The sequence below is a fragment of the Saccopteryx bilineata genome, chromosome 8 (assembly GCF_036850765.1).
Source record: "Saccopteryx bilineata isolate mSacBil1 chromosome 8, mSacBil1_pri_phased_curated, whole genome shotgun sequence".
NCBI classification, from domain to species: Eukaryota; Metazoa; Chordata; class Mammalia; order Chiroptera; family Emballonuridae; genus Saccopteryx; species Saccopteryx bilineata.
This window is the reverse complement of record NC_089497.1, coordinates 56,403,515-56,522,701: the sequence shown is the minus strand read 5'-3', so window position 1 is coordinate 56,522,701 and position 119,187 is coordinate 56,403,515. Positions and strand designations below refer to the sequence as shown.

General features: G+C 41.4%; 1 protein-coding gene, 1 non-coding gene and 2 pseudogenes across 2 annotated transcripts; 3 read left to right on the top strand and 1 right to left on the bottom strand.

Moving 5' to 3' along the window:
* Positions 1–24,341: 24,341 nt before the first annotated feature.
* Positions 24,342–116,146, top strand: UBXN7 (UBX domain protein 7). Its single transcript, XM_066241848.1, has 11 exons — positions 24,342–24,494; positions 50,752–50,899; positions 55,179–55,246; positions 78,942–79,007; positions 80,828–80,940; positions 90,737–90,883; positions 92,346–92,436; positions 92,989–93,116; positions 109,362–109,755; positions 110,206–110,285; positions 112,292–116,146. Exons 1-11 carry the CDS (start codon positions 24,422–24,424, stop codon positions 112,451–112,453), a joined length of 1,470 nt encoding a protein of 489 aa, XP_066097945.1. The 5' UTR covers positions 24,342–24,421; the 3' UTR covers positions 112,454–116,146.
* Positions 37,692–40,235, top strand: LOC136312172 (lactadherin pseudogene; annotated as a pseudogene).
* On the top strand, positions 41,471–42,254 carry LOC136312171 (high mobility group protein B1 pseudogene; annotated as a pseudogene).
* Positions 70,275–70,350, bottom strand: TRNAD-GUC (transfer RNA aspartic acid (anticodon GUC)). The gene has a single exon. It is a non-coding gene; the product is annotated as a tRNA-Asp (tRNA).
* Positions 116,147–119,187: the final 3,041 nt, after the last annotated feature.

Below are 119,187 nucleotides of genomic sequence, written 5' to 3'. Positions count from 1 at the left end.
ACTTCGTCCAGTGCTTTATATTCTCTTAAGTTCCCAGGTGTAGCATAAGTAAATTGCAATTACCTCTGTCTACTAATGAAGTCTCTACTCACATCTCGCTTGCCAGATGTGTCCATGACTCCCTGTGCCACAAAAGACCTTGGCCCCAGAGGAAACCAATTCTCAGAAATACTTTGTGACTTCCTCAATTTCCTATTCTAGTTCCACACATTTGGTGTGCATAAAGGTATGTAAAACTAAAAACCCTGAGATATTAAAGAGACCAGGGAATTGAACCACTATATGTTTACCCATTATGTATTCCTCTGGAAAGAGCTTAATAAACAATTATGACTTTACAGTTTGAGTGTGAGTTTTCTTTCTCTTTTTTTTTTTTTTTTTTTTTGTATTTTTCTGAAGCTGGAAATGGGGAGAGACAGACAGACTCCCACATGCGCCTGACCAGGATCCACCCGGCACACCCACCAGGGGCGACCAGAGCCACTCTAGCGCCTGGGGCAGAGGCCAAGGAGCCATCCCCAGTGCCCGGGCCATCCTTGCTCCAATGGAGCCTTGGCTGCGGGAGGGGAAGAGAGAGAGAGATGGGAAGGATGGGGGGGGGGGTGTGGAGAAGCAAATGGAAGCTTCTCCTGTGTGCCCTGGCCGCAAATCGAACCCAGGTCCCCCACATGCCAGGCCGACGCTCTACCGCTGAGCCAACCGGCCAGGGCCGAGTGTGAGTTTTCTTCTCCAGAATAGTTTGCCTTGTCTTGGCAGGACTTGGAACAATGTGGACCCTGAGTTCAATTGAGGGGACCCCTCTCTACATTTTACTTACATTTCTCTTCAGCTTGGCTCTTGCGCTCCCAGGCTGCCACAGTCGGTTCTCTCCCCGCAACTCTTTGACAAGGCTTGGTGATCATCCATGAAAGGTTTGGTGGGTCTGTACTGGCAGGTTAGACTGACTTAATTAACATGGATTTTCCTGAAAGTCCCTGGATCAGGATGAGAGTCTTCATTGATTTGATTTTACACATTACCTCTGCAATTTATATAAAACTAATGGATATGTCATTAGTTATAATTAAATGTCTACTTTTTCAGGGAGTGTTCATATTAAAGACTCAAAAACGAACCTGGCCAGGTAGCTCTGTTAGAGCATCATCCTGATACGCCAAGGTTGTGGGTTTGATCCCTATTAGGGCACATACAAGAATCAACCAGTGGAAAAACAACCAATGAATGCATAAATAAGTAGAACAACAAACTGATGTCTCCCCCTTTCTCTAAAAATTAATTTAAAAAAAAATAGGGAGCTTGCTGACAAAGTCTGAAATCACAGAGTTTAGAATATCAAACTTGGCTTGAGAGAGTGGGAGGGGGGCCACACCAGAGATATTTTCCTTTAATGGATTAGGACAGATCTCTTGAAAAAAAAATTTTTTTTTATCTTGATATTTCTAAGGCACGAACCTGAAAAGCTCCTGTCCTGATAATATGGAGTAATATGTGTGGCAAAATGATGCTTAAAATGCCTAGGAGTTGTAAAATCCCATGGATCTATGGGAGAAAATTGTGGAGAACCTTCCCAAGTACCTGTAGAAAGCCCTCCCAATTGTTCAGTTTCTATTGCCCCTAATTAGACCCTAGCATCCCATCTTGAGCAGAGACGGTCATTCAGATTAAGGTTTGTGTGTAACACCCATACACGGAATAATGATCACCTAAAGCCATCATTGCCCTGAGCCCCTACAAGTTGTCCAATCCCTCACTGACTGGGGTCAAAAGCATTTTTGAAAGTTCTATAGAAAATTAAGACTTTGGGCATCGTCACTAAATTCCCAGAGCTCCTAGGGTGTTACACCCCAGAAATAATAGCGTTAAAACAAGATTTTAAAAGGGCCTGAGTAATTGATATAGATCATAATGAAGTAACTCTCCAGAGTAAACCTAGATTGCAAAAAAAAAAAAAATGATGACATGAATTGTGTGATTTAGTAGGAGGCACTGAGAATATGGAGTTGATTTGGTTTTAATGTATGAGAATACACTCCCAAAGAGCTTAGAGTGTAATTTATATAACTATTTTAAGTTTATTGAATTGAAAACTATATTTAAAAATCTCAAGAATGACTGGAAAAGAACCTTGTAAACAGAAAACATTGACTTGATTCCTTCTTTTGGCAAATGCTTGGAAAGAATATTTAAGCTTTTGTTTGTATAAAGCTAAAATGACATGAACTTAAATGGCTTCTTTTTTTTTTTAATAAATTTTTATTAATGGTAATGGGATGACATTAATAAATCAGGGTACATATATTCAAAGAAAACATGTCTAGGTTATTTTGTCATTAAATTATGTTGCGTACCCCTCGCCCAAAGTCAGATTGTCCTCCGCCACCCTCTATCTAGTTCTCTGTGCCCCTCCCCCTCCCCCTAACTCTCTCCCTCCCTCCCTCCCATGTCCTCCCTCCCCTCACCCCTGGTAACCACCACACTCTTGTCCATGTCTCTTAGTCTCATTTTTATGTTCCACCAATGTATGGAATCATGTAGTTCTTGTTTTTTTCTGATTTACTTATTTCACTCCTTATAATGTTATCAAGATCCCACCATTTTGCTGTAAATGATCTGATGTCATCATTTCTTATGGCTGAGTAGTATTCCATAGTGTATATGTGCCACATCTTCTTTATCCAGTCTTCTATTGAAGGGCTTTTTGGTTGTTTCCATGTCTTGGCCACTGTGAACAGTGCTGCAATGAACATGGGGCTACATGTGTCTTCACGTATCAATGTTTCTGAGGTTTTGGGGTATATACCCAGTAGAGGGATTGCTGGGTCATAAGGTAGTTCTATTTGCAGTTTTTTGAGGAACCACCATACTTTCCTCCATAATGGTTGTACTACTTTACAGTTCCACCAACAGTGAATGAGGGTTCCTTTTTCTCCACAGCCTCTCCAACATTTGCTATTACCCGTCTTGTTGATAATAGCTAATCTAACAGGGGTGAGGTGGTATCTCATTGTAGTTTTGATTTGCATTTCTCTAATAACTAATGAAGCTGAGCATCTTTTCATATATCTGTTGGCCTAAATGGCTTTTTTAATATTTTTAATTTACTGATTTTAGAGAAAGGAGAGAGACAGAAGTGGGAGGAGTGGGAAGTTGCTTCCCATATGTTCCTTGACTGGGCAAGCCCAGGGTTTCAAACCAGTGACCCCAGCGTTCCAGGTCAACACTATCCACTGCACTACCACAGTTAAGTCTTAACTGGTTATTTTTAGAAGAAAAACTTTCTTTGAGCCAATAAGAACAGGTTACAGTCTGACCTGTGGTGGCGTAGTGGGTAAAGCATTGACCTGGGATGCTGAGGATGCCGATTCAAGACCCCAGGCTTGCCCAGTTAAGGCACATGTGAGAAGCAACTACTATGAGTTGATGCTTCCTGCTTCTCCCCCACCCTTCTCTCTTCTCTAAAATCAATAAATAAAATCTTTAAAAAAAAACCAAAAACAGGTTACAGACCAAGAATAGATACAAGGCATAAGGAAGAAGTGATCATTTTAATATTGCATAATAGCAATATTATGAGAGCCAAACTAAGAGGATAACCTGTAAGGACTAAACGAAAGGGCTCCCTTAGTCTCTGACTTCTAGCTGAATTATGCCAAAGGGAACCTACCAGGAAATGAGAGTATGATTGAAGTGTTTATCTCCCTGGCTCCTCTGCAGGATGACTCCAGTCTGTGTCTGGCTATGCCCCCCAACTGAAAGCCATAAGTCCTATATAAGATGGTTCTCTTCACACAGATTCTCTTCCCAGATTCTGGTAACTCTTCCCTCTTCTTCACCCTGCTGTTCTAGAAGTGGTAACAGCTCTCTGGCTTTGGTTCACAGAACCATCTTGTGCTTTCCCTACACCATATCCACACCTTTGTAAATAATCCCTCTTCTCAGATTATCCAGTTTAACTGAGCCATCTATTTCTTAACAGGCCCCTGACTGGTACTTTTTGCAAGATGATGAAGCATACCCAATATTAAAAATCATGGAAATGTTCCATATCTTTTTTTTCCTTGAGAGAGATGAGAAGCATCAATTCATAGTTGCATCACTTTAGGTGTTCACTGATTGCTTCTCATATGTGCCTTGACTGGGTGAGGCTCCAGCCAAGCCAGGAATCCCTTTCTCAAACCAGCAACCTTGGGCTTCAAGTTAGCAACCTTTGGGCTCAAGTCAGTGCCCTTGGAATCATGTTATTGATCACATGCTCAATCCAGCAACCTCAGGGGTTTTTTTTGTTTTGTTTTTTTAATTTTTATTTATTTATTCATTTTAGAGGAGAGAGAGAGAGAGAGAGAAGGGGGGAGGAGCAGGAAGCTTCAACTCCCATATGTGCCTTGACCGGGCAAGCCCAGGGTTTTGAACCAGCAACCTCAGCATTCCAGGTCGAGGCTTTATCCACTGCGCCACCACAGGTCAGGCCAACCTCAGGGTTTTGAACATGGTACTCAGCGTCCCAGGTCGATGCTCTATCCACTGTGCCATCATCAGTCAGGTGGAAATGTTCTACATCTTGAAAACCAACTGAACACTACACTTAAAATGGGTGCATTTTTAGTGTATGTTAATTATACCTCAATAAAGTTGATTTTTAAAAAATTAGTCTTTCAGCCTGACCTCTGGTGGTGTGGTAGATAAAGCGTCAAGCTGGAACGCTGAGGTTGCTGGGTGAAACCCTGGGCTTGCCTGGTCAAGGCACATATGGGAGTTGATGCTTTCTGCTCCTCCCCCCTGCTCTTTCTCTCCTTTCTAAAACGAATAAATAAAATCTTAAAAAAAAATAGTCTTTCAAACCTGTGACCCATGCTCATTGATCCTTTGCATAGCTCCCATGCCACAAGAGACCTGCCTACATGCTTCCCTATGTCTCAAGAGATCCGTGAACCACAAGTTAACAGGAAGAAAAAAAATCCAGACCTTCACAGCTTGCTCAACAAGATACTGGTTCCACATAGCGGCTGTGAATAAAGGTGTGTTTTTTAAAGTTTCTGTAATCTGAAGGTGCTAAGAGAGTTGAACCTTAGCTGTATGTGTTTCTCTATTTCTTCTTCCTGTCTGTAGATCTTAGTAAGTGACAATCTTTAAATTTGGGGACAGTTATCTGTTTCTTCTACTCTCACATAGGTGTGATGGCTGGAGCTGCTACAGCTATCTTGAAAACATAAGTCAAAGCCAAGGGTAATCATTCCTAACTTTATTGAGCCTGTACAACCTGCCTACCCCTAGACATCTTGTTATGTATGAGAAACAAATATTACTTAAACCAACCACTGGTATTCAAGTGTTCTGTAATTGACAGACGTAAACATTCATAACAAATGTCAATGACATTGTAGAAAACAGGAAAAAGAAAAGGAGTCAAGTCTTAGCTTTTGAATTTAAAACCTAGGATTCAGGGTGGTAAACAAAAACAACTTCAGTGTATGGGTAAATAGATTTGGGAGATCAGTTGGTAACTACTGTGCAGGCTAATGCCAGGCTACCTAAAGATTCCAAGGTCTAGAAATGATAAAAGTTAAATTTTCCGTAAGTTATGGAAAAATAAAATCGTTTCTTATCACATGAGTTTGTGCACTAAGATTTATACTTAGTATATGGTAGCTCTCATTTGACTGAAAATGTTATTCCTTTCTTACCCTTTAATGTCTTACTATCACTCTAACCCAGTGATTTTCAACAAATATGCCACAAGAATTTTAAAAATGCGCGATACCTGGTTTGTTAGGGGCAATGACTGTTTTTTTTCTTAGACTGTCAAATAAAAATGACAACAGCCAACACAAAAATAGCTGTCTAGTGTGAATGGCCTGTTTTCAACCATAAATATATAGGTCAAGAGAGTTACATCTTCTTAGTCATGTCACATAATAAGGTTGTGTCAGATTGGTTGATTTTTGGCACCAGAAATCCTTATACAAGTATAGGCACCTGATTTTTTTACTTTTAGACACATACTTCTTTTTATACATGTTTATTTGATTAATTTGAGAGAAAGAGAGACAGGAACATTGATCTGATCCTGTATGTGCCCTCACCAGGGATCAAACTGGCAACCTCTGCACTTTGGGACGATGCTCTAACCAGCCAAGCCACATGGCCAGGGCCACCTGATTTTTTTAAAAGGTCACTTTAGAACAAAAAGTGTAGGTAATTATTATTATTATTATTATTGTTAATCAATCAAAATTATACCTATATTTTGTCAGATAGCAAATAATACATATATTTTTGGTGTGCCACAGAATTTTAGTAATTAGTTTGTGCGCCTTTAGATGAAAAAGGTTGAAAATTGTTGCTCTAAATTGTACTCATGGGCTCTAGCCAGTTAGCTCAGTGGTAGAGCATAGACCCAGTGTGTGGATGTCCCAGGTTTGATTCCCAGTCAGGGCACACAGGAGAAGCAACCATCTGCTTCTCCACCCCTCCCCCTCTCCTTTTCTTGCTCTCTCTCTCTCTGTTTCTCTTTCTCTCTCTCTCTCTCTTCCCCTCCCATAGCCTTGGCTCAATTGGTTAGAGTGCTTTGCCCCAGGTGCTGAGGATGGCTTGTGGAGCCTCTGCCTCAGACACTAAAAATAGCTCCTCCATTCTGAGGAAGGCCTCTGATGGGCAGAGCATCAGCCCCAGATGGGGGTTGCTGGGTGGACCCCGGTTGGGGCACATGCGGGACTCTGTGTCTCTATCTTACCTCCTCTCACTTGGAAAAGAAGAAAAAAAATTGTACTCATGGTCATTCTCTGAAAATTCACTTTTATTGTAGACTTCTTTGATAGAATCCACAATCCTTTCTCTTCCCAGGCTTGAGATTGTTCTTCATCTTTCCCTCTTCTTCTTATGTCTGATATGTTATTTCTTGACTTTTCTTTCTTTGTCTCTCCCTCTCTGCCACTCTTTCCCCTTCTATCTCCACTTGACCTCCTCTCTCCTTTACTTTCCCTCCCTCTCTCCGCCTCCCTACCTCTTCTTGAAGTCTTCCATTATTGGGACTGTTGACATCTTTGGTACATTAACTCTTCCGCATAGTGGAACTAGAACTCCAGCAAAGCTGACCTATAGAAGGAGGTATTTCGGTAGACTGTCCCACAGAAAACAACTAAAATTGCTGGATACTATTTTAAAATGAACAAAACTTCTTAAAACCATCAAAGAGATAACAAGATAGTAAAGAATTATGGGGACAAAGTCAAAGAGAATGCGGAACCTTGGAAAGGAAACAGGAGTGCTGAAGTCTCTCCTCGGGCAAATGCCACGTCTACAAACGGGAGCTACAATTTTCATAACCCCATGGGGTGTGGAGTAAAGAAGTCAAAGGCCAGGGCCAAAGTCGGGAGTTGAATTAGTTTGCTAGGCCTACCATAACAAGATATGACAGATGGTGTGGCTTAAACAACAGAAATTAATTTTTCCACAGTTTTGGAGGCTACAAGTCCAAGATCAAGGAAACCTCTCTCCTTGGCTTGTTTTCTCTGTGTTCTCACATGGTCTTTCCTCTGTGCATGTACATCCCTGGTGTCTCTTTCTGTGTTCACACTTCCTTTTCTTTCTTTTTCTTTTTTTATAGAGACAGAGAGAGAGTCAGAGAGAGGGACAGACAGACAGGAACGGAGAGATGAGAAGCATCAATCATTAGTTTTTTGTTGCACATTGCGACACCTTAGTTGTTCATTGATTGCTTTCTCATATGTGCCTTGACTGCAGGCCTTCAGCAGACCGAGTAACCCCTTGCTGGAGCCAGCAACCTTGGGTTCAAGCTAGTGAGCTTTTGCTCAAACCAGATGAGCCGGCACTCAAGCTGGCGACCTCAGGGTCTTGAACCTGGGTCCTCGGCATCCCAGTCCAACGCTCCATGCACTGTGCCACCGCCTGGTCAGGCCACATTTCCTTTTCTTACTAAGACACTAGTCAGATTGGAATATAGCCTCCCCCCCCCCCCGCCATAGGCTTGGTTTTGACTTAATAACCTCTCTAAAGGCCCTGTCTCTAAATGCAGTCACATTCTAAGGTACTAAGTGTTGTAGCTTTAACACCTGAATTTGGAAGGGCACACAATTTGGCCCATAAAGAGTATAATCCGAAACACTTTCCATTTAACACTAAGACACCTCTGGTAAGAGAACCGGAAGTAAAGAACCCTTCCATCCTCTATCGCCATGGGCTGCATAGAAGATTGCCTGATGATGAGTAATGGGAAGTGGGGGCTGTCTCTGAGAAGCTGTAGCCCCAGGCCAGCTCTCACATGCTGATTTGAAGCCCAAATTCAGAAAGCATCAAGTTTAGTTTAAATTGGACTCAACTAAATTAGCAAGAACAAAGGTAAAACCACTCTAGAAATGTGCCTTCATCTTAGACCTCAAAGAATTCCTATAAATAATTGTGCAAAAAAATAAGCACCTAAGCAACGGACAGAATGAACAGATGTGCAATGAATTCAGGTCTTGGAATTATCAGACATGAATTAAAAAGATAACTATGATTATCATGTCTAAAGAAATAAGATTATGGCCCTGGCTGGTTGGCTCAGCGGTAGAGCGTCAGCCTGGCGTGCGGGGGACCCAGGTTCGATTCCCGGCCAGGGCACATAGGAGAAGCGCCCATTTGCTTCTCCACCCCCTTCTCTTTCCTCTCTGTCTCTCTCTTCCCCTCCCGCAGCCAAGGCTCCATTGGAGCAAAGATGGCCCAGGCGCTGGGGATGGCTCCTTGGCCTCTGCCCCAGGCGCTAGAGTGGCTCTGGTCGCAACGGGGTGATGCCCCGGAGGGGCAGAGCATCACCCCCTGGTGGGCAGAGCGTAGCCCCTGGTGGGTGTGCCGGGTGGATCCCGGTCGGACGCATGCGGGAGCCTGTCTGACTGTCTCTCCCAGTTTCCAGTTTCAGAAAAATACAAAAAGAAAAAAAAAAAAGATTATGTTTAAAGAAATAGCTTGACCTGTGGTGACACAGTGAATAAAGCTTCGACCTGACTGCTGAAGTCTCCAGTTCAAAACCCCAGACTTGCCTGGTCAGGACACATACGACAAGCAACTAGTATAAGTTGATGCTTCCTGCTCCTCCCACTTTCTCTCTCTTCTCTCTCTAAAATTGAGAAATAAAATCTTTAAACAAAAATAAATAAAATATTAGCTTGAAAGCATATGCAAAGAACAATAACAAAATTTTTTTTAAAATAGCTAACCGTGTCTGACCTGTGTTGGCGCAGTGGATAAAGCGACGACCTGGAACGCTGAGGTTGCCGGTTCAAAACCCCGGGCTTGCTGGGTCAAAGCACATATGGGAGTTGATGCTTCCTGCTCCTCCCCTCCTTCTCTCATTCTTTCTTTCTTCCCACTCTCTAAAATAAATTAATTAAATCTTCTTTAAAAAAATAATAAAATAAAATAGCCAACCAGATTTGAAATATAAATAGAACTTATAGAAAGGAAAAATATAATAATTAAAATTTTTCAGTTATTTCATATGTCACAGACATACAGAAAAGTTGAAAGAACAAAATAATAAACACCTGTATACTACTACCTAGCCTAGATTTAATAACTTTATTATATACTTTATATATTTTTTAATTTGCTATACCATTTATTTATTTTTGAAGATTTATTTTTATTTTTTAAAGATTTTATTTATTGATTTTAGAGAGAGAATAGAAAGAGAGAGAGAGAAAGGGGAGGAGGAGCAGGAAGCATCAACAAATAGTTGCCTACTGTAGGTGCATGGACCAGGTAAGCATGGGTTTTTTTGTTTGTTTGTTTGTTTGTTTGTTTTTTTGTGGCAGAGACAGAGAGAGTCAGAGAGAGGGACAGATAGGCACACACAGGAAGGGAAAGAGATGAGAAGAAACATCAATTCTTTGTTGCGGCTCCTTAGCTGTTCATTGATTGATTTCTCATATGTTCCTTGACCTGAGGGCTACAGCAGACCAAGTGACCCCTTGCTCAAACCAGATGAGCCCGCGCTCAAGCTAGCTACCTCAGGGTTTCGAACCTGGGTCCTCCACATCCCAGTCTGACACTCTATCCACTGTGCCACTGCCTGGTCAGGCAAGCATGGGGTTTTGAACTGACAACCTCAGCATTCCAGGTTGATACTTTATCCACTGCGCTCCCACAGCTCAGGCTGCTGTATCATTTAAAAGTAAATCTCTGCCTGACCAGGGGGTGGCGCAGTGGATAGATCGTTGGACTGGGATGCGGAGGACCCAGGTTCGAGAACCCGCGGTCGCCAGCTTGAGCACGACCTCATCTGGTTTGAGCAAAAGCCCCCCAGCTTGAACCCAAGGTCGCTGGCTCCAGTAAGGGGTTACTTGGTCTGCTGAAGGCCCGCGGTCAAGGCACATATGAGAGAGCGATCAGTGAACAACTAAGGTGTTGCAATGCGCAATGAAAAACCAATGATTGATCCTTCTCATCAATCTCTGTTCCTGTCTGTCTGTCCCTGTCTATCCCTCTCTCTGACTCACTCTGTCTCTGTAAAAAAAATAAAAATAAATAAATAAAGTAAATCTCAGGCCCTGGCCGGTTGGCTCAGCGGTAGAGCGTCGGCCTGGCGTGCGGGGGACCCGGGTTCGATTCCCGGCCAGGGCACATAGGAGAAGCGCCCATTTGCTTCTCCACCCCCCCCCTTCCTCTCTGTCTCTCTCTTCCCCTCCCGCAGCCAAGGCTCCATTGGAGCAAAGATGGCCCGGGCGCTGGGATGGCTCCTTGGCCTCTGCCCCAGGCGCTAGAGTGGCTCTGGTCGTGGCAGAGCGACACCCCGGAGGGGCGGAGCATCGCCTCCTGGTGGGCAGAGCGTCACCCCTGGTGGGCAGAGCATCACCCCTGGTGGGCGTGCCAGGTGGATCCTGGTCGGGCGCATGCGGGAGTCTGACTGTCTCTCCCCGTTTCCAGCTTCAGAAAAATACAAAAAAAAAAAAAAAGAGTCTTTTATGGTTGGTTTTTTACAACTAGGATTCCATCAAGACATTGCATTTGGTTGTAATATTTTTTCACTCTCTTTTCTTCTAGAACAATGCCCCTGCCTTTCTCCTACACTGCATCTACCTGTTCCCGCCAATTGACTTTTTGAAGAGACCAGAACAATTGTCTTTGAATGCTTGTAATCTGGATTTTCCTGAGTGCTTCTTCATATTGTCCTTTAACTTGTTTCTTTATTATTATTATTATTATTATTGATTTTTAGAGAGAGAGAGATAAATATCAGTTTGTTCTACTTATTTATGCATTTATTGGTTGAGTCTTGTATGTGCTTTGACTGGGGATTGAACCTACAGCCTTAGCATTTTAGAATGACACGTGCTAACCAGTTGAGCTACCTTGCCAGGGCTTAACTTTTTTCTTGATATTCTTGTACTTTTTATGGCCTATAAAACAGGTCTAGAAGCTTGATTAGATTCAGATTAATACATCATCACATTAGCAATATAAAATATCAGGTTGTCCCATTCTTAATAAGTTTGATCAGTTGGTTAAGGTGATGATTGCCAGACATCTTCCCAAAATTTAAAATTTAAAATTCCCAAACAGTGTCTAATTGGTAGTGGCACAAAAGATAAAGAATCCACCTGGGACACTGAGGTCCCATGTTCAAAACCCTAAGGTAGCTGGCTTGAATGCAGGTTTGCTGCTTTGAGTGTGGCTCACCAGCTTGAGCGCAGGGTCACTGACTTGAACGTGGTGTCATCAACATGATCCCACAGTTGCTGGCTTGAGCCCAAGGCTGCTGGCTTGAGCAAGGAATCACTAGCTCGGCTGGAATCCCCTGGTCACAGTACATATGAGAAAGCAATCAATACACAACTAAGGTGCCGCAGCAAAGAGTTGATGCTTCTCATCTCTCTCCTTTCCTGTCCCTGTCCCTGTCTCTCTGTCTCTGTCTCTCTCACTAAAAAAATAAAAATAAACCCCCCAGATAGTTTATCAGCTTCTTACAGAGTTAAACATACTTTCACCATATGAGCCAGGATTGTCTACATGTAGGTATTTTACCAAGAGAAGTGAAAATGTGTTCACACTAAAACCTGTACATGAGTTCATAGCAGCTTTATTCATAATTGTCCCTAACTGGAAACAACTGGTGAATGGATAAACAGACTGGGGTACATCCTTACAGTGGAATTCTACTCAGCAATAAAAAGGAATGAAATACTAATACAGGCAACAGCATGGGCTAATCTTATATGCACTATGGTAATCTATATGAAGCCAGACTCAAGGGGGCACATCCTGCCTAATTCCATTTATATAACATTCTGGAAATAGCAGAAACTATAAGAACGGAAAACTAATCCTAAACCAAAAATACTAATTTTAAAATCTAATAGTGGGAGACAGAAGTTGCCAGTGACTAGCATACTCTTATACCACTTTATGACAGGTATCAGGAACTGGAAAGATTAAGTATTCTGGGTAAAGGTAGAATCAGAACAAAGCAAAGTGGAGGAATATTTTATCCTGTTCAGAGTGAAGCTTTGTGAATGGAGCAGCAGATTCTGATTGCCTAGTTTTCACCCATTCCCCTCCTTCCTAAAAGCACCAGACTTTAGGGAGGTCATCCACCTTCCTCCACAAAGCCATGTGCTTTACTAAACCAATTACATTTATCGCATATATCTTGGCAGGGATGGCTTTAGGACAGAATTGTGACAATTTAGATGACTGAATTTTGAAGGAGAGTCTCCCAATTTGCATGTTTCCTTTCTCAATTAAAAAGACTCAGCATAAAAGATAAATTGACTCTTCTTCCTCTAGATGTTATTGCATCTAAATGTGATGCTTGGAATGACTGCAGCTATCTTGCTACCACCTTAGGACAAAGCTCAGGTAAGGGAAAGTCAAGAAAGAAGCAGAGCTGGCACCCTGTGGTGGTGGACATAGACCTTGCCCTAACTTTTCTTTCTGTGTGTGTGTGTGTGTGTGTGTGTGTGTGTGTGTGTGTGTGTGACAGAGACAGAGAGAGAGAGACAGAGAGAGACAGAGAGAGAGATAGGGACAGACAGACAAACAGGAAGGGAGAGAGATGAGAAGCATCAATTCTTCGTTGTGACACCTTAGTTGTTCATTAATTGCTTTCTCATATGTGCCTTGACCAGGTGGCTACAGCAGAGCGAGTGACCCCTTGCTCAAACTAGATGAGCCCGCGCTCAAGCTGGCAACCTCGGAATTTCAAACCTGGGTCCTCCAGGTCCCAGTCCGATGCTCTATCCACTGCACCACCACTTGGTCAGGCTAACTTTTCTTATTAAGGCCAGCTGAGTTGGGGTTTTCTGATACTACACATAACACCCAAAATAACTTAATGCGTGTCCCACAACGTAATACATATATGTTTTTTTTGGTTTTTTAAAATATTTATTTATTTATTTATTTAAGAAAGGCAGGGGCAGAGAGACAGACAGGATCATTGAGCTGCTCCTGTATGTGCCCTGACCTGGAATCGAACCGGCAATCTCCGTGCTCCGGGATGACGCTCCAACCAACTGAGCTATGTGGCCAGGGCTGTTTGGTGTTTTTTTTTTGTACTTTTCTGAAGTTGGAAACGGGGAGGCAGTCAGACAGACTCCCGCATGCGCCCAACCGGGATCTACTTGGCATGCCCACCAGAGGGCGATGCTCTGCCCATCTGGGCATCGCTCTGTGGCAACCAGGGCCATTCTAGCACCTGAGGCAGAGGCTACAGAGCCATCCTCAGCACCCGGGCCAACTTTGCTCCAATGGAGCCTTGGCTGCGGGAGGGGAAGAGAGAGACAAAGAGGAAGGAGAGGGGGAGGGGTGGAGAAGCAGATGGGCGCTTCTCCTGTGTGCCCTGGCCGGGAATTGAACCCGGAACTCCTGCACGCCAGGCCGACGCTCTACCACTGAGCCAACTGGCCAGGGCCACATATATGTTTTTGGTGGCAGTTATCCTGGGCCCATGTGAAAGATGCTGAAGAACATAACAGATATTTTTATTCTTTATATTCTGATTTTATAGTTGCTAAGCTCACCACTCTAAACTTTTTGTTACTCATTTTTCTTTGGGTTCAAATTCCAGTCCCACCCTTTACATTAGTGACATTTCTAATTACATTTCTAATTTTGATATAGGCAAATTTATAACTTTTTGCTATAATGGCTTGTGATTTAGTTGTGCATTCACTGGCTTCTCATATGTGCCCTGACCCGTGTGTGAGATGATGCTGAATGTACTGAGCCACCTGGTGGGCACAATATTTACCTTTTTTAGCTAAGATTTCCTGATTCACAATCTAGGGCTTGCAGTTAACATTGTGTTCTATGTGAATGGCGCCCCCTGGAGCACAAAGTGCATGGAATTGCGTTCTTAAATTGATGTTATCAGGGGTAAGCATCTATATTCTCTTCTGAAAGTTGTAAAGTTCTGCTGTTCTTATTTAAATATTTAATAAATCTATTATTTATTTATTTATTTATTTATTTATTTAATGAGAGCGAGACAGAGAGGACAGAAAGGGAGTGAGATAAGAAGCATCAATTCGTATTTGCAGCACTTTAATTGTTCATTAATTGCTTCTCATATGTGCCTTGATGGAGGGTTGGGGGGGCTCCAACTGAGCCAGTGACCGCTTGCTCAAGCCAGCAACCATGGGGTCATGTCTATCATCCCATGCTCAAGCGGGCGACCCTGTGCTCAAGCTGGTGAGCCCATGCTTAAGCCAGATGAGCCCGTGCTCAAACCTGCTACCTCGGGGTTTCAAACCTGGGACCTCAGTGTTCCAGGTGGATGCTCCACCCACTGTGCCACGACTTGTCAGACTGATTTTTTTAGTAAAAAAAAAAATGTATGCCTGACCAAGTGGTGGCATAGTGGATGAGTGTTGACCTGAGAACTTGAAACCCCAGGTTCAAAACCCTGAGGACGCCAGCTTAAGCATGGATCATAGACATGACCCCATGGTTACTGGCTTGAACTCAAATGTTGCTGGCTTGAAACCCAGGGTCATTGGCTTGAGTTCAAGGTCGCTGGTTTGAGGAAGGGGTATCACTAGCATGGCAGGAGTCCCCTGGTCAAAGCACATATGAGAAAGCTATCAATGAACAACTAAAGTGTCCCAACTATGACTAGATGCTTCTCATTTCTCTCCCTTCCTGTCTGTCTGTCTCTCTCTTGCTAAAAAAAAATAAAGATTAAAAAATTATTGAATTTTAGAGAGAGAGGAAGGGAGACAATCAGAAACCTCTATGTGCCGTGACTGAAGATCAAACCCACAACCTCTACATAACGGGACCATGCTCTAATCAACAAAGCCATCTAGCCAGGGCTCATTGATTTTTCTGTAGCTGATGAAATGGTTTCTCTTATTTAATTTGTTCTACTATCATGAATTACATGGAAGGATATTCATACTATAGTAGTATGCTTTCATTCCAGAAATAAATCTAATTACAAAATAAATGTATGCATGTATGTATGTAATTGTATATATGTAACTGGATTTTGGTTTAGTTTAATATTTTTGTTTCAGTAATCTTTTTTTCTTTTTTCTGAAACTGGAAACGGGGAGAGACAGTCAGACAGACTCCCGCATGCGCCCCACCGGGATCCACCCGGCACGCCCACCAGGGGCGACACTCTGCCCACCAGGGGGCGATGCTCTGCCCCTCCGGGGTGTCGCTCTGCCGAGACCAGAGCCACTCTAGCACCTGGGGCAGAGGCCAAGGAGCCATCCCCAGTGCCCGGGCCATCTTTGCTCCAATGGAGCCTCGCTGCGGGAGGGGAAGAGAGAGACAGAGAGGAAGGAGGGGGGGGGGTGGAGAAGCAAATGGGCGCTTCTCCTATGTGCCCTGGCCGGGAATCGAACCCGGGACTTCTGCACGCCAGGCCGACGCTCTACCGCTGAGCCAACTGGCCAGGGCTGTTTCAGTAATCTTAAGTGAGGCTGAGCTTTCACTTACTGTTCTTTTGTTTTGTTTTGTTTTGTTTTGTTTTGTTTGTTTTAGAGAGACAGGGACAGACAGATAGGAAGGGAGAGAGAGGAGAAGCATCAAAAGAGAGTCACGGCACCTTAGTTATTCATTGATTGCTTTCTCATAAATGCCTTGACCGGGGGTTCCAGACGAGCCAGTGACCCCTTGCTGAAGCCAGCAACCTGGGGCTCAAGCCAGTGACCATGGGTCATGTTTATGATCCCATGCTCAAGCTGACAATCTTGGGGCTTCGAATCTGGGTCCTCAGTGTCCCAGATGGATGCTCTATCCATTGCACCACTGCCTGGTCGGGCATTGCTTGGTTTTGATATTAAGTTTATTCTAGCTTTACAGAAAGAGCTATTTGTCGCCTTTGTTTCTTTCTTAGAAATAATATGTATAAATTTGAGATCATCTGTTTCTTAATTTTTTGGGGGGGTAGCAATCACCTGTAAAATCATCGGGGTCTGGTTATTTGTGTGATGGATTCAATTTCATTAATCATCATAAGTGTATTTATAGTTGAATCTGTTTTGGTAAATTCAAATTTTCTAGGAAACTGATATTTATGTATTTCTTAATTCATTGGCATATAATTATTTATATTTTCATTTTTTTTTTTATTTTTTTTTATTTTTTATTTTTTATTTTTTTTTTTTATTTTTTTATTTTTTACAGAGGCAGAGATAGACAGGGATAGACAGACAGGAACAGAGAGAGATGAGAAGCATCAATCATCAATTTCTCCTTGTGCGCTGTGACTTCTTAGTTGTTCATTGATTGCTTTCTCACATGTGCCTTGACTGTGGGCCTTCAGCAGACCGAGCAACCCCTTGCTGGAGCCAGGGACCTTGGGTCCAAGCTGGTGAGCTCTTTGCTCAAGCCAGATGAGCCTGCGCTCAAGCTGGCGACCTCGGAGTCTCAAACCTGGGTCCTTCCGCATCCCAGTCCGACGCTCTATCCACTGCGCCACCACCTGGTCAGGCTATATTTTCATTTTTAATACCACTGCTGGTTTATCTTCTATGTCCTTTTTTCATTCTTAATATCATCTTTTTTCTTTTTTTGTAATCTAATTAGTCAAAGGATTAAATTTTACTTACTTATTTCAGAGAACCAGCTTTTGGTTTCATTAATCTTTCATTTTGTATAGTTTTGTTTTATTGATTTCAGCAGTTTTCAAATTTCTTTAGGTTTATTCTGTTGTTTCTTTATTAACATTTTTTTTTAACTTCTTGATTAGATGTTGAGCTACTCATTTTCTAGTCTTTTCTAATACAACCACTTAAGTTTTCATATTTTACCTTTAGGTGCTGTTAAAACTGCGTTCCACAAATTTTGACATGTATTTCCATGTCCATTCAGTTTTTAAAAATTTTTTTTTAATTTTTATTTTATTTATTCATTTTAGAGAGGAGAGAGAGAAAGAGAGAGAGAGAGAGAGAGAGAGAGAGAGAGAGAGACAGGGGGGAGGAGCTGGAAGCATCAACTCCCATATGTGCCTTGACCAGGCAAGCCCAGGGTTTCGAACCAGCGACCTCAGCATTTCCAGGTCGACGCTTTATCCACTGTGCCACCACAGGTCAGGCCTCCATTCAGTTTTAAATATTCTCCACCTTCCATTGGTGCCTATCAACTTCCCTTTGCCCCTCCAGATCCATTTACTTCCTCTTCTTTCTGCCCCACAGGCTGACTGTAAAGATTACATCAATAGACTACTGTGCCCTCTGTCTTCTGCTGGTGGGGATTTTGGACAGCAGATGAAAGAGAAGGAGGAGAGTGAGGTCAGGGTATTTACTTATTTGGTCTCTTCTCTGTGAGATTGCTCAGGCTGAATATATCCCCTAACAGAAGATCTGTTTCTTAAAAGATGGCCTTAAGATCCTTCGTTCTTTGCCTGATAAGGCAGTTGCACAATGGATAGAGCATTGGACTGGGACACAGAGGATCCAGGTTCAAAACCTCAAGGTCCCCAACTTTAGCGCAGGCTCATCCAGCTTGAGCGTGGGCTCACCAGCTTCAGTGAGGGGTTGCTGGCTTGAGCGTGGGATCATAGACATGACCCCATGGTTGTTGGCTTGAGCCCAAAGGTCGCTGGCTTGAGCCTAAGGTTGCTGGCTTGAGCAAAGGGTCACTTGCTCTTCTGTAGCCCCTGGTCAAGGCACATATGAGAAAGCAATCAATGAACAACTAAGGTTGTGTGATGAGGAATTGATGCATCTCATCTTTCCCTCTTCCTGTATGTCTGTCCCTCTCTCTGACACTCTGTTTGTCTCACACACACACACACACACACACACACACACACACACGAGAGAGAGAGAGAGAGAAAGATTCTTCCCCCTTTGAGATTCAAGTAACTCTTCTCTCTCCTTTGTCCCTTTAGACCTAGAGATTGTGACTGTTTAACTGCTGCTATTCATAGCTCCTCTACCATCTCTTGATTCCTAGATATCCCTCCCACACCTTTAAAATTTGTTCTTTTATAGATCATTTGAGTGATCATTATAACCCATTGGGATTCTGAATGATCCACCATTTTTATTTTGTCTTTTGTCCATTAGTTATTTAGAAGTTTGTTTTCACCTTTCCAAGTCATAGATGAGGTATTTAAGTTATTATTATTATTTTTAAAGATATTATTTATTGCTTTTAGAAAGAGGATAAGGAGAGAGAGAAAGGGGGGGTGGAAAGAGGAACGAGGACCAGTTGCTTCGTGTATGTGTCTTGACCAGGCAAGCCCAAGGTTTTGAACTGGTGACCTTAACATTCTAGGTCAGTGCTTTATTCTCTGCACCACCATGGGTCAGACCTAAGTTATTATTTTTAAACTAATTTCTAAAAGACTATTTATTGATTTAAGAGAGAGAGAGAAATGGAATGGGGGATGAATGGGAAATGTCAACTTGTAGTAGTTGCTTTTGGTATGTGCCCTGACCAGGCAAGCCCAGGTTTTCAAACCAGTGATCTCAGTGCCACCTCAGCCTTTATCCACTGAGTCACCATAGGTCAGGCTAACTTTTCCCCCCCTTTTCCAAGTGAGAGGAGGGGAGATAGTGAGACAGTCTCCCACATGATTGTGATCCACCTGGCACCTCTGTCTGGGGCCACTGCTAGAATCAACTGAGTTATTTTTATTGCCTGAGGCTAATGCTGGGACCAACCAACCCACTGGCTCAGGAGGGGTACAGAGAGAGATGGGGGAGAGGGAGCAGAAAGAAGAGATAGTCGCTTCTCCTGTGTGCTCTAACCAGGAATCAAACCCGGCACATCCACATGCCAGGCCAATGCTCTATCCACTGAGCCACCAGCCAGGGCCAAACTAATTTTTTTGTATTTTTCTGAAGCTGGAAACGGGAGAGACAGTCAGACAGACTCCCGCATGCGCCCGACCGGGATCTACCTGGCACGCCCACGAGGGGCGATGCTCTGCCCACCAGGGGCGATGCTCTGCCCCTCCGGGGCGTCGTTCTGTTGCGACCAGAGCCACTCTAGCGCCTGGGGCAGAGGCCAAGGAGCCATCCCCAGAGCCCGGGCCATCTTTGCTCCAATGGAGCTTCGGCTGCGGGAGGGGAAGAGAGAGACAGAGAGGAAGGAGAGGGGGAGGGGTGGAGAAGCAGATGGGCGCTTCTCCTGTGTGCCCTGGCCGGGAATCCAACCCGGGACTTCCGCATGCCAGGCCGACGCTCTACCACTGAGCCAACCGGCCAGGGCCCCAAACTAATTTTTAACAACTGATTTTTATTTTGAGAACATGTTCTATATTATAATGATTCTTGAAAAATTAGTATTTTTCTGGAAATGCTGAGGTCGCCAGTTTGAAACCCTGGGCTTGCCTGGTCAAGGCACATATGGGAGTTGATGCTTCCTGCTCCTCCCCCCTTCTCTCTCTATCTCTCTCCTCTCTCTCTCTCTCTCCCTCTCTCCTTTCTAAAAATGAATAAATAAAATAAAAATAAAAAAAAGAAAAATTAGTATTTTCTATACCTTTACTACTTTTGTCTGAGAGAAGTATATAATCTGTCAAATTTCTTCTTTAAACATTAATTTTTCTTTATATACACTTGAGGCCATGCTCTTAGGCAAGGGTCCCCAAACTTTTTACACAGAGGGCCAGTTCACTGTCCCTCAGACCGTTGGAGGGCCAGACTATAAAAAAAAAACTATGAACAAATCCCTATGCACACTGCACATATCTTATTTTAAAGTAAAAAAACAAAACGGGAACAAATACAATATTTAAAATAAAGAACAAGTAAATTTAAATCAACGAACTGACCAGTATTTCAATGGGAACTATGCTCCTCTCACTGACCACCAATGAAAGAGGTGCCCCTTCTGGAAGTGCGGCGGGGGCCGGATAAATGGCCTCAGGGGGCCGCATGTAGCCCACGGGCCGTAGTTTGGGGACCCCTGCTCTTAGGTATAAACAGGTTCAGAATTATTTTATATTCTTGGTGATTTGTTCTTTTTGTCATTATAAACTGACCCTCTTTATTTTTATTTATTTATTTTAATTTTAATTTTATTTATTCATTTTAGAGAGGAGAGAGAGAGACAGAGAGAGAGAGAGAGGAGAGAGAGACAGGGGGGAGGAGCTGGAAGCATCAACTCCCATATGTGCCCTGACCAGGCAAGCCCAGGGTTTCGAACCGGCGACCTCAGCATTTCCAGGTTGACGCTTTATCCACTGCGCCACCACAGGCCAGGCAAACTGACCCTCTTTACCTCTAATAATACATTTTGCTTTAAAGTCCATTTTATCTGAAATTAATACAGCTATTTCAGCTTTCATTTCCTTACTACTTCCACTATGTGTCTTTTTTACTTTTCCCTTCAACTTTATTTTGATGTTTATGTATATCTTGTGTAAACAGCATATAGTTGGCCTGACCTGTGGTGGCGCAGTGGATAAAGCATTCACCTGGAACACTGAGATCACCAGTTTAAAACCCCCAGCTTGCCTGGTCAAAGCACATATGGAAGTTGATGCTTCATGCTCCTCCTCCCATTCTCTTTCTCTCTCTCTCTCTGTGTCTCTCCTCTCTAAAAAGAATAAATACAAATTTAAATTAAAAAAATACAGCATATGGTTGGATTTTTAAAACTATGTAATTTAATTATTTTTCTTTTATTAAAACTGTTGGTTACAGTTTATTTTAAATGTTTATTTTTATTGATTTTAGAGAGAGAGAAAGGGAGAGAAAAAGACAGGAACAATCTGTTCCTGTATGTGCCCTGACCAGTGATTGAACCGGGAACCTCTGTGCTTTGGGACAATGTTCTAACCAACCAACCTATTCAGCCAGGGCACTGTTGGTTACAGTTTTAAGATTCGCTGTCTCAAAACAATCTGTAATAGCCTGATCAGGTGGTGGTGCAGTGGATAGAGCGTTGACCTGGAACGCTGAGGATCCAGGTTCTAAACCCTGAAGTTACCAGCTTGAGCACAGGCTCATCAGCTTCAGTGTGGGATCATAGACATGACGCCATGATCACTGGCTTGACCCCATGGTCGTTGGCTTAAGCCCAAGGTCGCAGGCTTGAGCAAGGGGTCACTGGTTCAGCAGGAGCCCCCCAGTCAAGGCACATATGAGAAAGCAATCAATAAACAACTAAGGTGCCATAACTATGAGTTGATGCTTCTCATCTGTCTGTCCTGTCTATCCCCTATCCCTACTCTCTCTCTCTAAAAAGTAAAAAAAATCTGTGATGTGTTACTTTAATTTAATGGAATGACAGAGTAAATGAGCAAAAAGGCATATTTAAGATAATCTGATTAAACATTTGTATTTTAGCCTGACCTGTGGTGGCGCAGTGGATAAAGCGTCAACCTAGAAACACTGAGGTTGCCGGTTCAAAACCCTGGGCTTGCCTGGTCAAGGCACATATGGGAGTTGATGCTTCCTGCTCCTCCCCCTTCTCTCTCTCTCTCTCTCTCTCTCTCAATCTCTCTCTCTCTCTCTATCTCCCCCCTCCTCTCTAAAATGAATAAATAAATAAAAATTAAAAAAAAAACATTTGTATTTTATTATGACTCTTCTGAGATTCAGAGAGTTTGAGAAAGTTGCTTGAGGTCACACAGTGATATGGTAGAGTCTGCAATGTACATACCTTGAATCCTAGATAAATGTATTTATCATTTAAATTTCTACAAAATGTTTCTAGAGTTACAGATGCCACAATCTTTACCACTTTTTACAAGCTTAATCTAAAGATCACACTACTATATTTTTTAATTTTAAGACATTGGAAATAAACCTACAGATCTCATTGTTAGCCTCTCCATTTAATAGAGGTGCAGTGATAACTGCATCTAGTTTTTGTAGTCAATGATATTATACCATTTTATTTAGAGCCTGATTTTGCATGGCTGGCTATAGTCACACAGACTTTAGTATTAAGGCCTTTAGGAAGGAAGAGATCACATTGTTTCTTGCTCTGGTTTTCCCCTCTGTTTGCACCTCTGAGTGAATGTGAACCAAACAGCTTTCCAAATCCATGACTAGTCCCTGGGATTCCTAAACCCACACGGAGAACTGAAGCAACCCGAAAGATGATGTCAGGACCAATCTTTGTCATTTAACTGACAATGCTCTTGATCAAGAGTCTGCTTTCTTATACACCAGTCATACTTTCCTGAAATTACATAACCCTTATAGTTACCTTGATTTGCCTGATTGTCTTTGTTCACACCAGTAGCACATTTATAGACTCTTAGGATGGGTCAATTCTCCAGATGACTCATCCCTTTTTTTTTTTTTTTTGTAAGGAGACTTTACTGAAAATAGAAAACATGGCGAAGCAAATTTATTGATTTTAGTGAGAGAGGGAGGGAGAGGGAGACAGGAACATATCAATCTGTTCCTCCTGTATGTGCCCTGACCAGGGATGGAACCGGCAACCTCTATGCTTCCAGACGATGCTCTTAGTTGTTTCCATAGTGTAGCAGTTATCATGTTTGCCTCACGATGCTCTAACCAACTGAGCTATCCGGCTAGGGGGAATCATCCCATCTTTTATTGGGCCATTTTCACATATAGATGCAAAATATGTAGGTAGGGTGGGCAGTGGGAGGCTAGAACCTAAATTGAGTCTCTTTAACTTTATTTTCAGGGTGAGGGATGACCAGATTTGAATGTACCCCATTACTGTTTTTTATAGGCCCTGGCCGGTTGGCTCAGTGGTAGAGCACCAGCCTGACATGTGAAAGTCCCAGGTTTGATTCCTGGCCAGGGCACACAGGAGAAGCACCCATCTGTTTCTCCACCCTTCCCCCTCTCTTTTTGCTCTTTCTCTTCCCCTCCCGCAGCCAAGGCTCCACTGGAGCAAAGTTGTCCCGGGTGCTGAGGATGGCTCCATGGCCTCTGCCTCAGGTGCTAGAATGGCTCCGGCCGCAAAGGAGCAACGCCCCAAATGGGCAGAGCATAGCTCCCTAGTGGGCATGCCTGGTAGATCCCAGTCCGGTGCATGCGTAAGTCTGTCTCTCTGCCTCCCCACTTCTCACTTCAGGAAAATGAAATTTAAAGTATAAAGAAAGAAAAAAAACACCATTACTGTTTTTTAAAAATATTAAATTATGTAGGTAAAATACTAACATTATCATTGTTTAAAAATAAAGAATACTCCTTAAAGTCACTTTTCATCATGTTTCCTATTGCCTCCCTCTCTAAGGGCTAACCATTATTATTTTGAGGACACCTTTCCAGTACCCTTTCTATACATTTCTTTCCTCTACTGTATATACATATACACATTTTCTGTTTACATAAATGACACCTCCTCGTTTTGTAGGTAAGGAAACTAAGTGAAACCTCGAGGGGAGACATATGTTGACAAATTTACTGAAGGAAAGTGGACTTAACAATAGTTTATTAAAACCATGTGTCAGACTCCGCAACCAATGCTTTATTGGTAGGAACGTTTCTGGTACTGTATTTCACTTCTGTTGGATGGACTGCTGCACTAGGTTAGCTAACCAATTAGCGATTGGGCGAAAGTTGCTTCAGTAATATGTAGAATTTGTATTTTGATGGGAGCTACAGATATCTAGCAGAAGACTACAGAACTGCAAAAAAAAATAATTGTCATCGCAGTTGGGGCTGTCAATAAAGCTCGTGAAACTGAAACGCAAAGAGCTTGCTACATGCAAAGCCTGAAGCTTCCTTCGGAAATCAGAAATCGATATCGAGTCTATGAGAACGGCCTGGGAGCTTGGAGATCAAGGGACCACAGGTTGCAAGAAAGGATGCAGTTGCAGAAGCAACCGAACAGCCAACCAGGAGAGCAGAGACTACACTCGGACTGGTCTGGAAACGCGCCTGCGTCGACCGTCGCGGGGGGGCGGGGCCTGAGGGGCGGAGCTTGGTATTGGTCAATGAGCCTGCGCAGACCGCGCGGCGAGGTGGGGGAGGGCGGTCCGTGTGTGTCTGTGTTGTTGTTCGGCGGCAGCGGCGGCGGCGGTAAGATGGCTGCCCACGGGGGCTCCGCGGCGTCCTCGGCGGTGAAGGGGTTAATTCAGCAGTTCACCGCCATCACCGGTAAGAGACGCGGTTACCGGAAGGTGGAAAGTGGGGTCTGGGGCGGGCGGCCGGTCTGTCCCGGGCTTTCCCTTACCTTCTTGCATTCTTCCTCGGGCTTTACCCATAGCTCCCGTCTTCTCTTCTGAGGAACAGGCAACGACGGCGTCGGGTCTCCGGGTTCAGGCGGCAGACTGCCCCCCGCGCACCCCAAACCCTCGTTCTCGGTTTCCTTTTAGTGTGGAGGGACGCCCCCTACCCCCTGTCATCCCACACCTGGGAAATGGGCCGAGCCCATTCGCCCCTGCCGGCCCAGGGACCTAGGGGCGCGAGAGGTGGGGGGCCGCACCCGGGCCACCGCCCTCCTCCTCCTTTATCATCACCTCTTCTCCGTATATTCCTGGGGTGCACTGCATCCCCTCTCCTCTTTTTCCCTTTCTTCCTCGGCCAGGTCGTTCTCTCCCTGTCCCTGGCCTGCCCTTCCCTTTTCTGGGCCCCTCGGAGCCGTCGCTGTGGCCCTGGCGTGATCGGGCCCTCCCGCCTTAACGGCTAGGCTGGTGGGTTCGGCAGCGCCTTCACCGATCCCGCGGGATGGGCCGCCAGATAGGGGGGAGGTGCTGAGCAGTACTTTCAAGACTGAGATTTTAAGAGAAGAATGAGGGGGGACCCCCCCTTCACACCTTAATAAAGAAGGCCTGGAGGAATCTTGGGTGGCGTTTCCCACCTCCCCATAATAAAATCATAAAGACAGACCATGGCGCCCGGGCCTCCTGCTGATAAAAAAGGGATGGCGGCAGAAACTTCTCTGAGAGAAAACCCGTTTCTGCATGTCAGTGTCCCCTAAACCCTCGGTTTTTCTTTTCCTTTGGACCCCTGCGAAGGGCACACTCAGAACCTCTAACCGCCTGGAGGAAAGGCCCTAAGCTATTCTGTGAATTCTCTATGACTTGTTTCTCTCTGATGGTGCTGAACTTTTTTTGCATGAGTTATTAGAGGGCGGAGCAAATGATGAAGTTCTCTGTGGAGTGATTTGAGAGAAGTGTACTCCATGTGCTGAGTATAATTTTGCTGTTCTAGTTTGTCATTTTGGAAGGGAGGTCAGAGTGTTAGTTACCTCCCTTAGCAGTTCTATACTTTATCTAATAGTTTGTTAGATTCAGACAATGTTTCCACTGTTATGTACGTAGTGTCTGACATACAATATCTGGTTAAGTAAAATTTTACATCGTTTTAACTACTGCAGGTTATATGCACGCTGCTGTTTTATAATTAAAACTAGTTGTATATTTTGCTCTGTAATAATAGCTAAGTGATGCATTAGCTTGTGGGCATGAAACATCACGTCAAAGTTGGTAAAGTTTGTAATCAAATTGGGTTGAGGAGTGGAATAATAACGTTTCTTAATATTTTTAAACTTTTGTGATTGGACTGTTATGTTAAAGATGTAGTGCATTTCCCAATGGCTAAGGGTTGTTAATTAGGAAAATTAGAAAATTATTGTGCATATGTTAATATTGCTGATTATGTTTATATAGAAAAGTCTTTGTAGTGAATCAGATAGTGAAGATTATTAGTTTTTTATTCAGATTTTTTAGAGGTGGTTTAATATGCTACCTGTTTAATTTCAGTTTTGATGCTAACTACCACCCCTTCAGGAACTTGGATTGTTTTACTGTCACATTTTTTTCTGATACAACATTTTTGTTAGTTATAGGTAAAATCCAGAGTGTGATGAGATGAAATGACTCACTTAATTACTTTATTTCTTGGTCAAAGGCCTTTCTACTTTTGAGTCAAGTTGGAGATCCTCAGTAGCCCATGGTATCTGGAAGTCTCAAAGGGAAAATACCTTAGATGGTTCTTAATGTATTCTAAATGTTTATTAATAATTTTTGGGATTTTTCTCTTTTTTTTTTTTTTACAAATAGCAATTAACTATTAGAAACATGATTGACCCATTAGTCTTTTTCATGTATCTTAAAATAAAATTTGCAGTTTTTTTCCAAATATATTTTACATTGTAGTATTTATGGTAAAAGGACATTTTATATTTATTCATTGCTTGATGAATTAAACTGACAAGAGCTTATTCTCTGATTTAGAAAGATTTTACTTATGTGGAAACTCACCATTCTGGTAAAAGCAATGTATTATCAAAAATGTGAGTCTTGCCCTGGCTGGTTGGCTCAGTGGTAGAGCGTCGGTCTGGCGTGCAGGAGTCCCAGGTTCGATTCCCCGCCAGGGCACACAGGAAAAGCGCCCATCTGCTTCTCCACCCCTCCCCCTCTCCTTCCTCTCTGTCTCTCTCTTTCCCTCCCGCAGCCAAGGCTCCATTGGAGCAAGGTTGGACTGGGTGCTAGAATGGCTCTGGTTGCAACAGAGTGACGCCCCAGATGGGCAGAGCATCGCCCCCTGGTGAGCATGCCGGGTGGATCCCGGTTGGGCGCATGCAGGAGTCTGACTGCCTCCCTTTTTCCAACTTCAGAAAAATACAAAAAAAAAAAAAAAAGAAAGAAAAAGAAAAATGTGAGTCTTACCTTTTCTTTGGCATTTAGCAATAGAATAGCTTGGCCTGTGATGGCACAGTGGATGAAACATCGACCTAGAACGCTGAGGTTACAGGTTCAAAACCCTGGGCTTGCTTTGTCAAAGCACATACAGGAAGCAGCTACTACGAGTTGATGCTTCCCACTTCTCTCCCATCTTCTCTTTCTCTTTCTCTCTCTTCCTCTCTTCCTTCTCTCTCCTCTCTCTAAAAATCAATAAATAAAATCTAAAAAAAAAATGAACAGACAGTTGAAAGAAGAGTCTTATTTTTCACTAAATAGAATAAAACTTCCTCTGTATAATATGTGAGAATGAAGTAATGACTGATTTTTTGTTTTTTCGTATTTTTCTGAAGTGAGAAGCAGGGAGGCAGAGAGACAGACACCTGCATGCGCCTGACCGGGATCCACCTGGCATGCCCACTAGGGGGCGATGCTCTGCCCATCTGGGGTGTTGCTCTGTTGCAACCGGAGCCATTCTATGCTGGGCCGAAGCTGTACTACCAGGCCAACCAGCCCAGGGCCAATGACTTATGATTTTTTAAAAAATATATTAAAAAGCAACATAAAATATGTACTTTTGGAAAAAGTACAAACTAATCTATTCACATTATTTTACATTTTATTTTCCAATTCTTGTTAACATTTTTTTATTTTTACTTTTTTCTTTTACATTGTGAATCATATTATACATAATTTAGAATTTTGAATGTTTTTGTTTGTTTTTATCTTTTTAGTTAACATTATATCATAACTTTTCTTCCATGAACAAACTCTGATAAACAAGTAGCCAAGGGAAATGATGGTCTCTGAAGTAATCACATTGAGAAGCTGTATAACTTTACCATTGATGTTATTAAGATCTTTTGAAGTTACACAGAATACCAGTCCTGTTACTTTCTAGTCTATAACATTTTATAATATTACTATTTGATCTCCCTTGATATTCATCATATATAGCCTTGAATGACTGCTGACTGCTTTTCAAAAGTCATATATAAATATATAGATATAGATAGATAGATAAGTAATATCAATTCCCAAAATATGAGGAAAGAGTGTGCTACTGGGTCTGAAGGTAATTCCAAAGTACATTTTTTTTTTTTTTTGTATTTTTTCTGAAGCTGGAAACGGGGAGAGACAGACAGACTCCCGCATGCACCTGACCAGGATCCACCCAGCACGCCCACCAGGGGCAACGCTCTGCCCATCAGGGGGCGATGCTCTGCCCCTCCGGGGCGTCGCTCTGCCGTGACCAGAGCCACTCTAACGCCTGGGGCAGAGGCCAAGGAGCCATCCCCAGCGCCCGGGCCATCTTTGCTCCAATGGAGCCTTGGCTGCGGGAGGGGAAGAGAGAGACAGAGAGGAAGGAGGGTGGCGGTGGAGAAGCAATGGGCGCTTCTCCTATGTGCCCTGGCCGGGAATCGAACCCGGGTCCCCCGCACGCCAGGCCGACACTCTACCGCTGAGCCAACCGGCCAGGGCTCCAAAGTACAATTTTAAAAAATGTTTGAACCATGGCATTACACATTATCATGAATTCGGGCTGACATCCAGCCATACATGCACAAAATGCACAGATGTAGTCACAATAATTTTTGAGATAAGGGATACATAGACACTATACAATAGGTAAAATAAACAGAAAATCAGAAGGTAAGGACAGAATGTGAGGGAATAGAAAATACTCTGAGAAGAGTTTGCTAGTACAATTCTAAAGCTTTGTGCATAGTAGGCATTCACTTTTTTTTTTTTTTAGATTTTATTTATTGAGTTTTGGAGATTGGGGGAGAGAGATAGAAAGAGAGGGAGAGTGAGAAAAAATTGGGGTAAAGTGGGAAGCATCTATTGTGGTAGTTGCTTCCTAAATGTGCTTTGACCTGGCAAGCATAGGGATTTGAACCTGTGACCTCAGCGTTCCAGGTGGACGCTTTATTCACTGCACCACCATAGCTCAGGTGCATTCCCATTCTTTTTTTGTTGTTGTTGTTGTTTTTTTGTGACAGAGACAGAGTCAGAGAGAGGGACAGATAGAGATAGACAGGAAGGGAGAGAGATGAGAAGCATCAGTTCTTCATTGTGGCACTTTAGTTGTTCATTGATTGCTTTTTCATATGTGCCTTGACTGGGAGGCTACAGCAGTCTGAGTGACCCCTTGCTCAAGCCAGTAAACTTGGGCTCAAGCTGGTGAGCCTTGCTCAAACCAGATGAGCCTGCACTCAAGCTGGCGATCTCGGGGTCTCGAATCTGAGTCCTCTACATCCCAGTTCGATGCTACGCCACCTCCTGGTCAGGCACATTTACGTTCTTTTTTTTTTTTTGTATTTTTTCTGAAGCTGGAAACGGGGAGAGACAGACAGACAGACTCCCGCATGCGCCCAACCGGGATCCACCTCTGCCCCTCCTGGGCGTTGCTCTGCCACGACCAGAGCCACTCTAGTGCCTGGGGCAGAGGCCAGGGAGCCATCCCCAGCGCCTGGGCCATCTTTGCTCCAATGGAGCCTTGGCTGCGGGAGGGGAAGAGAGAGACAGAGAGGAAGGAGGGGGTGTGGAGAAGCAAATGGGCGCTTCTCCTATGTGCCCTGGCCGGGAATCGAACCTAGGTCCCCCGCACGCCAGGCCAACGCTCTACCGCGGAGCCAACCGGCCAGGGCCCACATTTACATTCTTAATGAAAGTATAGAACCTTAGTTGGAAAGAAGACCTTAGTTTAGTATTTCTCTAAATTTGTTGAATCAATGAATATTTGTTTTAGAAGTTAGAAACTGGTGTGTATAGTATTTGGCTTTGTGGTCAATTTCCATTCATAGTATTTTCTACAATACGTTTCCCTTGAGTTAGTATTAAAATGCATTAAGTTCTCTGTCAGCAAGTGTTCGAGATGTAAAAAACTATTGGAATTTTAAGATCTATTTCAAAAGGTAATAATGAAGTTTCAACAGAAATTTAGGGAGGTAATAATTTTTTTGAGCTGTGAATGGAATCTTATTAATTCAGTATTTATTAATAAACTGCTATGTGCCAGGCATTGTTCAGATCCAGGAGATAATGCCATGAACAGAATAGGGTGTATGGCCTCAAAAAGCTTCAAAGTTAATGGGAATACAGACTTATACATCAGTATGGTAATAACATTGGGGAATGATCAGGAGCTATTATGGATCATAGAAGCAAGAGGTCAAGAAAGGCTCCTCAGAAGAAATAATTTAATTAAAAAAACTTTTTCTTTGCTTGACCAGACGGTGGCGCAGTGGATAGAGCATCAGCCTGGGACACAGAGGACCCAGGTTTGAAACCCCGAGGTCCCTGGCTCTTGTGTGGCCTCATCTGGCTTGAGCGTGAGGTCACTGACTTGAAACACAAGGTTGCTGGCTTGAGCAAGGGGCCACTGGCTTGGCTGCAGCCCCCTAGTAAAGGCACATATGAGAAACTACTCAATGAACAACTAAGGTGCCACAACTATGAGTTGATGCTGCTTACCGTTCTCCCTTCCTGTCTGTCTGTCAGTCACTATTGGTCCCTCTCTCTGTCACTCTCGCTTAAAAATTTTTTTTTTTTACTTTTGAGAATATGTTCTTAAAGCTGGGGACAGTTCAGTAAGGAGGGGTTAGGACAGAAGAAGCAACAGAAGAGAGCTTAGATTGGGCAGCTTTGGCTCTCTAGAAATGTTATGGGAAAGAAATGAGCCCAGGCTGGACTGCTTTGGCTTGTTGGAAAGTCGGAGAAAGGGGCCTTGTCAGGACAGGTTCAGAGGGTTAGCCTGGAATGAACTGCCACTGCCCAGTGCTCCCCTGGTTGCAAGTGTTGTGGGGTTCTTTAGAGCTTAGGAGATGCACACCTGAAGGGGAAGAAGAATGGGAAGGTAAAGGCATGCACACACTCCTGGGAGGGAGAGCAGGCAGAGGAAATAATTTCTTAGATAAAATCTAGAGATGTTTGTAGCAGGAGGGACATGTGAAAAGGCCCGGAGGAGTTAGGGACAGACTTATACACATAGAGACAAGAAAGCAGAGACAATAGGTTCAAGAATTGGTAATTCCAGATGAACAGAGCATAGCTAGTGGGAGATGTAATAAATGCAGCTGATAGATTAATTGGGTGCCAGATTAGAAAGGGCCTTATAACCCATGCTAAGAAATCTTGGATTTGTTCTGAGTGTAGTGGGAATCAATGAAGTTTTAATTAGGGAAGTGACATAATCAAATTTGGATTTTTTAGAAAGATCTACTTGGCCATAGTGGAGAAAAGGTAGGCATAGATCATTAGAAGACTGTTGTGTTAGTCCAGGACAAACACTTGATATTTTGAAATATGTTAGTGTCAGAGAAGTGGAATCTGAAAGATATGGGAAGAAATCAGAGGAGTCAAGAGTGAAGCTTAGGAATCGGTTTTTGAATATGTAGGTACATAATGCTGCTATTTGTGAAGGTGTGGACTAGAAGTTTGTGTAGATTATTAGTTCTATTAGGTTAGTTGCTACCTGTGGGACTTCCAATTGGAGCTGTTCAATAAGCAAATGGATATTTGCTTCTGGAAGGAGTGACATCTGAGGAGTCAGTCATATTGATGGCAATAGAAACTTTAAAAGTGGATGGCAGCTTACCAGGGGAGAGTGTAGTGCAGTGGTTCTCAAACTTTTGAAGTCGAGGTGCATTTAAAGTCCTACAAATAATTGTAGGTGCACTATATACAAATTTCTGAGAAATATGTTATAATAATTAAGTCAAATATTAAAAAAATAAAGTCCAAGTGTGCTTTTATGGTAATTAAATGAAATAAATATGAAAAAATTAAATTTATTCTGACATTAAAAAACATTTTTGTGTTACATTTTTTGTTATGCTTTTTAGAATTCGTAAAAAACGGGGTTAAAAAATTTTTAAAAAAGTTATCTTTTTATATATATAAATACATTCTTAGTAAGATTTAGTAAATTCAGCAGGTCCCGGCACGAATGTGTTGAGTTTTTTCATTCTTGTGTTTATGAGAAACATGAGCCTGATGTGCCCTAGCAATTTCTTCAATGTTTGGGCATATATTTGAAAGGCAAACTCTCATTTCCTTGTCAATACATTGAAGAATTCCTCTCTTTTTACTCTTAATTGTGTTGAGTGCAGAAAACCCCCACCGTACATACCATCTTAACTTTATACCAAACAAAGGATAGAAGAAACTTGTCTCCAGTCTTTCCAGGGAACATGGGGGGTAGTGTAAACAATCCAGCACCACAGTTTAACAGCCTTTTGCAACCTAATCAGGCAAATGAGGTGGGGGTTGGGCAGACTGTCAGCTTACAGCCAATTCCCCACACTTCTGTCCCCCAAAAATCTAAACTCCAAAAACCCTGTTGGTTTTTTGGTCCCCAACAGGCACATATTTCTCTGGAATACCATAGGGCGCACCTGGAAATCTTCTAGGGTGCACACTTTGAGAACCACCGGTGTAGTGTGAGAAGATATTAGGCTCCAGAACACAAAGCTGGAGGAACACTAACATCTGACAGACTGCAAAAATAAACCAAAACTGTAGGAGGAATATCAGGAGAATGAGATGGTACTTCCAACATCAGCAGTATGGAAATACCTGGAATATGTAGGCGCTTTAGGAAACCAGAGATAAATATTTAATTTTTTTGGTTAGGGCTAGACAGTATCTTAGAAACCATCTTTATCCGTTCTGAGTACTATATTAAATAAGAAATTCAAGTCCTAGAGAAGAAAAGTGACTTAGGTCAGTTCAGTGTTTCTCGAACTTATTTGTAAGAAAGAACCTTCCTTTTTTTTTTTTTTTTTTTTTTTTTGACAGGAAGGAAGAGAGATGAGAAGCATCAACTCATAGTTGTGGCACTTTAGTTGTTCATTGATTGATTTCTCATCTATTCCTTGACTGGGGGACTCCAGCTGAGCCATTGACCCCTTGCTCAAGGCAGAAACCTTTGGGCTCAAGCCAGCGGCCATGGGGTCATGCTTATGATCCCACGCTCAAGCTGGCTGCCCGCGCTCCAGCCGGCAACATCGGAGTTTTGAATCTGGGTCCTCAGCATGCCAGGCCAGTGCTCTCTCCACTGTGCCACTGCCTGGTGAGGTAGAAAAGAACCTTCTTAAAAATTTTTTTTTCAATATTCATGGATCAAAATTTTTGTATAAAAACAATAAAAATTAATTGCTTGAAAATGAAATAAAAAATAAGCCCAGTTCTTTAAAGATTAAGGCATAATTTGTATATAATAAATTCTGTGCTTTTTAGTATAAAGTTATGAATTTTGATAAGCACATACAATCATGTAACTGCAAGATGTACAACAGTTCTTTTTTTTATTATTATTATTTTTATTATTTCATTTTAGAGAGGAGGGGGGGGAGAGAGAGAGAAGGGGGAGGAGCAGGAAGCATCAACTCCCATATGTGCCTTGACCAGGCAAGCCAGGGTTTTGAACCGGCAACCTCAGTGTTTCCAGGTTAATGCTTTATCCACTGTGCCACCACAGGTCAGGCCAACAGTTCTTTTATACTTAAAAAATTTCTCCTGCCTCTTTGTAGTCAACCTCTTCCCCCACCTATTTTAATCTTTTGAGTCTGGCTTCTTTCACTTAGCATACTATATTTGAAATTCATTTATGTTGTATGAGTATTTCCTTTTTTTTTGTTTTTGCTTTTTTAATTAATTAACTTATTTATTCAGTTTAGAGGAGACAGAGAGAGAGAAGGGGATGAAGAACAGGAAGCATCAACTCCCATATGTGCCTTGAGAAGGCAAGCCTAGGGTTTTGAACCAGCGACCTCAGCATTACAGGTTGACGCTTAATCCACTGCGCCGCCACAGGTCAGGCCATGAGTAGTTCCTTTTTATTAGTGAATAGTATACCATTGTATGACTATACTACAGTTTGTTTATCCATTCATTAAATGATTAGCTAATTGTGTTGTTTCCAGTTTGGAGGATTATAAATAAAGCTGCTAAAAACATTAGTGTATAGTGTATGAATATAAATTTTATTTCTCTTGGGATAAATAGATAGGAGTGGGATTATTGGATCATATGATAGGTATATAACTTTAAGAAACTGTCAGTTTCCCAAAGTCACTATTACTATTGTGCATACCCATTCACAATGTATAAGAGTTCCAGTTGCCCATTTGTTTTTGCTTTTTAAAAAATTTTTTATTTTTTTATTTTTATTTTTTCTTAGGTGAGAAGAGGGGAGGCAAAATGACAGACTCCTGCATGCACCCCGACCGGGATCCACCCGGCAAGCCCCCTACTGGGTGATGATCTGCCCATCTGGGGCCATTGCTCTGTTGCTTGGCAACCGAGCTATTTTAGCACCTGAGGGGAGGCTGTGGAACTGTCCTCAGCCCCTGGGGCCAACTTGTTTCAACCAAGCCATAGCTACAGGAGAGGAAGAAAGAGATAGAGGGAGAAGGGGGAGGGGGAGAGGTAGAGAAGTAGCTGGTCACTTTTCCTGTGTGTCTGACCAGGACTTGAACCTGAGATGTTCATATGTTGGGTCAACACTGTACCACTGAGCCAACTGGCCAGGGCCTGTGATGTTGTTGTTGTTTTAAAAAAAATTTTTTATCGATTGATTTTAGAAAGAGGAGGCAGGAGAAGGAATGGGAAGCGTCAACTCATAGTAGTTGCTTCTTGTATGTGCCTTGACCAGGCAAGCCTGGGATTTCACACTGGCAGCCTCAGCATTCCAGGTCAATGCTCTGTCCCCTGTGCCACCACCTGATCAGGCTGGACTACCTAAATTTTGATTTTTCTTTCTAGCTATGGTGCAGACATGGCCTGCATTATAGGTTTCGGGCTGTTCCTATATTGTTATTCATGGAGACAGTGTGAACTAAGAGGCAGCAGGGAGGATGTAGCCACTGATAAATTGTATTCCACAAACTGGGTTAAATAATGCTATTTGGTGCCATTAGCAAGCTTAGAAGGAAAGGGAGAAAAGATAAGAGATAAATCAAAAGGATACAGGTGTTAAGAAACAGTAAAGTAGTATTCCTGCCATAGATTATGGATTGAATGTTTGTGACCCCTCCTCCCTTCAAATTCATGTTGAAATCCTAATGCCAGTGTGATTGTATCAGGAGATGGGCCAGGCCTTTAGGAGGTTATTAGGTCATGAGGGTAGAGCCCTCATGAATGGGATTAGTGTCCTTGAAAAAGAGAGCCCAGAGAGTTTTCTTGTCACTTCTGCCATGTGAGGACACAGTGGGAGGATGACTGTCTATGAAGCAGGAAGCAAGCCTATACCACACAACAAATCTGCTGCAGACTTTATCCTGGACAACCCAGCTTCCGGAACTGTGAAAAATAAATGTTTGTTGTTTAAACCACCCAGCCTATGGTATTTCTATTACAACGCTCTGAACTAAGAACACTTGGTTAGATTAAGCTATCCTGCTGTTATCTACAATATCGGAACCTCAAAATAAGCCTATTTAGGCAAGTTTCCAAATAGTTTAAATCTGCAAACTTGTTTTATTAGCTCGCCCCCTTTAAAAAAGATATGTTCTTTATTCTGAATATAAGAACAAATTTTTTCAGCTGTCCTATCAAAAATTGTTATTACCTCTTAGGAAATAGATGAAACTTGTAATTATCACTGTTTCTTCCCCCTATATTATTTAGCCCTCCTTACTTTTCCTCTGTCTTCTTTTTTTTTTTTTAATTTTATTTAGAAAATTAACTTTAACAGGGTTACATTGATCAATAAGAGTACATAGGTTTGGCCCTGGCTGGTTGGCCCAGCGGTAGAGCGTCGGCCTGGCGTGCAGGTTCGATTCCCGGCCAGGGCACACAGGAGAAGCGCCCATCTGCTTCTCCACCCCTCACCCTCTCCTTCCTCTCTTCCCCTCCCGCAGCCGAGGCTCCATTGGAGCAAAGATGACCTGGGCGCTGGGGATGGCTCCTTGGCCTCTGCCCCAGGCACTAGAATGGCTCTGGATGCAACAGAGCGATGCCCCAGAGGGGCAGAACATCGCCCCCTGGTGGGCATGCCGGGTGGATCCCAGTCGGGCACATGCGGGAGTCTGACTGCCTCCCCGTTTCCAGCTTCTGAAAAATGAAAAAAAAAAAAAAAGTACATAGGTTTCAGGTGAACATTTTTATAACATTTGAACTGTTGATTATGTTGTATACCCATCAGCCAAAGTCAAATCATTTTTCATCACCTTATGTTTGTCCCTCTTCACAGCCTTCCCCACTCCCTTTCCCTCCTCCTCCCCCCCATTCACTTAATTCCCCTTCCCCCTTCCTCATGTTCTCTTCCCCCTGGTAACTACTTCACTTTTATCTATTCCATAAGTCTCAGTTTTGTATCCCATCTATGTGTGAAATCATACAGTTCTTAGCTTTTTCTGATTTACTTGTATCACTCAGTATAATGTTCTCCCGGTCCATCCATGTTGTTGTAAATGTCACTATGTTATCGTTTCCTATGGGAGAATAGTATTCTATTGTATATATGTACCACATCTTCTTTATCCAATCCTCTGTCGAGGGACACTTTGGTTGTTTACATGTCTTGGCCACTGTAAATATTGCTATGATGTACATGGGGGTGCATGTGTCTTTACATACAATGTTTTCAAGGCCTTGGGGTAAATACCCAGTAGAGGGATTGCTCGGTCATATGGTAGTTCTATTCTTAATTTTTTGAGGAACCACCATACTTTCTTCCATAATGATTATACTAATTTGCATTCCCACCAGCAGTGAATGAGGGTTCCACAGTCTCTCTTACACTTGCTATTACCTGTCTTGTTGATAATAGCCAATCTAACTGGTGTGAGGTGGTATCTCATTATAGTTTTGATTTGCATTTCTCGAATAGCTAGTGAAGATGAGCATCTTTTCATATACCTATTGGCCATTTGTATGTTCTCTTGGGAGAAGTGTCTTTTTAGTTAACCTTCACTTCCTCATATTCCTCTATTTAATTCAGTGGGAGTGTTATTGGCATTTTGACTAGGAACCTTTTTGTTATGTAGAACTGTTCATAGCAGATTTACCATTTGTGTTAGTTTCATGTGACTGCTGTAACATCACAAACTGCATGGTTTAACACATATTTATTTCTCATAGTTCTGGAAGCCAGAGGTCTATAATGAAGGCATGCATAGTCTTTGGAGAAAGGGGGGCATTTTTGAGACTACTACTGTATCCCTAGCTTCTCTCCATTAAATTCCCGTAGTGCCCCCAAGCCCAATTCATGAAACACCAAAAAATGGTCTTTCACATTACTGAATGTCTCTACTACTTCTGAACATTAAGAAGCACTGGTACCTTTAATTATCTTCCAGCTATTTTCTGTTTTTAAAATGATACACTAAATAAATAAATAAATAAAATGAAACACTAAAATGATTGTACAAACAGCTCAGATAATTTGCCTTAATTTAAAGTTTTAAAATATTTTTATTTTTATTTTAGAGAGGAAGGGAGGGAGAGAGAGACTGACAGACATTGATTTGTTCTTCCACATAATTATGTATTTGGTTTTTGATTCCTGTATGTGCCCTGGCTACAGATTGAACCCACAACCTTGGAGTATCAGAACAATGCTCTAATCAACTAAGCTGTCCAGCTAGGGCTTGCTTTTATTTAAGAAAGTGGGTGGGGGCCTGACCAGGCAGTGGCGCAGTGAAAAGAGCGTCGGACTGCAATGCGAAAGGACCCAGGTTTGAGACCCCCAGGTTGCCAACTTGACGCGGGCTTATCTGGTTTGAGCAAAAAGCTCACTAGCTTGGACCCAAGGTCGGTTGCTGGCTCAAGCGAGGGGTTACTCAGTCTGCTGAAGGCCCGCAGTCAAGGCACATATGAGAAAGCAATCCATGAACAACTAAGGTGTTGCAATGAAAAACTGATGGTTGATGCTTCTCATCTCTTTCCGTTCCTGTCTGTCTGTCCCTATCTGACTCTCTCTGTCCCTGTAAAAAAAAAAAAAAAAGAAAGTGGATGGGGCCTTGGCTGGTTGGTTCAGCGGTAGAGCATTGGCTCAGCCTGTGGAAGACCCAGGTTCGGTTCTTGGCCAGGGCACACAGGAGAAGCGCCCATCTGCTTCTCTACCTGCCCCCCTCTCCTTTCTCTCTATCTCTCTCTTCCCCTCCTACAGCTAACACTCATTGGAGCAAAGTTGGCTCGGGCACTGAGGATGGCTCCATGGCCTCTGCCTCAGGCGCTAGAATGACTCCAGTGCAACAGAGCAACAGCCCAGATGGGCAGAGCGTTGCCCCCTGGTGGGCATGCTGAGTGAATCCCGGTCTGGCGAATGCGGGAGTCTGTCTCTCTGCCTCCCTGGTTCTCACTTCAGAACAATACAAAAAAGAAAAGAAAGTGAATGGACCCTGGCTGGGTAGCTAAGTTGGTTAGAGCTTTGTCCCAATATACCATGTTTGTGGGTTCGATTCTGGGTCAGGGCACATACAAGAATCAACCAATGAATGCATAAGTAAGTGGAACAATAAACTGATGTTTCTCTCTCCCCCTTTCCACTTTTCCTGTCTCTAAAACCAATAAATTAAAAAAAAAATTTTTTTTTTTGTTAATTCTTCCTTTTTTTTTTTTTTTTTTTTTTGTATTTTTCTGAAGTGAGAAGTGGGAAGAGGCAGGCAGACAGACTCCAGTATGCACCCAACTATGATCCACCTGGCATGCCCACCGGGGGGCAATGCTAGGCCCCTCTGACTCCAGAGGGGTCACTCCGCTACAATTTGAGCCATTGAATAGTGCCTGAGGTAGAGGCTGTGGAGCCATCCTCAGCGCCCAGGCCAACTTTGCTCCAGTGGAGCCTTGGCTGCAGGAGGGGAAGAGATAAAAAGGAGAAGGGGAAAAGGTGGAGAAGCAGATGGGCGTTTCTCCTGTGTGCCCTGACCAGGAATTGAACCCGGGACTTCCACACGCCGGGCTGATGCTCTACTGCTGAGCCAACCAGCCAGGACCTTAAAATATTTAAAAAAAAATGATTGGTGGGCAGTCGGCTCCTGGGGCTAGGGGCGCCGCTCCATAACCACGCACCCCATACTCGAGCCTGCGTGAACGCCCAGGCCAGTGGACCCAGTCCCGAGAGACGAGTTCTCGCCGCAGGGCCTGTGGACCAGAGCCAGCCGCGCCGGGGTGGGCGCCTCAAGGCCGATGCGACAAACCCTTAGGCCTGAAGGACAACACCATCTCCAACAAGCAGCTCACGGCCCCCAGTGTGTACAGGACCTGGGGCCTGCCTTCCTTCAACTGGTACCCCTTCTATGGCTGGACAAGCAGGGCAAGTTCAGTGCCTGGACTGCTGCAGAAAACTCCGCCTCTGAGTGGCTGCAGATCGACTTGGGCTCCCAGAAACAAGTGACTGGCATCATCACACAGGGGGCCCGAGACTTTGGCCACATCCAGTATGTGGCAGCCTACAAGGTGGCTCACAGTAATGACAGCACGAACTGGACCGAGTACAGGGAGCAGGGAGCCGCAGATAGCAAAGTCTTCCCAGGTAACTTGGACAACAATTCCCACAAGAAGAACATGTTTGAGATGCCCTTCGTGGCTCGCTTTGTGTGTATCCTGCCCGTAGCCTGGTACAACCGGATCACCCTGCGAGTAGAGCTGCTGGGCTGTTAGCAGCAGCCCCAGCTAAAGTGACCAGGACGGTCGGAGGCACCTGCCCCCTCCCTGGTCCTCCTGACCTTCTGTGGGCCTGCTGCCTTCTCCACGCACCCACCTCCTGATTGTCGTGTAGGCGGGGTGGGGTGTTTCAGTCACCTCTCCCCCCTGCCATCCTCACCCCTCCCCGTCCACCTGCCCCTGGCGCCTGGACCTCACACCGTCCTGTTTTCTCCTCACACCTGGCGCTGTGGGAGTTGATCGAATAGGTCTGAGATGGATAGGGAAGAGCGAAGTTGGGGGTGTGGGTTAGCTGCACCTCTCTAGATGTCCGGTTCTGATCCAGTGTCCTCTGTAGCCCACCTCCCACACGCCACATTCTCATGGCCCTGGAGGAAGGCCAGGGGGTGCCAGGCTGGAGATAAGTCTCTCAGTCCTCAGCTCCAAGTGTGATACTGCCACTCCAGATGCTGCCACCAAGCCCTCTGACATTTCCCCCTTATCTCCCTGGAGACTCTGTTGACCCTTGCGCTGAGCCTAGAAAGACAGAAGCGAGTGGGGTGGGTCTGTAGAGAGATGGGAGGTGGTGGGTGGGCGTGGGGGACCCTGAGTGCACAGGCAGCTTCCAAAATATATTTATAATCACTCCCTGGGGGAAAAAAATGATTGGTGTACTTTGCTTTTTGCTTCTTGGGCCCCTCACTAAAACTACCTTATTTAGTCTTGCTGGGATTTAGCATGTCCTTTCTTTTAAAAAAATCTTTATAGGTAGATCCTCCACGACCCATTTGAAAGCTCTTATTGGTCACTATCCTGCAAGCTCTAGTGATGGAAATTATTCTGTGAAATTATCAACAGAGACCTGATGGGGCCATTCTGAAATACACTGCCTACAGTTCAGATTCTAACATTAAATGGTTAAGTGAGGATTATAGATAGGATGGTAGTTTTGGGACTCTAGCGTTGACACTCATCTGCCCCCAAAATATCACAGTTATTTCTTTTTTTTTTCTTTTTTTTTTTTTTTGTGCATGGGGACAAGGTGTAGTCAAGTTTCATTCTGTTACATGTGGTTTCTCAACTTTCCCAGCACCATTTATTGAAGATCCTTTCTTGTCTTCATTGTTTTAGGCTCTTTTGTCAAAGATTATTTGTCCATATTTATGTGGTTTTATCTCTGTGCTCTCGTTTCTCACAGTTATTATTTCTTTTATTATAGCTTTATATTTTAAGGTCATTCCTCATATAACCCCTTTTAATAAATTCTATTTTATTTAAAAAAAAATTTTCCATGGATTTTGGGTGTGAGGGTTGGATAAAGAGAGGGGAAGGGAGAAAGAGAGAAGCATCAACTCATTTTACTTGGTAGTTCCATTTAGTTGTGTGCTCATTGATTGTTTCTTGTATATGCCCTGACTGGGGGTCGAAGCTGTGGCCTCTGGTGCACCAAGATGACACTATCCACTGAGTCCACCTCACCTGGTCAGGGCCAATAAATTCTATTTTAAACTATAGTTTAAGAAGCCTATGGACCTTGAAAATTTTGGAATACATTTAAGTTTTCTATTGCCTCTATTATCAGCTCTTGATGCTTCTTTAGTCACCCTGGAATTCTGTTTAGTTGACACAAATTTGGAACAGAATCCCTTTCATGTATTTTATTTTTTATCCATAACATTCACTTTTTTCTGGGGCAGTATTTTCTTACTTGCTTCATCCTGTTCCTGCTTTTTAAAAGAATGAGTGGTGACTGGCTCCCACTCTCACAGCCATTGCAGTAAGTTGAGACAGCTTTGGACAAGTGTGAGCTGCATGGGCACTGGATGACTGCTTGCAGAGGAGAATTAATTAAACATGGGCAAAGGGAATCCTAAGGCTCTGAGAGGCAGAATGTCATCATATACTTCCTTTATGCAAACTTGCCGGGAGGAGCACAGGAAGAAGCACCCAAATGCTTCAGTCAGCTTCTTAGAGTTTTCTAAGAAGTGGTCAGAGAGGTGGAAGACAGTGTCTACTAAAAAGAAATGAAAATTTGAAGACATGGCATAGGCAGGTAAGGCCAGTTATGAAAGAGAAATGAAAACGTATATCCCTCCTAAAGGGAAAATAAAAAAGTTCAAGGATCCCAGTGCACCCTAGAGGCCTCCTTTGGCCTTTTTCTTGTTTTGTTCTGAATATCACCCAAAAATCAAAGGATAGCATCATGGTCAGTCCACCGGTGATGCTGCAAAGAAGCTAGGAGAGATGTGGAATAACATGGCGGCAGATGACAAGCAACTTTGTGGAAAGAAGGCTGTCAAGCTTAAGAAGAAATACAGAAAGGATATTGCTGCATACTGAGCTAAAGGGAAGCTTGATGTGGCAAAAAAGGGAGTCATCAAGGCTGAAAAAAGCAAGAAAAAAGAAGAGGAAGCCTGGCCTGTGGTTGCACAGTGGATAGAGCGTCAACCTGAAGTGCTGAGGTCGCCGGTTCGAAACCCTGAGTTTGCCTGGTCATATGACAATCAGTGAACAACTAAAGTGAAGCAGCTATGACTTGATACTTCTTGTTACCCTCACCCTGTAAAATCAGTAAGTAAAATCTTAAAGAAAAAAAAAGGAAGAGGAAGAAGATGGAAATGAAGATGTTAATGTATAAATTCTGACAGATTTTTTCTTGTCTATAAAGCACTTAATGCCCCTGTATACAACTTACTCTTTTTTTTTACAGAGACAGAGAGTGAGTCAGAGAGAGGGATAGACAGGGACTGACAGGAACGGCGAGAGATGAGAAGCATCAATCATTAGTTTTTCATTGCACGTTGCGACACCTTAGTTGTTCATTGATTGCTTTCTCATATGTGCCTTGACCGCGGGCCTTCAGCAGACCGAGTAACCCCTTGCTGGAGCCAGAGACCTTGGGTTCAAGCTGGTGACCTCAGGGTCTCGAACCTGGGTCTTCCGCATCCCAGTCCAACGCTCTATCCACTGTGCCACCGGCTGGTCAGGCAACTTACTCCTTTTTAAAGAAAGAGAAATGAGGCCCTGGCCAGTTGCTCAGTGGATAGAGTATCAGTCGGCGTGCAGACGTTCGGGGTTTGAACTCTGGTCAGGACACACATGAGAAGTGACCATCTGCGTCTCTCCCCACCCCCTTCTTTCTCTCTTTCACTCTCACAGCCAGTGGCTCAAATGGTTTGAGCATCGGCCCTGGGCACTGAGGATAGCTCAGTTGATTTGAGCATCAACCCCAGATGGGAGTTACCGGGTGGTGTTAGAATCATGGTGATTGAGAAAGAAGAGACAATAGAAGATGAGAGCCAATGGTGTGTTTTGAGGAAATCTTTATTTATGGAAATTTGGAGAAAACTTGGAGACATTTTTATAGACATGATTTTAATAAGCTCTTCTGTTTAATGATAGTATTAGAAATTAATGAGATAATGGGAAGCAGAAATACTCGGACTATATTTGAACGTCCTCCAGGCCAAGGAAAGAAAAATCTAAATTCAAGCTTAAGCACCAGAATGCATGTCCATAAGAGAGCCATGTTGGGTTGTTTACCACTCTATTCAGTATCGTGAACATATCAATAGTAGTTCAATGAATATATAAAGATATTTGAACTAAATGGATTAAATAGTCAAAGTCAGTAATTGTGATAAAAGTCAATAATTTGTTTTTTTTAATTTTCTTATAATTATGGATATAATGTATGCTTACTGTAAAAAATTCAAACAATGTAAAAAGTAAATTATAAAATAAATAAAATGATGGAGTACAATAGACACTGAACTTTTAGAGTAGCATTTAAGAAGGGTAGTAATACTGTAGCCCTGTCGGGATAGCTTGGCTGGTTAGAGCAGGGGTAGTCAACCTTTTTATACCTACTGCCCACTTTTGTATCTCTGTTAGTAGTAAAATTTTCTAACTGCCCACCAGTTCCACAGTAATGGTGATTTATAAAGTAGGGAAGTAACTTTACTTTATAAAATGTATAAAGCAGAGTTACAGCAAGTTAAAGCATATAATAGTAATTACTTACCAAGTACTGGATGTCAGATTTTCGCTAAGTTTAGCAGAATCTTTTTTTTTTATATTACAACTCATCCTTTTGTCATGTACTGGTTCTCAGAGGCCTTTGGCTTCTCTTAATTTGGCTCTTTTTCTTAATATTTTTTCTTTCTTTATTTATTTATTACAGAGACAGAGAAGAGAGTGAGTCAGAGAGAGGGATAGACAGGGACGGAGAGAGATGAGAAGCATCAATTGTTAGTTTTTCATTGCGTGTTGCAACACCTTAGTTGTTCATTGATTGCTTTCTCATATGTGCCTTCAGCAGACTGAGTAACCCCTTGCTGGAGCCAGCCACCTTGGGTTCAAGATGGTGGGCTTTTGCTCAAACCAGATGAGCCCGCGCTCAAGTTCGAGACCTCGGGGTCTCGAACTTGGGTCCTCTGCATCCCAGTCCGATGCTCTATCCACTGCGCCACCGCCTGGTCAGGCAAGTTTGGCAGAATCTTTATAAAACAACTTACTATAGTTAAATCTATCTTTTTATTTATACTTTTGGTTGCTCTGCTACTGCCCACCATGAAAGCTGGAACGCCCAGTAGTGGGTGGTAGGGACCAGGTTGACTACCACTGGGTCAGAGCATTGCCTAGAGTGCAGAGGTTCTCAGTTCAATCCCCAGTCAGGGCACATACAGGAACAGATTGATGTTCCTGTCTGTAAAGCTAGTAGCCATGGCCATATCACAGCTGCCTGGCCCATGCAGGTTCGCATTTGATTTGGACAGACGGTAATGAAACAATGGAGCCAAGAACTGGGGGGCCATTACCTTTAATCCTAGCTCGCACCTGGCGGGCGAGAAATACACACAGTGGGAAAACACTTCCCTTTCCATTCAGGCCTCCCAAAGCCACTGACTCATCCAAGTATTCCTAGAATCATGGGCCCCACCAGCCTTACTCAGTTCTGTTTCCCATCTCCTTCTCTCTGCACAAACTGGCTTCTCCTTCACCACTCTGCCATCTTGGCTGCCTCTCCTCTGCAGTGCTGATGACAGGATCTCAGTGAGATCCCCCACACCCCCATCTCTTATAGTATAGAAATTACAGCTTTTAAGCCAATATACAAATAAAGAAGTCTCTGATACAAAGCCATTTATCTGAGGTATAAATAGGATTGCTCATAAGAGTGTACCACCCCACATCATGCAATAGTCAAGGGTGTGGAGAAAAGTTCAGTTTTGAGAAGATCTTAGTATTAAAAGAGTGAGAAAGGCTTAGTATTAAAACCAAGCCTTAGGCTATAAGGACCTTGTCAACCTACAGCCTGTCTCCCACATCCATTGCAAACTATAAGCAAGCAAACATATATATCATATTTACAAACTTACTTGACTAACACTGTCTCTCTCTCCCTCCCTCCCTTCCTCTCTCACTAAAATAAAATTTTAAAAAAGTATAATACTGTAAAATGTAACTGACCATGGTGTAAAAATATTAGGAAATCACTGAAATCCTCAGGTTTTATGAGAACTAATATGGAAATGCATGAATCTTGAAATTGTTAATCAAATTTGTGTTGGTTTTGCCCCAAGAGTTTGTGTTTAATTATCTAACATAAAGTTGGTTATTGGAATTTTTCCTACCCTTTGTTGACCTTACAAATAAAACAGGTATTTTACTAGCAAAAATAGGCTCATTCTGGAACAACAAAGAATTGCAGCTTGGGACAGGCAAGCTATATATAGCAAAAGCCACGGGCAAATCCAACAAACAAAGGAGAAGAAAGTTATTTTATGGAGAATAAAAGAGAAAGTTGGGAGGGGTTTTTTTTTTTTTAATTTTTAAAATTTATTTATTCATTTTTAGAGAGGAGAGAGAGAGGGAGAGAGAGAGACAGAGAGAGAGAAGGGGGGAGGAGCTGGAAGCATCAACTCCCATATGTGCCTTGACCAGGCAAGCCCAGGGTTTTGAACCGGCGACCTCAGCATTTCCAGGTCGACGCTTTATCCATTGCGCCACGACAGGTCAGGCGGGAGGGGTTATTTTGAAAGTCCATTGGGGAAAAGCAATAAATATATTAGGGAAATGACAGTTCAAGGACATGAAGGTTTTTCATTGGCAGCGTTGCTGCTTTAGTCTGTTTCTTCTAGATCCTAGAAGTCTGCAGACCACTGCTCGCGAGCCACATGCGGCTCTTTGGTGCCTTGAGTTTTTAGCAAAGGCCAGCTTAGAAGTACCCTAATTAAGTTAATAACAGTGTACCTACCTATAAAGTTTAAGTTTAAAAAATTTGGCTCTCAAAAGAAATTTCAATCGTTGTACCGTTGATATTTGGCTCTGTTGACTAATGAGTTTGCTGACCACTGTCTAGGGACAGGCATGGCCATCATAGGGCCCGCCGGCTGGATCCAGCCTTTACAGTTTATGCGGCCCGCAATTAAATTTTTAATATTCTCCGCTACTTTAAAATCTCAGCTACTCAGAAGCGGAAGTGTGTTTGACTATTGGAAATTGAGATATTTAAGAAGATAGTGATACGTGGAAAATAATTCCATGTGTGACTAATCTAGGGTTAACTTCCAATTGGCTGATTGGATTTGCGATACTTCATTTTTTAAGAAAATTCCATTATAAAGATTTACAACTTTTGTACTCATCTGTACTCGATATGAACTGTTTGATGTTTAGCGGCAGTGTAAAACCCACGTTCTTTTAGGCAGAGTTTGCCAGTGCACACCCAAGGTCAAACAATTCGTTATTTTTGTGGTCAAGTGTGCTGAATCAAGTGGCATTGTAGCATAGACAGTAGCTGCGGTTGATAACTGAAAAAGTGTCCAGGCTCTTTGTAAAATGAAATAATTGTTTTATTTGCGATATAACCCCTTCAAGCTCATTCTATTAATTAAATATTGTTTTTGATTGATTGTGATACAGTTTAGGTATTTATACAGTATGTAATTATATTTTTATTAAAATAATATTGTATATTAAAATTTTTTTCACTCACATTTCCTCATAAACAAATTACATAATAAAATTTTGTTTACTTAAACGAATCATTTTTGTATTTAACATTTTTTATTCTAATATTTCATCCAGCCCGTGAAAAGTTTTCTTTCTAATCTGGGCAGAAACTGTTGCCCATGCCTGGTCTAGGAGATAACAATGTATTCTTTTCCTGTTGGTGCCTATAATCTATTTTTTTCTTGTTGAAGGTTTCTTTTGTTGGGTCTGTGGGTCAAATAAGTTTGCAAATATGATGTATATGTTTGCTCGCTTACAGTTTCCATTGGGTGTGGGGGACAGGCTGTAAACAGGCAGGATCATTATAGCCTAAGGCTTAGTTTTAAGACTAAGCCTTTCCCACCCTTTTAACACTAAGATCTCTTCAAAACTAAGCTTTTCCCCCACACCCTTGACCAGGGGTCCCCAAACTTTTTACACAGGGGGCCAGTTCACTGTCCCTCAGACCGTTGGAGGGCCGGACTATAAAAAAACTATGAACAAATCCCTATTCATTGCCTGATCAGGCGGAGTGGATAGAGCGCAGTGGATAGAGCGTCAGACTGGGATGCGCAGAGGACCCAGGTTCGAGACCCTGAGGTTGCCAGCTTAAGCGCAGCTTCATCTGATTTGAGCAAAGCTCACCAGCTTGGACCCAAGGTTGCTGGCTCGAGCAAGGGGTTACTCGGTCTACTGAAGGCCCACGGTCAAGGCACATATGAGAAAGCAATCAGTGAACAACTAAGGTATAGCACTGAAAAGCTGATGATTGATGCTTATCATAATCTCTCTCCGTTTCTGTCTGTCTGTCCCTATCAATCCCTCTCTCTGACTCTCTCTGTGTCTCTGTAAAAAGAAAAAGAAAAAGAAAAAAAATCCCTATGCACACTGCACATATCTTATTTTAAAGTAAAAAAACAAAACGGGAACAAATACAATATTTAAAATAAAGAACAAGTAAATTTAAATCAACAAACTGACCAGTATTTCAATGGGAACTATGGGCCGGCTTTTGGCTAATAAGATGGTCAATGTCCGGATTTATATTTGTCACTGCTAGCCGTAACAAGTGATATGACGTGCTTCCGGAGCCGTGACGCTGTCACTGGAAGTAGTACTGTATGTGAGCATCGCAGCACTTTGGATTTGCCCGTGGCTTTTGCTACGCTGACCACCAATGAAAGAGGTGCCCCTTCCAGAAGTGCGGCGGGGGCCAGATAAATGGCCTCAGGGGGCTGCATGCAGTCCGTGGGCCATAGTTTGGGGACCCCTGGTCTAATTCCTCAAAAAGGTTTTTTGGCTAGCACAAATACATAAATTTCTAGAGATTTGAGTGAAATTATCAGATGCTTTTTTTGTAATATATTTTTTATTGTTTTAACATTAAATTATATTGTATATTAATCCTGTTTTCTATTTAGGTTTCATGAAGTAATTTTGTTCACTAGCATCATAGCTATATGGTTTTTTCAGCTATATAACAAAGCTGTAGCTACTCTGTGTCATCCGACAGACTTTTGGAGTATGTGATTTTCACTTTACATTGAGATATAGCACTTTTTAAAATTTGTGTGTGATGGTCTCACTGGAAATTTTATCTTAATCCATTTATCCTAAGTGCCCAATTGGCATTTGTGTTTTCCACAGTGTAACCATCTTGCTTTATAAATGAAATTTAAAACATGAATATAGGCACACAATATAAAGTTCATAGGATATAAAAGAATTGTTTTGGCTGAAGCCTGGCTCTTCCCTGGTGTAATAAGACATGAGGTAGCTCTAAGTCAGTTTATTAGATATTGATGACATATAAGCAAACATGCAAATGTTGGGAATACCAAGACAAAAACCAATCCCTGCATTTAATGAGCTTCTCTCTTTTTTTTTTTTTTTATTCATTTTAGAGAGGAGAGAGAAAGGGAGAGAGAGAGACAGAGAGGGAGAGAGAGAGACAGAGAGAGAAGGTGGGAAGGAACTGGAAGCATCAACTCCCATATATGCCTTGACCAGGCAAGCCCAGGGTTTCGAACCAGCGACCTCAGCATTCCAGGTTGACGCTTTATCCACTGCGCCACCACAGGTCAGGCCAATGAGCTTCTCTTTTGGAGGAGCCAGAAAGTAAACCAGCATTTACTGCTTGGTTGTATATCGATGTATATTATATTATAGGGAGTGCCATAGTGGAGGGAGTGAGGAGGAAGTGTAGAGAATGCTTAGCACATAAATTGACACAGTAACACTTAGGGTGATTCTTCAGCATGCATGAACCAGATGAAGTAGAGGGATGAGGAGGATAAGGATAGTCCAAGCATGTAATTCAATGTGACAATGCTGAATTGTGTGGGATGGGGAAGAGGAAGAGGCAAAGCCAGAGAGATAAGCTGACACCTGATCACAAAGGACTTTCCAGATCTTAAGGATTTTGTAGGTGTTAGAAAGTCATTAAAGAATTTAAACTGGGGTGTGATACAATCAAACTTGTATTTTGGAACATAACCTCAGCAGCCAGTTGGAAGATAGAATGATAGTTAGGAGCCTATTATAGTAATCCAAGTAAAAAGTATTAAAGGCTTGCTTTTTTTTTTTTTCTTAAGTGAGAATAGGGAAAATACAGAGAAAGACTCGTGCATGCGCCCTGACCCAGATCCAGCCGGCAACCCTAGTCTGGGGCTGATGCTGTGCCCACCTGAAGCCACTGGCAACTGAACTGTTTTTAGCATCTGAGGCGCAGGCTCCACTGAGCTATCCTCAGCACCTAGGGCCAGTGTGCTCGAATCAATCGTGCCATGGCTATAGGAGAAGAGAGAGAGAGAGGAGGGGGAGAAGCAATGGTTGGCTCTCCTGTGTGCTGTGACCAGGAATTGAACCTGGGACTTTCACATGCTGGGTCAACGCTCTATTCACTGAGCCACTGGCCAGGGCCTGACTTAGTTATCTTTGACCAAAATGTTCTATCTTACTTCTCTCCTACTGTTATGAAAAACACTTTCTTTTTAATAGAAATGAAATGCTGACTGAAGTGAATTCTAACAATTTCCAACTTTCTAAAGTATAGTCCTTTATTTTTCTTTATGTTTTGTGGTTTATTAACAAATATATAGTTGGTCCATTTAAAGAAGTATCAAATAAATGTTTTATTCTAAAGGAAAACTACTTTTTTATTTCATTTTATTTTTTATTCATTTTAGAGAGGAGAGAGAGAGGAGAGAGAGAGAGAGAGAGAGAGGAAAGAGAGAGAGAGAGAAAAGGTGGGAGGAGCAGGAAGCAGCAACTCCCCATATGTGCCTTGACCAGACAAGTGCAGGGTTTCAAACTGGCGACCTGAGCATTCCAGGTCAACGCTTTATCCACTGAGCCACCACAGGTCATGCACTTTTTTTTGAAGCATCAGTTTGTTGTAGCACTTCAGTTGTTCATTGATTGCTTTCTCATATGTGCCTTGATTGGGGGGGAGGGGGCTTCAGCTGAGCCAGAGACCCCTTGCTCAAACTGAACAAGCCTATGCTCAAACAGAGACCTTGGGGTTTTGAAACTGGGTCCTCAGAACCCCAGGTTTACACTCTATCCACTGCACCATTGCCTAGTCAGGGGCAGAAGACTACTATTTTAATGCTTCAACTTTATTTTCTAGGTATTGTATAAGTTGTACAGTGTTTAAGTTTAATTTTTTTTTGAGTCATTCATTTTTTTTTAAAATTTTTCTCTTTACAAAGACAGAGAGTCTGAGAAAGGGACAGATAGGGACAGACAGACAGGAACGGAGAGAGACGAGAAGCATCAATTCTTTGCTGTGGCACCTTAGTTGTTCATTAATTGCTTTCTCATATGTGCCTTGACCAGGGGGCTACAGTAGACCGAGTGACCCCTTGCTCGAGCCAGCAACCTTGGGCTCAAGCTGGTGAGCCTTGCTCAAACCAGATGAGCCCACGCTCAAGCTGGTGACCTCAGGTTCTTAAACCTGGGTCCTCTGCATCCCAGTCCGAGCTCTATCCACTGCACCACCGCCTGGTCAGGCTGAGTCATTCATTCTTAAAGAGAAAATGTATTGCTAATTTGCTTGGGAATTCTGTAGTCTAATAAGAACTAACTATAAGAAGTTGTCTATTTTTAACCTCTTTCCTATCTTTTTGCTATTTCAGGCGCAAGTGAAAGTGTAGGGAAACACATGCTTGAAGCCTGCAACAATAATCTGGAGATGGCAGTCACAATGTTTCTGGATGGTGGTGGAATTGCTGAAGAGCCCAGTACCAGTTCAGCAAGTGTCTCCACTGTTAGACCACACACAGAGTATGAATTTATTATTTCTTGTTAGGAGCAATGGCCTGCCTAAATTGATTATTTGCATTTTTATCAGGTTTATTCTTTGTTATTGAAAAAAAACCTTAAGTTGAAAGTATCTGAAAAAATGTCAAATAGAAATTTTTTACATATATACTTTAAATTCTCTAAAACACTGTTATGTCTATTACTTAATCCTCACAAGATCCCGGTAGGATGGCATTATTACTCATATTTTTTACAGCAGGAAGCAGAGGCATAGCCATTTTCCTAAGCTACACAGCAGTTAAGTAGCAGATATGGAAGTAAAGCCCAATAAAGCTCAGATTTCCCAATTCTAGATTTTTTTACATTGTCCCAGGAAAGTTTTGAGTTGCCATGAAAAAATTTTCAAATAATTCTAGTCCTTTATACCTTAAATAGTTACATGGAGTTAATTATTAAAAGCACCTTCAGCATGTGGAACTGTACTATATAGAGAATAATAATAAATGATAAACAGATTTGTTCTTTTTTGCCCTTTATATTTTATACCAGTGAGAGTTTGAAATAATACCTTCTGGGCAGAATTCCAACAGTTTTTGGAAAATATTAGAAATGAACATTACCCAAAGGAAAACCACTGATTATTTCTTTTTTCTTCTTGTCCAAGTAATAGGTAGAGAGATAGAGAAACAGACTCCCCGCATATGCCCGACTGAGATCCAGCTGGCAGCCCCCATCTGGGGCTGAAGCTCTGCCCATCTGGGACCATACTCACAACCAAGCTATTTTTAGTACTTGAAGTGGAGGCTCCATGGAGCCATCCTTAGCACCTGAGCCCATGTGCACAGACCAATCGAGTCATGGCTGTGGGAGGGGAAGAGAGAGATTGAGGAGAGAAAGGAGGAGAATTGGAGAAGCAGATGGGTGCTTCTCCTGTGTGCCCTGACCAGGAATCAAACCTGGGACATCCACATTCTGGGCCGATGCTCTACCACTGAGCCAGCTGGCCAGAGACCCATTAAATTTTTTTCTTTTTTTTTTGTATATTTCTGAAGTGTGAAGTGGGGTGGGGGGTGGGGGGAGACAGAGAGGCTCCCACATGTGCCTGACCGGGATCCACCCGGCATGCCCACCAAGGAGCAATGCTTTACCCCTCTGGGGCATTGCTCTGCTGCAATTGGAGCCAATCTAGCGCCTGAGGTGGAGGCCATGGAGCCATCATCTCAGCACCCGGGTGAACTTTGCTCCAGTGGATCCTTGGCTATGGGAGGGGAAGAAAGAGATAGAAAGGAGAGGGGGAAGGATGGAGAAGCAGATGGGTGCTTCTCCTTTGTGTCCTGGCCAGGAATTGAACCCGGGACTTCCACACGCTGGGCCGACACTCTACTGCTGAGCCAACTGGCCAGGGCCTAAATTTTTTTTTTAAATAAAATTAAAAAGGTCCTTAAATAAGACTTTAATACAGTTTTTATAACTCTGTTTATAACATGAGATACAAAGTAGAAGAATCCCCTTAAATAGGGATAGGCTAAAGACGCATTTTATTTTTACAGATTAGACATAGTTTTTTGTTTGTTTTTTTTTAAGATGAGAAGAGGGGAAGATAGACATGCACCCCAACTGGAATCTACCGGGCAAATGTGGTGTGGGGCTGATGCTTGAACCAGCCAAGCTATTTTTAACACCTGAGGATGACCCCCCAACCAACAAGCTATCCTTAGCACCTGGGGCCAATGCTCAAACCAGTCAAGCCACTGGCTGCTGTAGGAGAAGGGAGAGAGGAATGGGGAGAGAAGCAGATTATCTTTTCTCCTGTATGCCCTGACCCGGAATCAAACCTGGGATATCCATATGTCAGGCTGATGCTCTGTCCACTGAGCCAGCTGTCCAGGGCTTAGACATAGACTTAAAAGGCCAAATAATTCAGGGCATTCTTGCCTCTTTTACTGATAAAATTCCAGATTCTAGAATAATACTGTTTCCACATGAAGCATGAACTTTAGAGATCATTATTAATATTTTGTAAAGCTTTTTGTCAATGTTGGCCATATATTTCAGATGTGATAATCCTATTCTCCCTCAACATAGTGTGTAAATTAATATGAAAACATGATTTAGTTTATGGAAACTTCAATAATAGGTCTTTACAGCAGATTCAGGAGAATATACCTGTCCTCATTGTATAAAACATGTTTTTATTGTGTTTAAAAGTAGTTAAAGTAAATGAATGTCTTTCTCTGCTGAATTACATTATAATTTGACTTAGATTATTTATATTGCTAATTGGCTAACATTTGGTAGTAGCTCCTAATTCCTAAACTATTATTTTCATTCTTTACAGTTCACCTTTTTCTGTTCTATTCTAATATCTTGTTAGGTAGTTGACAATCTTGGAAAGATGCTCTTATATATGTAGTAATCAAGTCTGTCTGCATAGGGATAACTACTGATTGAGATAATTATATATATATTATATTTACATATATATATGTAAAAGTGAAGTATACCAATACTGGAAAGATTTATTTAGATAAAAGATATCTTTTAAATTCTTAGCTTTCTTAAGATAATGACCTATTTTTATTTGATGAAGGGGGATTAATAGAACTTTCTCTTATAAGCACATTGTTTTTTCTTTTAAGATTTTTCTGTGTGTAAGAATATTTAGCATAATTTTGAGTTATTCTTTAGTCATTTGGCTTATTGTATTTTCTTTGTCTAGTTATTTTATTACAGGATGTTCTTGTTGACAAATGAATGTTCATACTTTATTTCATAAAGTATGTTTTGGAGTTCCAACTTTTAAAATATCAAAAAACAGGGCCTTAAGTTCAGTTATAACTATTAGAAACAATTAATGAAAAACATAAGGCCTAGCCTAAATTAACGTTTATTATAAGCAAGAAAATAACATATTTGGAACTTACTATTTACTATGAACGTTAATCAGCAGAATTTAATATTTGAGTAAAAACTATAAAATAAACTGATATTTAAAGAAACATACACCATTTTATAGTATAGCTAAATGGTTATTTTTTTATTTAAACAGATAATTAGTAAACTCTCTAGAGCAGTGGTAGTCAACCTGGTCCCTACCACCCACTAGTGGGCGTTCCAGCTTTCATGGTGGGCAGTAGCAGAGCAACTAAAGTATGATATAAATAAAAAGATAGATTTAACTATAGTAAGTGTTTTATAAAGATTTATTCTGCCAAACTTAGCAAAAATCTGACATAAAGTATTTTTTAAGTAATTATTATTATATGCTTTAACTTGCTGTAACTTCCCTACTTTATAAATCACCATTACTGTGGAACCGGTGGACAGTTAGAAAAGTTTACTACTAACAGAGATACAAAAGTGGGCAGTAGGTATAAAAAGGTTGACTACCCCTGCTCTAGAGATAAACTTTGATGAGTTTATAAGCTTTTAAAAGATGAGTAATTTTTTTGTTCTGAATATAGTAAGGTCTATTTAATAAATAATTTATAGTAATACTTATGTTAACCATCTTGATAACTAGCAAAAAATTCACTGCATGTTTGTTTAAGCTTATGTTAATATATCTGTAGTTTATTTTATGTGGTAGTAATATAGTGCTTTTATTAAGTCAGTATTTTTCAGTTAATATTTTTTTGTAGTGAGAGAGAGAGAGAGACAGAAGGAGAGAGAGATAAGAAGCAGCAGCTCATAGTTGCAGCACTTTAGTTGTTCATTGATTGCTTTCTCATATGTGCCTTGACTGGAAGGGTCCAGCCAACCCATTGACCCCTTGCTCAAGCCAGCAACATTGGGCTCATGCCAGCAACCATGGGATCATGTTTCTGAGCTAATGCTCAAGCTGGCAACCCTGTGCTCAAGCCAGATAAGCCCATTTTCAAGCCTGTGAGTGACCTTGGGGTTTTGAGCTGGGTCCTCAGAGTCCCAGGTGGTGTTCTGTCCACTGTGCCCCACCACTTGGTGAGACTTAATTTCTTGTCTAATTTCTTTTTTTTATCCCTATCTTTATTTTATTTATTTATTTTAAAGAATTTAGGGTAGAGAACACGAGAGGAAAGTATAAATATGTTTTATTTTTGTTTTTCTCTTTATAAATCATTTGAGCTTATCTGTACCATGTATTTATTCCAATTGACCTCTATGGAAGCCATCTAACAATCATATATCACTGTGGTTCCTAAAAGTCACTAAGTCTGGTGTTCATTTTATGTATTGATTTGAATGCATTCACAGCAGCTCTAGAGAGAACAGGTAGCAAAAACAGTTTTCATTTTGATATTTTTCCTTTTTTTTTTAATAGAGAAGAAGTTCGTGCCCCAATTCCTCAAAAGCAGGAAATACTGGTAGAACCAGAACCTTTGTTTGGGGGTAAGTTCTTCTTTTTTTTATTAGCTTTATTTGACTTTGTTGTTGTCTTTAGGGTTTTAATGAAGCTATCAAAAGTAAGGCTTGCTTAGACTGTTAATTCGAGTATAGAGTCAATTCTTATCTTGTGATTATGTACTCTTCTTAGGAAAGTTGCACAATTGGTCTTTGCAATGAGTGAACCAGATTAAAAAGTTGATATTTGTTGCAGGAGGCAAAGGGAGGAAATTAGCAAAAAAGAACTGCTGTCTTGTAATGGAAACCAATCAACATCATTAAATGAAAGTCTACCCGACTGCCATATTCTTACTATTTTTATATGCCTTACTTTCACTCATAATTTCTCAATATACTATTCCTCTTTTGAACAAAGGAGAAAAGTGATGCCTAATCCATGCAAAAAAAAAAAAAAGTGATATCAGTATAGGTGCATAGAGAAGATGGTAGAAAATAGGATTTTTAATCAGATTTAAAGAAAATTTAGGCCCTGGCCAGTTGACTCTGTGGTAGAGCGTCAGCCTGGTATGTGGAAATCCTAGGTTTGACTCCCAGTCAGGGCATACAGGAGAAGCAACTCTCTGCTTCTCCAACCCTCCCCCTTCTCTCTCTCTCTCACTCTTCTCCTCCCACAGCCATGGCTCGAATGGTTCAAGCAAGTTGGCCCCAGGTGCTGAGGATGGCTCCATAGCCTCGCTTCAGGTGCTGAAATAGCTTAGTTGCTGAGCAATGAAGCAGTGGCCCAGATGGGCAGAGCATTGCCTGATAGGGCGCTTGCTAGGTGGATCTCAGTCCGGGTGTATGTGGGAGTCTGTCTCTGCTGCCCCACCTCTCAATAATAATTAAAACAAAACAAAAAAAACGCAACTAAGCCATAGAAAAAGGAAAAGGACATAAATGTACTGTACATTGTACCATAGTAACAGAAAAAAATGGCAAAAAATGAATGTAAAAAAGAAAAGTGCAACGCTAACAGTGTAAGCCAGTCACATCTCAATTTTTTAAAGTTTTTGTAGGAATGAGTGTCATAAACTCAAAATGTCATATGTCGAGAATGTTGTAGCCCGAGGATCCCCTAGTATTTACATTTTGTGAGTCAAAAGTTTTAGGCATTAATAGATGAATTAAGAAGAAAAAGGTAGCCTGAGCAGGCAGTGCCACAGTGGTTAGAGCGTCAGACTGGGAAGCGGAAGACCCAGGTTCGAGACCCGAAGGTCGCCAGCTTGAGCACGGGCTCATCTGCCTTGAGCAAAAAGCTCACCAGCTTGGACCCAAGGTCGCTGGCTCGAGCAAGGAGTTACTTGGTTGACTGAAGGCCCGCTGGTCAAGGCACATATGAGAAAGCAATCAAGGAACAACTAAGGTGTCGCAATGAAAAACTGATGATTGATGCTTCTCATCTCTCTCCGTTCCTGTCTGTCTGTCACTATCTCTCTCTCTGTCTCTGAAAGAAAAAAAAAAAAGGTATAGTAATCTAAGAGGTCAAATGCATAGAAATGTCTATTGTCATGTTAAGAACAGCAATGTAGAGGAATAGGCCTATGAGAAGTTTTATTACCTTTTTAATTAATTAATTAATTTATTTATTTTTGTATTTTTCTGAAGTTGGAAACAGGGAGGCAGTCAAACAGACTCCCGCATGCGCCTGTCCTGGACCTGGCATGCCCACCAGGGGGCGATGCTCTGCCCATCTGAGGTGTTGCTCTGTTGCAACCAGGGCCATTCTAGCGCCTGAGGCAGAGGCCATGGAGCCATCCTTAGCACCTGGGCCAACTTTGTTCCAATGGAGCCTTGGCTGCAGGAGGGGAAGAGAGAGACAGAGAGGAAGGAGAGGGGGTGGGGTAGAGAAGCAAATGGGTGCTTCTCCTGTGTGCCCTGGCCAGGAATCGAACCTGGGACTCCTGCACGCCAGGCCGACACTCTGCCACTGAGCCAACCGGCCAGGGCCACCTATGGGAAGTTTTTAGGTACATTAGATTAAAGGAGGAGCCTGACCAGGCGGTTGCACAGTGGATAGAGCATCAGACTGGGATGCGGAAGACCCAGGTTCGAGACCCCAAGGTCGCCAGCTTGAGCAAAAATTCACCAGCTTGGACCCAAGGTCACTGGCTCAAGCAAGGGGTTACTCAGTCTGCTGAAGGCCTGCAGGTCAAGGCACGTATGAGAAAGCAATCAATGAACAACTAAGGTGTTGCAATGCGCAACGAAAAACTAATGATTGATGCTTCTCATCTCTCCGTTCCTGTCTGTCTGTCCCTGTCTGTCCCTCACTCTGACTCTCTCTCTGTCTCTGTAAAAAAAAAAAAAAAAATCTTTTGATTTGAAAAAGCACCTTAGCTGAGAGTTTAAGGTTGATATTTAACTTTAGCTTTGGAGTTCACTGTAGCAAGAAATAAAAGAATATATCATTTAAATTCAGAAATAGAGATGGAAGGAAGAAAACTATGATATGAATATTGAAGTATATAATTATGTGCTTTCAGTATTGCTTGATTCAGTCAGTCATGTTAATATGCCAGAATTAATAAAGCAAGAAATAATTTTTAAAAAATATAAATGTTATGAATAGGCGTTTTAGAGCCAAGGAGTAATACCCTTGTAAGCTTTATCTTTTCTATATTGCAAGGAATAAGGCTGGATCTTTATGTGGAAAAGACTACAGGAAATAGATTTTGTGCTGTTTTACTATTGAACAGAGACAAAAAAATTATTTGAAATCCCACTTTCCTCCCTTTAGCTCTGGTTTGATAATACTTTAGAAGGGGAATGAGAATGACGTTATACAATTGGGAAGTCAGTCTGACCTGTCATTGTTAGATCTTATTATAACTTAAGAAAGATCTTTGAGGAACTATTTTCTTTTAGTTACTAAAGTGTGATTCTTTTAAAAAAATTTATTGATTTTAGAGTGAGAGGAAGAGACAGACAGGCAGAAACATCAATCTTTCCTGTATGTCCCCTGACTGAGGATCGAACCCACAACCTCTGCATATTGAGTCGATTCTCTTTATTTACTTACTTACTTACTTACTTACTTATTTATTTATTTATTTATTTATTATATATTTTTTTTACAGAGACAGAGAGTGAGTCAGAGAGAGGGATACACAGGGACAGACAGGAACAGAGAGAAAGATGAGAAGCATCAATCATTAGTTTTTCATTGCGCGTTGCAACACCTTAGTTGTTCATTGATTACTTTCTCATATGTGCCTTGACCGCGGGCCTTCAGCAGACCGAGTAACCCCTTGCTGGAGCCAGCGACCTTGGGTTTAAGCTGGTGAGCTTTTTGCTCAAGCCAGATGAGCCCACGCTCAAGCTGGCGACCTCGGGGTCTCAAACCTGGGTCCTCTGCATCCCAGTCCGACGCTCTATCCACTGCGCCACCACCTGGTCAGGCTATTTTTCATTTTTTAGTGAGAGGAGGGGAAGCAGAGACAGACTCCCGTGTGCGCCCCGACCGGGATCCACCTGGCAAGTCCATAAGGGGCAATTCTCTGCCCATCTGGGAACCTTTGCTCCTTTGCTCTGCACCTGTGGCCAACTTGCTCGAACCAGTCGAGCCATGGCTGTGGGAGAAGAGAGAGAGAGTGAAAGAGAGAAGAGGGGGGAAGGGTGGATGCTGGGGTCTAGCCCCGGGGGGAATCCAGGGGTCCCACAGGAGGAGACGGCGTCGGCGAAATCGAGTGAGAGAGCCGAATTCTTTCTCTTTATTCTCTAGTTAGCATTTACTGCCAGGCATCTCCACCAATGGCTGGTCTAACTTTACTTTTTATGCACACACACTAAGTTACAATCACATGGTATTTTGAATACATCATTGTTTTAGTTTCACTATGGTTACATATTTCCAGATAACAGTTAATTCATATCTATAAGCTACAAGTCAGGTGGTAAGTTATTCAAAGTACAGTTATACAATAACTTGAATAGTAATAACAATATCGGTACAAACTTCTAAAAGATTAGTACTAATTAATAACTCTATTTTACTGTTGTTGTGAGTCAAGGGCGCAGAAAGAGATAGCAGACAAAATCATCAAGGACTAGCAAAGGACCACCGCTTGCTCAGGCAAATAGCCTTGAGTTCATTCAGGTAGTGTCCTAATTTTTTTTCACAAGACTACAAAAGGCTTGCTATTTAAGAAACTAACATAGCATTAAGAGTAACTTTTACTTAAAGATACATAGAGTGCACCTGCAAGATAGCTAGTAGCAACATAATATCAGAAGGTATTAATTGCTATTGCTGCTATGAATCCCACCACATTCCTCTCCTTATTCTTGGAAAATACAAAAATCTCATGAGAATGTTTTACTGAGAAAAGCCCAGCAACTGCCTTCAGTGACAAAACAAGTCTTTTAACAAAACATTCTTTACTAGCCAGCTGCACTCCTATCCAAGGCCACGCAACAGGCCACTCCACTACACTTTACCTAAGATTCTAATGTCTAGTTAAACTTTATTTATTTACTATATTCATACACTAGTTAAGTTCTAACTTTATTCTTTCTAACATGATTAATAAGAAGAAATTCTCCTACAAACTTAACCCTTTATGAGGGATATCATGGCCAGCCTCTTATGTCTATGAGCCCAGCTCAAGGGGCTTACAGGCTTTTCTGTGGAACTCACACCTTCTGTCTCATTTCCAAAGAAATTACTACAGATCTACAGGGAAAGCACGGTACTATTATCCCTGTGCCATAAATAATAGCACACACCCAGAAAAGGGGGGAATATAAGGCCAGATTAATTCAAAAGATTAAAGGGTGAAGTATCGTTGTGCCTTTCCTTTGCGGTGACTTTGTCAACCCGCAGCGGTTGGTCTTCACTGCGGTGACTCTATCAACCAGTAGCCATCGATCTTCTTTTGCTGTGACTTTGTCAACCAGCAGTTGTGGATCTTCTCCTGCTATGACCTAGTTAGCCAGCATTAGTGGATCGGCTCCCGACAGGTGGAGAAGCAGATGTTTGCTTTTCCTGTGTGCTCTGACCAGAAATTGAACCCAGGACATCTATTCACCAGGCCGGTGCTCTACCACTAAGCCAACTGTCCAGGGTCAAGACAATTCTCTAACCAACTGAACTATCTGGCCAGGGCTAAAGTGTGATTTCTTTTTTTTTTTTTTTTTTTCAGAGACAGAGAATCAGAGAGAGGGATAGATAGGGACAGACAGACAGGAACGGAGAGAGATGAGAAGCATCAATCATTAGTTTTTTGTTGTGACACCTTAGTTGTTCATTGATTGCTTTCTCATATGTGCCTTGACCATGGGGCTACAGCAGACCGAGTAATCTCTTGCTCAAGCCAGCGACCTTGAGTCCAAGCTGGTGAGCTTTGCTCAAACCAGATGAGCCCACACTCAAGCTGGCGACCTTGGGGTCTTGAACCTGGGTCCTCCACTTCTCAGTCTGACGCTCTATTCACTGTGCCACCACCTGGTCAGGCTAAAGTGTGATTCTTAAAGGGTGATCGGGGGTTTCTGATACCTTTTTAGGGGGTCTCTAAGATCAAAACTATTTTTATAATACTAAAAAGTTATTTGCCTTTTTCACTGTTTTGATATTTGGTTCAAAACCAACTGATAAGTCAAACTGCTGCTTCTTAATTGAATCAGGGCAGGAGCACCAAACTGTACTACTTACTCATTGAATTCTTCATTGCCACACACTCACAGATTAGAAAAATAAAAATTTTATTTGATAATATATATTTTTTAATTAATTAATTTATTTATTTTTAACAGAGACAGAGAGAGTCAGAGAGAGGGATAGACAGGGACAGACAGACAGAAATGGAGAGATGAGAAGCATCAATCATTAGTTTTTCGTTGCACATTGCGACACCTTAATTGTTCATTGATTGCTTTCTCATATGTGCCTTGACCGTGGGCCTTTAGCAGACCGAGTAACCCCTTGCTCAAGCCAGCAACCTTGGGTCCAAGTTGGTGAGCTTTTGCTCAAACCAGATGAGCCCACATTCAAGCTGGCAACCTCGGGGTCTCGAACCTGAGTCCTCGGCATCCCAGTCTGACGCTCTATCCACTGTGCCACCACCTGGTCAGGCTGATAATATTTTTGACAAATAAATAAAAATTAATTTTGTTAAATCTGAACACATGTTTTAAAACTATTTTGTTTGATGAAATAGGATACATACACAGTACTTCTGTATACTGAAGTACTGTGGGATTTTTTGTTTGTTTTATTAATTTTAATGGGGTGACATTGATAAATCAGGGCACATATGTTCAGAGAAAACATCTCTAGGTTATTTTGACATTTGATTATGCTGCATTCCCATCACCCAAAGTCTTCCGTCACCTTCTAACTGGTTTTCTTTGTGCCCTTTCCTCTCCTCCCTCCCACCCCATAACCCCCACACTCTTGTCCATGTCGCTGAGTCTCATTTTTATGTCCCACCTATGTATGGAATCATATAGTTCTTTCTGATTTACTTATTTTGCTCCGTATAATGTTATCAAGGTCCATCCATGTTGTTGTAAATGATTCGATGTCATCATTTCTTTTTTTTTTTTTTTTTTTTGTATTTTTCTGAAGCTGGAAACGGGGAAAGACAGTCAGACAGACTCCCACATGCGCCTGACCAGGATCCACCCGGCACGCCCACCAGGGGGCAACGCTCTACCCACCAGGGGGCGATGCTCTGCCCCTCCGGGGCATCGCTCTGCCGTGACCAGAGCCACTCTAGCGCCTGGGGCAGAGGCCAAGGAGCCATCCCCAGCACCTGGACCATCTTTGCTCCAATGGAGCCTTGGCTGCGAGAGGGGAAGAGAGAAACAGAGGGGGGGGGTGGAGAAGCAGATGGGTGCTTCTCCTATGTGCCCTGGCTGGAAATCGAACCCGGGTCCCCTGCACGCCAGGCCGACGCTCTACCGCTGAGCCTACCGGCCAGGGCCCGATGTCATCATTTCTTATGAGTAGTATTCCATAGTATATATATACCAAAGCTTTTTTTTTTTTTTTTTTTTTCCAGAGGCAGAGATAGACAGGGACAGACAGACAGGAACAGAGAGAGATGCGAAGCATCAATCATCAGTTTCTCGTTGCGCGTTGCGACTTCTTAGTTGTTCATTGATTGCTTTCTCACATGTGCCTTGACCGTGGGCCTTCAGCAGACCGAGTAACCCCCTGCTGGAGCCAGCGACCTTGGGTCCAAGCTGGTGAGCTCTTTGCTCAAGCCAGATGAGCCCGCGCTCAAGCTGGCGACCTCGGGGTCTCGAACCTGGGTCCTTCCGCATCCCAGTCCAACGCTCTATCCACTGCGCCACCACCTGGTCAGGCTATACCAAAGCTTTTTAATCCACTCGTCCACTGACGGACACTTGGGCTGTTTCCAGATCTTCGCAATTGTGAACAATGCTGCCACAACCATGGGGGTGCATTTCTTCTTTTCAAACAGTGCTATGGTGTTCTTGGGGTATATTCCTAAAAGTGGTAGAGCTGGGTCAAAAGGGAGTTTGATTTTTAATTTTTTGAGGAATCTCTATACTGTTTTCCACAGTGGCTGCACCAGTCTGCATTCCCACTAGCAGTGCAGGAGGGTTCCCTTTTCTCCACATCCTCGCCAGCACTTATTCTGTGTTGTTTTGTTGATGAGCGCCATTCTGGCTGGTGTGAGATGATATCTCATTGTGGTTTTAATTTGCATTTCTCTAATGATTAGTGATGTTGAGCATTTTTTCATATGCCTGTTGGCCATCTGTATGTCCTCTTTGGAGAAGTGTCTATTCTTTTCTTTTGCCCATTTTTTGATTGGATTGTTTGATTCCTGGTATTGAGTTTTACAAGTTCTTTATAAAGTTTGGTTATTAACCCCTTATCAGACATATTGTCAAATATGTTCTCCCATTGTGTAGTTTGTCATTTTACTCTGTTCTTATTGTCTTTAGCTGTGCAAAAGCTTTTTAGTTTGATATAGTCCCATTTGTTTATCCTGTCTTTTATTTCACTTGCCCGTGGAGATAAATCGGCAATTATACTATATTGCTGCAAGAGATGTCAGAGAGCTTATTGCCTATGTTTTCTTCTAAGATGCTTATGGTTCTACGGTTTACATTTAAGTCTTTTATCCATTTTGAGTTTATTTTTGTGACTGGTATAAGTTGGTGGTCTAATTTCATTCTTTTGCAGGTAGCTGTCCAATTTTCCCAACACCATTTGTTGAAGAGGTTATCTTTACTTCACTGTATGGTCTTATCTCCTTTGTCAAATAGCAGTTGTCCATAAAAATGTGGGTTTATTTCTGGGTTCTCAGTTCTGTTCCATTGATCTATATGCCTGTACCAGGCTGTTTTGAGTACAGTGGCCTTGTAGTATAACTTGATAATCCGGAAGTGTGATACCTCCCACTTTATTCTTCCTTTTTAAAATTGCTGAGGCTATTCGTGTTCTCTTTTGGTTCCATATAAATTTTTGGAATGCGTGTTCTATATCTTTGAAGTAAGTCATTGGTATTTTAATCGGTATTGCATTGAATTTATAAATTGCTTTGGGTAATATAGACATTTTAATGATGTTTATTCTTCCTAACCATGAGCACGTATATGCTTCCACTTGTTTGTATCTTCCCTGATTTCTTTTATCAGTGTTTTATAGTTTTCCGAGTACAAGTCTTTAATGTCCCTGGTTAAATTTATTCCTAGGTACTTTATTTTTTTGGTTGCAATGGTGAAGGGGATTGCTTCCTTAATTTCTCTTTCTGACAGTTCATTGTTAGTATATAAAAATGCCTCTGATTTCTGAGTATTGATTTTATATCCTGCCAGCTTGCTGAATTCATTTTCAGGTCCAGTAGTTTTTTGACTGAAAATTTAGGGTTTTCTATATACAATCTCATATCATCTGCAAATAATGATAGTTTTACTTCTTCTTTTCCAATTTGGATGCCTTTTATTTCTTTTTCTTGTCTGATTGCTGTGGCTAGGACTTCCAGAACTGTGTTGAATAAGAGTGGTGAAAGGGTGCACCCCTGCCTTGTTCCTGATCTTAAGGAGATTGCTTTTAATTTTTGCCCATTGAGTATGATGTTGGCTGTGGGTTTGTCATAGATGGCCTGTATCATGTTGAGGTATGTTCCCTGTATTCCCACTTTGCTGAGCGTTTTGATCATGAATGGGTGCTGGATTTTATCAAATGCTTTTTCTGCATCTATTGAAATTATCATGTGGTTTTTCTCCTTCCTTTTGTTTATGTGATGAATCACATTGATCGATTTGCAAATATTGTACCAGCCTTGCCTCCCAAGAATAAATCCCACTTGATCACGGTGTATGCTTTTTTTCATATATTGCTGGATCTGGTTTGCTAATATTTTGTTGAGGATTTTAGCATCTAAATTCATCAGGGATATTGGCCTATAATTTTCTTTCTTTGTGTTGTCTTTGCCTGGTTTTGGAATCACAATTATACTCGCCTTATAAAAGGAGCTTGGAAGTCTTCCTTCCTCTTGAATTTTTTGAAATAGCTTGAGAAGGATAGGAGTTAGTTCTTTGAATATTTGATAGAATTTACTTGTGAAGCCATCAGGCCCAGGACTTTTCTTTTTTGGGAGTATTTTGGTAACTATTTCAATCTCATTTGTTGTAATTGGTCTGTTTAGGTTTTCTGATTCTTCCAGATTAATTTTTAGAAGACTATAAGTTTCAAGGAATTTGTCCATTTCATCAAGGTTGTCTAGTTTTTTGGCGTACAGTTCTTCATAGTATTTTCTTACAATATTTTATATTTCTGTTGTGTCAGTTGTTATTTCTCCACTCTCATTTCTAATTTTGAGTCCTCTCTCTTTTTTTCTTGGTGAGTCTGGTTAAAAGTTCATCAATCTTGTTTACGTTTTTAAAGAACCAGCTCCTGGTTTCATTGATCCTCTGTATTGTTTCTTTAGCCTCTATGTCATTTATTTCTGCTCTGATCTTTATTATTTCCTTTCTTCTACCACCTCTGGGCTTTACTTGCTGTTCTTTTTCTAGTTTTTTTAGATGCAGGATCAAGTTGTTTATTTGAGCTTTTTCTAGCTTTTTAAGGTATGCCTGTAATGCTATGAATTTCCCTCTCTGGACTACTTTTGCTGTCTCCCATAAATTTTGAGTTGATGTATGCTCATTATCGTTCATTTCTAGGAATTTTTAAATTTCTTCTTTGATCTCATTGTTAACCCATTCATTATTTAATAGCATGCTATTTAGTTTCCAAGTGTTTGAGTATTTTTCAGTTTTGCTTTTGTGGTTGATTTCTAGTTGCATGCCATTGTGATCAGAGACAGTGCTCGATATGATTTCAGTCTTTTTAAATTTGTTGAGACTGCCTTTGTGCCCTAACATGTTGTCTATCCTAGAGAATGTACCATGAGCACTTGAAAAGAATGTATATTCTGTTGCTTTAGGGTGAAAGATTCTGAAGATATATATTAAATCGAGTTGATCTAGTATGTCCTTTAAGTCTGCCGTTTCTTTGTTAATTTTCTTTCTTGAGGATCTATCTAGTGATGTTAGTGGGGTATTAAAATCTACTATTATAGTATTGCTGTTGATCTCGCTCTTTAAATCCATCAAAGTCTGCTTTATATATTTAGGTGCTCCAATATTAGGTGCGTAGATATTTATAACGGTTATATCTTCCTGTTGGATTGCTCCCTTTATCATTATGTAGTGACCTTCTTTATCTCTTACTATAGCCTTTGTTTTAAAGTCCATTATGTCTGATATAAGTATTGCTACCTCAGCTTTTTTTTCATTTCCATTGGCATGAAATATTTTTTTTAATCCTTTTATCCTCAGTCTATGTGCATCTTTTGTTTTATGGTATGTCTCTTGTAGACAGCATATGTATGGGTTCTGTTTTCTTATCCACACAGCTACCCTATGTCTTTTCATTGGATCATTTAATCCATTTTAATTTAAAGTTGTTTTTTTTGGGGGGGGGTGTATTTTGTATTTTTCTGAAGCTGGAAATGGGAGGCAGTCAGACAGACTCCCGCATGCGCCCAACCGTGATCCACCTGGAACGCCCACCAGGGGGCGATGCTCTGCCCATCTGGGGCATCGCTCTGTTTTGACCAGAGCCACTGTAGTGCCTGAGCAGAGGACACAGAGCCATCCCCAGCGCCCGGGCCATCTCTGCTCCAATGGAGCCTCGGCTGCGGGAGGGGAAGAGAGAGACAGAGAGGAAGGAGAAGGGGAGGGGCGGAGAAGCAGATGGGCGCTTCTCTTGTGTGCCCTGGCCGGGAATCGAACCCGGGACTCCTGCATGCCAGGCCGACGCTCTACCACTGAGCCAACCGGCCAGGGCCTAAAGTTATTATTGATATGTAGTTGTTTATTGCCATTTTATTCTTTAAAACTGTATTCCTCTTTTGTATATTCTTTTTCTCCTTTGATCTGTTTACAACAGGCCCTTTAGCATTTCTTGCAGCCTTGGTTTGGTTGTAGTGAATTCCTTGAGTTTTTTTTTTGTCTGGAAAGCTTTTTATTTCTCCTTCAATTTTAAACGATAGCCTTGCTGGATCAGTAGTCTTGGTTGTAGGCTCTTGTTCTGCACTACTTTGAATATTTCTTGCCATTCTCTTCTGGCCTCAAGTGTTTCTGTTGAGAAGTCGGAAGTCATCTTGATGGAGGCTCCTTTGTAGGTGATAGTCTTTTTTTCTCTAGCAGCTTTTCATATTTTCTCTTTATCATTTAGCTTTGGTATTTTAATTATGATGTGTCTTGGTGTAGATTTCTTTGGGTTTCTCGTTAATGGAGTTCTCTATGCTTCTTGAACTTGTGAGATGTTTTCATGCCTTAATTGAGCGAAGATTTCAGCTATGATATGTTTGAACAAAGTCTCTATTCTTTGTTCTTTCTCTTCTTCAAGAACCCCTATGATGTGGATGGTATTTCTCTTCATGTTGTCACAGAGCTCTCTTAGAGTTTCCTCAGACTTTTTGAGTCTCTTTTATTTTTTCTGCTCTGTTTCCGTGCATTTATCTTGTCCTCCAACTTGCTGATTTGATTCTCAGCTTCATCCATCCTGCTTTTAATTCCTTTCATTGTGTTCTTCATTTCTGATATTGTATTTGTCATTTCTGACTGATTCTTTTTAATTATTTCAATGTCCTTTTTTATATTTGCTATCTCTTTATTTACGTGTTCGAAATGACCATCTATTGTTGTTCTAGTATCTTTGAGCATCCTAACAATCGTTATTTTAAACTCTGCATCTGGTAATTTAGTTATATCTGACTCATTCAGGTCCTTTTCTGGGGATTTCTCTTGATTCATTTGTGTTTCATTTCTCTGCTTTCTCATTTTGTCTTTGTAAAAGAAGGTTTTCGCCACTGGAATCCACTGGGTGTGGCCTCTTTGTTCCCTAGGTGTGGTCTGTCTGCAGGCCCACCACCCCCTCTGCTGTTGCTACCTAGGGCGTTTGGGTATGGGCGTTGCCAGTGCCTGCCCACTGGGGCTGTTGCTGTGGTTTCCGCCTCTCCTTCACGGGAGTGGCTGTGATCATGTGCTCGGGTGTACAAGCCTCAGTGGCCTTGGCCTTCACCCCGTCCCTGCTGGTGGCGTTATGCTTGGCCCTGAGGGCAGGGGTGAACACCTTTGCTCAGCTGCAGGTCTCCACCTAAGTCTGGGCTTTCACCCCACCCTTGCAGGAGGAGCCTGCTTGTGGGATGGCTGCAAGCCTTGGCTCCACAGGCCAGGCGTGACTGCGTGCCCATGCTCAGTAGCGGGACTCTGCCTGTTCTGAGCTTTTGGCTATACCCCTGCGGGAGGAGCCGGCTCCCAAGTCAGGCCACAAGCCTCGGCTCCATGGGCGGGGCAAGGCTGTACTCCTGCGCCCTTGCTCAATGGCAGGTCTCCGCTCCTTCCAGAGCTCCTACTCTTCCCCCGCAGGCTGGATTGTAGGCGGCCTGCAGTTGGGCTTGACCACTTTTGCACGACCCCTCCTTCCCAGCCGGGCACTACTGAGCTCACACCTGGGCCTCAGTGGTGGCCAGCCGGCTTCCGCCCTTGCCGCCAGAACCGCGCCTCTGCGTCCAGCCGCCGCCCGCCCTCGCACAAGCCCTCAGTCGTGTGGGTGTGGGTGCTGCAGCTCAGACCCTAACACTCACTACTGTAGTCCCGAAAGCTTCCTCCTTCTAAGCGACTCTGCTCTGAGTGCTGCGAGAGAGCTTGTTTGGCTGGTGTCCTGCTTCCCTTTGCTGGTATTGCTGTTTCCAGGGGAAATATTCACTTTAGAGTTGGGGAATGACTCACTCCAGAGGTTAGGGTGGCTGTCTCTCAAAATGTTTCTCCTTGTGCCTCCTAGATTACACTCTCTTCCTGTTACTCTGGTCCTCTCCTCTCTCCCCGTCCACCAGAGCCCTGGTGAGTGGTTGTGAGAGAGGTTTTCTGCGCCGTCCCTTTAAGAATAATCTTGGGTCTGAGAAATCAGTGTCTTTCTCACAAACAGTATCCTGTCTTGTTTTCCAGCTAAATACTGTCCATACGCCTCTTCTCGGCTTTGGGACTGCAAGCTGGGGCTTTGTTCCTGGGACTCAGGACCCTCCCCTTTTTGCTTAACTCACTTCCCGCCACATGAGTCTCACCCAGCTGCCATTCGCTCCGGGGAGCTGGGCAGCCCTCTCCGCGTTTCTGCTTTTCCTACCAGTCTCAGTGTGCCTTCTTCAGTGTTCCTTGGTTGAAGAGTCCTCTTAGTTTAGTCCAAAGTTGGTTTTTTCAGATGATGGTTTTTAAAATTAGTTTGTAATCCACTTTGGTTCTGGGAGGTGGAAGTTGGTACATCCGCCTACTCCATCGCCATCTTGTCTTCCTCTTTTTTGTTTTTTGACAGAGACACAGTCAGAGAGAAGGACAGATAGGGACAGACAGACAGGAATGGAGAGAGGTGAGAATCATCAGTTTTTCGTTGTGGCACCTTAGTTGTTCATTGATTACTTTCTCATATGTGTCTTGATAATGGGGCTACAGCAGACCAAGTAACCCCTTACTCAAGCCAGTGACCTTGGGTCCAAACTGGTGACCTTTGCTGAAACTAGATGAACCTGCACTCATGCTGGCGACCTCGGGTTTTGAACCTGGGTCCTCTGCATCCCAGTCTGACACTCTATCCACTGCCCCATCGCCTGGTCAGGCTGAAGTACTGTGGTTTTAAGGAAAAGATTTTGTACAGTTACTTGAGTTGCAAGCTAAACTAGCTGCTTTTTTTTTTTATGGAACATTGTTTTTACTTGATAGATTGCTGATAAACTATAGTTATTTTTATATTATTCCTTTTTAAAAGAAAATTTTCTTAAGTGAGAAGTTGGGCGGCAGAGAGATAGATCGTCACTTGTTTCATGGCCAGGATCCACCTGGCAAGCCCCCTACCAGGTGATGCTCTGCCCATCTGGAGCTTTTGCTCTGTTGCTCGGCAAGTGAGTTATTTTAGCACCCGAGGCAAGGCCATGGAGCCATCTTCATTGCCCAGGGCCAACTTGCTCCAACCGAGCCATGGCTGCAGGAGGAGAAGAGAGAGAAAGAGAGGGAGAAGGAAGAGGGGTGGAGAAGGAGATGGGTGCTTCTCCTGTGTGCCCTGACCACGAATCAAACCCAGGACATCCACACACCAGGCTAACTCTCTACCGCTTAGCCAACCAGCCAGAGCCCATTTTCTTGTCTTAAAAAATATATATATATATATATATATATATATATATTTTTTTTTTTTTTTTTTTTTTTTTTTTTTTGCATTTTTCTGAAGCTGGAAACGGGGAGAGACAGTCAGACAGACTCCCACATGCGCCCAACCAGGATCCACCCGGCACGCCCACCAGGGGCGACACTCTGCCCATCAGGGGGCGATGCTCTGCCCCTCCGGAGCGTCACTCTGCCATGACCAGAGCCACTCTAGCGCCTGGGACAGAGGCCAAGGAGCCATCCCCAGCGCCCGGGCCATCTTTGCTCCAATGGAGCCTCGGCTGCGGGAGGGGAAGAGAGAGACAGAGAGGAAGGGGGGGGGGTGGAGAAGCAAATGGGCGCTTCTCCTATGTGCCCTGGCCGGGAATCGAACCCGGGTCCCCCGCACGACAGGCCGACGCTCTACTGCTGAGCCAACCGGCCAGGGCCTTAAAATATATTTTTTAATACTACAGTTTACATTCAGTATTATTTTGCATTAGTTACAGGTGTAATAGCATAGTGGTTAGGTAATCATATACTTCACAAAGTGTTTCCCTGATTTTTCAGTGCTCACCTGGCACCACATACACAATTATTGCAATATTATTGACTATATACCCTAATGCTGGACTTTACATCCCTGTGACTATTTTGTAACTACCAATACGTACCTTTTTTTTTTTTTCTTTTTGAGAGAGAGAGAAGCACCAATTGGTTGTTCTACTTAATTGCACATCTATCAGTTGCTTCTTATACGTTCCCTGACCAGGGTTTGAACCAGTGCACTCTGGGTCTTGCTTGCTCCCTTGTGATCAAGCCTTGACTAGGGCTCAAACCAGCAACCTGCAAGTTAGCTGGCAACCTTGGGATCGAATTGATGCCTTTAGAATTGAACTGACCCCCTTGGGAATGAGCTGGTGACCCCCAGAATCAAACCAGTGACCTCAGCACTCTTGGCTCTTCATCCACTGCACCACCAGCCAGGACCAATTTGTACTTCTTAACCCCTTTACCTTTTTCACTAGTTCCCCAAACACCTTCCCCTCTGGCAGCCATCATTCTGTTCTCTGTGTCTGTGAGTCTGTTTCAATTTTGTTTATTTTGTTCTTTAGATTCCACGTGTAAGTAAAATCATAGCATAATATCATCTAGGTCCAACCATGCTGTCTCAGATGGTAAAATTTCATTCTTTTTTAAGGCCAAGTAATATTCGTGTGTGTGTGTGTGTGTGTGTGTGTGTGTGTGTGTGCATGCGCCATAGCTTTTTTTATACCCTCATCTATTGATGGGTACTTGAGTGACTTCCATATCTTGGCTATTATAAATAATGCTGCAGTGAACATCAGGGTACATACGTTCTTTAGATTTCTTTGGATATATACCCAGAAATGGAATTGGTGGGTTATAGGACAGTTGTATTATTTATTTATTTTTATTTTTATTAATTTAAAGTGGAAGGGAGAGAGAGATCAATTTATTGTTCCTCTTATTTATGCACTCATTGGTTGCTTCTTGTATATACCCTGATGGGGATGAACCCACGACCTCAGGGCAACAGATGACTCCCTATCCACTAAGCAAACTGGCCAGGGCCTTTTTTTTGTTAATTGAATTTATTGGGATGACATTGGTTAATAAAATTATATAGGCTTCAGGTATACAATTTTATAACATATCCTCTCTGTTTTGTATTTTGATTGCATCACCCCAATTCAAGTCTCTTCTATCATTTTTTTTTTTTTTACCAGCAAAGGAGAGAGATTGAGAGAGGGACACAGATAGAAAGGAAGGAAGAGAGATGAGAAGCATCAACTTATAGCTGTGGCACTTTAGTTGGTCATTGATTGCTTTCTCATATGTGTCTTGACCTGGGGGCTGCAGCCAAGCCAGTGACCTCTTGCTCAAGCCAGCAACCTTTGGGCTCAAACCAGTGACCATGGGGTCATGTTTGTGATCCCATGCTCAAACAAGATGAGCCCACATTCAAGCCAGCAACCTTGGGGTTTCGAATCTGGGTCCTCAGTGTCCCAGGTTAACACTCTTCACTGCACCACTGCCTGGTTAAGCCCATCATCATTTTTTTCTTCTTTTTTTTTTTTTCCAAGTGAGAGGAAGGGAGATAGACTCCCACATGTGCTCTGACCGGGATTGACCCAGCAATCCATCTGGGGCCCGTTGCTCTGTCCATCTGGGGCCATGCGCAATTTAACTTTTTAGTGCCTGAGGTGGAGGCTTCACAGAGCCATCCTCAGTGCCTGGGGCCAGTGCACTTGAGCCATGACTGCGGGAAGACAAGAGAGAGAGAGAGAGAGAGAGAGAGAGAGAGCCTGACTGGGAGGTGGTGCAGTGGATAGAGCATCCGACTGGCTTGCAGAAAACCCAGGCTCGAAACCCTAAGTTCTGTGGCTTGAGTGCGGGCTCATCTGGCTTGAGCGTGGGCTCATCTGGCTTGAGCGTGGAGTTGTTGGCTTTAGTATGGGATCATAGGCATGATCCCATGGTCTCTGGCTTAAGCCCAAAGGTCACTGGCTTGAGCCCATAGGTCGCTGGCTTGAGCCCAAGGTTGCTGGCTTGAGCCCAAGGTTGCTGGCTTGAGCAAGGGGTCACTCGCTCTGCTGTAGCCGCCCAGTCAAGGCACATATGAGAAAGCAATCAATGAATAACTCAGGTGCCACAACGAATACTTGATACTTCTCATCTTTCTCTCTTCCTGTCTATCCCTGTTTTCTCTCTCTGTCTCTCTCTCTTTGTCACCAAAAACAATAAAGACAAAGAGAGAAGGAGGAGTGGGAGAGGTGGAGAAGCAGATGGTTGCTTCTTCTGTGTGCCCTGACCACGAATCCAACTTGGGACATCCACACGTAGAGCTGACACTCTACCACTGAGTCAACTAGCCAGGAGCAATCATTATTTATTCCACCCTTTATTTACCCTCTTCTAGAACCTCCTCCCACCCCTCTTTACTTCTTATAATCACCATACTGTTGTTTGTGAAGTTTTTTCTTTGCTTAATCCTTCCACATTTCTTACCCAGCACCCTTCCCTTCTGATAGCTATCAGTCTGTCTTTGATCTATAAGTCTTTTGTTTTGTTTGTTAGTATATTTTGTTCATTAGTTAATTCTCTGCCCATTTTTTAATTGGATTGTTTGGATTTTTTTGGTGTTAGTTGTATGAGTTCTTTATATGTTTTAGATATTAAACCTTTATCAAATATAAAATTGGCAAATATATTCCCCAATCAGTAGGTTTTTTTATTTTTTTGATGGTTTCTTTGCTGTGCAAATGGTTTTTAGTTTGATATAGTCTCATTTATTTTCTTTTGGAGACTATAGTTAATTATTATTTTATTTTAAAATTGGATTTATTAAATACGGTTATGACACTGGATAGCAACAATTGTCAAGTGCCCAGTTCTACAGCTCATCTCACTACACTGTATTGTGTGTTCACTGCCTTGCCCTCACCCCCACCCCCATCAGGTCTTTGTCTGTCATCTTTGATATTCTCCTATACTTGGACAGGTTATAGTTGTTTTGATTTAGGCATTTGGCAAACATTTTTATTTATTTATTTATTTATTTATTTGTGTTTTTCTGAAGTGTGAGAAGTGGGGTGGCAGAGAGACAGACTCCCGCATGTGCTTGACTGGGATCAACCCAGCATGCCCACTAGGGGGTGATGCTTCTTTACAACCGGAGCCATTCTGGTGCCTGAGACAGAGGCCATGAAGTCATCCTCAACACGTGGGCCACCTTTGCTCCAATGGAGCCTTGGCTGTGGGAGGGGAAGAGAGAGAGAGAAAAGAGAGGGAGAAGGGTGGAGAAGCAGATGGGCGCTTCTCCTTTGTGCCCTGACTGGGAATCAAACCCGGGACTTCACACACCAGGCCAACACTTTACCACTGAGCCAACTGGCCAGGGCCAGCAGACATTTTTTAAAAATATGAACAAAACCTATTATTGCTTCATGGCAAACAACTAATATTATTTGTTACCAGTGATTTTTTTTAAAAAAAGCTTTTAGGAAGAAAATTAAGTTTTAGGAAGTTTTTATTTACAATTGCGAGCTTGATAGTGCCTCACACTTAAAGAAGATGAGATTGTTGGTGACATTAACAGATGGTGATTTTTTTTTTTCTTTTTTTTTTTCTTTTTTTTTGCATTTTTCTGAAGCTGGAAACAGGGAGAGACAGTCAGACAGACTCCCGCATGCGCCCGACCAGGATCCACCCAGCACGCCCACCAGGGGCGACGCTCTGCCCACCAGGGGGCGATGCTCTGCCCCTCCGGGGCGTCGCTCTGCCGCAACCAGAGCCACTCTAGCGCCTGGGGCAGAGGCCAAGGAGCCATCCCCAGCGCCCGGGCCATCTTTGCTCCAATGGAGCCTTGGCTGCAGGAGGGGAAGAGAGAGACAGAGAGGAAGGAGGGGGTGGGGGTGGAGAAGCAAATGGGCGCTTCTCCTGTGTGCCCTGGCCGGGAATAACAGATGGTGATTTTAAAATATATAATGAAATGATCAACATTTGGAATGTTTGCATAACTCAGTGAACAAATATTTTGAAAAGATCAATACATGATATTATAAAATTGTACGTAGGTAAAATATCTATTTATATTGTAAGGCAGATTGCATATGTAAAGAGATTAGATATTTATTGTGTAATAAATTGCTCTAAAATATAACATTTTGAAACAAACATTTATTTTTTAGTTTCTGTGGTTCAGGAATCTGGTGTGGCTTAGGTGTCTTTAGTTAGGGCAGGGGTAGTCAACCTTTTTATACCTACCACCCACTTTTGTATCTCTGTTAGTAGTAAAATTTTCTAACCACCCACTGGTTCCACAGTAATGGTGATTTATAAAGTAGGGAAGTAACTTTACTTTATAAAACTTATAAAGCAGAGTTACAGCAAGTTAAAGCATATAATAATAATTACTTACCAAGTACTTTATGTTGGAGTTTCGCTAAGTTTGGCAGAATAAAGCTTTATAAAACAACTTACTATAGTTAAATCTATCTTTTTATTTATACTTTGGTTGCTCCGCTACCGCCCACCATGAAAGCTGGAACGCCCACTAGTGGGCGGTAGGGACCAGGTTGACCACCACTGAGTTAGGGCCTCTCACAAGGGTATAATCAAGGTGTCAGCCAGGACCACAGTCATCTCATCGCTTGAATAGAGAAGGATCTCTCTTTCTGAGCCCACTTATATGGCTTTTTGTTGTTTGGAGAAATCACGTCCTTACCGCAGAGCATATGAGAAAGCTGGAGAGGGCTTGCCAGGATGGAAGCCACCATCATTTTAGACCTAATCTTGGAAGTGACATGTCTTTCAGTCTTATCACCTCTGCCACATTCTATTTAGTCTTGCCCATACCCATGATATTCACACACAGGTTGTGCATATTGAGAGATAGAGATAATTGAGGGTCATCTTAGAGACTGCCTACCACATTAACCTATAGATTTTGATGGAGTAGAGTATGCAAAGTTTATTGATAGCTTTCATATTCCACATTGCATTTAATCTTTTTTTTTTTTTTTTTTTTTTGTATTTTTCTGAAGTTGGAAACGGGGAGGCAGTCAGACAGACTCCTGCATGCGCCCAACCGGGATCCACCTGCATGCCCACCAGGGGGTGATGCTCTGCCCATCTGGGGCGTTGCTCTGTTGCAACCAGAGCCATTCTAGTGCCTGAGGCAGAGGCCATAGAGCCATCCTCAACACCCGGGCCAGCTTTGCTCCAATGGAGCCTTGGCTGCAGGAGGGGAAGAGAGAGACAGAGAAGAAGGAGAAGGGGAGGGGTGGAGAAGCACATGGACACTTCTCCTGTGTGTCCTGGCCGGGAATTGAACCCAGGACTCCTGTATGCCAGGCAGGCTCTACCATTGAGCCAACCGGCCAGGGGCGTATTTAATCTATAAGAAACTACCACTGGTTGAGTTTTGATATAGTATCAGAGGAGAATATTCATAATTATCTTAAAATGCTATTAAAATACTCCTTTTTATAACACATGTCTGTACAAGGTTGGATTTTAATTTTTTTCATATACTTGAACTAAAGGAATAGCCCCAGATTGCAGACTAGAAAGCAGAAGCACATATGAAAATTCAGGTATATTAAGCCAGTTATTAACAGATTTGTGAAAATGTAAAACAGTGTCACTCTTCTCACTAAATTTTTTTTCTACCTGTCCCACTCTCCTAACTATGAAGCTCCTTTTAGTTCTTTTTAGGTAGTCTCTTTAGCCTCAGTGACCAGTACTCCTATTATGTAGGCAGCAGAGTGAGAGTACAGAGGACTGTTGTTTGCTTTATAGCAGATGATCTGGAAGAGTCTGGAAACCACATACTGAAGAGGCAGGCAAAAGTAATAATGGTTCTAGGGCTAGAAATATAGTGGCCTGAGGAGAGGTTTTTGGTTAGACTTAGGATAAATAAGGGGAAACAGATGGGAGCAGGTTATGAGCCCAAGAAATAAAAAGCGCTGGGTAGAAGGCTAGCAATAAGAATCCTAGTGAGAGTCCTTCCTAGTGAAAGGTAGATCGAGTGTCTTATAGAGAAGGGCTAAATTGGGGGTGGGTAGAGTATGAGAGAAAGAGAGTGGAAGAGCAGGGGAGAGAGAGAAAGAATGTAGAATATTGATTGGCCTGCCTTTGGCCATTTATGTATGTATGTATGTATGTATCTATCTATCTATTGAGACAGGAAGGGAGAGAGATGAGAAGCATCAACTCATAGTTGCTGAACTTTAGTAATTCATTGATTGCTTGTTTATACATGCCTTGACCGGGGGACTCTAGCCAAGCCAGTGACCCCCACTTGCTCAAGCCAGAGACCATGCGGTCATGTCTTTGATCTCACGCTCAAGCCTGCTACCCTGTGCTCAAGCTGGTGAGCCCGTACTCAAGCCGGTGATCTTGGGGCTTTGAACCTGGGTCCTCAGCATGCCTGACCAACATCCTATCCACTGTGCCACCACCTGGTCTGGCACCTTCGGTAATTTAAAAGTAGAAGAAAACTACCTTTATGTATTGCCTCCCCAATAATAACATGCTGTCTTAGGTAGCTATATTTTCTCTTATCCTCAGATACTATTGCTTCCTTAATTATTATGGTTTTAGAAATCTGGACAGCAAGTTTTAAGAAGGCGTTCTTGAGACTATTATTTCTGCTAGAAATTTACAATATATGTTTGAAATAGAGCCTCTTGATTAAAAATAGTTCCATAATTGACAAGAATAATATTCCTTGATTCTCTGTAAAGGAAGTGAGGGAGGGAAAAATAATGCAGTATTTAAATTTTTTTTTTGTTACGTGAGAACCAGGGAGGCAGTGTGACAGACTCCCGCATACACCCCCACTGGGACCGGCAAGTGCCCTACTGGGCAATGCTCTGCCTATCTGGGGCATCTGGGGCTGTTACTCAGTTGCTCAGCAGCTGAGCTATTTAGCACCTGAGGCAAGGTCATGGAGCCATCCTCAGTGCCTGGGCCAACTTGCTGCAACCAAGCCATGGCTGCAAGAGGAGAAGAGATAGAGAGAAGGCAGAGGGGGAGGGGTGGAGAAGCAGATGGGCGCTTCTGTGTGCCCTGACTGGGAATCGAACATGGGACTTCCACAACACTGGGCCATTGTTCTACCACTGAGCCAACTGGACAGGGCTTTAAATTTTAAAAAATTCAATTTAAGTTAATGTAGCAACTATAATTCAATATAAGTAAAAAATTCAATACACAACTACAGTATGAAAGGTTCTTTTTTTTTAACCAAATCCCTTTAGTAGAGATATTGCTAGAGATATTTTTTAATATAAATACTGATATATTTATATATATAAATGATATACACAGCTAATGCTTTAAACAAAAATGAGGATTTTTTATGATTTTATTTATTGATTTTACAGAAAGGGATGGGGGAGCAAGAAGTATCAACTCGTAGTAACTTCACATTAGATATTCATTGTTTGCTTGTCATATGTGCCTTGACCCAGCAAGCCCGGGGTTTCAAACCAGCAACCTCAGCATTTCAGGTCAACAATCCACTGCAACACCACAGGCCAGGCAGAAAATGAGTTGTTGTTTTTTTAACATGGTTCTGCGTTTTTGTTTTGTTTTTGTTTGTTTTTACTCAAAAGTTCTTGGATAGAAAGAATTATACTGTATAATAGCAAACAAGCTGTTGGGAAAGATGCTTTGACATGGGGTGGGGGACTTTTATATTTTCTATTTAATCTTACTACTAATCTTAATTTAATAACATGGAACATTGTTCTAGTTATATGTTGGCCAGGAATGCAGTAAGCCAACCTAATGTCTATTAACCATATTGAGTGATTCATTAAATGTCCTTATTTATTGTAATGTATATAAATGTTCTGGCACATTTTTTTAGGTTTGAGAACAGAAACATATAGGAAGGTAACTTTTTGACTTTTGCTTATTAGACTTCACCTGTAAAATACTTCAGAATCAGGCAATAGACACTGTACAGGGGTATCTGAAAACCTTGGTTCTCTGTTCACTTTTCTGTTAAACCGTTATATAACTATGGAAAAAATTTTTCTTCCAAAATTAAAATGTTTTTTGGTATTTATAATTTTTACATGTATATCCATTTACTAAGAAGTTTTCAAATATGGTTTAGAACTTAGTTACTCAAGTGTTATATGGAAGGGTAGTGAGATTCCTTAGGCTAACCTGAATTAGATATTGACAATATTTATAGCTTCATCTCCATGGGGAATCATCCTCAAAAATCTTTCTTCCTATCTTTTACACAGGTTTGGTCAAGCCTCCTTAACTGGGCCTTTATTTTCTCATTTGTAAAACAAAATTGTTGGGCTGAAGATGGTTGAATTACTTATATATGAATGTCTCGAAGGTTTTAAAGCACCTTATTTTTGAAGGAGGGCATCATTATGAATCTATGTTTTAAATCAAGGAATACTTATAGATAAGGAAGTTTTTAGAATTGTTTCAAAATGAATGTTTAAATTTTGTGTCAATTCTATTTTTCCTTCCCCCAAAGCTCCTAAAAGACGGAGGCCTGCACGTTCAATATTTGATGGTTTCCGGGATTTTCAAACTGAAACTAGTAGGTATCTATGAATGTTGATCCTCTTTCTTTCTCTCTCTCTCTGTTCTCTCCTTGTCTTCTCCTCCTTTCCTCCCTCTCTACCACATATAAAACCATTGGTGGAAAAGCACTCATGAACTTGCCTACCGGTCAAGGTCTTAGTTTGTTTTATGTACCTTTCTTAAAAAGAAAAAAATGATTAATATGAGATCTACTTACTTTGAAGAATTACCTTATTTAAAAAGCACATAAAATTATTAATTCAGTCTGTGATTGTTACTAATTACCCCAGAGCTGAATTATTCCAAATTTTAACCTAGTCGTAGCAGAATAATAAGAGATGGAGATCATGTAAAAATTAGGTAATTTGTAAACTTAATCTGCTTTTGAATGAGCACTTAAATACTAGCTGTAATAAAATAAAAAACTGATTACCCTCAAGAACCTGGTACCTATCTATTAAACTAATGACCACAGTTATGGGGGAATTGAAAATAGCAGAAAAAGCCACAACACCCAGAGTAGCCAGTATTAACATTTTGGCTACAGTTTAGAATAGGTTTACCATATTTCCCCATGTATAAGATGCACCTTAATTTTAGGGCCCAAAATATGAAAAAAAAAGTATTAATAAAGTTATTTAATTCAAGTTTTATTCATCATAAATTCCTCATCACTGTCAAAACTCCCATCCATTAGCTTGTCCTCATCTGTGTCTGATGACAAATCATTATCTTCAACAATGAGCGCTAAAATAAGCACAAAAAAACAGGAAAGTCAAGTAAAATAATCTACAACCACTGTATAAGATGCACCCAGTTTTTAGACCCCAAATTTTTCAAAAAAGGGTGCATCTTATACATGGGAAATACACTATATCCTTATATGGAATAAGTTAGAATGCGAATCTTGATTTTACACTGGTGTAGCAATGGAATTTTAAAGAAAAGGTAAGTTACATTTAGAGAATATTGAGAAACTCTTAGACTTTGTTTGATTTTGTAGTTTATTTATAGTAAGTTCATTGAGCCTGACCAGGAGGTGTCACAGTGGATAGGGCGTCAGACTGGGATGCTGAGGACCCAGGTTCAAGACCCCCGAGGTCGAGGTCGCCAGTTTGAGCGTGGGCTCATCTGGTTTGAGCAAAGCTCACCAGCTTGAACCTCAGGTCGCTGGCTTGAGCAAGGGGTCACTCGGTCTGCTGTAACCCCCCGGTCAAGGCATATATGAGAAAGCAATCAATGAACAACAACTAAGGTGCTACAGCTTCTCATCTCTCTCCCTTCCTGTCTGTCTGTTTCTATCTGTCTCTGTCACACACACAAAAAAAAGAGGTTCATTGAAGCACGGGTAGGTCCTATAATTTTGGAGAGTGTTGAGGGGGAACCCAAACTGACTCAGGTCATCCGGGGAATCCTGTGTCCTGCCTGGAGAAGGTGATAGCAGTGTTCATTTTTTCTCGCTGCCAGAAACTTAAAAGACTGGGAATATAGCTAGATTCAATAGATAAATTAGGATCACTTTCAGAACTAGATAAATGGAGTTGAAAGTTTTCCCCTGTGCTAAAGTTAGTTTGGAATATGTGAAGGAAATATTTTGTGTTATTCTAATATAAATTTCTGCTTTTATCTTTACCTTTGGGTAGAAAGGCACTACCAAGTTCTGAGACTCCCTCCCTACCTTGCTTTGTAGTTTTTCAGAATCAGCATTTAATATTTCCTTTTGAGGTCAAGCACATTGTTCGTTAATTCTTAAAATTAATAGATGTTTTTTATATTGTGAGATTTTTGTGTTTTATTACATGGTAATTGAAACTTTCTCATCCTCCTATGATGCAGTTCGGCAAGAACAGGAATTAAGAAATGGAGGAGCCATAGATAAGAAACTAACGACCCTTGCAGATCTGTTCCGGCCACCCATTGATTTGATGCATAAAGGCAGCTTTGAAACAGTAAGTAGTTGGACATTCTAACCCTTAGCTATGAATCCCTTTGCATTTAAAAAAAAAATTTTATTTATTGATTGATTTTCGAGAGAAAGGAAGGGGGGAGAGAGGGAGAGAAACAAATGGATTTGTTGTTCCACTTATTCATGCATTCATTGGTTGATACTTGTATGTGCTCTGACTGGGGATCAAATCTGCAACCTCGGTGTAATGGGAGGAGGCTCTAACCCAGGGGTCGAGAACCTATGGCTCACAAGCCAGATGTGGCTCTTTTGATGGCTGCATCTGGCTCACAGACAAATCTTTAATAAAAATAATAATAACGTTAAAAATATAAAACATTCTGGCCTGACCTGTGGTGGCGCAGTGGGATAAAGCGTCGACCTGGAACACTGAGGTTGCCGGTTCGAAACCTTGGGCTTGCCTGGTCAAGGCACATATGGGAGTTGATGCTTCCTGCTCCTCCCTCTTCTCTCTCTTTCTCCCCTCTCTCTAAAAATCAATAAATAAAATATTAAAAAATATATATATATATAAAACATTCTTATGTATTACAATCCATTCATTTCCTACCGCTCATGTTCATGGTTGCAGGTGGCTGGAGCCAATCACAGCTGTCTTCTGGACAACACCAAATTTTTATTGGATAATGCGTAACGTACACGGGTCGTTGTATGGCTCTCGCGGAATTACGTTTTAAAATATGTGGCGTTCATAGAGATTTCAGCCAAAAAAGGTTCCCGACCCCTGCTCTAACCAATTGAGCTACCTGGCCAGAGCTTCTTTTGCATTTGCAATACCACTTTTTTTTCTTCCCAAGAGCAAAAAAAGTTTTCAGCCTACTCTGTAGAGAATTGGCACCTTAATAAGTATGATATGAGATATAGCTAAAAGGTTACATTTTTTTTCTTTTTATTTATTTTTTATTTTTTTAGTGAGAGAGAGAGAGAGACATTTATAGACAGACAGGATGGGAGAGAGATGAGAAGCATCAACTCATAGTTGAAGTACCTTAGTTGTTTATATGTGCCTTGACTTAGGGGCTCCAGCCAAGCCAGTGACCCCCCCACCTCTTGCTCAAGCCAGCAACCTTTGGGCTCAAGCCAGCAACAATGGGGTCATATCTATGATCCCACTCTCAAGCTGGTGAGCCCACGCTCAGGCGGTGACCTCAGGGTTTCAAACTTGGGTCTTCAGTGTCTCAGGCCAACATTATCCACGGTGCCACTGTCTGGTCAGGCTGGTTACATTCATTTCTGTTTCTACCAGCAGTATATGAGATTGCTTGATAAAGTCATTTTATTAGCCTGTGTGGTATCACTTTAGAATCAATGCCATTTTATAGTTTTTAAATTTTTTTATTATTTTACTTTGTAAAGTTTATATATCTTTGATTAGTACTGAGAATAGTGTGCATGTGTTTGTTGGCTATTTGTGAATTGCTTGTAGATATATTTTGCCTATATTTCTAGGGTGTTCCTAGTGTATTTTAAAAGAATATCTCTGCACCTGACCAGGTGGTGGCACAAAGGATAGAGTGTCAGCCTGGGATGCAGAGGAGACCCAGGTTTGACCCAAGGTCACCAGCTTGAGTACAGGTTCATCTGGCTTGAGCACAGGTTCACCAGATTGAAAGCAGTATTGCTGGCTTGAGCAAGGGGTCACTGGCTCAGCTGGAGACCCCTGGTCAAGGCACATATGAGAAAGCAATCAATGAACAACTAAGGTGCCACAACAAAGTATTGATGCTTCTCATCTCTCTCCCTGTCTGTCTGTCCCTATCTGTCCCTCTCTCTGTCTCTGTCTCACTAAAAAAAAAAAAAAAAGAATATCTCTGTGGTTTTAGAATATATTAGTGGATAGAGTGTCAGCTGTGGATGTCCCATTCAGGGCATACAAGAGAAGCAGCCATCTGCTTCTCTCCCCTTTCTCCCTTTTCCCTTCCCGCAGCCAATGGCTTGATTGGTTTGAGCATACGCTAGGCATTGAGGATAGCTCGGTTGATTTGAGCATCGGCCCTAGACGGGGGTTCCCAGTGGATCCCAGTCAGGCTCTCACTTTAAAAAAAAAGAGCCTGACCCGTGGTCGCACAGTGGATAAAGCATCGACCTGGAACGCTGAGGTCACTGGTTTGAAGCCCTGGACTTGCCTGGTCAAGGCACACAAGGAGTTTCCTGCTCCTCCCCCTTCTCTCTCTTTCTCTTTCTCTCTTTCTCTCTCTCTCTCTCTCTCTCTCTCTCCCTCCCTCCCTCCTAAAATGAATAAAATATTTAAAAAGAAAAGGAAAAAAAATACATTCTCACTCAGTTCTTGGCTATAACTTGGCTAATGCCAAAGAAAATCCTTCCAGAGCAGGTTTATTTGATTATCTAGACATTATAATATAAGTTTAATAAGGGCAGGGAGAACATGCTTCTTTTTATTTTGGTAAATCTTGAGACCCGGCCCTGACATTTAATAGGATCTAATATTTGTTAAACGATTGAGTTCAGTTAGAATGTTAAATATTCCTCTGTGGGAGATATTCAACGGCTTGCTTCTATGTATTGACTAGTATGTTAATAGCTCTTTTGAATTAAAATGACATTTCCATAGATGTAAATCACTTAAATTTCAGGTAAGTCTTATGTGTTTGAATAAAGTAGGCCAAAGAATAACTAAAAAAATTATGTAAATAGCTATAGCTACATATTTGAAAGTGAATTATGATTATTTTAAAAATATTATTCCCTTGACGCACTCTTACACTAGCCTAAGTGAAGTATTTAGTGTAAGAAATTCAACCATAAGCTTGTTCTTCAATTTTAATTTTCTGAATTATAAGACTTGAAAGTGTCTGACTACATGTAACAGAAAGTCCAAATGATGGAGATTTGACCAAACAAGGGTTTCTTTTTGAAATGTATACAAGCCTAGAGTTGAAGGAGTCTTTGGTGTTTATCAGTTCAAAGATGTCAGGTCAGGTTAGGTGTCTCCTCAGTTTTCTTCATCTTTCCTTCCAGATCTTTTTTTTTTTTGTACTTTTCTGAAGTTGGAAACAGGGAGGCAGTCAGACAGACTCCCGCATGCGCCCGACCGGGATCCACCCGGCACACCCACCAGGGGGCAATGCTTTGCCCATCTGGGGCTTCACTCAGCTGCAACCAGAGCCATTCTAGTGCCTGAGGCAGAGGCCACAGAGCCAGCCTCAGCGCCTGTTTCCCTCCAGATCTTAACATGGCAGCTGCTATCCTTTGTAGTGTTCTCATAGTACAACCACTGAGGGAGCAGAGCAGCAATATGAACAGTTTTGACATTTTTTCCATATTCATTAACTTTTGAGTTGCTCTAGGGCTTAATGAAATAATTCTGAACTTGATTTAATATAGTCACTTTGGGCTCATAAAAAGTAGTTACTCTGCTACTTGTTCATTGAAGGAAAATAGGAATCTTTTTTATTTTATTTTTGTATTTTTCTGAAGTTGGAAACAGGGAGGCAGTCAGACAGACTCCCTCATGCGCCCGACCGGGATCCACCCAGCATGCCCACCAGGGGGCAATGCTCTGCCCATCTGGGGCCTGAGGCAGAGGCCATGGAGCCGTCCTCAGCATCCGGGCCAACTTTGCTCCAATGGAGCCTTGGCTGTGGGAGGGGAAGAGAGAGATAGAGAAGAAGGAGAGGGGGAGGGATGGAGAAGCAGATGGGTGCTTCTCTTGTGTGCCCTGGCCGGAAATCGAACCTGGGACTCCTGCACACCAGGCCAACGCTCTACCACTGAGCCAACCGGCCAGGGCAGGAAAATAGGAATCTGTTTTGATATTGTCATCTGAAGTTTGATTCATTTTTTAAAGTTACAATACATCACCTTTTTTTCTTTGTATATCATGACCTGTGTTGTTTACAAGTCTATTCATGTTTTCACTACAACTAACCTTTATCACTTATGAGTCTTTAAATGACATTAACACTCCCAGAAAAAGTATGTATTTCATTATAACTAATGATATAGCTATTCTATATAAATTATGAAGGTAATATGCAAAAGTAAGCTGTTGAAGGTTAGACAAGTGAATGTTAAAAACTTTAGGGACGGCCCTGGCCGGTTGGCTCAGCGGTAGAGCGTCGGCCTAGCGTGTGGAGGACCCGGGTTCGATTCCCGGCCAGGGCACATAGGAGAAGCGCCCATTTGCTTCTCCACCCCTCCGCCGCGCCTTCCTCTCTGTCTCTCTCTTCCCCTCCCGCAGCCAAGGCTCCATTGGAGCAAAAGATGGCCCGGGCGCTGGGGATGGCTCTGTGGCCTCTGCCCCAGGCGCTAGAGTGGCTCTGGTCGCAATATGGCGACACCCAGGAGGGTCGCAACATGGCGACGCCCAGGATGGGCAGAGCATCGCCCCCTGGTGGGCAGAGCGTCGCCCCCTGGTGGGCGTGCCGGGTGGATCCCGGTCGGGCGCATGCGGGAGTCTGTCTGACTGTCTCTCCCTGTTTCCAGCTTCAGAAAAATGGGGGGAAAAAAAAAAAAAAACTTTAGGGACACACTCTTTGTTTGCTCAGGCAGGTCCCATAGGTTTGGGCACAATATTAGATATAGATTTGAGCCTTAATGTTGCAGGTTTAGAAATTGGACTTTCTTTTTTTTTTTTTTTTTTTTTTTTTTACAGAGACAGAGAGTCAGAGAGAGGGATAGACAGGGACAGACAGATAGGAACGGAGAGATGAGAAGCATCAATCATTAGTTTTTCATTGTACATTGCAACACTTTAGTTGTTCATTGATTGCTTTCTCATATGTGCCTTGACCACGGGTTTTCAGCAGAGCGAGTAACCCCTTGCTCGAGCCAGCGACCTTGGGTCCAAGCTGGCGAGCTTTTGCTCAAGCCAGATGAGCCCGTGCTCAAACTGGCAACCTTAGGGTCTCGAACCTGGGTCCTCGGCATCCCAGTCCGACGTTCTATCCACTGCGCCACTGCCTAGTCAGGCATAGTTTAAATAGAGGTAGATTATATTCAAGGGTTCTGGAGAGACTGATTCATTTATTTATTTAATATTTATCTAGGCCTCCTTTTGCAAGGCGTTACTCTAAATTACAGGGATTATATTTGTTAGGATAAAGATTTTACTACATGTGAGAGAGACCAGGAAGAAAACAAATAGTATCTTAAACAAGATAGAAGTTCAAGATCTTAGGATGGTACTGCTCTATGAAGTTACTAGCAGTGCAGTTTTTTTGTCTTCTTCTATTTTCTAGGTCTTGCTTGCCTTTGTTCACATGATTCAGGTTGCTTACCACCGTGTTTGCTTTCCAGCCAGCATGAAGGAGAGAGGGGGCTAATAGGGGTACACCTTTTCTCTTCAAAGGCATAACCCAGAAGTTATGTACATCACTTCTGTTCACATCTCATTGACCAAAACTTGGCAATATGGCTACCCCTAGCTGCAAGGGACACTAAGAAATCCAAGTGCTAAGCTAAAAATTGGAAGTTCTGTTACTAAGAGGGAAAAGAGGAAAATGGGTATTTGGTTCTTATAAGCAGTTTCTGCCACAGGTAGATAGTGATAAACAAATTATACAAAGTCCTTGCCATCAAAGAGTTTATAATCAAGGGGGAGAAACAGGCCCTGGCCAGTTGCTCAGTGGATAGAGTGTCAGCCAGGCATTCAGACGCCCCAGGTTTGATCTCTGGTCAGGGCAGACATGAGAAGCGACCATCTGCTACTCTTCCTCTTCCCCTCCTCTCTCTCTTCCCCTCCTCTTTCTCTTCCCCTCCTCTCTCTCTTCCCCTCCTCTCTCTCTTTTCCTCCTCTCTTTCTTCTCCCTTGCAGCCAGTGGCTCAGTTGATTGGATTGTCTCCTCTGGGCACTGAGAATAGCTGATTTCATAGGTCACTTATGTTTGCAATTTTGAAGAGAGAGGACTATTTTAGATACAAAGATCAGGGAAGATTTTTTTTTTTTTGTATTTTTCTGAAGCTGGAAACGGGGAGAGACAGTCAGACAGACTCCCACATGCGCCCAACCGGGATCCACCCGGCACGCCCACCAGGGGCTACGCTCTGCCTACCAGGGGGCGATGCTCTGCCCCTCCGGGACCTCGCTCTGCCGTGACCAGAGCCACTCTAGCGCCTGGGGCAGAGGCCAAGGAGCCATCCCCAGCGCCCGGGCCATCTTTGCTCCAATGGAGCCTTGGCTGCGGGAGGGGAAGAGAGAGACAGAGAGGAAGGAGGGGGTGGGGGTGGAGAAGCAAATGGGCGCTTCTCCTTTGTGCCCTGGCCGGAAATCGAACTCGGGTCCCCCGCACGCTCTACCGCTGAGCCAACCGGCCAGGGCCCAGAGAAGATTCTTAAAGATGAGATTTGAGGAGAAACCTGAAGTGAAGGGATGTGAACCATAGGAACGTTCAGGGAAAGAGTAGATAGTAAGGTACTGATGTTGGGAGGAACTAGGATGTATTTCTGGAACAGCCAAGGAAATCAGGGCAGCTGGAGCCGAGTGAGTCACCTAGGATGAATGACCTGACTTGGGAAGGGGAACATTTAGCCTGTAAGTTCCATGTACAGAGGAACTTTGTTTTATTTTTTGTTGTAGTCAGTGCCTAGAAGACATTTTGGCACATTATTGTCCCTCATTAAATCTTTATTAAGTGATTAAATGAATAGTCTGGAGTTTACAGTACAGAAAGAATCAGAAAAATTTCCATAATCCTTATTTTCATAAGAAATGCATATATAGCCTGATGAGGCAGTAGTGCAGTGGGTAAAGCATTGGACTGGGACGCAGAGGACCCGGGTTCAAAACCCCAAGATCACCAGCTTGAGCACGGGCTCCTCTGACTTGAGCTCTGGCTCACCAGCTTGAGCGAGGGGTCACTGGCTTGAGCATGGGATCATAGACATGACCTCATGGTCACTGGCTTGAGCCCAAAGGTCGCTGGTTTGAAGCCCAAGGTCACTGGCTTGAGCAGGGGGTTGGTCACTCGCTCTGCTGGAGCCCCCCACCTGCTCCGGTCAAGGCACAAATGAGAACCAATCACTGAACAACTAAGGAGCTGCAACAAATTGATGCTTCTCATCTCTCTCCCTTTCTGTCTGTCTGTCCCTATCTATCCCTCTCTCGCTCGCTCTCTCTGTCAAAAAAAAAATGCATATTTGTTGCCATTTAATTGCACATGCACCTAGTCCTAATTACTAAGAATACTTTGATAATTTCAAAAGTTCTGACATAAATGCTATAAAAGTAAAAATATTTTAGCTAAAAATACAGAGAAAGAATTTGCCTGATCGGTGGTGGTGCAGGGGGTAGAGCGTCTTCCTGGAATGCTGAGGTTCCAAGGTGGAAACCCTGAGGTTGCTGGCTTGTGTGGGGGATCATAACGTGATCTGAGTTGCTGGCTTGAGCTCCTGGGTAAAGGCACATATAGAAACAATAAATAAATAAAAAGAAATGATGACATCAGATCTCTTACAACAAAATGGTGGGATCTTGATAACATTATACGGAGTGAAATAAGTAAATCAGAAAAAAAACAAGAACTGCAGGATTTCATACATTGGTGGGACATAAAAACGAGACTAAGAGACATGGACAAAAGTGTGGTGGTTACGGGGGCGGGCAGGGGGAGGGAATGAGGGGGAGGGGCACAAAGAAAACTAGATAGAAGATGACGGAGGACAATCTGACTTTGGGTGATGGGTATGCTACATAATTGAATGACAAGATAACCTGGACATGTTTTCTTTGAATATATGTACCCTGATTTATTGATGTCACCCCATTAAAATTAATAAAAATTTATTTATTTAAAAATAAATAAATATAAATAAATAAATAAATAAAGTGAAGCAACTACAAGTTGATGCTTCTCATCTCTCTCCTCCCTCTCTCCCTTCCTGTCTCTCTCTCTTAAAAAGAAAAAAAAAATCAATTCAGCCTGACCTGTGGTGGCACAGTGGATAAAGTGTCGACCTGGAAATGCTTAGGTCGCCGGTTCGAAACCCTGGTCTTGCCTGGTCAAGGCACATATGGGAGTTGATGCTTCCAGCTCCTCCCCTTTCTGTCTCTCTCTCTGTCTCTCCCTCTCCTCTCTAAAATGAATAAATAAAAAAATTAAAAAAAAATCAATTCAATAACAAAATATGAGAAAGCAATCAATAGACAACTAAGGAACCGCAACAAAGAATTGATGCTTCTCATCTCTCTCCCTCTCTCTTTCTCTTTCTCTTTCTCTCTCTAAAAAATAAAAAATAATAAGCTTCTGACTAGTTAAATACAGCTTTGTGGCTCAATACGGGGATACTTCCCTTTTTTTTTTTTTTTTTTTACAGAGACAGAGAGTGAGTCAGAGAGAGGGATAGACAGGGATAGACAGTCAGGAACGGAGAGAGATGAGAAGCATCAATCATTAGTTTTTCATTGCGCGTTGCAACACCTTAGTTGTTCATTGATTGCTTTCTCATATGTGCCTTGACCGCGGGCCTTCAGCAGACCGAGTAACCCCTTGCTGGAGCCAGCGACTTTGGGTTCAAGTTGGTGAGCTTTTGCTCAAACCAGAGGAGCCTGCAACCTCGGGGTCTCAAACCTGGGTTGTCTACATCCCAGTCCGACACTCTATCCACTGCGCCACCGCCTGGTCAGGCGGATGTTTCCTTTTTGAACTTGGGTTTTCACCTGTGGAATCAACAGAGAATATTAGAAAACGATTTTCTCTGGGGTATGCATACCAAAAAATAAGACTGTGTAAACCTTCTTAAAGCAGAAGATAGACTTACTCATGTATGTTCTTCAACTGTTATTAAATGTCAGATTGATATGAAAAAGAATATTGTTCCAAGACAAAACTACACAAACTATGTATTTCTTTTAATTGTTCCTGTGCAGAGGTTTAAGGAAGCATTTGCTCATTTGCTTTTTTGCCAATCTTTTTGTATTTGGCAACATTTTAGGTTTTTATGGTAACAAGGAACTGTTAGGTGAAAAGTATAGATGTTGTCCTGACATGCCAAGGTTATGGGTTTGATCTCCATTCGGGGTACAGACAAGAATCAACCAGTGAATGCATGGATGGGTGAAACAACAAATCGGTTTCTCTCTCCCTCCCTCTCTCTCCATCCCCCCTTCCCTCTCTCTCCTCTGTTTCTCTCTCTCTCAAATCAAATAAAAAATATTTTTTTAACTACACTACCATGATTAATATTTGTGCTATAAATTGAGGAGACTTTTAAAGATCATTCTGAAACATTCTTTGATCCTATAATCTCAGTTATTTAAATCCATTCCTAGGAAAACAACCCTAAGAGAAAAACCCTCCATCAGGTTTTATAGTTTTATAGAAATGTTTAGGGTGAGTCTATAAATTAGTACATGGCTAAGAATTAAGATGAATATAATATTTGGAAATGTGAATAGATATGATATTGAAGAAAATAAAACAACATAAAGTAATAAACACACACTGGTTACATCTGTTGAAAAGAAGATGGTGTTTTTGTGAGTAGGGATTAAAAGAGACAATGTGGTAGAATTATGGGGCTTGTTGACCTTAAGTTTATGTAATATTTTTCAGATGTTTAAATGTACAATAAAAACCTAGCCATTATAACAATAATAGTTTATTTAAATTTAAAAAATGCTTGATAATGGACAGTGTAATTATATATACCTATGCAGATTAGTGAAATAATGTATAGATATTAGAAACTCTAGATACCATTTGAGGGAAATAAACTTAGTTGTGTTTTAATGAAAAGATGACAGTTTCTGAACTGTGGAACTTATCAGTTACCAAGTAGAAGTTATTTCTAATACGTGTTGTGTAATTTTACTCTTCCAGGCCAAAGAGTGTGGCCAGATGCAGAATAAGTGGTTGATGATAAACATTCAAAATGTACAAGACTTTGCATGCCAGTGCCTCAACCGTGATGTGTGGAGCAATGAAGCTGTGAAGAATATTATCCGGGAACATTTTATTTTCTGGCAGGTGAGGAAAATTAATCAAATTTTAGTGGTATTTTACTATTGTAGTATGGGATGTTGAGAAGGAGGAATTTATTCATAACCTGGAAAAAATAATAACTGAGTTAAATTATGACATATGAAAAAGTAAAACCATTTATAATGGCTGGTTGATATATTAAGGGAAATTAGGGCAACATTGAAGAATCCCCAAGGGAAGGGGGAAAAAAAAAAGAACCGAGTTAAATAACTATATAATATTCGTATCTCAGAAGAGGTTAAATATCTTGATAGAGTATTCAACTATACTTTTTTTATTTTTAGCGTGTGAGAGAGAGACAGATAGGGACAGACAGATTAGAAGCATCACCATAGTTATTCATTGACTGCGTTCTCATATGTGCTTTGACCAGAGGGCTCCAGGCAAGCCAGTGACCCCTTGCTCAAGCCAGTGACCTTGGGCTCAATCCAGCAACCATAGGGTCTTGTCTATGGTCCCACGCTCAAGCTGGGGACCTCGGGGTTTTGAACCTGGGTCCTTAGCATCCCAGATCGATGCTCTATCCACTGAGCCACCACCTGGTCAGGCTCTATTTTTTTTATATAAATTATCAAGCTAAGATTATATGATCTGCTCAAATTTATTTTATGAAAAAGTATAGAAAATAAAGATGTCTGAATGAACTTAATTTTTTTTCCACTATAAGGCTATTAATGTTATTAATTTATTAATCCATGTTTTACAGACCCCCTAAATTTAATATTATTTTTTCAGAATGGTAACCTTTTATTCTGCAACTATTGACTGAGCATCTCTTTTTCCAGGACTATGCTAGCCACTTGAGCTTATCATCTTAATATGGTGTGATTTATTAAGAAGTATGTGCTGCCTGACCAGGCGGTGGCGCAGTTGTGGAAGACCCAGGTTCGAGATCTTGAGGTCACCAGCTTGAGCATGGGCTCATCTGATTTGAGCAAAAAGCTCACCAGCTTGGACCCAAGGTCGCTGGTTTGAGCAAGGGGTTACTCAGTCTGCTGAAGGCCCGTGGTCAAGGCACATATGAGAAAACAATCAATGAACAACTGAGGTGTCGCAACGAAAAACTGATGATTGATGCTTCTCATCTCTCTCCATTGCTGTCTGTCTGTCCCTGTCTATCCTTCTCTCTGACTCTCTGTCTCTCAAAAAAAAAAAAAGGAAGTATGTGCTAAGAGTCAGAAATTACATAGGTGGACAGATAACTTGAACAAAAAAAGCAATAACTTGATCAGAAGGAGCCATGTTTCTTTTTAACCAGGAAGGAAGGGGAAAATGGATTGATATAAAAGTTTCCAGAGGAACTGAGGGCAGGACACCAGATAACCTTCATTTTCTCTTAAATGTAGGAATGAGATTACTAACATACTTGGAGAATTAATTGTTGTTGGTATATAACAAGGATACTTTTTTTAGAAGCTGACTTTTTTATATATCGATGATTTAACAGGTTTATCATGACAGTGAGGAAGGTCAGAGATACATACAGTTTTATAAGCTAGGGGATTTCCCCTATGTTTCCATCTTGGATCCACGGACAGGTAAGATTTATATCAGCTTACAGCATTTGACCTATACTTATTTTTCAGTTACTTGAATAATTGATCTTTAATATTTGACTCGATCCAGTTTCAGAATTATTTGTCATACTTGTTTGTTCAGTTCTGTTCTTTCAAAAAAATAACTATTTTCTTGTCATATTACTAGGGACCCCCTTAGGTTATGTATTATTAAAATATTAAGTTTGTTCAGGTACTGGTTGTAATCCCACCAGAGAAGCAGAGGATAGAACTGGTTTTATTAATAATGAATTGAGTTTATCAAGATTTTCCTTTATTTGAATCATTTTTTCCTAAGTGCCAATAAGTGATATTCACAGATAAATAACTTGCCTGATGGCTGGGAATCTTAGGTTGGCTATAATTAATGTATTCTTTAGATTATGAAAATGCTATGTAACTTAAATTGGTAAGGGGTGGGATTATGTGTTCCCAAAATTTTAATTATGCAGGTGATGAAATAAATACTTAATGAGAATGTTGAGAGGCTTGTTGATTTCATTATATTTATCTATTCTGGTTCTTAATTTTTAGGTCAGAAGCTAGTAGAATGGCACCAACTAGACGTATCTTCTTTCTTGGACCAAGTGACAGGATTTCTGGGTGAACATGGGCAACTGGATGGACTTTCTAGCAGTCCCCCCAAAAAATGTGCCCGTTCAGTAAGTTTGACTAAGAAGTGATGATGGATGATTAAGTGTAATTGTATATAGATGTCTTGTGTAAAATGTTTGAGGTTAAGATAGGAAAGATAATAATGTAAGTATTGGGCAGTTATAGTTTGTGGCTGTACAGCATCTTGGCTGTCCTTATATTTTGATAATGGAGCACATGAAGGTTCTGTCTTCTTAGTGAAATCGTAAAATTCATATTCTCAGTCTGCCTTGCAGCTAGAGTATAGACATGTGACCTAAGACGTGGGTTTAGAATTAATGTGACTATGTAGCATTGAAGAGAACTGATTTGTCTGCCTACCAATAGAGGGAGGACTCACTTATTTCAAAGGCAGCATTGCCAGGGTACCCAGGTCTAAGCAGTAGTAAAAATGATATTTTTGTAAAAACAACTCTCATGGAATAGTTGGTCATTATGACTAATTATTGAATATATAGCTTTAAGGCCTGGCTGTCTGGCCCACCCAGAGATTATTTCTGTAATTAATTTCTATAGTACGCTATTATTTGGCATACCTGTTTGATAATTGGTATCAAGATTAATTACAAGGAAAAGACCTACAAAAATATCAGAATTTCACCTTGGTTGGAAGAGCTGTTAGGGTTTGATTGGCAATGAAGATAAAATTAGTTTTAGAAGACTAATAGTCCATATCATGCACTGATGAAACAGATACTGAAGTAATCACCTAAAATAAAGTGCCTATCTAAGGAAAGGCTAGGGGTGCTTGCCAAGGGATGGTACAGAATTTTCTGTCCCGGAACCCCCATTACTCAGAGCAGTTTTGTTTGAATGGATACAACAGTGTAGAACTAAAACAGTGTTTCACTTCTATCTGTAGACAGTTTACTGTTTGTTTGCTTTTTCATTGATAAGAGAAGTTTTACTTAGGTAGAATTGTTTTTTAGGGCATTACAAAAACCCAGAGTTTCTATAATTGCCTTAAGAGTTTTTTTTATCTTTTGCAGTCATAAGACTGATATTGTCAAAAACCAGAGCCTGAGTTTGTGAGTTACTGAATTTCAACGTAAATTGAGTTTACAACCTCACCAGGTGTCATAAAAATTAAAACACTTGGTGGAAGAGTGAGACCGTAATAATTGGCCAAATACATAGGGATGATTTAGCTGACTAGTACCTCAGACTCCACTTCTTATGCTAAATTCTGATTACTGCAAATTTTCATCAGCTGTGTACAAAAGAAACATTAACAAATAATAGTTCAAACAAGGAAGACATCTGCTTTTCTCAACAAGAAGTCCAGAAACAAGCAGTGTAGGACTTGACTTTGTGTATGCCATCAAGGAACCAGATCACTCCTCTTTATTTCCCCCCTCCATCCTTAGTTTTTGTTTTTGTCCTTATGGTCATAGTTAGATGCTATGCTCCTAGGTATCATATGTAAGCATGGAAAGAAGGAATGGAGTAATGCCTCTATTACAAAGGTAAAACGATAGCCATATATAAGAGTTCTGCTTATTTTAGATGGACACTTTTTTTTTTTTTTTTTTTTTAAGATTTTATGCCCTGGCTGGATGGCTTAGTGGTAGAGTGTTGGCCAGGAATATGGATGTCCCAGGTTTGATTCCCGGTCAAGGCACACAGGAGAAGCGACCATCAGCTTCTCCACCCCTCCCTCTTATCTCTCTTCCCCCTCCTGCAGCCATGACTCCATTGCTTCAAGTGCATTGACCTTGGGCACTGAGGATTGCTCCGTGGAGCCTCCATTTCAGGCATTAGAAATAACTTGGTTGTGAGCATGGCTCCAGACGAGCAAAACATCGTCCCCAGACAGGGGTTGCCGGGTGGAATCTGGCAGAGTGCATGTGGGAATCTGTCTCTTATTTCCTCTCCTCTCTGGAAAAGGAGGAAAAAAAACTTATTTGATTTCTTGATTTTAGAGGAGATAAGGAGAAAAGGGGGAGGAGTGGGAAGTATTAACTCATAGTAGTTGTTTCTTGTATGTGCCTTGACTGGGCAAGCCTGGGGTTTCAAACTGGTGACCAGTATTCCAGGTTGACACTCTATTCACTGTACCACCACAGGTCAGACTAGATGGACACGTTTTCTTGCACAAATGCAGTTGAGGTTCTGTTAATAAGAAAGCAAATTGGATGAGAGATGGGAAACTAGCAGTGTCCATCATAATGTCATTATTTAAAATCAACTTACAGGCCCTGGCCGGTTGGCTCAGTGGTAGAGCATCGGCCTGGCGTGCGGGAGACCTGGGTTCGATTCCCGGTCAGGGCACATAGGAGAAGCGCCCATTTGCTTCTCCACCCCCTCCTCCTTCCTCTCTGTCTCTCTATTCCCCTCCCGCAGCCAGGGCTCCATTGGAGCAAAGATGGCCCGGGCGCTGGGGATGGCTCCTTGGCCTCTGCCCCAGGCGCTAGAGTGGCTCTGGTCGCAAAAGAGCGACGCCCCAGAGGGGCAGAGCATCGCCCCCTGGTGGGCGTGCTGGGTGGATCCCGGTGGGGCACATGCAGGAGTCTGTCTGACTGTCTCTCCCCGTTTCCAGCTTCCGAAAAATACAAAAAAAAAAAAAAAATCAACTTACATGGTACAATATGTTATTATCTTCAGTCAGTCCAAGCCATTGCATGTTATATGGGCAGATCTGTTTGATTTTTGTGTGTATGATAAATTAGCCTTAAGTTTATTATGTTTAAATTTTTTATAGCTATAAGTACTGTGCAATAAACAACACATTAAAATTTTTGACAGTTATTATTACTATTATTATTTTTTGTATATTTTTCTGAAGTGAGAAACGGGAAGGCAGAGAGACAGACTTCCACATACTCCCGACCCGGATCCACCTGGCATGCCAGTAGAGGGTAATGCTCTGCCCATCAGGGCGTTGCTCTATTGCAACTGGAGCCATTTTAGTGCCTGAAGCGGAGGCCATAGAACCATCCTCAGCACCTGGGCCAATTTTGTTCCAGTGGAGCCTTGGCTGCGGGAGGGGAAGAGAGAGACAGAGAGGAAGGAGAGGGGGAGGGGTAGAGAAGCAGATAGGCGCTTCTCCTGTTTGCCCTGGCGGGAATTGAACCCAGGACTTCCACATGCCTGGCTGATGCTCTACCACTGAACCAACCAGCCAAGGCCTAATTTGACAAATTTTGTAAGAGTATCCTTTCATGTACTTTTTAGCTATCTCTTTTGGTGAAGTGTCGAGTCAGATTTCTGGCTCTTTGTTATTGGATTATATAACTTGCTGAGTTGTAAAGTTTCTTTTTGTATTCTAAATACAAATTCTTCCTTGGATGTGTAATTTATAGATATTTTCTCCTAGTCTGTTGCTTGCTTATTTATTTCATAATAGTGCCTTTTGAAATGCAAATTTTAAATGAAATTCAATATATCACTTTTTATATTTTGTGCTTTTTTTCTTATCTAATAATTTTTTATATAGTTTTAGCTATTAAGTCAGTGATCCTCTTTGAATTAATTTTTGTATATGATGTTAATAGGGTAGGGTATAGTGGGGTTTTTTGTTTGTTTATGTATGGCTACTTGTTTCAGCATCATTTATGGAATGTTATCCTTTCCCCATTGAATTGCCTATGTACCTTTATCAAAAATTGGTCATACATGTGCGGGTTTATGCACTATTCTTTCCTTCTTTCCAGTGATTAATGCATCTTTCTTTACACCAGCATTTCACCCCCTTAGTGATTACTGTAGCTTTATATCTTGAATTCTTATGGTTAAGTCCTCCAACTTTGTAGTGATTTTGTTTTTTTCAGGTCTTTCGCATGTAAGTTTTAGAGTCAACTTGTTATTTTCTACAAAGAAAGCTACTAGCACTTTGATGGGAATTGGATTCACTTTATGGATCATTTTGGAGAGAATTGACAATTGAAATCCTAACAGTATTGATTCTGCAGATCAGTGAACATGGCATTCAGTGTATCTCATTTAAGCCTTGGATTTTTCTCAGCAATGTTTTATAGTTTTTATATATTAACCTTGTAGCCTGCAGCCTTGCTAAACTGACTTATTCGTTCTAGTAACTTTTTTGTAGATATCTTTGAATTTTCTATAGAGACAGTCATGCTGTTTGCAAATAGACTTATTTTATGTCTTTCTTTCCACTCTCTTGCCTTTTATTTATTTAATTTTCTTAGACCCTCCAGTACACAGTTAAATAGACATAATGAGAAATCAGACATCCTTGTTTCTGGTATTGGGGTGAAAGTATTGTCTTTCACCATTAAATATGATGAAATTTCCTTCTGTTCCTAGTTTGCTGATTTTTTTTAATAAGGGAATTTTGTACTATGATTTTTCACATCCGTTGAGATGATCATATAGAGAATTCCATTGGTTGATTTTTTTTTATTATTTATTTATTTATTTATTCATTTTTAGAGAGGAGAGAGACAGAGAGGAAGAGAGAGGAGAGAGAGACAGAGAGAGAGAAGGGGGGAGGAGCTGGAAGCATCAACTCCCATATGTGCCTTGACCAGGCAAGCCCAGGGTTTCGAACCGGCAACCTCAGCATTACCAGGTCGACGCTTTATCCACTGCGCCACCACAGGTCCATTGGTTGATTTTTTAATGTTAAATCAACCTTTCATCACTGTGCTAACATCTATTCTTGGTTATAAAGCCTTTTTTTCTTCTTAGTGAGAAGGAGAGACGAGAAGCATCAACTCGTAGTTGTGTCACCTTAGTTGTTCATTGATTGCTTTCTCATATGTGCCTTGACCCGGGGGCTCCAGCTAAGCCAGTGTCCATTTCTCAAGACAGCAACCTTGGAATCATTTTAATGATCCCACAGTCAAGTCAGTGATGCCATGCTTAAGCTGGTAAGCCTGTGCTTAGGCTGGTGACCTGAGGTTTGAACCTGGATCCTCAATGTCCCAAGGTGACACTCTGTCCACTGTGCTGCCACTGGTCAGGGGCATTTCTTTTTGTCTGTATTCATGAGAAATATTGTTTGTAGTTTGTGTATGTGTGTGTTTTGTATTCCTTGTAATATCTTTGTCTGGTTTTGGTATCAGTTAATGCTGGCCTCACAATGAATTGGGAAGTGTTTATTCCTGTTATGTTTTCTGGAAAAGTTTATGTAGAATTGATAATATTTCATCCATAATATTTGGTAGCATTCACCAGTGAAGCTACCTGGGTTTCTTTGTAGAAAATTATAAATTGCAAGTTCAATTTCGTTAATACATATAGGACTACTCAGGTATTTATTTCTTTTTTAATGAACTTTAGTAGATTGTGTCTTTCTAAGGATTTTTTCATTTAACCTAAGGGGTCAAATGTATTGACTTAAATTTGTTCATTATATTGCCTTGTGATTCCTTTAGTGACTATAGCATCTGTAGTGATGTCCTTTCTCTTAATATTGTTATAGTAATGTGTGGCTTCTCTTTTCCTGACAATCTGGCTAGAGGCTTACCAGTTTTATTAATTTAAAGGCTTTTAGTTTCATTGATATTTCTTGTTTTCTAGGTAATTGACTGATATATGTCTTTTCTCTTTTTCCTTCCATGTAGGTGGGTTTAATTTTATTTTCTTATCTCTTTGGGTACTTTTTTTTTATTTAGTAAGAAGAGAGGAGGCAGAGAGACAGACTCCCACATGCACCCCAACTGGGATCCACCCAGCAAGCCCACTAGGGGGCGATGCTCTGCCCATTGGGGCATTGCTTCATTGCTCAGCAACTGAGCTTTTCTTAGCGCCTGAGGCAGAGGCCATGGTGCCATCCTCAGCACCCGGGGCCAACTCACTCCAATTGAGCTGTGGCTACAGGAGGGGAAGAGAGTGAAAGAGAGAGAGAGAGAGAGAGATGCAAGAGGGGGTGGTGTGGAACAGCAGATGGGCCTTCTCCTGTGTACCCTGACCAGGAATTGAACCCAGGACATCCCATGCTGGGCCAATGCTCTGCCACTGAGCCAACTGGTCAGGGCCTCTCTGTGGGTAGTTTTAAAAGTGTGTTATGGGGTTTGATTCCCTGGTCAGGGCATATACAGAAGCAGCTCCATGTTCCTGTCTCTCTCTCCTTGCCACTCTCTCAAAGAAATAAACAGATAAAATTGAATATGGAAATTTAGGAATTGAGACCATTTTTTTCTATATAGGTATTTAGTTCTATACTTTCTCTGTAACTATTGCTTTAGCTCCATACTCAAGTAGTTTCTAGCTATGAGGGAAACTGGTAAATGGAATTTTTGAGCTTGACATATTTTCTTTTATAGACATTATTAGGATTCCATAAGTAAGGATTCAAGAGAATAGATATTGGCTAGGAGGCCAGCAGTATTGGTCATGGTGTTGACCTTTATCAAATCAAGCTATATCCTACGCAATGTCATTGTTGTAAACCTGCAGTCCACCTAAGCCATTGCAGGTCACATGGGCATGTGTACTTGCTTTCTTCTTTCTTTCTTTCTTTCTTTCTCTTTCTTTCTTTCTTTCTTTCTTTCTTTCTTTCTTTCTTTCTTTTTCTTTCTTTCTTTCTCTCTCTCTCTCTCTCTTTCTTTCCTTCTTTCTTTCTTTCTTTCTCTCCTCCTTTCTTTCTTTCCTTCCTTCCTTCCTTCCTTCCTTCCTTCCTTCCTTCCTTCCTTCCTTCCCTCCCTCCCTCCCTCCCTCCCTCCCTCCCTCCCTCCCTCCCTCCCTCCCTCCTTCCTTCCTTCCTTCCTTCCTTCCTTCCTTCCTTCCTTCCTTCCTTCCTTCCATCTGTATTTTTCCAAAGTGAGAAGCAGGGAGGCAGAGAGACAGACTATCTCATGTGCCCAACCAAGATCCACCCAGCATGCTTACTAGGGGGTGATGCTGTGCCCATTTGGGGCATTGCTCCGTTGCAACTAGAGCAATTCTAGCACCTGAGGCAGAGGCCATGGAGCCATCCTCAGTGCCCGGGCCAACTTTGCTCCAATGGAGCCTTGGCTGCGGGAGGGGAAGAGAGAGACAGAGAAGAAGAAGAGGAGGAGGGGTGGAGAAGCAGATGGGCGCTTCTCCTATGTGCCCTGGATGGGAATCAAACCCAGGACTTCTACACACCAGGTTAACACTCTACCGCTGAGCCAACTGGCCAAGGCCTTCTTCTTTTTCTTTTTTCTTTTTTGGGTGATAAATTAGCCGTAACTTTATTTTTTAATATATTATTGATAGATAAAATGAGATTGTTTTAGTTTTTTTTGTTGTTAGCAACCACACATTCTTAACTTTTTATTGTAGAATGTTTTTTAGAGAGAGAGAGAGATGAGAAGCATAAACTCATAGTTGCTTTACTTTAGCTCTGTGTTGTTTGCTTCTCATATGTGCTTTGACCAGAGGGCTCCAGCTGAGCCAGTAACCTTGGGCTTCAAACCAGCAACCCCTCACTCAAGCTGGAGACCTCTGTTGTTTTTTTAAAATTAATTTTAATGGGGTGACATTGATAAAACAGGGTACATATGTTCAGAGAAAACATCTCTAGGTTATTTTGACATTAGATTATGCTGCATTCCCATCACCCAAAGTCCAATTGTCTTCCGTCACCTTCTAACTGGTTTTCTTTGTGCCCATCCCCTCCCCCAACCCGCTCCCTCTCCTCCCTCCCACCCCGTAACCCCCACACTCTTGTCCATGCCTGTGAGTCTCATTTTTATGTCCCACCTATGTATGGAATCATATAGTTCTTAGTTTTTCCTGATTTACTTATTTCGCTCAGTATAATGTTATCAAGGTCCATCCATGTTGTTGTAAATGACCCGATGTCATCATTTCTTATGGCTGAGTAGTATTCCATAGTATATATGTACCAAAGCTTTTTAATCCACTCGTCCACTGACGGACACTTGGGCTGTTTCCAGATCTTTGCAATTGTGAACAATGCTGCCACAACCATGGGGGTGCATTTCTTCTTTTCAAACAGTGCTATGGTGTTCTTGGGGTATATTCCTAAAAGTGGTAGAGCTGGGTCAAAAGGGAGTTTGATTTTTAATTTTTTGAGGAATCTCTATACTGTTTTCCACAGTGGCTGCACCAGTCTGCATTCCCACTAGCAGTGCAGGAGGGTTCCCTTTTCTCCACATCCTCGCCAGCACTTATTCTGTGTTGTTTTGTTGATGAGCGCCATTCTGGCTGGTGTGAGGTGATATCTCATTGTGGTTTTAGTTGGCATTTCTCTAATGATTAGTGATGTTGAGCATTTTTTCATATGCCTGTTGGCCATCTGCATGTCCTCTTTGGAGAAGTGTCTATTCATTTCTTTTGCCCATTTTTTGATTGGATTGTTTGTCTTCCTGGTACTGAGTTTTACAAGTTCTTTATAAAGTTTGATTATTAACCCCTTGTCAGACGTATTGTCAAATAAGATGTTCTCCCATTGTGCAGTTTGTCTTTTTATTCTGTTCTTATTGTCTTTAGCTATGCAAAAGCTTTTTAGTTTGATATAGTCCCATTTGTTTATCCTGTCTTTTATTTCACTTGCCTGTGGAGATAAATCGGCAGTTATACTATATTGCTGCGAGAGATGTCAGAGAGCTTACTGCCCATGTTTTCTTCTAAGATGCTTATGGTTTTATGGCTTACATTTAAGTCTTTTATTCATTTTGAGTTTATTTTTGTAAGTGGTGTAAGCTGGTGGTCTAGTTTCATTTTTTTGCAGGTAGCTGTCCAAATTTCCCAACACTATTTGTTGAAGAGGCTGTCTTTACTCCAGGGTCCTGTTTTCTTATCCACGCAGCTACCCTATGTCTTTTGATCGGATCATTTAATTCATTTACATTTAAGGTTATTATTATTATTTTATTTATTTATTTTTTTCCTGAAGCTGGAAACGGGGAGAGACAGTCAGACAGACTCCCACATGCGCCCGACCGGGATCCACCCGGCACGCCCACCAGGGGCGATGCTCTGCCCACCAGGTGGCGATGCTCTGCCCCTCTGGGGCGTCGCTCTGCCGCAACCAGAGCCACTCCAGCGCCTGGGGCAGAGGCCAAGGAGCCATCCCCAGCGCCTGGGCCATCTTTGCTCCAATGGAGCCTTGGCTGCGGGAGGGGAAGAGAGAGACAGAGAGGAAGGGGGGGGGTGGAGAAGCAAATGGGCTCTTCTCCTGTGTGCCCTGGCCGGGAATCGAACCCGAGTCCCGTGCACGCCAGGCCGACGCTCTACCGCTGAGCCAACCGGCCAGGGCCTAAGGTTATTATTGATATGTAGTTATTTATTGCTATTTTATTCTTTAAAACTGTATTCCTCTTTTGCTTATATTCCCTTTCTCCTTTGATCTGTTTACAACAGGCCCTTTAACATTTCTTGCAGCCTTGGTTTGGTTGTAGTGAATTTCTTGAGTTTTTTCTTGTCTGGAAAGCTTTTTATTTCTCCTTCAATTTTAAACGATAGCCTTGCTGGATCAGTAGTCTTGGTTGTAGGCTCTTGTTCTGCACTACTTTGAATATTTCTTGCCATTCTCTTCTGGCCTCAAGTGTTTCTGTTGAGAAGTCGGAAGTCATCTTGATGGAGGCTCCTTTGTAGGTGATAGTCTTTTTTTCTCTAGCAGCTTTTCATATTTTCTCTTTATCATTTAGCTTTGGTATTTTAATTATGATGTGTCTTGGTGTAGATTTCTTTGGGTTTCTCTTTAATGGAGTTCTCTGTGCTTCTTGAACTTGTGAGATGTTTTCCTTCCTTAATTGAGCGAAGTTTTTAGCTATGATATATTTGAACAAAGTCTTTATCCCTTGTTCTTTCTCTTCTTCAGGAACCCCTATGATGCGGATGTTATTTCTCTTCATGTTGTCTCAGAGCTCTCTTAGAGTTTCCTCAGACTTTTTGAGTCTCTTTTCTTTTTTCTGCTGTGCTTCTGTGCCTTTATCTTGTCCTCTAACTCGCTGATTTGATTCTCAGCTTCATCCATTCTGCTTTTAATTCCTTTCATTGTGTTCTTCATTTCTGATATTGTATTTGTCATTTCTGACTGATTCTTTTTAATTATTTCAATGTCCTTTTTTATATTTGCTATCTCTTTATTTAGGTGTTAGTAATGACCATCTATTGTTGTTCTAATATCTTTGAGCATCCTAACAATCGTTATTTTAAACTCTGCATCTGGTAATATGGTTATATCTGACTTATTCAGGTCCTTTTCTGGGGATTTCTCTTGATTCATTTGTGTTTCATTTCTCTGCTTTCTCATTTTGTCTGTGTAAAAGAAGGTTTTCGCCACTGGAATCCACTGGGTGTGGCCTCTTTGTTCCCTAGGTGTGGTCTGTCTGCAGGCCCACCACCCCCTCTGCTGTTGCTACCTAGGGCATTTGGGTATGGGCTTTGCCGGTGCCTGCCCACTGGGGCTGTTGCTGTGGTTTTCGCTTCTCCTTCACGGGGGTGGCTGTGATCATGTGCTCGGGTGTACAAGCCTCAGTGGCCTTGGCCTTCACCCCGTCCCCACGGGTGGCATTATGCTTGGCCCTGAGGTCGGGTGAGCACCTTTGCTCAGCTGCCAGTCTCCACCTGATTCCGGGCTTTTACCCCACCCTTGCAGGAGGAGCCTGCTCTTGGGATGGCTGCAAGCCTTTGGCTCCACATGCGAGGCGTGACTGCATGCCCATGCTCAGTAGCGGGACTCCGCCTGTTCTGGGCTTTTGGCTACACCCCTGCGGGAGCAGCTGGCTCCCAAGTCAGGCCACAAGCCTTGGTTCCGTGGACCGGGTGAGTGGTTGTGAGAGAGGTTTTCTGCGTAGTCCCTTTAAGAAGAATCCTGGGTCTGAGAAATCAGTCTCTTTCTCACAAACAGTATCCTGTTTTGTTTCCAGCTAAATACTGTCCACACACCTTTTCTAGGCTCTGGGGCTGCAAGCTGGGGCTTTGTTCCTGGGACTCAGGACCCTCCCCTTTATGCTAAACTCACTTCCCGCCACACGAGTCTCTCCCAGCTGCTGTTTGCCCTGGGGAGCTGGGCAGCCCTCTCGCGTTTCTGCTTTTCCTACCAGTCACAGTGTGCCTTCTTCAGTGTTCCTTGGTTGAAGAGTCCTCTTAGTTTAGTCCAAAGTTGGTTTTTCCAGCCTGACCAGGCGGTTGTGCAGTGGATAGAACATCTGACTGGGATGTGTTGGACCCAGGTTCGAGACCCCAGGGTCACCAGCTTGAGCGCGGGCTCATTTGGTTTGAGCAAAATCTCACCAACTGGGACCCAAGGTTGCTGGCTTGAGGAAGGGGTTACTCGGTCTGCTGAAGGCCCATGGTCAAGGCACATATGAGAAAGCAATCAATGAGCAACTAATGTGTCGCAATGAAAAACTGATGATTGATGCTTCTCATCTCTCCGTTCCTGTCTGTCTTTCCCTATCTATCTCTGTCTCTGACTCCCTCTCTGTCTCTGTAAAAAATAAAAAATAAGCCTGACCGGGAAGTGGCACAGTGGATAGAGCGTCAGACTGGGATGCGGAAGGACCCAGGTTTGAGACCTTGAGGTCACCAGAGCGCAGGCTCATCTGGTTTGAGCAAAAGCTCACCAGCTTGGACCCAAGGTCACTGGCTCGAGCAAGGGGTTACTTGGTCTGCTGAAGGCCCATGGTCAGGGTACATATGAGAAAGCAATCAATGAACAACTAAGGTGTCGCAACGCGCAACGAGAAACTGATGATTGATGCTTCTCATCTCTCCGTTCCTGTCGGTCTGCTCCTGTCTATCCCTTTCTCTGATTCTCTCTCTGTCTCTGTAAAAAAAATAAGTAAATAAATAAAAAAATAAATAAATAAAAATAAAGTTGATTTTTTTAGATGATGGTTCTTAAAATTAGTTTGTAATCCACTTTGGTTCTGGGAGGTGGAAGTTGGTATGTCCACCTACTCCATCGCCATCTTTCCTTCTCAGACTTCAGATTTTTAAACTAGTGACCTCAGCATCCCAGGTCAATGCTCTATCCACTGCACCACTGGTCATGCTATTGTGGAAATTTTTAAGGGTACTCAAAACTACAAAGTATTTATTGAACCTCTATGTATCCAGTAACTAATTTCAATAATTATCAACAAGTAGCCAGTCTTATTTTATCTATATTCTATATTTTTCACATTATTTTGCAGCAAATCTCAGAATTTGTTGTTCCACTCATTATATAAGGTCTACAGAAAGTTCTGTCTGTTTTTGGAATAAAACAAAATACAAAGTTTTCTTACCGTCAATAAACTTTATTAAATAATATAATTGCCATTATTATTAATGATTTCTTGCCAGGGTGAGGGCAATTTGTATATCCCATTTTTGAAAAATGTTTTATCTTTTGATGCGAAAAATTGAACCAGTGCTTGTTTGATATCTTCTTCATTTTTGAATTTTTTGCCCTTCAAAAAATTTTGTAAGGACAAAAACAAGTGATAGTTGGAGGGTTCTAAGTCCGGGGAATATGGTGGATGCGACAGACATGCTTTTATAGCATTTCTTCCTTGTTGAAATTTGTAAAAATTACAGTGGCGTAAATGAACTTTATCAGTAGCCATGGGTACACTATCGCATCACACAAAAGACTAACGTGAATCAACTTTGTTTTAGTTAATTTGCTACATCAGTATGTATACATTAAGTGATAAAAATAGAGAGGCACACATGCACCAAATAAACATGTGCTTATGTGTCGAAACTTGTTGTGATAGAAACAGACAGAACTTTCCGGTAGACCTTATACTTTGGCATGTACCTTTAAGAGAGAAAGGCCTTTTTTTAAGACCAAGTAAAAGTTAAAAAAAAAACCCAAAAACAAAACCAAGTAAAAGTTTATTTATTATTACTTTATTTATTGAATTTATTGGGGTGACATTGGTTAATAAAATTATATAGGTTTTAGGTATACTATTCTATTAATACATCATCTAATATTGTATTGTATATTCATCACCCAATTCAAGTCTCCTTCCATCACCATTTATCCCACCTTTAACCTCTTCTACCTTCCACTATCTGCCTTTCCCTCTTGTAATCACCATGCTGTTGTCTGTGTCTATCTATGGGCTTGTTTTTTGTTGTTTTTGCTTAATCTCTTCACCTTATTCACCCAGCCTCCAATTCCCACTCCCCCGCCCTGCCCCAGGGCAGCTGCCAGTCTGTCTGTAGACAAAGGCTCTTTTTAAAACATTACCAATACCATAACACACCCTTTAAAAATGAATAGTAATTTTTAGTATCATGATAAGTCTAGTGATCAACTTTTGGTTATCTTAACAAATAATTTTTTGGTGTAGTTTTGAGTTAGAATCTAAATAATTTCCACTCAGTGTTTTTTTCTTTAAATTTAGCTTTTATTTTATTATTGTTTAAATTGTTTTTATTTAAATTAAGTGAGAGGCAGAGAGACAGACTCCCGCATGTGCCCCGACCCAGATCCATCCAGCAAGCACCCTACTAGGCAATGCTCTGCCCATCTGGGACCGTTGCTTCGTTGCTCAGCAACCAAGCTATTTTAGCATCTGAGACAAGGTCACGGAGCCATCCTTAGCACCTGGGACCAGCTTGCTCAAACCAACAAGCCACGGCTGTGGGAGAGGAAGAGAGAGAGAGAGAGAGAGAGATGGGGGAGGGAGAAGGGTGGAGAAGCAGATGGTTGCTTCTCCTGTGTGCCCTGACTGTGAATCAAACCTGGGACATCCACATGCCTGGCTGACACTCTACCACTGAGCCAACTGGCCAGGGCCTAAATGTAAATATTTTTATTATTTTTCTTCTTTTCTAAGTGGGAGGAGGGGAGATAGAGAGACAGACTCCTGCATGTGCCCCACCAGGAGCACCTTGCAACCCCCATCTGGGGCCATGCTCCCAATGGAACTATTTCCAGTGCCTGAGACAGAGGTTCCATGGTGCCATCCTCAGCACCTGAGGCCAATGAACTTGAACCAATCGAGTTATGGCTGCGGGAGGCGAAGAGAGAGAGAAGGGGGAGAGGTGAAGAAGCAAATGGTTGCTTCTCCTACATGCCCTAACCAGGAATTGAACCTGGGACATCCACATGCTGGGCCAACACTCTACCACTGAGCCAGCTGGCCAAGACTTTAATTTTTAAATTATGTTTGATATACATTATTAGCTTCAGGTATAAAACATTGATTCAGCATTTATATACCATATATAATTATTACAGTATTATTGATTATATTCCCTATGCTACATATTACATACCAGTGTGACTTACTGAAAGTTCATACTTCCTAATCTTTCTATTTTTTTGCTCATCCCCTTACCTAATTCCCCTTAGTTTGTTCTCTGTATATGAGTTTGTTTCTTCTTAGTTTTAGTTGCTTATTGTTTTTTTAGATTACATATATAAGTGAAATCATATACTATTTGTTTTTTACTGACTTATTTCACTTAGTATAATACTCTCTAGGTCCATCCATGTCACAGATGACAAGATTTTGTTCTTTTTTATGGTTGAGTAGTATTCCATTGTGTATATATTACCTTTTCTTTATCCATTCATCTATGGATGGACATTTAGGTTATTTTTATATCTTGGTTATTATAAACAATGTTGCAGTGAATGTAGGGTGCATGTATCTTTTTAAATTAAGGTGTTTCTCATTTTCTTTGGGTGAATACCCAGAAGTGGAATTTTTAGGTCATGTGGTAGTTATGTTTTTAAAATTTTAAGAAATCACCAGACTTTTTTCTTAGTAGTTGCACTAGTTTATAATGCTATCAATAATGCATGAGAATTCCCTTTTCTCCACATTCCTTGTCAACACTTGTTCTTTATTTGATAATAGCCATTCTGACAGGTGTACGGTGATAACCTTTGTGGTTTTTAAATTTTTGTTGTTTTTTTTTGTGGCAGAGTCAGAGAGAGGAACAGGTAGGGACAAACAGGAAGGGAGAGCGATGAGAAACGTCAATTCTTCATTGCGGCTCCTTAGTTATTCATTGATTGATTTCTCATATGTGTCTTGACCGGGGGGGCTACAGCAGACTGAGTGACCCCTTGTTCAAGCCAGCGACTTGGGCTCAAGCTGGCGACCTCAGGGTCTTGAACCTGGGTCCTCCACATGCCAGTCCGACACTCTATCCACTGCGCCACCGCCTGGTCAGGCCCTTTGTGGTTTTGACTTGTTTAGTGATTAGTGATGTTGATTATCTTTTCATGTGTCTGTCTGTTGCCCATCTCTATGTCTTCTTTAACGAGATGTCTATTCCATTCGTCTGCCCATTTTTAATTGGATTGTTTGTATTTTTGATGTTGAGTTGTGTGAATTCTTTACTTATTTTGGGTATTAATCCCTTAGCAGATGTTTTAGGTTTTACATGTAAGTTTTTAATGCATTTTGAGTTTATCCTTGTATATGGTGTAAGAAAGTGGTCTAGTTTTATTTTTTTGCCTGTGGATATCCAGTTTTCCCATCCTCATTTATTGAAGAGACTGTCTTTTCTCCATTGTATATTCTTGCCTCCTTTGTTATAGATTAGTTGACCATATAAGCATGGGTTTATTTCTGGGCTCTCTCTTGTTTCATTGTCCTGTGTGTCTGTTTTTTTTGCCAGTACTATACAGTTTAATTACTGTAGTTTTGTAAAACAGTCTGAAACTAGGGAGCATGACACCTTCAATTTTGCTGCTTTTTCTTGAGTGCTTTGGTAAATAACTCAAATTTTGTGACTGAATAAGTTTAGTGAAATTTGTGATATTAGAACACATTTATCAAAAGGAAAACAAATTTGTATTTCTCATGATCACAATGAAAATCTTACTGTAATTAAGCTTCAGAAAATATAGTTGTTTTTCCAAATTTTTACTGTATGGTATTTTGTTTTGTTTTGAATGTTAGAGATTTGTTAGATTTTTTGGAAAATGATAATTGTTGAGTTATTTATTGATATTCTTCTGTGTGGCAAAACAATGTTAACTGAAGAGTAGTATAATGATAAGCAAGGTAGACATACCTCTTTGTATAGTTATTTTAAAGATTTATTTTGGCTTTATATTTAAAACCTTAATTCTTTTTCTGGACAGGCAATAAACTTTTCTTAATTTTACTTATTTTGATGCAAAAAAATCTCTCCTATGCTCACCTTATCATGCCAGGTGGAATGACAGTTTTTATTTTTGTTTTTAATATTCATTCCAACTTCTCTGTATAAGACAGAGTCATTACCCTCAAATAGCTGAAAATTAAAAGAGATACATTTGGTAGAAAATAATAATGACAAGCTGATTATCATATTTCTTGTGTCATGTTTGCCTTGACTATCTACTTTTTGGCTTAACTGTTTTTCTTTCTCTTTTCACCCATGTTTTATGACTGATCTTGCAGGAGAGCCTTATAGATGCAAGTGAAGACAGCCAGCTAGAAGCTGCCATCAGAGCCTCCTTGCAAGAGACACATTTTGATTCATCACAGACAAAACAGGATAGCCGCTCAGATGAAGAATCTGAATCTGAACTTTTTTCTGGCAGTGAGGAGTTCATATCCGTCTGTGGCTCTGATGAAGAAGAGGAGATAGAGAATCTTGCCAAGTCCAGAAAGTCACCCCACAAAGATTTGGGGCATAGAAAGGAGGAGAACAGAAGGCTGCTGACTGAGCCCCCAGCCAGGACTGAGCCTGCAACAACCACAAACCACCAAGGATTGCCAGCCATGGATTCAGAAATACTGGAGATGTCACCTGAAAAATCAGATGGAATAGTAGAAGGCATAGATGTAAATGGTGAGTTATGTTCTAGTTCAGGGGTTGGGAACCTTTTTGGCTGAGAGAGCCATGAACACCACATATTTTAAAATGTAATTCCATGAGAGCCATACAACTATCTGTGTCCCTTACACATTATCCAATAAAAATTTGTTGTTGTCCCGGAGGACAGCTGTGATTGGCTCCAGCCATCCACAACCATGAACATGAGCGGTAGGAAATGAATGGGTTGTAATACGTGAGAATGTTTTATACTTTTAACATTATTACTTTTTTTATTAAAGATTTGTCTGCGAGCCAGATGCAGCCATCAAAAGAGCCACATCTGACTCGCGAGCCATAGGTTCCCGACCCCTGTTCTAGTCCTACCTTTACTTGAAACTTGAATATTACTGAAAGGGATGTATTTGTTGGTTTAAATTAGTCTTCATCCTAAGCTCTTGTATCCCTTTTTTTTTTTAACCCAAGGACCAAAAGCACAGCTGATGTTGCGGTATCCAGATGGGAAAAGAGAACAGATCACTCTTCCAGAGCAAGCTAAATTGCTAGTAAGTATATCTAATCGGAAGCACTTGCTTGTAGGAAGAGAAGTAATTAATTGGTATAATTGACTTGATGATTCTTTGAAATAAGTGTTAGGGATTCAGTATGACTTCTGACTGGAAACTTGACTGAGGTTAATTGTAATTCTTATTAGTGTATTTCCTTTCTGACCTATTTTTGACAAGTCACATAGTGTCTGTGCCAGTCAAGAGTTTTCTGTTTCATGGCTGCATATTATTTTCCAACTGAAATTACTACCTGAAAAAGGGAAGTCATGACACTGGTGGGCTTCTGGCTTTCCTAGTGGCTGGAACTGCAAAATGGTTAAGAAACAAGGTCATTTTTCTGTGTGTTTCTGTTATGGGGCCTGTTTGGTTTCCCCCTTGTTACTCTCTGCTTCACACCATTCTTTATATACTAGTGGCTTTTGTTTACCTTTTAGCATGTACATGGTCCATCATAGTGGTGCTGAGGGCCTTTTCCTCTAAAGTCCACAACTGATGGACCTTTCCTTTGTCTTTTTCAACTCCTGGTAAAGAGAATGAGTTTGTCTAGCTTAGTTTAGCCTATGAATGAATTCCCCTTGGGTCATATGTTTGTTTATATCTCACCGTTTCTGTGGCTAGAGATAACCTGATTCTAGAAGACTGTGTGACTGGAATGCAAGTTGGATCTGACAGCTGGTGCTGATACCCAGATTGTCTCCCAGCTCTAGTAACTGGAAAGGAATGTAAGATGAAACAATGGATGGAGCAAGTGTAGCCCACTTTTATGAGAAGTTTGGTTGTAAAGTTAGAGGGGAAAATGATTGAAAGAGACTGAGTCTGACCAGGCGGTGACGCAGTGGATAGAGCATCGGACTGGGATGCGGAGGACCCAGGTTCAAAACACCAAGTTCGCCGGCTTGAGCATGGGCTCAGCCAGCTTGAGTGCCAGGCTCACCAGCTTGAGTGTAGGGTCTCTGGTTTGAGCGTGGGATCATAGATATGACCATATGGTCACTGGCTTGAGCAAGGGCTCACTTGCTCTGCTGTTACCCCCCCCCCTCCCAGGTCAAGGCACATATGAGAAAGCAATCAAAGAACAGCTAAGGTGCCTCGGTCCTGGCTGGTTTGCTCAATGGTAGAGCATCAGCCTGGTATGTGGAAGTCCTGGGTTTAATTCCCATCCAGGGCACAGAGGAGAAGCGCCCATCTGCTTCTCCACCCTTCCCCCTCTCCTTGACCCAGGTGCTGAGGATGGCTCCATGGCTTCCACCTCAGGTGCTAGAATGGCTCCTGTTGCAATGGAGCAACACCCCAGATGGGCATGCTGGGTGGATCCTGGTTGGATGCATGCGGGAATCTGTCTCTGCCTGCTTCTCACTTCTGAAAAATAAAAAAAACAACTAAGGTGCCTCAACGAAGAACTGATGCTTCTCATCTATCTCCCTTCCTGTCTGTCCTTATCTGTTCCTCTCTCTGTCTCTGTCACAAAAAAATAAAAATAAAAAAAGAGAGAGACTGTGAGCATGTTTAAGTCTGATGGGAAGCATCTGTAGCGAGGGAGGTGTTGAAGATAACCTACAAAAGCGGGGATGTTCTGTAGTGGCATGGTTCTGAGAAGGCAAGAGAGGATTTAATGTACAGGTAATAAGATTGGCTATTGGTAGAATGAAGGATGTATCTTCCTTGATAAAAAGAAGGAAAAGAAAACCGATCACATATTTCTAACCGAGGACAATAATTTTATACATAGATGATAGATTTGTTTATTGGGGAAACAATAATAATCCTATATATTTCAGTATTTCTTAATGGCCCTAAATTGGATATGAATTTATTAAATTCCCCAGTATAATAGGAAGGGTCTGTTATATTGGCCCTTCCACAAGGGTAAGGTTTGGTTATCTGAAAGAATAACTTAAATTTCATATTTTATCTGATATGATAAAAATGAAATCTTTATGTAATTCTTTAATGTGCTTTCTCTATTTCTATCTAACAGCCTTGGCTTTCTTTTGTTTTCTTAGGCTTTGGTGAAGCATGTCCAGTCTAAAGGATATCCAAATGAACGTTTTGAACTTCTCACCAACTTCCCTCGAAGGAAACTCTCTCATCTGGACTATGACATTACATTACAAGAGGCAGGCCTTTGTCCTCAAGAGACTGTCTTTGTACAGGAAAGAAATTAACATCATGGCCTGACCTCTCTCAGCTTACCCCTTTTCTCCCTTTTCCTGTGAGATACCATGTCACTGAGTATGAATTTTGGCTCATAGGACCATAGAGCCAAAGTTGGGCAAGCACGTCACCTGCCTTCTCTTGTATCCTTGCTCTCTCTTATAATCAGTCTCTTTCACTCCCTACCCCCTTTCTACCCTCTCCTCTCCTATTTTCGTCTTTCCTACTTTTTTTCCTTTCTTACCTAATCAGGTGACCAAATGGAAGTGTGAGGATAAGACCTCCCAGTACTGGCAGCAGGAAATGTGTGTTCCAATAAGTGGTCTCTTGCATGGCACTTTTTCGGGATCAAATGATAATGTTACTCCTCAGATGTCTTTGGTAAAAGAATGGCTAGATTCAGAATAAGAACAACGTCCCTTTTTTGTAAGCCCCCTTTTTAGTAGGAAGAAGAAATTCTCTAACACATTTTGTTTTGTTTTATTGTTCATGTAGAAAATATCACATAACAGAATATCCAGGCTTTTGTTTACATGGAAAAAGCATCCCTTATAATTCATCATTTTTTTATTTTATTTTTTAATTTTTAAGGATTCCCATCCTATCAGCTAGAATTATTTCCATGAGATGTGTTATTGGCAGAATGAGTGTTAAATGTTGGTGAATAGAGTGGGGTGGCTTTCAGTATCCTAGCCTGAGACAGCTTTCTTGTGAACTATATTGATCCTGCTAGTCCCGGAATGGACTTTTAGTGAACACATTGTGGTGACCAGGATAGGAAGGTGCTTACTGTTTTTGCCAGTACAGCGTATTAGTTCTGTTGGCCCTTCCATTGTTTGGGTCCATAAGTGATCTGTAGGAAGGCAGCTATTTAATAATCATGCAATACAATGGCTTACAGTTGTAACCACTATGGTTATTGATGTCCTGTGTGCTTTAAGGCATACTTAGGTATGTCCCGAGGGAAAAAGAAAGATGCAGCTGAGAGTAGCTAACCATGTTCCTTTGGTTAGAAATAATGATTTGTTCTTCTACCCTTTGGTTGGAACAGTCTCTAAAAGGCTCTGATGAATTAAATGAGCTTAATTCCTCATGCTTTTTCTTGCAAGAGGTATCAACACTGAAAGCCTCTCTAAGGGGAAGACCTTTAAATTCAGTTCAAAAGACAACATTTAGTAAGGGAGGTGAGGAAGATTGCCAATAGTCTTCAGATGTTGTGGGTTGCTTTCTGTCAACAAAAGCCACGTTCAAATTGTAGTTGTGAAAGCTTTTTTCAGTATTGTTTAGAAAATGCCATCTTGAATCTACATAACACTATTCGAATTATCAGCTTCACTACATGCTCAGTTTTTATTTTGAGCTTTAGAGTCCTCTGAAGAGGTAGTAGTGATTCTGGTGGCAAAATCAAAACTTGAACTTGCTATAAAACCATAATATAAAATGGAGCTATTTCATTTATTGGGGGTTTAGATTGATTGATTCTTCTACTTGAGGGACATAAATTGCTATTGGTAAGAGACCTTTAGGTTTCAGTCTGTTTTAAGATCACTTTCTTGGTAACTAGGGGATTTAAAAAAAAAAGATGCTATGTGTTTGTTGCTAGTACTCAATTTAGAGAATGTGGTTTCTAATGGTTGAATTTTGAGGGACCCTCCCTAAAGAACAAGTAATATTTCTCCTCAAGGAAATCATGGAAAATTCTGTTTATTCTTCAGTGAGTCCTTTTGGATTAATGTTCTTACATTTTTTTCTAAGTCTGTGTAAGTGCTTATGTATAAGTATATAATTGTATAAATATTTATAAATATATTTATATAATTACAATTTCATTTATACCTTGAGTCAAAGTTCTCTCTTTAGATTGGTGATTGAGTAATACCATTTTGGTGTTTTTTCATATGCTCTTGAGGCTAACAGCTTCTGAATTATTGAGGAAATATGGTTTTTGTGTTAGTTCCTCAATTGTATCTCTGATCTTGGATTATAGACTTACTATCAAAGATGCATTCGAGGGTAAAAAAATTGTTGATAGTAGACAAGGTCAGAATCTAAAAATTCAGGGAGGTACAGGGTAAGAAGTGAGGGCATGCCCAGTGTTGGTGCTCTGGTGGCACCATCTCCACTCAGCAAAGTCAAGTCACAGCTAAAGCCCAAATCTGTCAAAAATGTGAAGTCAAGAACTTTCCCTATAGGACTCTGTTTTATACTTTCACCTTTTAGCTTCTCTTTATATATAAAACATGTCGAGAGAACCTGACGCAACATGTTCATCAATGAAAGGATGTCGTTCTTTTTGATAAACCCAGCCCTGGCATATCTATTCATGAGAAACCAAAGTGACTTTTTCAACTGTGAGATGACCAAGTCTATATATGAAGTGATTTAAGTAAACATGTTAAAGAGGTGGGGCCTGAGGTATTGACCCTTCTTAGATAAGCTGGAGTGTTACAAGATGTAGATTTTATATTATTTTGAGGCAGGATTGTAATCTGGGCTTGACATATAGGCCCATGGGAAGGAGGAACTATGGATTGGACATGGGAGGAGTGAATAAGGAATATTGCTTTATTCAAGAACTTAATCCACTTAGGGAGTATACTTCCCCTAGGTTGTCTTATTTCCTCTGCAGACTCCTTTGCTTTCTGGAGGAGAGGTTTTATTGAATAGATTAAATGAGATTAGTAAAATAACTTAAAAAATAGTTTAAAATAGTCATTCCTTGTAGGATTGAGAACAGCTTGAAAGAGATTATCAGAGGTAGGGAGGAAGAGAAAAGGTAGACTTTGAGAATAAGTGAGGAAACAAATACAAAGAGATAAAATGAAAACCGGTGGGAAAAATGGTGACAGCAAACTTCTTTTGAAATTGATTTAGGAATGAACCAGAGGAGAAAAATAACAGCCAAATGAGGGAAGAACAGAGAACTAATTTTGAGTAACTAACATGGGCTTAGGTACCTTATATGCATTTTCTCCTTTAAATCTTTCTAAGAACTCAACAAAATGAGTATTTCCCCCATTTTATAGATAAGAAAGAAAATTAAAGTTCAGAGAACTTGTTCAGGATGCTACAGCCTGTAAGAGAAAAAGTCAAAATTGGCATTCGGAGTCCATCCTCTTTTTCACTCCCGTGCTATTGTTGTTTCCTGTGCCGAGAATTGGCCCAAAAGGTTATCTTCTTGTTCGGTTCTGTAAATTATCATCTGGTTATGTTTCCTTTAAGCTTGTGGGATTTGTGCCTATAAATTCTTATTTACACCATTATTTTGAGGAGCTGATTACTGTTTTCTTGAAATGATGGACTGATAAAAATGTGAAAGGAAAAGAACTCTGTGGCATTATTTGCCAAGAATAAACAGAAGGGATAAAAAGGGATTTTTATCTTTTTTAAACCACTTTTCAGAAAAGATACAATTTTCTTTTCTATATCCCACCCATACCAGATTATTGAATCCTCTTATGTATATGTTTTTAAGTATTGTATAAAATTCTTTTTCCTTGACTGTGTAAGTCAGTTATTTATTGAGTCCTTAATCAAAATTGAAAATATCTTGAAATCTAAGATCTAATTCCTGCCTGTTATCCATTTGGAGAGACACTACACATGAGATAATTGGCAGACATGTAAATGCTTATCTTTCTGGAGCTGAACTATAATTGCAGTAGATATTTAGGAAGGGGAAAGAGTAGTATGTTTTAGTTAGGCAGTCTTCACAAAAATATAAAACTGAAAAGTGGCAAATACTGTAGCTCAGATTTTTTTTTTGACTCACCTGTATTCTTTCTTTCCAGCTTTTGTAACTGCTTAGGGCATGAATTTTATTAGTAAGGCATACCTAATACCCAAGTAGGAAAGAATTAATGGTCCCAGGACTAAAGATTTTAGCTAGCAGGGATCTCACTTGGACACTTAGGAAAATACTAGAGGGAGCCACTAGCAACTGAAAAATGAAAGATTTAACTTCTCTACCCAAGTACAAATTAAACATATATCATGTATGATATGCAGAAGTGCACTTAGGTAACAGCTCTGCTACTAGTTAACAGTGACTTGGACTAGATCGAGTTCTCAGTCTCTTCAAGTAAACGGGCTTGTGATTTTAAAATTTGGCAGGGCTGGGGAACTGTGGAGTTAAGTATTGACATCATTAATTTCATAGATGGAGAAAATGTAAATGTGCATATGAAATTGTAGACCCCTTGCAGAAACTATAGGAGCCCACGGAATCTAATCGACCTGAATTAGATTATTTTTGAAGTCCTTTCCACTCCATAATTTTGTGCTTCTAGTCTCTCCTGTTCGTTATATATTATCTCTAGGCTAATTATAAAATTATATTTATTAATCAGTTCCTTTGCTTTTTTACTGTGTTCAGGTTTCTTTTGCCCAATAACTAACCTTGCTTGAGTGAAATCTCCAAAAAGGAGAGTATAATATTGTAGCTACTGATCTAGTAATCTTTTAAATGCAATTCATTAGTTTAAAAAAATTATTGCAGTATTCCTAATTGTTGTTGAGTATGACTAAAATATAATTAATGAGAACCAAATATTTCACTGACACCCAAGTTAAATTTAATCTTACCTGTGTGCTTAGACAAAACTTTTCTCACTGAGCAATTGTTAGGAAATAGATTTGTGTAAGTTGTGAAGTTTACTTACTTTTTTTTTTTTTAAGTTTACTTACTTTTGACAGAAACAACTTTTTCAAATCTGGTTAGACTTTTAAAAATATTTTTTATCCCATAGTGTATCTCCATTGTGTTCTTCTCTTTCTCATCCTCTTTCATTTAACTACGTAAGAGTAAATTATAGGATGCAGGTTGGTGAATAAGTAATGTGTAAAAGTAAATGAGAGTGGAAAGAATCAGCCCTCTGATTAACATGGCAATTTCCCAAAAATAGAAGCCTTGATGAAAGGCTACTTAAAGACAGCTGTGTGCTATGAATATTCAACTTTATTGATTTGCCTTGCTTAGCACTTCAGCTATTGTCTTGCCATGAAACTTAATTGCACTGTGCACATTTTAGAATAGTGGCAAGAATATTCTTTAGTACTGAAAATAACCAACAGAGAATACCATGCCAATATGTTGATTTCTCCTCTTAGGAGAAATTTGGTATTTTGATAATGGTTATTTTGGCCTTTGACTCACCTGTATGTCAGTCTTGCTAGAGAGGCAGCTTAGAATCAAGAGTATTTTCCATAGAGATTATGATGACCTTGGTAGTTTTCCCATCAAAGTGAACTTCTGGTTAAAGTTACTGGATGTAATGATATGAAACCCTAATTAGAAAATCTTTTAATCCTTTTTCTTTCACTTTTCTGTTCCTGATTTTTGACATCCTTTCTCTGAAAATTAGTCATGATCTTGAATGAAACTGGCTATGTTTAAGAAATTCATTACTAAGTTTTAATATGTAACATTTTAAAATTTTATAAATTAATATGCAAATGAAGAATTTGAGGCAAGCATCATCTTTATAACTCATTTTCTCTCTACTTAAGAATTCTCTTATTCCAAATATAGAATGGCTAGCGCCATGACACCTCACCACCCTTATTTTGGCCTACTGAAGGTTCTTTGTGTTGCTTAGGATGTCAGTCCTTCTCATCAACAATGACTTTTGGTACATGCCTTTCTTTGCCATAGATCTGAAAGTAGAGTTGGGTAATCCAATATGAACTACATTAATAAACCAATTTAACATTTCTGTAAAATATTTTCAAAAGATAACTACATTTACTTATAGAATTAGAGATACAAATACTAATGCTAGTTTTTTGCCTAAGAACAGTCACATTAGTCTATTAATATGGGAAGTTGGCTTGTACTTAATTCTTTTGCAGTGAATAGCAAGTTTTTGTTGTTTGCTTAGTGGTATTTCCTCTACAGAGATCAAAATGCCCTAAGATTTTATATCTCTTATAAGGTCACTTGGGTTTTCAAATAAGAATAGTCAAGTTAAACTGAACTGAACATAAAAATTTTATCTCCATTAAAAGAAGTTACTAACTTAACTGAGCTACCATGAATCATTCATTTATTAGACATGGTAAATAAAATGAGAAACATTTCAAATCTTAGAAAAATCCTGACCTGCAATTGAAATTTCCCTTCCTTTAAATCTTTTTTATTTGCTTTTTCATAGATTCAGTGCGGGCTTCTTAACTGATAAGGGAGAGATTCTTGATCTGGAACCATTCCCTGCCATTCTGCTTTTCCTTCCTGTCAAAGCTGCTGGCTTCAGAGTACATATTACTAGGATCTGTTTCAAGTTAATGACATTGAAATGTTGATGCTCAGTTGGATATGTTACGGTTTTCAACAAAATGGTTTTTATAGTGTGCTTTCTCAAAGCTTCTGTGTTATTAATGAAAAATATCAATAAATTAAATGGCGTGATTCAAAATTAAATAGGTTTTGGACACTAATCATATGCTCTTAATAACTTTGATAATTTATTGCCCTGTAAGTTAAACCTCACATGGAGTGACCATTGCCACCAGAAAAATCTCATTTTACCTGAGAATGAAAGTAGTGTGTGATTTCCACTTATTAGTTAATGAGTAGTAAGTTTATAGTAGGAACCATTTATCGTAGGCATTTTGGGACTTGGGCCTTGTTACTTTCCTGACTTTGTCTCTTTTGTTTGGAAAGGCAATTTAAAATACCTGCTGGGAAGCAGTAAAACTATGAGATAAGCCCCTAGTTTTAGATTTAGAGAGATGAGTACCAGTTTAT

Coding starts and splice junctions, on each gene's coding strand:
- UBXN7 (XM_066241848.1), top strand. CDS start 24,422: ATGGCTGCCCACGGGGGCTCCGCGGCGTCCTCGGCGGTGAAGGGGTTA. Junction 24,495..50,751: donor GCAGTTCACCGCCATCACCG/GTAAGAGACGCG, acceptor TTGCTATTTCAG/GCGCAAGTGAAAGTGTAGGG. Junction 80,941..90,736: donor ATAAAGGCAGCTTTGAAACA/GTAAGTAGTTGG, acceptor TTACTCTTCCAG/GCCAAAGAGTGTGGCCAGAT.